Source organism: Phyllostomus hastatus, unplaced genomic scaffold, assembly GCF_019186645.2.
Source record: "Phyllostomus hastatus isolate PE091 unplaced genomic scaffold, TTU_PhHast_1.1 phas_scaffold_1674, whole genome shotgun sequence".
Taxonomy (NCBI): domain Eukaryota; kingdom Metazoa; phylum Chordata; class Mammalia; order Chiroptera; family Phyllostomidae; genus Phyllostomus; species Phyllostomus hastatus.
The window spans coordinates 11,945,082-12,089,260 of record NW_025334011.1 but is presented as its reverse complement, the minus strand read 5'-3'; the positions used below and the strand labels follow the sequence as shown (position 1 = coordinate 12,089,260).

At 45.8% G+C, this 144,179-nt stretch overlaps 1 protein-coding gene and 1 long non-coding RNA gene across 2 annotated transcripts; one reads left to right on the top strand and one right to left on the bottom strand.

Annotated features, from left to right (window-relative positions):
- The first annotated feature begins 36,836 nt into the window (after positions 1 to 36,836).
- JCAD (junctional cadherin 5 associated) lies at positions 36,837 to 85,238 on the top strand. Its single transcript, XM_045857737.1, has 4 exons — positions 36,837 to 36,961; positions 53,456 to 53,794; positions 68,545 to 72,317; positions 77,732 to 85,238. The coding sequence occupies exons 2-4, from the start codon at positions 53,514 to 53,516 to the stop codon at positions 77,764 to 77,766; spliced, it is 4,089 nt and encodes a 1,362-aa protein (XP_045713693.1). The 5' UTR covers positions 36,837 to 36,961; positions 53,456 to 53,513; the 3' UTR covers positions 77,767 to 85,238.
- A 26,469-nt stretch (positions 85,239 to 111,707) lies between these two features.
- On the bottom strand, positions 111,708 to 127,769 carry LOC123831336. Its single transcript, XR_006787886.1, has 3 exons — positions 127,651 to 127,769; positions 112,602 to 112,712; positions 111,708 to 112,122 (listed from the first exon to the last, which is right to left on the bottom strand). It is a non-coding gene; the product is annotated as an uncharacterized LOC123831336 (long non-coding RNA).
- Positions 127,770 to 144,179: the final 16,410 nt, after the last annotated feature.

Genomic DNA, 144,179 nt, shown 5'->3' with positions numbered 1-144,179 from the left:
AGTCAGATCATGATGCATACTGCCCCAGGCCAGCTGGGTGCTTTGCCTGCCCTGCCTGGAAAGCTTTCTGGCTGGGTAGCTACGAGGCTCAGACCCTTCTGCTTCAGGTCTCTGAATCCCAACTCTCACCTCAGCTCAGAGGCTTCTTCAACCCTCCTATTCAAGGAGCAACCCTTGATCCCCCATTTACCTTTTCTTTTACTGTGGTAAAATGCATGTAACATAAAATTTACCTTTTTAACCATTTTTAAAGTGTACAGTTCAGTGGTATTTAGTACATTTACAATGCTGTGCAACCATGACTAGTTCCAGGACACTCTTGTCATCGCAAAGGGAAGCCCTACATCATTAAGCAGCCATCCCTCGTTCTCCCATCCCCCAGCCCGGACAACCAGTGATCTGCTTTCTGTCTCCACGGATTTGCCTGTTCTAGACATTTCATGTACATGGAATCACACAATACATGGACTTTTGTATCTGGCTTATTTCACACAGCACAGTGTTTTAAGGTTCATCCACAATACAGCATGAATTGATACTTCATTCCTTTTCATGGCTGAATGATATTCTATTGTATTTATACACTACATTTTGTTTATCCATTCATCATTTTTTGGACGTTTGACTTGTTTCCATCTTTTCACTATTGTGAATAACGCTGCTATGAACATTCATGTACCAGTTTTTGTGTGAACTCGTTTGCAGTCTCTCGGGTGAGTATGTAGGAGTGGAATTGCTGGGTCATGTGGTAACTTTATATTTAACTTTTTGAGAAACTGCCAAAGTCTTTTCACAGCAGCTGCACCATATTACATTCCCATCAGCAATGTATGAGTTTAATTTCTCCACATCCTCACCAACATTTGTTATTTTCTTTTTTAAAAAAACTATAGCCAACACAGTGGGTGTGAAGTGGTATGTCATTGTGGTTTTGATTTGCATTTTCCCATAACATGGAGCATTGTTTTCTGCTTGTTGGCCATCTGTGTGATTCACATTTTGTTCCCTTTGTTTGGCTTTATTTTTCTTTATAGATAACTTTTATCATTTATCACTTCCTGTCACATTGCATCTTTATTGACTATCTGTCCTGTGACTAAGTAAACTCCATGAGGACAGGGACTCTAGTTTGTTCATTACTGTATCACAACATCAAGGACAGGGGTTGGTACTGTAAGGATTCAATATGCACTTACAGAAAACTCGTTCGGCCCAGGGCCTTTCCTCCTTGCAGGTGGATGAGCAGGGGGCAGCATTGCGAGGGAGAACCACAGCTCATCCCTTCATCTGCCCCCAACCACAGTCCCACCCTCTGTACCCCCAGCCTGCATTGCTAAGACAAACAGACTGTGGTGCCCTCTTCCATCCATCCACCCCTTGGCTTGTGGGGAGAGACGTTGAAGAGCAAAGTACTTACAGAGACAATCAAGGTTTGAAATAATGAGAGCTGGAGTTAAGGCAGCATCAAGAAGAGCAGAGTGGGAGGAACAGATATGAAGGAGATATTTAGGAGGTAAAAATAACAAGACTAGGTGACTGGCTGAGGTGTCAATCAAGGTAACTTCAAATTTGGAACTCAGAAGGTTGGGAAAGTGGTGGCACCATTAACTATAAAAGGAAGTTGGGAGAAAGAGTCTATCTGGGAGCAGGAGAGGTGGGAGGCCTGTTTTACATTCAGTTTGAAAAAATAAAAGATAAGAGTACACAGCACCAGAATAGGGAGGTGCTGGGGCACAGGGAGTCGGGGGGTGGGGTGTGACACAGACAAAACATGGAACGAAGGAGGAAAGAAGAGAGCAAGAAACGGGGGTTAGGAAGATGAGGAAGCAAGGAGGGGATGGTATTACAGAATACTTTCCACTAGTTCAGTAGCAAGAATGAGGGAAGGTTGGGGGTAGGTGAGAGAGAGAGAGAGATTTGGCAATTGACTTGCTGGCTTCTCTTGTCTCTCTGTCTTCTCTGCTCCCTATGGTCTCCTAATGCACCATAAAACCAGCCTCGTCCTGACTACTTGCTGCCTAGGACCTTCCATGTAAAAGTCCATTCATGAATCAAGTCCAGACTTTCATTCTGGAGAGCCTGTAGTGATGCTCCTGATATAGGCAGGCTTTGAAGCCTGGCATGGCTTCCTTGTCCTGTTGAGTGACGCTCTGCTCTGCGCATGGGTGCTCTGCCCACTCACAGAGCCACGGTGGAGAACGACCTCAGCGAGCACTGATGAGAAGCGTGTAAAGATAACTGAGCAGAGAGCCCTGCAAGAGGCAGCCTGAGGACGAATGTGAAGCTGAGCCCCAGGGCTCCTGCAGCTCTGGTTCACACAGTTCAGCTGGGCAAGTTGGGCCAAGAATTCCAGGCTCTGCCCCATCAAGGTTCAGGATGGAAAAAAGTCTACAATAGTCTCCCTTCCTTATCTGTGGTTTTGTTTCCCACAGTTTCAGTAACCCATGGTCAACCACAGTCTGAAAATATTAGATGAAAAATTCCAGAGATAAACTCTTTGTATTTCAAGTTGCACAGCATCCTGAGTACCTCCCTTTGTCTCATCATGTAGGCATTATGTCATCTCACATCATCGTAGAAAGAAGGGCATGGACAGGACAATACGACATTCTGAGACAGACAAGCAATATTCACATAACTTTTATTACAGTTACTAAGTGGTTAATTTTAATTAATCATTGTTAATCTTCGTACTGTGTCTACTTTGTAAGTTAAGCTTTATCATAGGTATGAAAGTATAAAAAAAAGACAGTATATATGGGGTTTGGCACTATATGCTGTTTCAGGCACCCACTGGGGGTCTTGAAACATAATCCCCCACAGAGAAGAGGTACTACCATCCTTCCAAAATGTTCACATGCTTTCAGAAAGCATGTGAGAGTCATTATTAGGTGTTTTTTTCTTTAATGTCGGCATATGGAGCCCTTATACTTCACTGGGAATTTTCTATCAAAAAGAAGAGTGAAATGTATTTATGAAGAAGGTGCTTATTCCATAGGGTAAAAGCTTTGCCTTGCAGAAGAGCATTTACCGGCGGAAATCTCCTCCCATGGACTCCACAAAAGCTCCGGTGCTGGGATGCTTGCTGCTGTCCTTCCCTCTGGCTGAGGACACCCCGGAGGGTGCTCATATGCGAGGAACTGAGTGCTGGGGGCGATGGGGCACCTTAGCCCTGTGAGCCTGTCACTTTGTTTAATGTTGTTCCAGCTTGAAGCCTTTCTCTCTGATAACCTTGTAACCTCTTTATTGCAAATCAATGTTCACCAGTGATGTGGCCAAATGCCTGCACTTCTCCAGCTTTGGGCCTAAACAAAGAGAGGAGCTGTGAGAGTGGAATACACTCTACTAGCCCTCCATGACAGCCACGCCCTGAATGGCCACTCATCGCAAGACAGGCCTTATGACATTTTTCTGGGACATAGCCTAGTACCTAAGGTGTCCTAGGCAGAAGAAGGATATACCAGGATAGGGCAAATATTTTATTAAATGGTATGGCCAATATTTTTTTTTAAGTTTTCAGAAAGTTTTTTTTTCTTCAGCAATTCAAAAACAAGTAAGAGTTTGGCTTCATTCTGAATTGATGGAGCTTTAGCTCTGATTTCCATGGATGATATGTTTTCTGATTTTATTCAATTGGTAATTAATTTATATACTCATTCATCTAACAGATATTTGTAAGCTGACTGTAAGCTCTTTTGAGAGTCCCACTGGGAGGGAGACACAGACCTTGTCTCTATTCTTCAGTCTTAGTAACGACTCAGCCCTGCCCTGGGGACGAACGGTGCTCACAGAAGAGAAGTGCACAGTGGCTGGGAGCTGGGAGGGCAGGCATGTGGGTCCCCTCACAGCCGTGCCATCCGGTACCTGATCTGGGGCCACCTCCTCAGCATCCAGGCAGGAGGATAATCACAGAGAAGTCAAATGGGGGTCCCTTACAAGCATTCAAACTCAAAGATATACAAGCCACCATGTTCATCCAAATCGACCTTATGGAGGCTTCTCAGGGACAGAGTCTTAGAGAACGTGCTTTTTCATGAGGCACCCTTCCTTGCTGTAAAACACATCTGTGAGATGACAGAGGATGTTGAAACCTGCATCTAATGACTGTCCTGTTGGTCTGGGATTTGTTGGAACAGAAGTACCGTTGAGGTCTTAGTGCCATAGGGCGTTTTGTCCTGAAGGGAGTGCTGTGTTCCTTCCTTGATGTTGCCTAGGAAGTAAGTGATTAGAAGGGTTAGCGTGGTTAGGTTAATGCTGGGTCTGGCTATAGAATGTAAAATCACCATTCTAAATTTTTGCACATAAATTTTTAAATCAGCCTTCGATCTTTGATCTTTTATATTTTTCAAAAGTAGTAATGTTAATTAATGCCAAAGCTAATTTACAATGACAGATGATTAAAATAGAACTACCTCACTAGCTTTAGGCTTTGAAAAGCATTACATAGATTACAATAGCCTTACTTCCCTGATTCCTAATTTTCTTAAATCAATATTAAAGTTGTATTGTATGATTTTAGCACATACAAAGTGAAAATGAGGAATTAATTGGGCCAGAAAATTGGCAGAAGGAGCCTCTTGGGAGTTAAATGTCACCCACAATGCAGGGCTGGTGACAAGCACAGTCAAGCAGCTTTTGTCTTCTTGCCGTTCCTTTCAATACCAGCCGTAATAGGGGTGTCTAAAAACCATTTTCACCTCTCCCATGTGTATCCCCTTAACAAAATCATTGCCAATTGGATTGGGAATCCAGGGCAATTTAGCACCACAGCTAAGGGGGTGGGTTTAGGACTAACACTGACCTGGTTGCTTCTCTTATCCGACCATTTCTAGTACACACCTTCTCTAAGCCTCAGTTCCTGATCTGTGAACTCAAAACAACAAAAGCTCCTAATCTGTAGGATGTTATGACAATTACTAGTGAGCTAATGTATGCAAAGCTCTTAGCACCTTCAATCAATGGTAGCTCTTATTATCCCAGGTAACATGTGAATAACAGAACTGAGCTGTCATTTTCCAGGCAACTGCCAACCTGCCTCTCTTCTCTGAAAGTGAGTTTAGTCATAAAGCTCTATTCTGATGAAGTTACTCTTCTGCCCAAACCCTGGGACTGAATCAGGTCCAGACTCCTTTGGCTTGACATGGGAAGCCCATCAGCCCTCTCTAGCCTTTGTGAACCCTGCACTCCAGGACCTGGAAAATTATCTCCCCTTTTCGGAGCGAGCCCTGTCCCTCAAGGCCTCTGTGAGTTAGCTTCTGATTCCTGCATCCCTAGTGCCCCTTCCTCTCGTCTCTCTCTGCCTGTGGGCTGGTTCCAATCAGAGCTAGTCAAGCTGCAGTCAGTTTCTTTAGGTGCATTTCCATAACTGTGCCTTTACATAGCACCGAACATCCTCACTTTAAATTTTATCTGCTGTGGTATGTAGCAAACTCCTTGAATTTTGGAACAAAATTTTATTAATTTTTTAAAAGATTTTATTTATTTATTTTTAGAGAGGGAAGGGAGGGAGAAAGAGAGAGCGAGAGAAACATCAATGTGCTGTTGCTGGGGGCCATGGCCTGCAACCCAGGCATGTGCCCTGACTGGGAATCGAACCTGCGATGCTTTGGTTCGAAGCCCGAGCTCAATCCACTGAGCTACGCCAGACAGGGCAAATTTTATTTATTTTCATATCTCCTATCATATTTTGCAAACTCTTTTGCACATAGCCAAATAGCAACAAAGTTGGCTGAATTGAACTGAAAAGTTGGCTTTGTTGTTGGTAGGTTATTATAGTAACAATAGAGAAAGGGCTTGTTTAAGATCAAAAGAACTGGATATTTATGTGTATATGTACTGCATTTTGCCACATATGATGCGCACTTTTTCACCCAAAAATTTGAGGAGAAAATAAGGATGGTGCATCATATATGGGTATAATGATTACATACTATGGGTATAGTAACAGGCATAATAGTCCCATATATAATGTGTGCAAAACGTGGGTGCACATTATACACGGCAAAGGCCAGTATATGTGTGTGTATGTACATATGTGTATGTGTAATATACATGTAGTCATGCCCCACCTAATGACAGGGATATGTTGGGGTTTTTTTGAGATGTATCATTAAGCAATTTTATTGTTGTGCAAACAGGATAGAGTGCAAGTACACAAACCTAGATAGATAGCCTGCCACACACTTAGACTTTATGGTACAGCCTATTGCTTCTAGGCCACAAACTTGTACGGCACGGCACTACACAAAATGACATAAATCCAGCACAAGGAGGTGATGCCATCAGGAGACAGTAAACACAAGACATGTGAGGCTGCTGGTCACTTGACACGCATACTGTTTCACAGCAAACTTTTAAAAATAAGTACAAAAATACTCTAAAGTAACAATAAAACGTATAGTATGGCAAATACAAAAACCATGGCATAGTCATTTATTATTATTCTCTGGTACGACTGGCAGAGCAGTAGGTTTGTTTCCACCAGCATCACCACGGATTCGGGAGTAATGCCTGGTTCTGTGACATTACAGTATCACTAGGCCATAGACGTATTCTAGCTCCATTATAAACTTATGGGACCACTGCCATATATGCGGCCCCTTGTTGACCCAAAAGTCATTATGCAGTGCATGACTGTCTATGTTTTCTCACTTGTGAGGTGGGCATATGGCACATGACATTCCTTTCAACTCTAAGAATCTGAGTTACTGGCCTTTTATGGCAAAAGAACAACCAAGACTCTGCCATTTAGAGCTGTGGGCAATTGACTAGATGGCAGGTAAGTCACCAAGAGAGATCTGAGGGTAGTGCACCAGCTCACCCACTGGCGCCATTGGCCTTTTCCCAGGCAAAGTCCACAGTGGACATGGCTCATGATTTTAGTCCTGCTTTTGGAATCAGAAAGTTGCAGGTTTTCTGTTCTTCATTGAAAAACCTTGCTTGTATGTTAGTACATTGCCCACAGTAGACACTCCATAAATATCTCTTGAGTTAATGAGGGGGTAATCTTCCCCTTTGTTAAAAAATAAAATAATAACAATAATTATTAATAAACTTATGACAGGATTCTGTCCTTAAATACAAAGTCACAATTTCCACCAGGAATAATGTACCCTCCGCAATACATGCATACATTAGTTCTTTAATTGTCACATTTTTGAGAACTTGGAGTTATGATTTCAGGTTTTTTCATTGTAGATAACATTTATCATATAACATTATTTATAGAGAAAATTACCATCTAAAATTATATTATATCATTCATATATTTATTATACTTCTCCCCATAAAATGTAATCTTCTTGAAGAAGGAATTTTTTTCATCTTATTTATTACTGTTTCCTACATAATGCCTGGCACATAGTAGATGCTTAATAAATACTTGCTAAAGAGAATTGCAATTTATATCCAAGAACTGGAACATTAGACCCAAACTAAATAAGGTTTTTTAGAAAGGACAATCATTTAACCAGTGAAGAAATCTCATTCTAAAAAAACAAGAGAGAGAGGATGAAGCCTGAGGCATAACTACTTGATTGGGCTTAGGGAGGGGGATTGGTCTAATGGGAGTTTTCACCTCTCATTTGTTTAGAAAAGAATGGAATGAGATGGAAAGTGGGAAGTTGGGAATCCCCTGAAGGTTTTAGAAATGATTTATTGAGGAGTTTATTTTCTAATGCTGTTTTACGTTTCAAAGGTAGAGGGTAAGAAGAGTTGAGAATAAGTATAAGTTCAACTACCCCCACTTTTTAATACTCCTTTTAATGAAAGGATAAGAAATGGAAAGATTAAAATTTATAGGAAGTCTATAGAAGAGATAATAGAGTAAGACCAGGAGAGAGGATTAAAAAAGATTCAAGGAAATTGCTTGTTAAGAAACGAACCACAGCTGCAATTCAGCTTGCCAGCATGAGATCCAATGGTTTAAAGGAAACAGGAAGTTTTGGGGGCAAAAGCAGTAAGTAGAGAAAACAAGGGAGAGGTGGGTGGAGTTTTAAGTTTGAAGATTTCAGCACAAAAAGTTATTAGACAGTAAGGACTTTGGAATGACACTTAAAGAGATGAGTCATCGCAGAGACAAGAGAGACTTTGAAAAGATGTGAAAGTATTAGAAATTAGAGGACACTTGTCCTACTGAAAATCTTAGAAATCCATCATTCATTCTTTCATTTAGCATTTATTGAGCATCTGCCAGCTCCTGGGGATACAAAAAGGTAAATGAATCAGGCCAACACAATCCCTGCTTCCTTAGAATTTACAAATAACTAAATCAGATGATCTCACTGACGAGTATTTATGGTCACGTAGGGGTTCAGCTGGAGGAGTGACTAACAGAGGAGCCAAACCTGGATAGGGTAGGGACAGGTGGAGACGTAGGCAGGCTTTCCAAGGAACGTGATCCTCAAATTGGGATCTGGAGCTGGAGAGGAATGGGGATTGGGTGGAGGAATCCTAGACAGTGGAAACGGCACATGCAAGCCCTGTGGAGGAAGGATCATGGCGCCTTCAGGAAACAGAAGTAAGACCAGCATAGCTGGAGAACAAAGAGCCAGGAGAAGTGGTTGGACTGGGGCAGGAATGGTGGACAAAGCTGTATCAGGCAGAAGGTCATGGCAATTATTTGGGGTTTCAGCCCAAGAACAGTCAGGTATCATAGGGAACTACAACTTCTTGCTTATGGAAGGCTCTGCAGATGACCAAAACTCACCCATGTGTATGCCAAAACTATCTATATTTTTGCCACATTGGATAGACAAAGGTCTCCATGCATCTTGCTCATTTTCTCTGTATCCTTCCTGAAGCTATGTTGCAGAACTCCTGACATTTTCTCAATGATCCATAGCATCAGATACCATGCTTTTGAGGAATAAAGGCTGCATGCTCCTGTGTTCACTAATCCTAGGCTGTGTTTCTTTTGAGTCCTGGTCTGTAGTCAACCTTTTGCATTTCCCATTGCTGCCACTGTGTCTGCCTGTCTCTCTAACTAGATGTTCCCAGTCTGTTGTGAAATGAAAAATCAGACAACTAAATCAAGAGGCCTCAGCTGATCTTGAGTGCATGGGTTTGTGTCTCTCAGGGTGCCCTTTGGGCATCTTGCTATGGTAGATGCCCCTCTGGGGCTTCCAGTGGGAGGGTGGCTGGAGTGAGCTCCAGTTGGTCCTTTAGGTCTGTGCTGTCCAATATAGAAGCCAATAGTCACATGTGGCTGTTTAACTTTAATTAGTTCACAATAAATAAAGTTAAAAATTCAGTTCTTAGTCTCACATTTCAAATGCTTGAAGGGCAAATGTAGGCAGTAGCCACCATATGAGGCAGCCCAAGTCTGAACACTTTTATTATCACCGGAAACTCAGTTGGACAATACTGTCTTAGAGCATGGGTGAAGAGCATGAGCCAACTGATCTACGTCATAGTCATCAATGTTTTTAAACATCTTTCTCACTTCGGTGCATCTAGCCATGCACCAAATGCAGAACTGGACGTCACTTTTCTTGTTTCTCTGAGTTTACAAAAATACATCTTGTGAATTATTTCTTTCAGAATTGTTACAGTTACTATAATGCTATTGAAGAAATACTTAGAACACTGCTATTTCCAGCAGAGAAATAGACTCAAAGCTAATTAAAATTCCACAGTTGCTCAGTGGAAAGTCTGAGCTCTTGCTTGAGTCACCTTCCCACAGTGTCTCCAAATAGATACACGCTGTGTGTGTGTCATGCAGCCTCAATAATCTATTTGAGAAATTCCATGATACCACCTGCACTTCATCAGTGCGTCCCTTAACATCAGGAGCATTCGGGAACCTGAGACCCTGGCACAAACAGATGCTCGTTAAAAAAGAAAAATTAGCTCATTGAACCGATGAGCTAATTATCCTATGCTCTGAGCTCAGAATAGCAAATGAAGAAGAACCAGATCGAAGATATTCTGGCTAAATGTTATATAAAAGTCATGTCAAGGTGTGATGAATAATGCATTAGACATTTTCTAGCTTTTATTATGAGCCAGCTTGGGAATGTGGTCTGTCCCTGGAGGTTTCCATAATAATCTCAATAATAATTTATACATTACCACTAATCTCTGTAACAACAAGATCTTACAGATGAGGAAACCGAGGCTCAGGGAGACAGGGTTAGTGGCAGAACGGGAGTTCAGCTCTTGGCTGACGTGACTCTCTGTGTCCACAGGGCCAGCTCTCACAACTCTGTTGTCAGACACCTACTCCTCTGTCTCCTGGTGCCTCTGGCGATAGAAAGTCCAGGGAGGTGGCTTAGGGAGATGTAAGGCAAAGTGACAGAGAGGAGGTCTTTGTGATGCAGACTGATAGCATCTTTCTGGAAGCTTCTCTGCACTGTAGGTCCTGTGGTGATGGTGTGGCTTGTGTGCAGTGAACCTTGGCTTTCACTGACAGTGGAAAACAAAAAGTGGAACACAGCATTTTTTTTCCTGAATGCTATAGTCAGCTGATTCAACATGACATGCATTTCAGAGAGAAGTTCCACTTTATTTAAAAATGAACAGAGAAGCAAATAGAAATAAACCAAACAAAACTGCAAAAAAAATATCCTGTAGGATGAATGGGAAGAGCCTATCTCCTCTTACTTTGGTCATTTGTTATGAGGACTACGTCTGGGACAGAAGACTGTTCAAGGCCAAGCTGGGAGTTTGGGATTCTGAGGTCTCTCCCCTAGAGAAGTTCATCTATTAACCTGAGTGTCTCATAAATATTTTCTGAGCTTTTGTTGTATGTCAGGCACTGATGATCCAAAGATGAGTGAGATGAAGTCCTTGCCCAAGATAGTCTGTAGTTTATCCTGGGATAGCAGCAGATGAACAAATAACTAAAATGCAGCCAGATACATACTACGATACCAGGACATATGAAGTGCAAATGAGTAGAGGACTCAGTAGCACTTCCAACCAAAAATTCTCAGTTTGGCGTGTTGGATGGGCATGCAAGCTTGAAATGGGATGAGGTGGGGAGCTGGCTGCAGGGTATACTTAGAGCTGAGGTGATACAGACAAGGTCCTAGAGACACTGGCAGCCACTATCAAGGCCACAGAACCACTGGTAATCCTGGCCCAGAACCTACTTTAGAACAATAATTTTAAAGCCATGATTCACCCAGGGATAGAATCAGCTTTAATAAGTGAGTAGTAAATATCTATCAGCAATACTGAATGAGGCAGAAAGAAATGGGTCTGGGATCAGAAAGTAATTTTAAGAGATGAGAGCCAAAGACTATTCATCAGGAACAAAGTTGAGAACTTCAAGGCAGGAGAGAAAAATGGAGGCCATGAAGCACGGAAGGAGCAGAGTTCTAGGACACAGAGAATGGACATAAAGTTTGCCCTGGGGTCCCAGAGAACATGACAGAAAAGGGTAAAAAGGCTCAGACCCACACCACAGTTTATGGTGTACCAGCCCAAACCCACCCTGGGCAGAAATCTGAATCCCTGGGTCCAACTTGCCACTCAGCCAGTTTGAATGAAAGTAACCTCTGGTGAGGACCTGATGTGCACCTCTGCACCGCAGACCGGGGCACTTTGTGCGCTGGCTTCAGAGAGAGTGTGGGAGGGTGTAAGATGGGAAAACAGCCCACGCCTCAGTGAGGTCGGGGACAGGGACGTTTAGACGGGGAGTGGGAATGAGGAAGACAGAGAACTGGCAGGCTCAGTCTGTGGGGTCTGTGGGCAAGGAGAAAACAAGGTAGGATTGGGGGGCTGTGCCTTCCAAAGGCAGGAGGGGGGCTTTGATTTGAACAGTAAGAGAAAGGACTTCCTTCCACGAGACTCCCTCCCACCTCCCCTGAGATGGTGTAATAGATGCTCGCGGTGGTGTGCTCCCCGGCCTTCACGGAGAAGCTGGCTGTTCCACACGGCCCCTGTGGCAGTGACAGTGACAGTGACAGCACAGTCCATTCGTGTGTACCTCCCATGGTGCACAGTAGCCCTCCAGGCATGAATTTTCATCTTGACTTCAAGGTCATGAATTTTTATCCTGACTTCAAGACTGTCAATGACAAAGCAGGAAGGCGAGTTCCTGATGACTTCCCCCAGCAGCTCCCAAAGCAGCCTCACGTTCCTTCCTTTCATGTGGTGGTAACCATCTCAGGCTCATTGAGTCCTTGGGGGCCCGGCAAAGTGCTACACAAGAAAGACCAAATCTTAGGGAGCACCCAACGTGATGACAAGATGCCCAAGCTCTTGGGTGGAGGCCTACTTATGGCAAGCAATACTCAAGCAACCAATATTCTATACAAGCAAAGAGTTTAGAGTTCACTTTTGAGGTGCTTATTAAAGAAACTTGACCTTCAAATACTTGCTGAATCTCTAACTATACTCAATTCCTGGGGTTCCCTTGGCTTTGGTGTGGCCTACTAGAGGTTGGGCTTGAATATCAGAGTGTGACCCTGGTAATGCAAGAAGGCAACATACACAGGGTCAGAGTTCAGGAGGTCTTCACAGGAACTCAAGGCATCAAGTAATCCCACATGCACATAGTCATCATTGACTCAGCAAACCTCCCAGCCTCTTTCTCTGTTTCGCAGCCCTGAATGGGCCAGTTGCAGCCTTATGTCTGTCTCACACTTCTCCACAGGCAGCTTGAATGCACCAATGATTTCACTTAAATGCCAATTCCAAATTATCCAAACTGACGTGGGTGGCCAAATGGAAACAATGGGCCTTCAAGCAGCACTAATACACAGATGCCAAGAAGCTGTCGTAGAATGGGTATGCCACTGGGATCTACGTGGAAGAGCTAGAAGCCCACTGTCTGTGGGCTTCATCAACATGTGCACCATGCCCGCTGTGAGCGATACTTCAGTTTCGGCTGCAGGTAGAGCCCTTTCATTACATGGTCTGATGTCTACATCACAAGCAGCTCTCACATCTCCGATCAGAAGGTACAACAGACTCCACATCCCCTCGGTATACCTGCAGGTTTTGACCTGTCTGCAGTACATCCTTTTCATTATTATTTTATTATGTATTTAAAATTTTTTTTAGTTATAGTTAGCATTCAACACTATGTTAGTGTCAGGTGCTCAGCATAGTGGTGAGACATTTATATAACTTATAAAGTGATCCCCTTGACAAATCTAGAACCTCCTAACACCATACCTAGTATTTTATTTATGTATTATTATTATTTTAAGTCCTTGCCCAAGGATATGTTTATTGATTTTAGAGAGAGAGGAACGAAGAGTGACAGAGAGGGAGAAACATTGATCTGCTGCCTCCCAACCAAGGACCGGACCTGCGACCTGGGTGTGTGACCCGACTGGGGGCCCAGCCTGCAGCCTTTTGGTGCACAGGACAACACTCCAAGCAGCAGACCTGCCCAGCCAGGGCCATAATGTTATTTTTTAATTTATCAAAAAGTTCTATTTTGTGGCTGATGTCCACCGCTTATTCAGAGAATTTTGCATTCTTTTAACTTCCAAAATCAGCATGCATGGTTAACTTTCTTTATGGACTTTTTTCCATAACAAAACTTTTCATTTTTTTAATAGCACCTTGCAAGAGTTGCTGAGCAAAAAGTGGCAAAACCTAGGCTGAAATGCAGCTGCTAAGCAGTTAGCCAAGCTCATTCCCTAACCAAGGGGCTCTCTGTCACTCCCAGCACTGCTCTCGCCGTTCTGGTCTGCGCCTCGGAAGCACAGCTAATCATTACAAGCCATAGGCTTTGGGGCTTGTTCACAAATAGTCAAGACCAGGAACACACAAACTGCAAGTGCCCAGCATCCAACATGCTGGTTTGGGTGCTGCTACTAATTCTGTCCTCAGGAAGGAAGTGCTTCTTTCTCGAAGCCTTGGGGCCACTCACTACAGAGGTAGTGTGACAGGGTGCTGAGCTTTGTGCTCAGGGGTGAAGCTTTTGCCCAGTCTGTTGTGACCAGTGCAGGTAGTGCTGAGGAGCACCCTCAGGTGTTTCTCCCCAGGTTTGATAGGCTAAGAGCACAATAACCCGCTGGCTCCTGTTGCTGGGCAGGGAGGTGGGTGAAAGTGGTAGTGATGGTTTTGGCAGCTGTGAATTTCCTAGCTGCCCTGCTGGGCCTACCGCCATGTGCCAGGGGCTGCAGCCAAGGTCCACCATGTAGAACCGTGTCTTTGCCCTCCCTGCTGCTACAGCCCGACTGGGACCCTCCCACAACCCCCCAAAGACACCAACTTCCATTCCCTACTCTGCTTTCTCCTTTCAGAGGATCCCTGTGTGTTATAGAAAATGTACTTTTTGTTTTCAGACCTAAAGTAGATTGACGCCAGAGAACTGGAATAGAGTTTAAAATATAGCTCTTAACATCTTGAGGAAATTTAACTAGTTGGTAAGGTCATCTTTTTACATCTTTCTACCTTCTTGAGTCCTGCACCCATCTGAGAAAATCTGACGTCAGTCTCTATGTGTTTGTACCGACTTCTTTAACTGTCTCAGCCCTGCTCTAATGGCAACTTCCTTTACAGATAAATTTAAAGAGAAATCTCATTTGCTATTCGGGTCTCATCCAGAATCATCTATTTCAGAAAAGTTTTTTCTTAGCTTGGCTTAGTGATCTTTTAATTATGCCAAACAACTGTCAGAAATCATATTGTAGAGCTTCTCTCAGATGAATGTTAGCTTTCTCTAAGTTACCATACTGTCGCTGCTCCAGAGTTTTCACGGTCTTATTTAGCTTTGAAGATGGGGTCTGCGGGCCTCTGCACCGGCGGCCTGAATAAGTCAGTGGGCCCCCAAGGAGATGAATGACCGTGGCCCCTGCTGGCTGAGTGAGCCGAGGTGGGTGCTCAACGTTGTCGCAGGCTGTGTCTGCATCGGGCTGCCATTTCTGACCCTGCCAGGGGGCTGGCTTCATGTCTCCTTCTGGCCCCCAGTCTCATCTACCAAGGGCGTGCAAGTGCGAGCGGAAGCTGACAGGCAGACCCCGAGCTGACTGTGGCCCTTCCTTCTGCCTTGTGAGAACAGCAGTCCCAGAGGCCCGGACACATCACGTTCCCTCCAGTGACTTATCAGTTTCTAGGGGCCTGCCTCTCATGGTCTGATAGGACCTTTGCTCAGTATGGGAAGGGGGTTAAGAGTAAACAAGGACAAGATCTAGAATCTAGAAGCCCAGTTTTTTCTTGGGCTGCCTATCACTTGTGCGATTATTTCTCCCACGAAGTTCAGCAAGTAAGCAGATGCCGTCCCTGATGAGTGGGTGCAGGACCTCGGTGTACTGTCAGGGTATTTTTAGTATCACTGGCTTTGGGAACAAAGGAACACACAGAACGGCATCTCTCACATTGTTCAGCTCAGCAGCTTGTTTGGTGATAATGCTGCATTAAAGATGGCAAGCATCCAGGTAATAAGCACCCTTTAGGTGGAGAAGGACGCTGCCCACACAGTCTCCAGCAGCTGGTGACAGGTAACCACGGTGCAGATCATTGAGGTTAACTGCTGGGACACAGACAGTCTTTTGACTATTTTCATAAACATAATTGGGAACAAAGCAAATCAGTCATTTTGAATGTAATTTGAAACAATTGTGTTTTTATGTATTGTGAATAACTTTTCTATAAGCAGAATTTTGTGTGTGTGTGTGTGTGTGTGTGTGTGTGTGTGTGTGTTTACTTAAAAGCCTCAAAATGCAGAAAAGCCTCACTGTTTGCTAGACAGCTGGCACCTGCTGCCCTATTCCAAGTGATTAACTCATCCACAGTGACTTCTCACCCCTCTGGATAAATGAGACAGCGTCACTGGCCACAAGCATGGGGGTGGCCATCCTATGCCTGATGAAACCATTACTCAGTGAACTTGAGATATTTTTAATATTTCAGAGGACACACCTAAAAAGGTCTCCAACATGCCTATCACTAGACAGCCACTAGCAGCAACTAAAAAAGTATGGAAGCAGCATCCCTATTGCACGCCTGCGTCCCTGATGGCCCACTGAGATTCGACAGATGGAAGCACAGCAGTGGCTCTGTACGTGGCTCCAAATAGGGCAGCCAGGCAGAGTGGGGAGAGAGAGGAGCCGCTCAGGACGCTGAGAGAGGATGCTCCGCTGTGAGCCCCTGTGCTCTTGCCACCGCTGCACAGCGGCCACCGCGGTGCAGCTCCTCTTGCCAGACAAAGGCCAGTGGAGCCAGGGGCCCCCCCTCACCACCACGGAAGGAAGCCACCAGCCCTTCACTTCCCAGACAGGAAAACCTTGATGCAGAGAGAGAAACTGACTCATCAGTGACATGGAGTGCAATCTCTTGAATCCTAGCCCAGTGGTTAGTTTCTGATGCCCCATCGTGGAACCTAAAAGGGGGCCTGGGGACTATAGGCCCTTCTGTCAACAGTGACTTTTAAAATTCCCCTGAAGAGGGGGAAAAAGTCCAAAACCATCTCCATTTTGGTTAATGAGCATCATTTTTTGTACGTCACCTCCCTCCTTGGGGGAGAGATCAGTTGTCTGTGCTGTGTCTCCTTTTCTTCCCCCATCAGGGCCGGAAACCAAGTGGACTTCATCCAGTTCCTGCCTTCGAGCCACTGTGATTCTGAACCTTGTTATTTTTAAAAGGGAAAGAAGCCGAAATTCAATCAGGGTCTTTATCTTGCTCTCTCCCAAGCTATTTGCTTTAAAACCCGATCACGGAGCTGGCAGATCCCCCACTTGCATTGAGCAAACAGATGAACTGGGAGGCCCACAGTAAGGACCCCCCAGCTTCGGTGGAGATCAACAGACTCCGAGAACAGGGCTGGGTTCTGCAGCTCCAAAGGGTGACCATTTTATCCTGAATTTCCAAAGGGGGGAAAGACCACTGTTTTCTATTCTAATGTTAACTATATATTTTGAGAGTTTGAAGCTGGATCAACTGCTTCAAACTGCCTTGTACTTATAATTTTCACAATCAACCTACTTTGTTTTTTTCTATCAGAGTCACTCTCTCCACCTTCATTAATTTTAAGCAAAAATTTACTAAAATGCATTGAGGTTCTAGGTACCATCCCAGGTCTATTTGCATAGGGATGAATACATACACACATGCACAAACCCCTTTTCCCTTCCCACATTCGGGGCCAGTTGGGTGAGGTGATTGTATCGCACACAAAATGGTATTGGAGAATGCGGTTTCAGTCTCTTGGATTTAATACCATGCCCCTAAATTAGATACACTTTCCCGGTCATGGACACTATTGCTGCTGAACAAACAGCCCATCCTGCCCTGGGAGCTGACTGAGTGCGTGTGCTGACTGGTGGATTCAGGGGAAGGAAGGAGGAGGGTGCTGATATGAGTGTGCTCAGTTCCTTCCCAACTTGACAATGAAATACCACTTTACCTCCTGTGTGGGGTAGAGGGTGTGAAAAAGTGAGAGCCTGAGGGATGGCTCTGTTCAATCACTGATGGGAGATTGGCCTTCCTGCACCATGCAGGCATTCCTAGTTCAGAAGGGCCAGGATTCCTCCTGGAGTCTCTGGACCCCAGTCTGGGGTTCCCTCCACTCTACTAGTCTTGCTGTTCCTCTGACAGGTAACAGCAGGATTTCTTTAGCAAGAAATAAAAATCTACTGAAACTAAGAAATTCGTTCTTGTATTTTAAAAAAGAGAGACTTGTCTATCAATGTAACTTAAAAAAAGTATTTCTGACTTCTTGGGTTGATCTGATTTCTTTGGTTATAAGAAGTATACAGACACTTTCAAATCATATGCCTCAAATTGGAAAGAGTTCACACCTAGTGGTTGGAAGAAGCTAGGTGGACGCCCCTCCGTCTCTTCACCCAGTGTAGGGCTGTGGGAAGCACAGTGGCTATAAAAGTGAGGATGTCTTTTGTCAACCGCAGCAAAGCATTCAACAACTCTTTTCAACAGTGGGATTGGATTTCCACCCAGGCTAGGTAGTGATCAATGGTTTGGATTTGTAATACGGCTCTCAGCACACAGAAATCACTATTGAAGGTTCAAAGCTAAGATAACTGGTGAGGTCCAAACACAGACAGAACTTCCCATCTTGGGCCTACTCATGTCATCCTGTGGGGAACCAAAAAGAGGTGCGCTCTGAACTGAACTGTGAAGTGCAGCTCATTTCAATGGCAGTAGTAGACTCTCTTGTCTGCCCTGTCAGTAAAACACAACATCTGGGTTAAGGTCCTGCACAGCGGACATAGAGTTTACACCCACTTCTGCCAAAGGACAAGCAGTCCTTTGTGGAGGAGGAAAGTCCAATGCTCAAAGACAGGCAAGCAAGACGTATACTTTGTTTCTAGGAGTTTTTCTAAGCAGTCTTTTTATTTACTTATTTATTTTAATCCTCACCTGAGGACATTTTTTCATTGCTTTTAGAGAGAGGAAGGGAGAGAAATATTGATGCAAGAGAGAGCACTGATTGGTTGCCTCTCGTACACACCTGTACCTGGAGACCACATGTACCCGTACCAGGGATTAAACCTGCAGCCTAGGTATGTGCCCTGAGCAGAAACTGAACCCGCAACCGTTTGGTTACAGGATGATGCTCCAATCAACTGAGCCACACTGGCCATGGCTACGTAGTCAGTCTTTAGTGCATTTGGTACATGTTCATTTTTCCTTGAGAAAAATTCTTTTAAAAATACAATTTAATGTACTGTTTTATTTTTTGATGACAGTTTAATGTTAAAAAATTCTTAATTTCTTATTCTTCAAAGGAGTCAGTAGAGATACAGAGTTTTATAAGTTTTGTCAATAAAACCCCATTTAGTTTCAAATTTTTAATATTTCACAAGAGTTCATTTAAAAAAACAGAATTTCTAGAGGGAAGACTATATTAGTGTTAGAATTTAGCTAAAGAGAATTCTCCTGATGCCATAGATTCCTGCTATATGGATGAGCAGGGTTAGAGTCCCGTAGATTGGACAGCATCATCTTAAATCCATGGGCACTGTTAAGTAAAACAGGTACCTGAGTCATCAGTGATGCTAGACATTAGAGCTTTCGTTCTTGTTGCCAAGGGGCTAGAGAGCACCTTCAAGGTCAACCCAGCACTCCCCATCCACACACACAATCTCTAACATAGAGCTTTGGTTCCTAAAACTAGTTGTCATTTCTGTGGCTCATAATTCACATGGTCCCTCATCAGAAGCCTGTACATCTTCCCATCTTGCAAGGGCCTTCGAGTAGCCTTTGGGATTGCACAGGTCTCCAGGACTCCGTCTTCTCAGCTCTGCAAAACCTGTGTCCCATATTACAATCCAGCACATCTTCTCTCTAACTCAATGGTAAATTGATTGAGAGCAAAGAACTATGACTTCTAGTCATTACAGAATTTCTGAGCTACAAGGAATCTTATGGCAAAGACTCATGGACAAACGTGGAAATATTATTGAAATGTAAAGACCAATATAAAGTCACATAAAAATAATGGCATATGAAGCAGATGGTCCACACAAAATAAAGCCTTGATGTGTGCTCATTTTATAGAAAATCATTTTATTTACACCTTTCTTTTTGAGTGATTTCACAATTTGAGGGACTGACTCTTTAATACCAAGTACATAGGTTATATCAAAAAGATAACCATTTTCGTTTCTCCTCTGAAATAACGAAAATGGAAAAACCAAACTTGAGTTCCTAGAAACCAAAAGATTTAAACAAAAAAGGATATATAAATGGAAAAAAGACAGCAGTGAATAGTAGAATACCTACTAGTATTCTAGTGTGGAATCAGGACTCTAACAACGAGGTTTAGTATCAGGATTGCACTTTATTTTTGAGGGGGGGAAGATATAAGGGCAAGCAGATTTGACAACTATGTGAAAGAAACAGAGTGACCATGGATGGGGTGACTGTGGTGGTTTCCAGGGTGCAAAAAATTGCTATATTTCGTATTAACTTAATTTGCCCTCCCACCTCACCAGTAATAGACATATTCAGATTCTTTACCTTTAAAAATTTTTATTATATTTTTATCCTCACCCAAGGACATGCTTATTGATTTTAGAGATAGGGGAAGGGAGGGAGAGAGAGAGGGAGAGAAACATCACTGTGAAAGAAAAACATCCCAAAACCACAACCCAGGCATATGTTTTGACTGGGAATCCAACCCATGACTTTTTGGTTTGTGGGATGACACTCCAACCACCTGAGACACACAGGCCAGGGCTAAAATGTATTTTGAATTAGGTTTCATATTATTTGATTAGAGAAGCCAATTTTGTGTTTTGTGTTTTTTTTTTTTGCAGTGACAGTGTTCCCATGGAAAATTTTTTGACAAAAGACATTCATATCCTGAGGTATTAGAACAAGTGAGAGCTTTTCTTAATACTACTTGAGAATGACTCTAATTTTTATCTTACAGAAAGCTGGATTTGACAGCTAATGGGTCTGTTTTGTTCTAAAATTACCATCTGTTTTAGGTGCTTTTTAAGGTTTTTATCATCACCATTATGTGTGAGATGTATAAATATATCTGTCCAGAAAGTCTCTGGCCATGTACTATGAAAGACGGACATTTATTAGAGAAGATACAAGAAACACTGTACACAGGACAATGGCGCCTCAATTCCCTTCCAAGTAAGCACCTTGGAACCTCCCGCAGTTCTCCCAGCAACTGCAGCCGGATGATGTTCCTTCTGTTCTGGTAACAGAAACCATGGAACAAATTTTGCCACGACACATTTCTTTCCAAGATGTAGTGTCAAAATCTCAGACACAGTAGTTTTTGGAATTCCCAAATCAGCTTCTAGTTCTCCCACTGCCAGTCACCAATCTTTGTTGATTGCAGCCTGTACACTTTCAACATTCTCAGGTGATCTGCTTGTTGCGGGCCTTCCAGAATGAGGATCACTTTCAACAGATTCTCGTCCATCTTTGAAGCATTTGTGCCCCACTTTTATTTGCACTGCACTCATTGCATCATTCCTGAAAGCCTTCTGAGTCATCTGAATTGTTTCCGCAGAGGAATGTTCAAGCCTAATGCAAAATTTGATGCAGATTTGTTCCTCTATTCACTCAGTCATTTTGAATGTGACAACCACACAGTACACATGCTCACTCAACGGCATCTACTGCCCCCACTGACCAGCCCAGTGAAGTGGTAATTGTTCAGGCATGAGCATTCCAGTCCATTCTCCTTGGCTGCCAGGTTACATCAATGTTATGCAAACCTTTCTCATTATATTAACAATGACTGGACTTTTTCTGGACAGATCTCATATATATTTTTAATGATTCTTGTCTAAGAAAAAAGTGAAAACAATTATACTTAAACTTCAAAGATATAACATTTAAACAAATGCCACTAAGTTTAAACTGCAGCAAATAAAGAAATTTGATATACTTGCTGACCCTCTAGTTATATACACATTTGATATCTCTAAAAACTAAAGGAACATCTTACTGCAACAGAATTGTAGGCAATGCTGAAAGTGAAGTATCACACATGGTTTCCTAAAAAGTTTCTGCTGCTTCCTGGAGCGGTGTGCAGTGGGCATATGTGACTTCCTCAGGGGTGTGTTCAGGGACACCGGCTCTTCCTGGTCAGAGGCATCCTCGTACCACTGTAGGAGCTGCTGGCATTTGAATTCCAGCTTCTGATTAAACTCCACACCTTAACAGCCTCACTTATATGTTCAACACTTTCTTCAATTTTGTGATTCAATGAAATCTCCCTATATGACCAAGCTACCATATTTTGCCATGTACAATGTGCACCCACATTTTTGTGCTCATTATACATGGGATTATTGCACTCATTATTATGCCCATGGTAGGTAATCATTATACCCATGTATAATGCACATCCTTATTTTCCCTCAAAAATTTGGGCAAAAGAGTGTTTATTATACATGGTCAAAGGTAATTCAAACTGGGTTTTTGTTATTTTAACCAAAATAATTGCTAATACATAAAATATTAATATATAGTGCCCTTTTTTTCTAGTTCTTTAATCTTATATTCTAGCTAATCTGGTAAACTAGTCCAAGGTATGAATTCACTAGAGGCCAATAATGCGTTATCACACCCAGGTAACATAGATACTTCTTGGGGAAGCATTTGTCTTCACCTGGAGAACCACTGATGGTCAGCAGTAGGAGAGTTTGCCTAGGGTAAGGGTATGTACCACCATTCTTCATTGAATTTGGAATATAAACAATACCTGGAACAGCTCCCAAACAGAGCTGCTCTGGTGAAAAGAGATGCTTTTCTCTCCTCTTTCTGTAAACTGAGGACAAGTCTTGGTGCACTCCTGGTCTCACATGTGAGAGGAGTTCAGGGAGTCAATGGGGCAATAAGCTCAGATAAGAAGGCACATGGGGCAGGGGCAGTTCCCAGTCCACGAAGCATGTGGTTAGGAACTTTAAGGTAGAAAGTGTGTGATAGAAGATTTGGATTCAACAGTGAGGAGTGGGGTTATCCAAATGAGATTTATAACAGATTGTTCCAGATTGTTCTTCAGGGTCTGTGTAGAAAATCTGAGGGCTAGAGGAGGGCTAATGGCAGGGCCCCAGATGGGACACTGTTGCCAAAATTGCAGGAATAGATTGGAAGGAGTGGGTTGAAAGGACCAAAAGACAGAACTCACTGCCCTGGCTGGTGTGGCTCAGTGGATTGAGCATAGGCTGTGAACCAAAGGGTCACTGCTTTGATTCCTAGTCAGAGCACCTGCTTGGGTTGTGAGCCAGGTCCCCAGTGCGGGGTGTGTGAGGCAACAACAAACTGATATTTCTCTCCCTCTCTTTCTCCTTCCCTTTCCTTCTCTCTAAAGATAAATAAATAAAATATTTTTTTAAGGACAGAACTCAGTGATAACTTACTGTTGGGGAAAGAGAGAACAGAAGGGAGGGACATAAATTGACTCAAAGCTGGGAGACTCTAGGCACTAAGAGGAGAGTGCCATTAATTTAGCTATCTGAGAGTGGGAAGGAGGGAAGATGGAGAAAGGGGAAACAGCACTGAATCTTTAAGAAAAAAGACACAAGTGATGCTTTGAAACCTGGTGGTTCTTCTAAGATGAGAGTTCCAAAAAGAGGAAAGAGGTTTTTTATCACTAATCGAACATTAGATCAAACCACTGGACAGTGAGAAAATTAATTCCATCTGTACTTTAGGAAAGAACTACTCAATTCAAGCAACTCAATAAAGAAACACTCTTATGGATTTTTTTTTCTGCCAAGAAATTTATGTGGGTATTATTTTTCATTCTTGTTTTTCCTTTGGGAAGAAGGGGTTATTTCAAAAATTAAATAAATGATGAATAATGATTAGGAAAAGCTGCAAATGAGGACTGAGATAAATTCTTTTTGTAACTTATTTACATAATCTGCAGGAACTGGTCTAAGTTTTAAGCAGGGGAGACAAACATGAAGTCCTAGTGTCTGGTTTTTGTGAGTGCAGCGTGAAGAATGAATGTGTGAGATTCATCAACCATAGACATGATTCAGTCTCTGACTCCAAAAACTCTTTTGCCCACTGCCATGTCATCTTCAAATAGGAGCAGCCACAATGTTTATCATGTGACCCAACCCTCCAGCCATAGCTGATTGGCTCCTGGTTAATAAGCTGACCTGAGGGTAGCCAATCCATGGCCAGATTTCCAGGAGGAAGTTTGTCAAAGAGCTTTCCCTGAAGATAATGATGGCAAAGAAGCCTAATCAGATTCTTTCAGAAATTTTGCTCCTTAGAAACTCAAAGAATGCATCTAAAACAGTAATCTATCACTCGGAAGTTCAACTGTGCCTTTCTGAACCCTGTACCAGTTAGCCAGAAATTTCTATAATTACTATTCTTCTACTATCCACTAACACAATAAAGCTGATCCCTAGACCAGCGTCACTGGCAGAGGTGAGTCCCATTGCTGTGACTGGGAGAGCCTCTCTGGAGTCTGACCACCACAGCCTACCCACACCCAGACCAGCAGGCCCTAGTCTCCATCACCACGACAGCAAGTGGAGTTTCCCGTTCAATGGCACACAACAGAAGATGATGATAACATCTGACCACCCACTACCAAGATGTATTTAAGAACTCTGTCCTCACCCCTTCTGTCCCGAATGTTGCCAGCACCAGTCCCCACATTGGGACATTCTCCTCCTAACTGTCATCAAGGAGAAATGCTTGCAGCAGTTCTAATAGATCTAGTTCCAAAGGGGAGTGCACTATTGTCCTGTGGCCTTTCTATGTAGTAGCATAAAGGGCCTGCTGCCCTAGGCCAGTCACTGGAGAAGCAACTTCTCTGATGGACAATTTCAGGTCCAGCTCTTCCCAATTATTGCTGGTATAAGATATTGAGCAATCAGTTTTTTCCATCAAAAGCAGCAAACCCTGCCATGGTTGCTTTTGTCCAGCCTTCGGAGCATGTATTTCAACCATCTTCATAGGTTTAGTGGGTGAATTGCTCAGTTTGCACTAAATGACAGTTCTCTGATGCTTTCCTTAAAAGGAAAGAAAGAAACCCTTCATATAGCTCACTGGGAGTGCAACGTGCCTTTTTAAAAGAAACCCTTGCCTAAGGACATTTTTTATTGCTTTTTTTTTTAAGAAAGAGAAAGAGGAAGGGAGAGAGAAACACTGACTCAAGAGAGAGAAGCATAGATTGGTTGTCTCCCATACACCCCTGTACTGGGGATCACATGTATGCCTGAACTAGGGGTCATACATGCCTGGACTAGGAACCAAACCAGCAATCTTTTGGTTACAAGATGACACTCCCACCAACTGAGCCACACCAGCCAGGGCAAAGTGCCTTGCTTGATTCTGATGTTTGCCTTTCTGCAATAGCGCCAGTCTCTTTGTACTGTGTGGTTGTGACAGTTACAAGGTGGACCCCTGCAGAGTGGCTCTGAAATTTGTTGGGGAATGGGCTTCACACTCTCACACACTGTTTGGTTCATCAGGCAGAGCTGCTGAAATTTCAAAGGAAAAGGTTTATCCATTTCTGGTGACTAAATTATTAAAAGTATGGAATGTACATCAAAACCACAATGAGATACCTCTACACACACATTAGGATGGCTGTTTTGGAAAAGGAAATCGAATGTAACAGGTGTCGGCAAGGATGGGGAGAAATGAGCGCCCTCCATTACTGCAGGTAGGACTACAAAATGGGATGGCCCCTGTGGAAAACATTTTGGCAATGCCTCAGAAATTGAAACATAGAATTGCCACATGATCTGCCATTCCACTCATAGGTATATACTCAAAAGAATTGAAAGCACGAACTCAGACAGGTATTTCTGCATCAATGTTCGTAGCTACATTAATCACAAATGCCAGAATGTGGAAAGAACCTAAGTGGCCACTGATAGACAAATAAACAAGATGTGGTGTATACATATAATGGAATATTATTCAGCCTTAAAGAGGAAGGACATTCTGATGCATGCTGGAACCTGCATGAAACTTGAATACATAATGTTAAGTGAAATAAGTCGGTAACAAAATCAGAACTATTATATGATTCTACTTCTATGAAACACCTAAGTAAACTTATAGACAGAAAATAGAGTATAGGTGGCCAGGGGGTGAAGGGAGGGGGATGGAGAGTGATTGTTTACTGGGGCAGAGTTCTAGAAGTGGGCAGTGGTGGTGGTTGCACAACGTTGTGAATGCACTTAATGCTGCTCAACTATACCCATAAAATGGTTAAAATGTTTTTTTAAAAGTATGGAAAAGTGAGTTCCTTTTGTTCAATTCCTTGCCGAGGGCGTGGGCAGCTCGGTTCCGCGCTCCGCCTTTTGCCCAGGGTTTGTGAAGGAAGTCCTCGGCCACTGTGTCATCTGGCCTCCAGGGGACTGGAAGCTCAGACTCTGGGAGGAAGCTTTCACCGGACCATTCCGGCTGGCTTGCAGCAATATTGTTCATGTTCTCTGCAATTTGAAAGTCTTCTTATATTTTTCCAAGTTCAATCAAATGCATGTCCATTTTTCTGCCTGACATTCTGGGCAAGCAAGTTCTGCTGGGGAATGTGCCTGCCTTCTCTTCTTCCTGAGAAACACTTTAAAATGAATAAAACATGGACCGGAGCAATTCAGCCTTCGCAGCGGGTTCTCACCAGCTTATGGCGTGTCTTTTGTTTTCTCCTACCCTTGACAGACCTGATGGCTTTACCCTCATGCTGACTTTTACTCCTGTGGAAATGTTCCACAGGCTAACAGGCTGTATGTCGGTCCCATCCCACCAGAGCTTAATTTAGACTCCAATGATTGGCGATGCCATGCTACCCAGGACTGCATGTGTGTTCTTATGTCATCTGAATTCCACATAGGCGGCTCTTCACAATTCCACTGATTAATTCCAAGAGATAATGGGATAGCGCTGGGGTGCTGTCCCTGGCTGAAACAGGCAGTCCTGTTTCTACATCTGGCTGAGAGACACCCACAGTCTCGGAACACTAGGACTTGGAAGCTCAGCTCCAGCTGCAGTTTCTGCAATCAGCAAACACCTGTACAGTGCAACTCTTTTGATAAAATAAAAACATTGGCAATCTAACTCTAGAAAGAAAGATCTCTGTCAGACTTCTGGGTGGGCAGCAAATGCTCAGAAAGTTCCTGTGTGAACCATTTATAAATTGGAAGTGAGAACACATGTGCTTCAGGAGGCATCAGGCTAACTGCTTATGTCGTCTTGGCCACGAAGGTTTGGAACAAATGACAGTGGTTGGAAATGAGTGTCAAAACATCTTGAGGACACAATAGTGGTGGGCGGTGCAAAACAGTGCAACACAGAGGCACGTCTCCCTTTATATTAGTCAAACAAAAACAAACTGTGCTAATTTTGAGTGCATTTCCCTTCCTACTCCAGATTTTTCCACTGTGCTGCTCTGTAATCTGATGGCATGATTCTGACAGGTTGGCATCTGCTAGTGGTTGGCATTTCTGATGTGACATCAGCTTCATTTCCTGCAAGAATTTTTAACCAGAATGAGCATAAATTCCTAGAGTGGGTTAACAGTACATTTTCACTTCAATGTGCAGCAAAGCCAGGGTAAACCCTGGGCAGCCATGTCCTCAGCTAGCCGTCAGCTCGCTTCTGTCACAATTACCCAGGGCCACCAGTGCCGACAGGTTGTTAAATCAATTAGGCCATTCCATGGAGTTGGGCTAATGTCTTGTGAAATGTCACCAAACTGACAGGTTCAATGAGAAGAGCATGTTGTTTCTAAAGAACCCTACCAAAAACACATTAAAATAATGTGTAGCAGAACCTGTTACATAGGCTTTTTCAGAGTATCGGAGGGGAGCTGTGAATGCATTGGGTCCTCTGCTACCAGAGCAGGTGATTCCCTTCAGAGACCAGGACAACCCTGGCCCAGGGCATGTGGCTTCCGAGGCCTTTTCCCCTGGAAGAATAAGATAGTTCCTACAAGTCTATATAGAGTTCCTGTTTGTGAAATCAGAATTTAAATACAATAATTAGAGCCTCGTGAAACGAGTTTGACATGGGAAATGGGAGGCTGGGGGACCGCTGTCTGAGACTAAGCAGGTATTGCTTCTCCTATGAGACATGGCCGTCTTGTGTTGGATGTAATGGATACGATAAGAGGGACGGAGGGGGCGCCACAGGTGTCATCTGCCTGCTGACCTCCCTCCACCACACCCAGTCAGAGGGTTGCGGTCATGGCTTCTCCACTCTTCTCGAGTCCTCTTCCGTGTGGGGACCGCTGGCAGCTGGCAGTGAAAGCCACTACAGAGCCTGCTGTCTTTCCTTGGAAATCGTTGTGTTTGCGTGGACACTGACCCAGGCACACCCACACTGCCCTGCTGTGCCTCACCAACAGGCGTGGTGACAATTACCTGCCCGGGAAGCCAGGCCCCGATGGCCAGGCTGGCTCTCACTGAGTGTGCAGGCCAGAGCTTGGCTCACAGTAATACAGGAGTATTTACACGTGAGATCACTGAAGCTTTCAGTGAGTTAATAACTTGGTCGCATTACTTTACCTTTGCCAGTTGCCTAGCTTTGTACCCTCCCATTAACTTTGGAAGAAAAGGGTGAAAGGCAGTGAATAAATGTCCCAGCCATGGTTAGAATATGTGTTAATATCCAAAGGAAGAGTCCTGCCAATTTATCCTGTTTTTGTGTGCTTCAAAGAATATCCTTGATTTAGTATCAGATGGCTATTTTGTCTGTAGTATTTTTGTTAAGATTTCTAATATACTTATTCATCCTCTTATTGCTGGCCAAAACTACTCTTCCAAATCCTGAAAGCTAGATCTTTATTGCTCTTTCTCCTTTCTCTTTCTCACACACACACATGCGTGCACACACACAAACACACACACACACAGCAATAAGCTCATGTTAAGCTCTGAGACTTTACATTTCATGGTAAATAAGAGTCCTCTCATTAAAGTGTTTTCTTTTGGAATCTTGTAATATCTGGAATCCCTGGAAAAATGAAGGTATCTTTAAATATCCTGCCTTAAAAAGTATCTTAAGTGAACTCTTTATGATATTTTGATAGATTTAAGGAGCTCTAGCAGTTTCTTTTAACCTGAAAATACACATGCTCTTTGTAATACCATGTTCTTTTATGAAAGGAAAAAAAAGGGAGGAAAAGAGAGGGTGAGAGGGAGGGAGGGAGAAAGGGAGAGAGGGAGGGAAGGAGGAAGGAAGAAAGGAAGGAAGGAAGGAAGGACTAGATGGTTGAAAGGGAGGGGAGAGGAGGAGGGGGGAGGGGAAGGGAGGAGGAAACCACAATCTTGCTTTCCGATTAAAAAGCTAAGAGGAACAATCTTTCTTAAAATTTGGTAATCATCTACAATCTCTGTGTCATTTTTCCTATGAAAAGCAAATGAATATAGAAATAGTTTCCTCCCTTGGTTTTCAACAAATGAGGGAACTGTGCTCATAGGTTATATTTAGTCCCCAGAAACTGAAGATACTAATGGCTGTGGTTTGCACAGTGCGGTGATGTGCCAAGTGCTTTGCATTTCTCTCATGCATTCTCACATGAGCCCCATGAAGGGTGCAGCATAGAACAGCTAACCTCTGTGGAATGTGGACTCTGTACTGAATACTTTCACAAAATATCTCATTTTACCCTCATAACCAGACCGTGCTTTGTTATCATATAAGGAAACAGGTTCAGAGAACTGAAGAGATTTGCCTAAAGACAGACAGTTAATAAACAGCAGCATGGAGATCGAACCCAGCTCTGCCCAGCTTCAGGGCCTAAGTGCTCCTTCCTTCAGGGTATGTTACCTTCCGACAAGCAGGGGAATTCACTTTACTGTGGATGTATTTAGCTTCCCAAAAGGGGGCGGGTAATCGCTCTGCAGTCAGTGAGTCCTATGGAGCCAGAAAGGAGCTATTTCTGAGAGCTTGTCACTAGCAAGTTAATATCAGCATAGGCCCCAAGCTGTGGCTTTCAAACCTCGGTGCCCATTAGAATCAGGAGACTTGTTTAAAATGCAGATTTCTGAGCCCCACCTCTAGGTTCCTAGCCACTAAGAGCTAACCACTAATTTATTTTTCAAATGGTCCATAAATTTACCATTCATACTTTTTAATAGATTCAGACAATGGCGTTTCTTAAGGGTCAATGAGGCCACTGGCAGTTGTCATCAGAAGCGTCCAGTCCGGTGTGATGCCCAAGGCCTTGGCACTTATAGAAATGCTGCAGGAAGGCCTGCGCTTCCGCTGAGATGTCAGTGGAAGTAGTGTCTGCTGCAGCACGAAACACAAAGCATGACACGTAACCTGAAAACTGGGAACATTAAATAAATACACTTTACTGAGTAGCAGTGGGAACTAATTGTGCTCTAAAGATATTTCATGGCCTTTAATTTAAATGCCAGGTAAGCTTTTACGATGCTAACCTCTGGTCACTGTCTTTACGAGGAATAGGAGAGCATTTTGTTTCCCCAAAGCACGGATGTGCTGGTGTCTGTGGGGTTCCCTCTCACTGTTTTTATATTAGTGTTTCAAGTCCACATGTAATATAACCTACCTGTCTTTTAACGTTTAAATATGTTTCCTTAAACATAGTTATTCAGACCTTAACATTTTTACATGGAATGGCTGAGACTCAGATTTACAGCCCTGCAATTGCTTCACTATTAGATTATTCTGTCCTCACATCCCCCAGTCTGCGCCATCTCCGCTTTGCCCGTGCTAGTGCTCTGCTCACAGAAAATCTGGGAAAAATAAAAACAGTAATGATGATAATGCTATTGGAACAGTGTATGGTAAGAAGCAGCAAAGCATTAGTAACTAGGAAATGTTCTTCTACATTTTAAACTAATCAACATACAAAATCCATCATAACCGTGTATGTAGATTTGCCTTCTGATAAACAGGTGGCCCCTGACCACGAATAAGGCAGGGTTCTCTGGAAAAGATATTCATTCTATTTATGAATAGCATCTGTTCCAAGAATGTATAATATTATGGCTCCAGTGAATGCTATACAGGGAGGGGAAAAATAGGGGTGGATTTAATACTACAGCTGTGACTAGTTAGGTATGGTAACTTTCAGGTATTTAGTGGTTTCAGCAAAAGTTCTAATACACATTCCAGGCATCAGGAACCATAGGGAAGACTGTAAAAATATTTAGACGAAGAATTAATGCACTCACTGCTCTGAGAAGACTAGGAAGTACACACAGTTTCCTGCTGGCTTTAACTACTCTCAGTTCATCATCTCAGGGTGAAGGGGACTGCGGGCTCCCACACAGGGACAGTGGTTGTGGCAACGGCACATGCAGAAATGGGGAGTCCCGCTGGGTCTTATCCTTGACCACTGGCAAAAAGGGATGCAGTTGTCAGGGGAGGTGGGTGACAAAAGAAACAATGCAGCAGTGGCCCAGGGGCTTACCAACCAGTTAATTGTTCCAGCCAAGCAACACCAGGCTTGGACTTCTATTGTTATGTAGTAACTACTGCTGAGGAAAAGCTGACTTTCACAAGTGATTTATTTTCTTTACTCAGATTTGTGTTTCATGTTTATTAGTTGCCTTACTACAAATACAAACCACACCAATAATTCTCTTTGACCTCTCTTACATGGATTTTGTAATGCTATTTGCTTACAGAAAGTTTAATTTTTATTGGATTAAACCAACCAAATAAATAGCACCCAATCTGTTTGAATTACTTAGGAGGCTCATAAACAGAATTTGAGGACAGTAATCTGAATTTAAGATGGAGCACTATAAAAGTGAAACTCAAAACAATTTTAAAAGAAATGGACCAAAAGTTCAAGAAAACCCGAACATTGTCTAAAGGGGCTGGCCGTTTTGTCATTAGTGACCCTCGGCTGATGTTTTGACCCTACTCATAGGATGAGGATCTGTAACTCAGGATTTCCACAATGTGAGTTTAAATACTCCCCCCTCTTTTTTTTTCCTTTGGAGATGTTCAGCAATGCAGTCCAGCAGATAGCCATTTTATCTACCTGACCACAAGTATGGTGCTACATTGTGGAAAACAGAGGGGAGTGATTTGCTCCTGGGTCTTATTTTATAAAGGTGACCAAATGACAACACAGAGGGGTCAATGCCATTGAAAGAAAAGTTTAAACTCAAGGTTTCCCTAGAAATAAGAAGCATGGAATGCTGTTTGGGACCACAGGGGAAGTCACCAATATCCAGAGACAGCCAGAAACAAGGAGAAAGCATAAACCTCAGCCTTTATGGGGTTTCTGTGGGAAAGGCAAAGCAACACCGGGAAGACTGCTCAGGATTGGCTGGTTTGAATAACTGTGGTGGGCTTTGGGGCATATGGGTACTCCCTATTTAAGGCAGAAAAAATATTGGCTTAGTGTGCAATAGTTAGATAAGGAGGTGGCTCAGAGTATGGCTCTGGATGGCCGGGGAGCTATAAACAATTGTGGCCTTTAGTTTGGCCATGCAATTAATGGATGCCAAGTAGACAAATGCAGAACCTAACACAACAGTTAGGACAGGGTTGAACAGTCCCTTCCACCAGGAACTCAGAATCTGTTATCTGAACTAATTGTGTGTGCCAGTAAAGCAGATCCAAGGTGTACCATAATCAATGCTATGCTAGCAGATAAAAAAATGCTATGGAACTTTTATGGAGGCAAACAAGCAAAGACATGGAAGACGAGTTTCTCATATCTTCCTATAGGAAGGTTTACATTCCCTTCAATGCTTAACTATGATCACTACTTTAAAATCATGCAACCCTGGTAATAAATGCTACCCTTATATGCATGGAAGAACTTAAGTCAAGGCCCAGCCAAGTGTCTGATGTGTGAAAAATGTTGAATGAAAAGCGGTGCTCACTCCTTCCTCCCAACCTACCGTCACTTTTGTGTTGCTCTATCTTGTGTTATGACCAACGCAATGACACTCTGATGTGCCTTCCTCTCCTGAAATGAAGATTCATTTTTTTCTTTTTTGCAATTAATGTTGGTAACTAACTTGTTTCATAGGTGTTCACATATTCACATTTTTTAAATAAAAAGTCACACAGGGTTAAAGGATATACTCAAGTTAATTTGGGTTGATTCTTGATTAGCTGGTGCTGATGGCAGAGAGCAGCGCCCGTGCCCATATCTGGCCACATCACTGTCTTCTTGAAGCCACATCTGTATCACCTTTGTACCATTGGGATCCCAGCCAGCCACTGTCATTCCCTGGAGGACAAGGAAGCAGGGTTTTCCTTATGAATTTGGCAAAGATTTGTAGATTTTGGTCAGGGGGATGTTTGGAATGTTCTGTCAGCCACTAGTAAACAGCAACCCTTTGCTCTGGTGATTGGTGACACAGCTCGGGAGAGAGGCAGAGGGGCTGGTTTCCATTAACGTGCAGCCTTATGCAGGAAAGAGCTGACAAAGAGATAGCAAATAATTACAGATCCATTCTTCTTAGAGTGAAGGCATATGACTGAAAAATGTTTGTTATTCTTTTCTTCACCCCTAGGGGTGTAAAGTTTTCTGTTTGGGAAGTGTCAAATCTTCCAAGAAACAGTTAACAAACACCTCTTGCACTCGATTCCCAAGGGACATTGCTGTGCTATTCTTTATCATCGCAACACTGAAGTCCACGGCTACTGTCTTTTTGCTTGTTTGTTTATTATGTACCAATCATTCTGTTAGCTCTTGACACAATATTTCTATTCCTTGAGCTGTATCCCTGCCTCTTATCTGGGCATGTACTTCAAGTCCAGATTTTAGGGTCTCAACTGTAGGAATTAGAAATTAAATTCTGATTGTGCCCATTGTTGATGAGGCCCAGGAACCCCTGCAGATGGTCCTGAAGTAGGTGGTCCATGGAACACATTTTAAAAAACAGATTTCATGCTTAAAAATAATTATGCGGCACAACCTCTGAATTAACATACAGCATGTCGATATCTACAAACATTTTATGAGCACCTGTTGAAACCCTGTCTCTGGTTTTCCTATATTCATTGTTTGACTTTCTAGAACAAGCCAACAAGAGGAACTTCAAAGTTTTATCAAGAACATTAATCTTTTAAAAAATGATACCTGGTAGTGTTTTTCAGGCTGAGAAAAACATCAAAGACAATCGAAGCCAGCTAAAGGAAACCTTCTAGAAGGTCTTCACAGAAGGGCCCATGACTAGGAAGGAGGAGGGTCATTCTAAGGTCCTTGAAAAAATAGCAAGTTAAAGAAACAAGGGGTGTTGTTTTTGTGGGGGGTTTTTTTTTAAAGAAAGCCGTTAAGCATTCTTTTTCTGGTCTTTGCACATCTGCCCTGATGACTCAATAGTCCAAGTTCCTTCCTGAGTCTGAAATCCCTTCTCCAGGTCTCAGAGAAAGGGGGGTGGGGACGTTTGGGTACTCAGGCTGGACACGGGCACACACTCCCACGCAGCACAGGATTTCTCACAGCATCGCACAGAAAGTTGTCCTGAAGCATATTTTATGTCATGTAGGTAGTGGATATGTTTTCCTGTGTTTAAATCTCCTAAGATCATGTAGGTGGGAGAATGGGATTGATGTTGCATGAAAGTGGGTGTGGGTGGTGACTGGGAGAAGGAATGTGACTCCTCTAACGGTCAGGATGAAACTAATGCGTGTGCTTTCTGAGTTACAAAGACCTGACTTAGCAAGAAATGTCCTTTTATCTGAAAACATAATAAGATATACATGTGTGTATTTGCATATGTGGATACATAAAAATGCCTAAGGTTATACATATGTTTATACTATATATATGGCTGGTTCTTCACATCCCATGCCCACCATTCCACGTCCACGCATGGGTGATTTGTGTGGGGAGAGGGCCCTGTGAATTTCCTTACCAACTTTTATCTTCATGTGGGGAAATACCACACTGTCCTTTGCCTCTGTCTTCTCACATTATAATTTAGACAATCACCCATTCTTAACGATGTATCTTTTCAACCGTTGCCCCTCTCCTCTCCGTAATTCTACTCCCAAATCTTCAAAAAATCTCCCACCTTTCTTCTTGGTCCCAGCACCACCACCTCCTTCTACCCTCATTTTTTTCATTCTTCCTATTCACTGGGAATGGTCTTCATCATGGCTCAAAAGCATTAGAGCAGGGCTAGTGACATATTAATATTGAAAAAAGAAAGAAGCCAAACATTTTGAAATGAGGTCATCATGACAAAGAGCCAGTGTCAAGAAACCACATAAATCTGCAAAATTGTTAAGCTGTCTTTTCCAGAATCTGGTATTTCAATCTCGTTACCTTCCTTACCGGCCATTCTGTTAAATCACAATTTCTTATTAAGCTTTATTTGGGCTGCATTAGCTTCGTTTCTAGTATTGCTCCAATGTTGTTTTCTATGGCATTTCAGTTATATTATAAAACTTCTGTGAGGGTGACCCAGAAAGCCAGCAATATAACATTATTCTACGGGGAAAACGTGTCCAGAACGTAATCTCAGTTCACTGACTGATTAATGATCTTGCGGAAATGTTTGGCTCCATTCACGTCTGCATCACACTGGACAAATATAGGTGCTCCACAACAACAAAAAGGTACTTCACTGAGGTGACAAATTGAGGGCAAATGGGAACTGTATGTTGTTGAAACAATCTATCCCTGAATGATGCTTTTATGACAAGAAGTAATGTGACCACTGCTAATAACTGCAAATTCTCAGAAAAGCTGCAGCATTTCCTTTTCTTTCTTTTTCCTCATCCTAATCCTCCAGGCTGGAGATGATACCCTTTGTCCCTGCCTAGCCACATGCTTTTAAGGTGCTTCCCACAAAGCCTTCCCCAGCGGCTCCAGCCTACAGAACCCTATTAGCATGAGCATTAGTGATAGCAGCCAATGTTTCCTTCATTTTCACAATGTGCCGGTACTGTGCTGAGTGCTAAAAAAGTGTCATCTCACTTCAATCTCATGGCTCTCCTGTGAGGCTAGCATCGTTATTATTCCCATTTTGTTTCAGAGGAAATTGAGCCTAACAAAAGTAAAGCTAGGACATAGCAGAAGCCCCCAAGATTGGGACCCAAGTTGTCTGCTTCTTGAGCACATGACCATGCTGCCCACTGCCATCTTCAGATGCACTGTGGATAATTCACAGCATGGCACCTGATTATAGTAACTGTATTTTCTGAATCATAAGATGCACCTAGGTTTTAGAGGAGAAAAACAGGAAAAAAATTTGAAGCAAAAAAATGTGGTAAAATATTTAATAACATAAATAACATAATATTTCACCAATGTAAATGTAAACAGAACTCAACAGCAGCATTAACAACAATTACTCCTCCTAAATTTCGGGGGGGTGCGTCTTATGGTCTGAAAAATACAGTATCCCTCCCCTACCCGCCCCAGCTCTAGTATGTTTGGATTTCTTGCTCCTTTAGGCTGCACATTCCTCATGGTTAGGGTTCAGAACGGTAGTCTTCATGCTAACTATGCTACATGCTACCTACGTGCCTCCCGGAGCCCCAGTTTCCAGATGCACCCACCTCAAAGGATTGTGGTGAGGATTAAAAGAAAATAACGAATGTGAAGGGCTCAGATTGGGTGACAGTGGAAACAACTTTAGATATTATTGGCGTTATTGGTGTTATGGCAGAAAACACAGCTCTAAATCCATGGTGTGGTTAAATGTTTTTCTAAAAAGTTTGTTCTTCAGGGACTCCAGTCTACTTTGCCATCCACATGTGCTTTCATGGACTTGACTTAGCCAACATCCTCTCCCTCTCCCCAACTCGTCAGCGAAGTTGTGCATTTTATGTCCTTTTTCTGCCCTCCATAGTACAAGGACTTTTGCTCCTGAACAGACCTGGCAGCAGTCTAATCTCTGCTGCAAGAGAAACTTGGAGTGGTTGGCAGACTGTAATTAATATTCTGGTCTAAACTCCCCACTGACCTCCTCCTACTCTTGGCTTTAGGTAAATCCTCCTCCCGGCTTCAGTTTCCTCATCTGTCACAGCTGACCTTTGAGATTTCTTCTAGCCTATAGCTAAGACTCTTAGATGTCTTTTTAAAAAGAAGTTAATCCAAGCACTAACTGTTGTCATCATCACTGTTTTCTGCCCTTCATGCCTTCAGTGTGTGTTTCTGTGCGTAAGAGATGTTCATGTGTCTGTTTTATGTCTGTGTGTATGCACGTGTATATGTGTGTGAATTTGTGTGACTGTATGAGTGTGTGTGCTTTTGTGTGTGACTGTACATGAGTATTTTGGTGTTTTCTGTATGTATATCTGTGTGTGCATGTGTACATTCGCACAGGGTTGAAGCTGCCCAAATCCAAGTGTCAGGAAAAGGCAGGGAAAGGTGGCCAGCCCACCTGTGGCTTCAATATGACCCACCCAGACAAGGACAGGAGGAGGGCCACACTAGCTACCCTACCCAGCTGCAGCCCTTCCACCAGACAGCCAGAGCCTCCAGGACAAGCGGGCGGGGCGGGGTAATGGGCGGGGCAACAGACGGGGCGGGGCGGGCGTGGGCGTGGCGTGGCGTGGCGGGGCGGGGCGGGGCGGGTGGCTGCTGCGGCTCCGGGCATGCTCCGCTGCCGGGGCTGCAGGCGGGCTGGTCGAGCTGGTACCCTGCCGGCCGGAGCGGCGGCGGCGTGGGGCAGCATGAGGGAGCCACTCGGTAAGTACTGGCGACTCTCCCCACTCCTGACTCCCACCGTGCATTTGGCCCGTCCTCACGGCGCTTCATGGGCCTCGACCCCAGCCTCCCGCACTCGGCCCCCAACTTCTCTAGCCGGACGTTGCTTGGGTCCGAGCCGCTCCCAGGTTAGGGGAAGGTCTGCCTTCCGCCCCGAGCCACCCCCCGGCGACGCCCAGCACCACAGCCGCGAGGTGGAGGTGGATGTGGGGGCTCCCGCTTCTCCTGGGGGAGAGTCCCCGCCCCTCAGGTGTTCAGCGCTGGCGCTGGGCGCGGGGCTCCCTAATGTCGCCAAAGGCCGCAGTTGGCGTTAGGGTTCACGTCGCCCCTCAGCGCGGGGAGGTCCCTGGAGGACTGGGGGTCGCTGTTTCCCCCTCGGCGCCTTCCCCGCTACAGCCCTAGTCCAGCCGCTCCCTTCCTCCCCTGTGCGCCCCGAGTTGGCGGACATCCCCACCCCGGGAACTGCCAGCCGCTCCTCAGAGTGCCGAGGTCCCGGGTTCCCACGCCACCCACTGCCTCCGGACCTGCCCGCGGGACGTTGGGAGCTGGCCGCCACTGCGTCCCCGCTCCCCGCTCCAGTCCCCGCCCGGCCTGGCGACCCCGCCCCTCGGGTTGGGACTGGGGATTAAGGCGCTAATCGCCGTTGCTCCCAGCCACCCCCAGGGTGGCCCCAACTGCTGGTGGTCAAGCAAAAAAGAAAAGGAAAAAAAAGGAGGGTTGGGGTGGGGTTGAGTGGGAGAAAGGAAAGCACACCGCCTAAGAGTGCTGTAAATCTCGTCAGCCCGCTGGTTTATGGAATCTGGAGCCGCCTGCCCGCCTGCCCGGTGGGGTCGCCACGCTCGGGTCACCGCGACACCCTCAGCTCCCCATCCCAGATCGCTGTCAAGTCATCCGGAATGTCAGGGTTTCCCTAGATGCCTGGACTGCAGTGAGGCTCGGCACCTACAGCTGAAAGCGCCTCTCTTGCTCCTTGTCACTGGCAATAGCAGCCGGGCGCCTCAGATTCTTCTTAGGGTTTGAAAAAGAAGCTGTGATTTCACTACTGAAGAAAAAAATAAAAAGCGGAACTCGTGCCTGCACAACCTGGACATGCCCTAGTCCTGCTCATCCACGTTCTTTAGGAGCTGGGGACTTTGGGGAATGAACTTAGTAGACAGATCGCCTCCCCCCATCCCCACCACACACACACTCTGCCACCCACTCTCCCACCCTTTGCATCTCCTCCCCTCCTAACCCCCAGGCTCCTCATTTCCCTCTGCTTGTACTGGGGATGAGGGTGTAGTAGTGTGAACCACACAGCTCAGACGTTTTTCCAATAGCTTCATGTCTTCCTTTCTCTGGCTTTTTGTCTTTTCAGATTTACAGATATCCCAGTGATTTAAGGTGAAGGTTGGAACATGGGAGGGGAGGGGACTGGGGAGTGGGATTTGGGTAGCCAGAAATTTTCTTGATAAATGGCAGTCTCAGTAGTCTAAACTCAGTGGGCCATGCAAGTAAAACTTCAGGAAAATGATGCCTTATGTCAGGTAGCTTTTGAATTTAAGATGACCAGATTAAAACCATCCAACAACACAAGTGGTCTAATTTTTTTTTTTTTAAGCAAATCATACTCAGATTCCATTTCATGGGACTTATGTTGGCTTTCCTGTGACATTGGGAGTTTGGTAAATCATTTGCTTTTCTGTGATGTTCTGTGAGTTTGGACTATCTATTTACCTTGATATGAGGTGTCTAATTCTTAGCGGTCAGCTGAGCAAGCTTCCTTAAGAACGCTAAATGTTACTCCTGGCAGGCAGCATGAAGCAAACTTTCACTCTCCGTAGAGTGGGTGAGCAAATATTTGTTGAACAGAGGCCTTAATTTGCTGGGTCTCTCTCCCGCCAAACTTCGCTCTCTGCTGCAGAGACTGGAAGGTCAGGGCATTGGCAGCCCCATGACGGGGGTTGGTGGGTTGAGGAAACCTGTGTCGGAAAAAAAAAAAGAATTTTCTCTTTCCACCTCCTCGGAACATAACTTAAAATGCCTGAGTGTCTACATGATTCGCTTGACAAGTTCTTTAGAGTTATCTAATAACCCGTCCGAGTCATCACAGATTCCAGGGCGGATGGCGTATTGTTCAGTAGCTATGAAATGGAACTGGCCCCGGGTAGTACCACAAGGGGAATAAATAAGGGTCAATTTTTCAGTTAAAAAATAGCAAATATGAAAAGATCCTTGGAGTCTGATTTTTTAAGTGCAATTCAAAAATAAATCTGAGAAATACTGTCAGTAAAGAAAGCTCAGGAGTCTGTGGTTCTGCCAAGTTCTCCTTGTCCTTGCTGGAGAGCCCTCGAGTTTGGGAGGACAGCAGACACCAACCGAGCTGTAGGAGCCCAGAAGTTTCTCTTTTAATGAGCTTGGTGAGACAACACGCCAATTAATCTGGAGAGAGTTTAGAATAGTTTAGAACGGAGTGTAGGATTGAAACAATTGTTCTGCTGTGGTTTTTATTTTGATAAGCAAGGGCTGTATCTATGAAGTCCTCCAGGCCTATTGTTGAACCCATTCCTTCGGTCTGTTGCTTTTTTAAACAGTTGTTTTTTACCTTTTGAATGGCAAGGGTTATACCACTCATTAAAACTTTGCTATTGTGCTTTGTTTCAAGGGCCTGCTGACTTAAGGAACACTCAGTGAGGGACACTCACTGGCCGAGGCCCAGCAGCCCAGGGAAGGCTAGATCAGTCTTCAGTGCTTTAAACACTAAATGTCACTTTAAAAAATACAGTAACTGCCCCAATGCTAAAACCTCAATTATCTTAGTTTGAATTTGTGGTATCTTATTTAAAATTTGGATTCCTTTAAATATATTTTCCAAAAATTTTCTGTAGGTAATATAGTTGGGAACAGCTTGGTCCACAGTGGCAATGATGATCAGACGGCTAAATATCCTTGTATTTGCTGCTTGTTGGTTTTCTCTCAATATTTCACATATTCAGCTTGTTTCTTCTCTATGTAGATGAAGGAATTTAGATACTATTATGAAGAGATACCAAGATACATTTCACAGAGGAGAAGAAAAAGAGAGAGAGAGAGACACTGTATGTATGGAAAGAAGAGTTGGAGAAGTAGAAACCAGTTATTGCTGGTTATCTTTTGGCACAGTGGGTTCATTGGGAACTTTTACTTTCCTTAAACACAGAATTATGTAGTGTTAACTTCTAGAATAACTTTAACTGACCTTTGTAATTAGAAAATAGGCAGCCCCAGCTGGGTAGCTCAGTTGGTTCAGGTGTTGTCTGGCACACTGAAAGGTTGTGGTTTGGTCCCCGGCAGGGTACATACCTATTTTGCAGTTTTGATCCCCAGTTGTGGGCATGTACAGGAGGCAACTGATCGATATTTCTCTCTCTCTCTCTCTCTCACTCACATCAATAAACATATCCTCTGGTGAGGATTAAAAAAATAAGCAAAAATGTAAGAATTATATGAAATCATTTCAACTTTAACATTTCTGTAAAACCTTGGCCCTTTTATCCTAAAGATATTTGAAAACAAAACTAGTGTGTTATAAGTTTAATAGACTATTTTAGGAATCTTGATATGTGGTATTTGTCATATTTGATGATAGTACAATTAAATTCTAACCTATTATAAGTTTCACAGTTATTTTTTCAAAAAGCCAAATATTTTTAAAAATTAAAAAAACTTATCTAATTTTATTTCTTAATGACTACTAATTTTTCAGAAATGTTAATGAGGTACTTGGCATCTCAAGAAAATGAGTTGAGGTCCCCAAGGTGTAATTGTGTGACAGAATGTAAAGGTGAAAGAGAAGACAGGAGTGTGTGTGTGTGTGTGTGTGTTTACACAAGTTGTGGGGAAAGAGACAAAAAAGAGAAGTTAGAGGAGATAATATTTGTGAAAAAAGTGAATACTATTTCCTAATAATATTCTTCTCTCTCTTTTTGGATCAGTGCCTTAACAGTGACCCAACCCAGCCAGACTGGGTTCCAGGATCCTTTTTGATCTTAGACCCAAGTGTTTTTCTCTCTCTCTCTGGGTTTTTTTATTTTTTTGGTCACCTTACTGAAACAACTCAGTGGTGGCTGCCTTACTAAAATTATTACTTCACAGATTAAATATGCTTTTTATGTCTTAGGAGATTTTTAACAACTTGAGGGCCCTGGCAGAGCTGGCCATCACACTGTGTGGTTTGTTAATGATGTTGTGTGAGAACTTACTGTCCCAGAACTTAAACTGGAACTGCTGAGCCCTCTGTTTATTAGGGCTGAAAAGGGAAATGTCAATCCTGTTGCTCATAATAAAATACATAGTTCTGCATTAAAAAAAGCAAAGCTATAGGAAGCCTTAAAGAATCCACGTTATCATAAGCAACATGCTCCATTCCGGTTTGTTTTATGTCTGACTATTTACCTCTTGTTTAAAGAAAGCACTTTGTTATATATTAATCATAACATTAGACCAAAAAGTTGTCAGTTGAAGAAATATTTACAGTGAACTGCCAACAATTTGGGGGACTAATTACATCTTAAGTATGGAATGTTGATGAATCCAGCTAAGTTTTAGGTTCTGTAGCGGAGTAACAATGTCTAATCAAGAGCTTTAGAGTGCTGTTTGTAATCTTGTATTCGATGTTATCAGCGAAACGTGTAATTTTAGGCTTCACTGGAAACGTGAAGAATCTCTGTAGCCGATAAGACACATGCACTGCATGTTAGACTCTTAGAACTTCATGTGATTTACCACTTATTCGTTCTCGTTTTATTCTCATTGAGTCTTCCCTGTATGTGATACGTTTTCAAAGGTACATTTTCTTAACCCTACCTGTGCAACTCCTTGTTTAGAATTTTTTTCTGTTGATGGACTAAGTTAAAGTATATGGAAATGTCATCATTTGACCATTTTTATCTGCACAATGGTACTTCATAAGGTTCATTTAATAACAAAACTTCATAAAATGCGTTTCATAACAGACCCTCATAAAATGCTATAAAATATAAATAAGGACGTTAAAAAAAACCCAGAATCCAACTCCACTGCTGGTGTTTTTAGTAGTTTTCCTTTCAGGGTTTGTCCCCCCTTGTGCATATGTATGTCAATGAAATTTGTGTTACACTGGATCTAGGGCTTTGTATCCTGTCTTTATTATTAAACTTGGTACCATGAGCATTTCCCTGTGCCATTGTATATCTGAAAATATAATTTGACGTGTGTATACACATTACAATCTATCATATGGATGTATCAGAATTTTTAACTATCCCTTAAATAGAGATTTAGCTTATTTTTTAGTATCATAATTAACACTTGGATAAATACCCTTATATAAAACTTTGTATATATCTCTGGTTACTCATTAAGATGGATCCTAAGTAGTAAGAGTTGTCCATAGGGTTTCAGATTTTTAAAGATTTTATAATGTATTAATTACTTTTAAGACAGGAAATTCCCATTTATACACAGAACCCCCCCACATTCATACACCCATAAATAGGAGAGCCCTCATAAGTCACCATGCCCTTACCAACAACAAATAGTGGTTTTTAAGAGATAATAATTTGATAAGTGAATAATGGCATTTTGGTTTAATTTGCATATCTTTGATTACAGGTGACGGTGAACATTTGTTTCATGTTTTTAATGATGTATTTATCTCTTTATTAATTTTCATTTTACATTCTAGGCAAATTTTTAAAAGAGAAGTTCTGGTGAATTTAGTGAACTTGTTCATATTTTGTTCAATTCTCTGTCTCGGGGAGTCTTGTAACTATAAGTGTGAGAATGAAAATATTTTAATTTTTATAAGTGGAAAGGGAGGAGAAAATGGTACATTTGTGAGTTTCAACCTCTAATGATGAGCATGCCCGTCAATGAAATAACAGACTGTGGCATCCTGAAGGGAGGGTGTTGATGAGTCTTAGGTGTCTTTTTGTTCTCCAGCACAAAGCCTCATGCCTGGCACTTGCAGTGCAAAACAAGTGTCTTATTTAAGTTGGAATAAGTGTGCAACTCCTGTGCTCTGGAACGTGCTAGATGGTGTAGTCCCTGGTCTCCCTCCCGCTCCCCTGACCCCAGTCCCTCAATACCCATCTCCTCTTCTCATTGTGGCCATTTAGCTCTTCTCTCTTAGTTGGCCTCTGTATGGGTCCTAATGAGGCCAAGGTCAGAGATTCTGTCTTCATATGACCTATTTAGCTTTGTTCTGTGTTGTGGCCACAAGCTGTATTCATTTCACTGTGTCCAGCTGACAGAAATGTGTGTTGTTCGTCACGACGGAGGACAGGTTGGAGGGGGACAGGTTTCTAGAGCTAGTAGACCCTGAAGAACCTCTCATTCAACCTTATTTCACTTTTTCAGGGGAAGATGGAAGCCCAAACAGGTTCTCCCTTTGCTTGTGTGCCATGTCTCAGGATCAATTCAACAAAGCAGATATGTGTTGAGCAACATGGAGAAATAGAAATTTATTTCTAGAGTTGGGGTGGAGAGCTGAATTCTGTGCTTAAATGTGGATGGATTGTTAACAACACTTTTCTAACTTTATTATCCCTTCCATGTAAATATAAACAATATAGCTAATATTTAAAGAATTTAGAGCTCTGGCTCAAAAAGACTACCTTAAGCGCTCTCATTCAGGTCTTTGAAAGGGACAAATAATGTGATGAAAATCCATTTGAAAATAATTTTGGGAAACGAAAAATTTGTCAGAATTGTTTGGTCAAATCAAAGTTAAATTACTTGTCATCTTTTCCAACCAATAATTATTTCTGACTTCTGTATTTCTCTTAATGAGAACCCATTATTTTAGTCATCACGATTCAAATTCATTGTACTTCTTCCCTTGAAAAATACTCTTATTTCCTTTTTTTTTCTTATCCTCTAGCTCCCCTGCACATTACCATAGGAGGGATTTGTAACTACTTGTCCTCACATATGTCCATGGTCTGGACACTTCAGTCCACTTTCCTGCTAGGTTCTTTGTGGAGTGGTCTTACTCTTGCCCAAGCCCTTACTGGTTTTCCATTGTTTGCTCCAAATAAGTCCAAAACCTATTAATGATGCAGGTAATAGCGCCTATTTCTATATAGGTAATTTTTTTCCCTTTAGAATTCATTTGTTTCCTGAAAGTTATTCCTTCTCCATTTAGCATAGATGTAGTTTGTCTGCTTCTCAGTTTCACACAACAGGTTTTATGATAGTTCCGTGTCACTAATGAGGGGCCTGAAACCTCAAAGGATGTGAGGGTTCTGCCGAAGGTCCTGAAGCAATTGCATGGTATACTTGTGAATGAACCATATCACTCTGTGTTCAGAAATTCATACTAGTATTGCCATCAAGACATTGCAGTCAAGTGAGGTCTCAGCTGTGTGCATGTGTGTTTGCTGTGTATAAGGAATGAAGCATCTAGAGGAGTCTTCCTAATCCCAGAGAACAAAGGAGAATTTATTTTCTTTTTAGATACAGTTTTGCACCTTAATGTCACCATGACTGCTATCTTTTCTTATTTATGCATTTTCTTTTGGTAAGTTAGGAAACTTTTGTTGCTATACAGATAGGTGAGCCTAAAATAGTAGCATGGGTTTTGAAGCTAGCTGGCCTCGGTTTGACCTTGTATCTGCACTTATAAGCTGTGTAACCTTGGACTCAGTCCACTGCAGCTTTCTTGTCTGTGAAATGGAGATATTCATAGGTAGACCAGGAAGTGTGCTGGAGTATAAGATGAAATAAAGTGTTCCAGGCACCTAGCAGCACATCTGGCACATTGCAGATGCTCAGCGGATGGTTGGTGTTATTACCTTTCATGTGCACTGCTATTTTGAGCTTGTAGAGCACTCTCTTTCTTCTGCTTTGTATATAGGGAGTTAATTGAGGAAAGGGAGACTAAATTAACCGTGAATTGGAAGATATTCTTGATGAATTTGTTAGGCATCTGCTGGAGAGTATTTCAAGCATTTTGCCACCTATCACAAGCATCCTCAAGGGGGCAAAAGTAATAGCATATAAACCTACTGGTGTCATGAATCAATCTGAAAACATACCTCAGACAAACTTGACTGTTCAGCACTGTTGTTCCTCCACCTTGTCCCCTTCAAACCACCTGACTTAGAGACTGTATGCAATAAGCATTTCTCTTTGGGTTCAATTTAATTTAAACCCGTCCCATGGAGGTGAACAAGAGGATTGTGGATTGGGCCCTGTCTTCCCACCCAGCTCAGTCAGTGTCACTTGTTTGTATCTTTCACTGTTTCTTCAAATGTATTGTGAATTTCCAAGCTTGTGAGTAGTGTTTTAATAACACAGAAAGGAAAACAAATGTTTGCATTTATCTTATCCTTGTGTGTGTTGTGCACAGCACAAAATCTTTCTTCCATAAAAAGACCATTTTTATCAATCCCATTTTTCTTCTTTCTCTAGAGAGCTGGCCCTTGAAACAGTGTGGGGTTGCTTATTCTCCCAATGTGGAGAAACAGTAGGTTACTCCCCTACTTAGCTGAAAGTCCAGGTATAACTTTTGGCTCCCCAAAGACTGAATTGATAACCTGCTGCTGAGTGGAGGCTTTACTGATGATATAAAAAGTCGATTAAGACATAGGTGGTATGTTATATGTATTATATACTGTATTCTTATAATACAGTAATCTAGAGAAAAGAAAGTGTTATTAAGCAACTCATAAGAAAGAGAAAATATTTTTACAGTATTTATTGAAAAAAATCCACATGTAAAGGGGACCACAGTTCAAGCCCATGTTGTTCAAAGGTCAACTGCATGGACCTACAAAGTTTATTTTAAACAAGTGGTTTGTTTGCCTCAACCCAAGTTGTACAACCAGGGGAGATGTTCTCTGAGTGGGTGGCTGGGCCTAGCTCTGATTTTTTCTAGTTAAATTGAGCAATACCACAAAATCCATTAGAAACTACTATCCTAAAGCTCCAAGGAGTCCCATACTTCTCCTTGGAATAAGTGACAGACCCATCTATTTCACCCATAAGAAAACTAAGGCTTGGGAGTTAAGTAACTCAACAAAGGCCACTTATGAAGTGGAAGCCAGGCTGGAAACCTAGGCCACTCTGACATCCGAGCGCACACCTGCTCATCCTGTGCTCTGCCGCCTTCTCTGCGCTTGTGCAGGACAGCGGTTTTCAGCGGGCTCGCCACCAGCGCTCTCTGAACACGCAGCACCAGACTGTTAGGGCCACTGACCTTTCTTCCCTTTGGTTGTCAAAGAAATGACGACAGCCAACACAACAATAGCTGTCGGTGTGAATGAATAAAAATTATGCCTTTTTTTGTCATCAGCAAAAAATATAATTTTTGGTGTATCACAGAATTTTAGTAATGAATTCATGTGTGCCATGAGATGAAACGGGTTGAAAATCGCTGGTGTAGGAGAAAGTCTGCCGTCACCTTCCACTGACGTGAGAACCAACAGCTGAACACATGCTACCCGCAGAGCTAGCCCCATGAGTGCCCGTGTCCCTTCCACTAGGCTGTCAGTTTTTCTGGTGGTGCTAAAGTTTTTAAACTGCTTTGTGAGTTTTTCTTTGAAATGGTGGACTTTAGGAATGTAGGGGCCAGACAATAGTAGGAAAACACAAGAAGAACAAAAGTGAGCTCAAAAGAAACAGAAAGCTGCATCTTGGCTTTCTCAAGAGGGGAGAGTGAAGGTGGCAGCACTGGACACCCACAGCCTTCCCCACCTCTCCTCCATCAACCACAGTGATGCAGTGTTTCCAGACCTCAGGTGCCCGGGGGTCACAGGTGGAATGAGGAAGGAAGCAGGGGATGGAGACGGTTCTTTCCCTTAAGGAGATTCATTTCTGTTTCATTTTCGGCTCATAAGAATAGATTAGATGAAGGAATTTCTCATAGATTGATAGGGTCTTTGAACTTGCTGGAAGTTCAGAGGTCATCCAGTCCAGCACCCTAACCAGTGGGGGGATAATTTCTGTGCTTTTCAAACTGTAGGTTATGACTGATTCAGCTCCATGACCAACATCTTTAGAAAGTGAAATAATAAATTGAGATGACTGTAATTGAACAATAAAAAAAAGAAAAGAGAAAATCTGCTTTTGAAAGTGGGAAAAAAGTGAAATAGAATAGAAAATATACAGCACATGTCAGGGTGTAAATATTGCTCTTTACAGTTTTGACTGACGCGCATGCACACACCTTCAGTCACCCCAGCCTCTGCTTCAGAACCTCCCAGCAAGGGACTCCCCATTCTCAGAGGCAGTACTGCCCTTGTGTTGGTTCTCAGGTTAAATATTTTTCCTGCATTCATGTCTTTAGATATTCATAGCATGGCAATGATAATTACACTGTGCTCATTGTCTCGTGTCATTGTGCCCTGGCCCAGCCAAGGCTAGAAGTCCCTTCCTTACCTGAGACTTTGTCTAGGCGCCTTCTCTGCCCAGCCACTCTTCCCAGGTGTCCCACAGTAAGTATTTGACGCCAGGTAACAAACAAAAGTAGTGAAGGGAAAAATGTCTTAAATGAACTGGCTGGAAAACCATCCTTCCAGAGTAATCTCGCTGTGCACATCTACCCTGAATAGAGGGTTTTTTCAACCTAGAAGCAATCATCCAGAAGACTTCCAGACCCCTTGAGATTGGGTAAGGGTCCTTTCTGCATCATCCTGTCCTTATCTCTGTCACAGTGCTAGGACAATGTGGAGAGGTAGCCAGCTCCTGTCACTAATACATGCATATACCATGTTTTGATTGTCTGTTTTCCAACTGTCTCCAAAGCAAGGCTGAGATTCTCAAGGGCAAAGAATATGTCTTATTCGTTATGATAGTTTTAGTGCTTGGTGCATTACATACACTCAGGAATTGTGTGTTAATGTTTCAGACTACGTAGAATAACTTTTACTGTTCTGAGTGACTTGGATGGAAATTGAAGTCTTTGTTCACAATAGACAAGGGATGTAGGTACTATAAAGCAGTCATGACTTTGGAAATCAAGAGTTACATCCCAAATGATACCAAAGGAGTTAGGAAATAGTCCAAACTACATGAAGAAAATTAATAACTAATGTAAAATATTTCCATAAGGCAAGTAACTCTTTAGAGACAAACCAGAAGCATTGTAATATAATAAATCTATACTCTTATATTTGTATGACTTCCACTTTTACATATCCCTTTTTAAATTTTTTTATTGATTATGCTATTACAGTTGTTCCAATTTTTCCCTCTTTGCCCTCTTGCACCCAGCACACCCCGCTCCCTCAGGCGATCCCCAAACCATTGTTCATGTCCAGTGGTCTTGCATATAAGTTCTTTGGCTACTCTATTTCCTATACTGTAATTTACATCCCTGTGGCTATTCTGCAACTACCTATTTGTACTTCTTAATCCCCTCATCTCTTCACCCATTCCCCTATACCCTCCTTCTATCTGTCAGCCATTAAAACACCCTCAGTTTCCATGATTCTGTTTCTGTTCTTGTTTGCTTAGTTTGTTTTTTAGATTCCATTCTTGATAGATATATAGTTTTTGCCATTTTATTGTTCATAGTTTTGATCTTCTTTTTCTTAAATAAGTTACTTTAACATTTCATGTAATTAGGGTTTGGTAGTGATGAACTCCTTTACATTTTCCTTGCCTGGGCAGCTCTTTAGCTGCCCTTTGATTTTAAATGTTAGCTTTCTGGGTAGAGCAATCTTGGCTGTAGGTCCCTGTTTACCATGACCTTGAATATTTCTTGCCAGTCCCTTTTAGCCTTCAAAGCTCCTTTTTGAGAAATCAGCTGTCAGTCTTATGGGAATTCCCCTGTAGGTAACTAACTACTTTTCTCTTATTGCTTGTAAGAGTCTCTCTTTATCTTTAAGCTTTGGCATTTTAATTATGATGTGTCTTGGAGCGGGCCTCTTCGCACGCACCTTGTTTGGGCCTCTCTGTGCAGCCTGGGCTTGCATGTCTATTTCTTTCACCAAATTAGGGAAGTTTTCTTTCATTATTTTTTAAAATAGATTTCCAATTTCTTGCTGTTTCTGTTCTCCTTCTGGCACTCCTGTGATGTGAATGTTGGACCTATTAGTTGTCCTAGAGGCTGCTTATACTGTCCTCATTTTTGCAGGGGGGTTCTTTTTTCTTCTTATTCCAATTGGTTGGTTTTTACATCCTTATGTTCCATATCATTGATTTGATTCTCAGCTTCATCTTCTCTACTGTTGTTTTCCTATAAGTTGTTCTTTATTTTAATTAGTGTACCCTTCATTTCTGACTGAATCATTTTTATGCTGTTGAGGTCCTCACTAAGTTCCTTGAGCATTCTTAGAACCAGTGTTTTGAACTCCGCATCTGAGAGATTGCTTATCTCCATTTTGTTTAGTTTTTTTTTTTTCTGGTGCTTTGATCTGTTCTTTTACTTGGGCCATGTTTCTTTGTCTTATTTTGGCAGCTGCCCTGTGTTTGTTTCTGTCTATAAGGTAGAGCTGCTATGACTCCCTGTCTTGGTAGCGTGGCCTAATGTAGTAGGTGTCCTGTAGGTTCCAGTGGCACATCCTATTATATCACCCAAGCTGGGTACTTGAGGTGCGCCCTTGCTGTGGGCTGAGTATACCCTCCTCTTGTAGTTGAGCCTTGATTGCTATTGTCAGGTCTATAAGAGGGATTTATCCAGGCCAGTCAGCTGTAAGGACTGGCTGTGACCATTGACCACCAACTTCCACCCTCTGTGGAGAACAAAGTGTTCAGGGACAGGGTAGCTGTGCTCCTACATGGTCTGTAGCTATATACCACATAGGAGTACAGGCTCTGGGGTTTGCTGGGTGGTGTAAGCCAAGGTCAGCCCCCACCTGTATTCTGCCTGGGGCCACCCAGCTAGAGCTATACAGCAATCTGAGATGGCTGCTACTTGTGCTGGGCTTGGAGATTCCCAGATAAAACCAAGCTGTGACTCTAGGTTAGCTGCTGCTATTGCTGGGGCTAGGACCACTTAGCAAGAGTTACAGGGGCTGGGGACTCATTGAAGCTGACTGTTGCTTGTTTGAGGGATTTAGGAAGTTATGATGCTTGAGCCAAGACCAGCCATTCATATGGAAAAGTCACCGTTAACAGCTTGGGTGGGCCCATAAATTGTATAAGACTGAGTCTCAGGGGATCTCTAGGGTGGGGCAAACAGTGTTAGCCAGATTGATCGAGTCTCAGATATGGCACCCGCTTGCTAGCCCCGTGGCTTTGTGGGGGGAGGGTTCAGAAAAGGGACAGTGGCTTCTGCCTGCCTTTCTGTCTGTGTGGAAGCTGTCCTCTAGCTCTTGTCTTGATGACAGACACTTCACTTCCTCCCCATATACCACTGGTGCCTTTCAACCTACTACCCTCATGCTGGAGCTCAGGGGGAGTGAGTCTGAGAGAGCACATGTTTGGGTTCTTTAAGAGGAACTGCTTGGAATTCCAGAAGTTTCTTCCACTGATTCAATCTCCACTGGTTTTTGCAGCCAGAAGTAATGGAGACTTATTTTCCTGGCACTGGAACCCTGGCCTCGGGGCCTCATGTTGGGCTGGGATTCGTCACTCCCAAGATATCCCTCTCGAATTTTCATCCACCACACATGGATGTGGGACCAACTCATTCCACGTCACCACTGCTCTACTAGTCTGGATGGATGTGGATTCTTTAATTCCATAGTTGTCAGACTTTCATGGAATTTAATGAAATGGTTCTGAATGATGGTTGTTCTATAGTTTAGTTATAGTTTTGATATGGTTGTGCATGGAGGTGAGCCATGTTGACTCACGCCTCCTTCTTGCCTGGAAGCCCTGCATATTCTTATTTGGCCCCCAAAGCGTCTGGTGAGACAGGAGATAGCGGCACTGCCCTTTTGTGGATCAGAAAACTGAGGTTTGTTGTGGTTAATGACCTGCTGCAAGGATCATGGCTGGAGCTGGGTATCAGCACGAGCCATGGGATTAAAACTGTCCCCCCTAGTGCCTTGTTATTTGAGCTGCACACATATCTGCCAAGTTGTAAAACCTGTTATAATAACTGGCATTGATCGTTTTAGTATATGTCTGTCTTTTTAGCAACTCTTTGAGGCGGTAGGTGGGTGATCAGATTAAATGCTGTAGATGTTGAGTGCTGGTGTCTCAGGATTGGAAAGAAATTTCAGAAGGGCCATGCTTCTCCTTAACCCCTCCGTGTCCCCTCCTGGTGACTGCTGTAGTACACATGTCATTGAGGCGGCCTAGTCTAAGTAGATTTGAACGCTGAAGAAAGTAAGCTGACTACAACAGGTATTAGAAAAACTGTGTGACCTTTCAGCAGTCTGTGTAAGGGAGAGGTGACGTTTAGTATGGGGGTGGAGATGAGATAGAAGTCCAGCCTAAGGCTTGAATCTTTTTTGAAAGATGTTTATGGCTTGGCCTGGGTTGTCTTGCCACTTGAGGGTTTGCTAAATATAACTATCATGCAGACATAGCTATAATGGACCAATTTACCGAACTCCAGAAGGGAAATAAGCCACTTACATGTTTTGTGACGGTAATTACTTACCAGTCCAACGATGGACATGGCACAGCCAGCTCTGTGGTGGACACTGGCCTGTCCCTCGGTGTGTGGGATAGCTAGGTGGGGTGCAGTGCATTTTGTTTCTAGAGAACCTGACATAGCACGAGTGAGAAACTGAGTGACATAAGTCCTAAAATCTGACTTCAGCTGTGGAGGTGATGGGGTGTGTGACACTGAGTCAGTGAGTCTGGGGACCCTAGTCTAGGCTGCCAGGATTCTGTTATGTTATTTCTTTACTGCTGGAATAATTGTACCCAAAATCTAGTTTAAGTGTCAGTTTCCCATCTCATACATGTGCATATGGGCATTTTATCTAGTGAACTCCTAATCATTCTTCAGAACCTAGCTCAAGTGTGTCTTTCATCTGTGAGTTCACTCAAGTTATTTTGAGAGCATACTATGTGCCAGATTCTAGGGGTGTAGCATCAAACACAGGCCCTGCCTCCCTAGCCTTGCATCCCTGTCCCCAACCCTATGTCTGTAATGGATCTTCTCTCCTCTGTAGTCTGCAGCCCAGTGACTGCTCCACTGAGTCCAAGAACAAAGACTTGCCTCTTTGGTCCTTCCACTTCCGTCTAAGTGAACTCCCTAGAAGTCACACAGCAGATTTCTCTACGGAGATTTCTCTACTAGCGCAGCAGTGGCCAGAGCTTGTCAACCTCACATAATATGTAGGAACCTAAGGGAAAATTAGAGCCTTCCAGAGTCTCATATTGTTCATGCTGGTATCTGAGCCTTGGCTGCTGCTGTCGTCTAGTTCGTGATGAGGAGGAAAGGCATGCGCAGTCAGAGCATTGTGGGTCCTGGTAGACACTCCTACTGACAGGAAGCACATGTGTCCCCTTTCACCTGCACACGGGCAGCAGGCATTTCCTGGCCATTGTTCGCGGGGCTGCACAGCACTATTTCCGTCCACCAGTGGAGCGGGGCTGGAGCCGGCCAGTGCTCACCGGCCTGGTGATGGTGTACTTCTTGTCCGGGCCCACATCACGGCCTCTGGGGAGCCAGGTCCAGCTGACCAAACTGCCTTCCACCCTGTTAACAATGAGAAGATGTAGGAAAGATGATTCTCTTGTACAAACAGAAATGTGGCAGCCCCACCTGCTTTCATATACCTGTTCTTGAGTAGGTTCTTGTCCATTTTTTTTTCTTGGTACTATGGCCTGAGAACAGTTTACTCAGGGAAGTAGCTGCAGGGAATTCATGTACCATGATAGGATTTGGATGTGGACATCCTTGGCCCAGAGATGCAGAATGCTTGCTTCCTCAAGATTTATTGGGGGAGAATTTGACTCTTAAAAGTTTCACATGGGAAAGAGAAGTTCAGGATTCTGCAGTGGGTTGGTTGTGAATGCTTGATCAGTGTGTTGTGTGTTTTCTCATGATGAGCCTGAAAACTGAGGGTCTGTTTTTGGAGGCTAGTTGGCCTCCAGCTGTAGCTGCCCTTGCTCAGTGCACCATGCTGACATGTGTCCTGACTTTGTGTTGATTACAGATCTAGTTCTGCCCTTTTAGAGTGAAAGGTGTGCCTATGAGATGAAAGCAGGGAAGGATAAGAAGATTAAACCAGAGGCTGGTAGTTTCTCTTTTTAGAAATACCAAGTAGTAATTGCAGCTTCTGAGCCTGCATTTATTTTTGTCCTCTCTCCTTATCCCTCTTGTTTTCAGATGACTGGGGCAAGGGATGGTGGACACCGTTAATCATTTCACTGCTTGTACACCATTCTGGAGACTTCTACAAGAGGCAGCCATCCGAGGGTGGGGCCCCAGAATAATCGCCACACCCTGCAGAGCACTGTGCTTCCACGCTGTGCCCGAATGAGATGGGGAGTCATTTCAGGCAGCAGTCCCCATGTCCATGCTCGGTACAGGCACTGTGCTGTGTTCCCAACCAGGGACTGGTTTGGACACAGTTGCAGGGGGAGTTGGCGAGTCCTCATGAGCACTCTCTGTTGTCCCCGCAGTGCGTGTCCTGCCACAACGACCACCCCAGCAGCTGAGCTTGGATGAGGCTGGTGCATTATGTACAGTGTAGAAGACCTCCTGATCTCTCATGGATACAAGCTGTCAAGAGATGTTCAGGCACCCCACGAGGCTCACTATGAGGAGCGCCAGCCAGCGAGGACCAGAGTGAGAGCGGGTCATGGCCTGCTGAATGGGTGTGAGGATGGCCCTGCTGCCGTCCCACACGGTAAGGTGTACCCGGGGACAGGACCCGGGACGGGTTCTGACAAGGGCCGCCATGCACTGAGAGCCCACGGAGGGCCCCCGAGCACCGCTGTGGCCAGGATGTCTGAGGAGGGGTAAGTGAGCACCCACCATTTTCTTCTGATTCGGGGGTTTGGCAGGGGGTGTGTAACAAAACCCTCCCACTCCTTATACTTGGCTGGGATCTGGGAGGGGGCTGAGGGGCAAGGATGACACTGTCCGTGGAGGTACTGGGATGCTCCAGGAGCATCGCACACAGGGCCGGGCCCCAGGAGGCCATCAATAAACAGTGGTGACGAAACGGAGTCTGTCCTGCTAAGCACTGCATTTCAGCGCTCGGCTTCTCTGTTCCCTTGTAACTGCTTGATACTGCCTCAGCTAGAACCATTTAAAAACTCTGTCAAAGCTAGTTTATGTCAGGAACACCTTCCTAGTACATTACGCTTTCTTATTAATAAGTTTGAAGATGTGGTACATTACTGAGTTGAAAGAGGTTTGCATTCTCCTCCATGTGTGAAGAGCACCTTTCTTCTTGCGTATTCACATAATGCCACTGGCTCCCAACCCATGTTTTCCTCGCAACACACGCCGGGCCCAGTGTGGGTCCCCATCTGAACGCAGCTGCGTCGGCGGGTGTGTGCCTGCAATAACAGGAGAGGCTGGTTCCGGGGGGAACAGAGCCAGCATGGGAGAGGAGCCCTGCAGTCTCATCCAAGCAGCTTTGACCTAGAGGAAACCTTTGTCATCACTTCATAAAACTGTTTGTCTTTAATGCTGTGCTGGGACCAGGCTCAGACAGGGAAGGAGGGCTCTTCCTGTGTTGAGCATATCAAGAAACTGTGTAACCGGCAAGAAATAGACCTGTCTTCAGTGAAACAACAGGCACACAGAAAGGGGAATGGGTTGAGTCTAAAGGGAATGAAATAGCCTTTAATGGTTAGAAGTCACCTTTTTATAGAAAGGATCTTTTTTGTTCATTGTCAGCTTTCAGGCAAAAAGCAGGAGGGATTTTCTCTGATAATTCAGAGCATCTAATACCTGGGTTATTGAGGAAAAACAAAGGCGATTGCCCCCTTCATGCCCATGGTAGTGAAAGGAGGCTTGTGTGGACAGGTCAGACCATCTCTATGGTGGGGGAGGAGTTTCATTGATGGAGACAGATTCAGAGGGGGACCCAGAATGGAAAAGAACTTCAAGCTGCTTTTCTGTAACCTTGTTATTCACAAATCGCACCTGCGTCCACTGCTTTGTTGGGCTTAAGTCTGTTTTGAGGCATTTTCCCAACAAACACACCCACCATGGACTTTGGAAGAGGGTGCTTATGGATGAGTTGGCTCAGAATTAGGGCAGCTTAGTTATTATACACAGGCTTGTGCTTGATTTTCTCTTGCCTTCCATTGCTTCTCGTCTTGTGCCGAGTGTATCTGTACTTTCCACCTTGATTGTAGGGTCCTGAGAGCTTGTTACAGTGCCAGGCGTGCGGGGAGTTTGTTGTGTGCTCGTGGGCGCAGTTTCTTCTTCCCGCCATCCTAAAAGCACTGGGAAACAGGAGGCTCAGTTTCTAACCAGGTGCTGACAGTGGCTGTGGGACCCATGAGAGGGTGCCACGCAGGCTGTGTGGGGTCCCCCTCCGTCGGGAAGGTCTGGATCAGACATGAGAGGTGGGTCCCCAAGTGGGAGGTGATAGAATCCCCTTTAGAATTCCACTCAGGCAGTGCAGCTCCCAGCCTCGTCCACAGCTGGCTCAGGACTTTTAGCTCCTGTGCGGCAACAGGTGCCCGAGGACCACGGGGCCCACCAGCCCAGCCTCTTGGTGGGTGGGCGTCAGCCTGTCTGCCAGAAGCCTTTCCTTCTTTCACGAGTAAAGTGCCCAGATGAGTGGCTTTGTGTAGCTCTGGGATGTCTTTACACAGACGATAGAGATCTTGACAGAGCTGGCCTCTTCCCCGTTTCTGTGGTTGGCTGATTAACTTGGGAGGTGTATACCAGCTTTTGGATTGAAGGTTGCCTGGTAGGGTTGAAAAAAAATGCATAGTACATGCTTGTAGAAATCCATGTCAGTGCCCAAAGCCTCAGAGACTGGCTGGGTTGGGCTGTAATGAAATGAAAAAAAAATTTTTAGTAGCGAATAGAGAACTGAAAACAGGAGGTAAACAGAGAGGTGGGCAGGAGGAGGATTATTTTTTCTCATCAGAAAAAAAATGTGCTTTTGGAGAAAGCAAATAGGCACTAATAGTTAACAGCTTAAAAATTTAAAACAAGAAAAAGGAAAAATTAAACCAACAATACTTTGGCTTCTGTACATTCCGAATCCGGATAAACAGACGGTGCTGTGTCAGGTGCCAGCCTGCAGGCACTGGGTGAGTGCCGCGATGGCCCTGCAGCCTGGCTTGGCCTGGGTGACCCTGCTGGGCTGGCCCCTGGGTCTATGGGGGAAGATGGGGCCCAGGATGGCCCTGTGCAACTCCAAGCCATCTGGGTAACTAGGACATGTCACAAGGGCCCCCTCTTCCTGCAGTTTTTCTGGTGTATTGAGGTCCACCCTAGAGTGTGCCCCCCCACCCGCCCCCGGACTGGTCCTCAGTGCTCCACTGACTCCCAGGCATTTGGAAGGCCACTGGGGCTGAGCAGAGGCAAATTGTTTTATTCTGGCAGGACAGTGGTGATGTAGGCATGCTGGCAATGTCATTACTTCATAGCCAAAGAACGTGAAGCCCAGAGAGTGTTGGTAACTTGGCAAGGGCCCTGGAGGCAGTGGAGGGGAGCCCAGCTCAGACCACAGGCCCTGAGCTGCCAGGCCAGCAGTGGCTGGCACTGTGCAGCAACACAGGCTCTGGCCAAACCCTCTGCATGCTCCCTGGCCCAGTCTGGAAAGGGCGCTGGAGCCTCTGAGTGCCGCTCACAGTTGTTCAGTGCTGGACCGCACTTCCGGGTCCTGGTCCTGGTCCTCTGCACTCCCAGTGGCTCGCATGGATGTGTAAGTGCCTTCGGAGCCCAGCTGCGTCCCTTTCCTGTTGGGGAGCTGCGTGAGGAATGCATCCTGTCACACCTGCATCAGATACACGTGTGTCATGCTGCCTCTCTGTGACGCTGCTCAGGGCTACGTAAACGAAGGTGGTGCTGTCCACCAGCTGGGGTGTGGTGGGAGTGATCAGGATTATCTCTTTCCCTCTGATAATTAATATCAGCTCTGAAGAGAGTGCATGAAGGGGCTGGTCATATTGAATAAAAGTTTTTTAAAAAAGAAGAAGGGAATACAGATATGGGGATTTGATCAGATTTCCAGACATTCAGGATGTGTTTCCTAACTTGCTGAAGAGGAGGCTGTGCTTTGAGCTTCCACTGCCATTAGATCAAGTGCTACTGAGCACCCGAGATGGGACGAGACAGACAGTTCTGATGTGAGGAGTGGCGAAGGGCCAACCGAACTTACTGAAAAGCTCCTGTGCTCCAGCACTGGACCCAGGACCAAGCATCTGTTCTCATCTCACGTAGCTGTTATCCAAACTGACGATGACTGGAGAGGAATTGTTTTCCGCAGCTACATTCAATGTTGCACTGGCTGCCTGTCTCAGGCTGGTAACTTCACAAGCATTCCAAGGACAAATGATGGACTCTGACCCTCGCTGCGTGATCCTGCTCTGGGGCCTTCCTGGGCCCCGGTGGCTTTGTTGTCAGCCCCCGGCTCTGTGGTGGGCCCTCCAGTCCTCCTCCTCTGAGCCACACTTGCCTTTCGTGCGTCCTCTCCCATTTCCAGAGTGCTAGCTACATGGGGGTCCGTGTGCTCCCCACTCCCTGAGCCCTGCCTGGGAGCACCCAGAACCCCCTCTACCCTGTCTCCGCAGGAAACCCACTGTACCAGTGTCACCTTTTCAGCTTTCTCCAGTTAAAGTTACTCACTACCTTGCATTCTCCCAACACATTCTCCTAGACCCCAGACCGTCAGCTCCGCGAGGTCTGACACCAGTTCTCATTCTCCTCTGCTTTTGCTAATCCCTGTTGAAGAATTTTGCATTTGTTAAACACTCAAGCATCTTTCAGAAATCAGTACATTGGCTCATACCTCGTTCCTTTATGGCAAGGCAGTTGGGTAAGTGCTGAGTGTTTCAGAACATTGGCTATTGTGAGCTGGAGGTGGAGAGGGTCTTGCCAGTGCAAGGACCTGTGTGAGGATAGTTCTGGAGGTTCCGTTGTAAAAGGAGGGGTGTTGGCTTTCTGTTCTGGACAGTTCAGGTGGCAGTGCTGATGGCTTCATTTGGACACACTAACCGATGGCTTCATTTGGAACAGGGAGGTAGGGGAGAGGAACTAACAGACTCAGAAAAACTCCCAGCAGGCCAGCCAGTCCTGGTGGTGCAGTGCCCCTCCTCCGTGGAGGCTGTGGGCGCAGGAAGCCGAGCCACCGTTCGGGGGTGGTCGCTGTGAGACTGTAATGGGAGTCTCACGGGCCTCACTCTGTGGGGATGAGGAAGCCAGGAGCCAAGAGTGGTCCCTCACCTACTGTCTCTCTGGGTTGGAAGTTGTTCCTCTGGGGACTCCTTGGGTCTCTGCCCCACAATTTCTCTGTCTCTGCATCTCCCCGCACTTCTGCTTCCTCCTTTGCTAACCAGCCTCTGCCCTTCATGGGTAGTTACTCTTCCCAGGAACTTGGGCTCATGGTTGGTGACTTTTGTTCCCCTCTTGCCTCTGTGTCATGGTTTAACTCCAAAGCCCCCTGATGACCACTGCCCATTTCTCTTAGTCAGCTTTTTGAGAGAAAGACTTGATAGTCCGGGGCAGCCAGTGGGTGCTGTGGCCACAGTGTGGGCAGGGCAGGGCTGGACAGGGGGAAAGGTCTGAACAGTGATGTTTGAGCATTATGCTCTGTGGGTAAAGGGGCTCTGGATGAGGACAGTCTCCAGGCTGGGTGAGGGTATTGGCCATGCACCCCAAACCTGTGCTCTTCACAGACCATTCTTGTAGTAACTAGTGACATTTCTGCTTTGAGTCACGGACTCCGCAGAGCTCATCTAGACCCTAACTGGTCTGTGAACAGGTTGTGGTGCTGAGACTGGCTGAAGGCTTTGCATAGCAGTCCCTTACACGCTAGCCACAGAAAAATCTCACCGGCCATGTCGGATGTCACTACAGCAATCTCAGGTGCATAGCTGGAAACAGGATGTCTGCAAAACAGCACACAGTCAGCCAGCATTCTATAGATCAAATCATTTAATGCTAGATTTTTATTATGTCCTAATTTTTGCCATATAATCAACAACAGATACTTACTGAATACATCTTCTATGTGGCACCTCTGTCTTCTCTCTGGCAATACGAAAAGGATGCTCCTGAAAACTTCTATTTACATCTGTGTTCAAGATTATAATGAGAAGTATTATTTTAGTTCAGCAGTTTGCACTAAATTTAACTATTTATGCACGTACTATTTTGTTCCAAGTCTTGCTTGCCAACACACACACACACACACACACACACACACACAGATTTAGGGGGAAGATGAGGAGACAAAGGAGAAAAGCTAGCTGTTATCTATACATGGAGGAAACTGCTGCTTAAAATGCAAGTAGCTGTAACTGAATAATACTCAGCTACCATTCAGCTATGTAAAACACTGTTATCAGGCATTCACGGTTTCCTTCATGGGTTTCCTTTGAAATATTATAGTCAGAGGAAACTGTAAAATAAAGTAACACAGAAGAGGTTTGAATCTAAAAGTCACACCATAATAGGTTGTCTCTGCTTAGCCCCAGGAATTCTGGTAAAAAGTTTTGTTAGTTAACCATGAGAATGACTTGTAATTATCTCTTGTCATCAGTGGCAGTTGTAACTAATTAGAGACTTAGCAATGGAGGAGAGTCTCTGATGTGGCAGCGATCTGGGGCCTCATCTTGGGAGGTTTATATTTGATCAGTAAACATCCATTCTAGATAGTGCTACTGGATATGGTAAACAGTTAATTTTCAGAGGCTTTTTAAGCTTCTCTCAAATCATATCCTGCTTATAATGGTTTTCCAAAAAAGGAATGCTTCAAGTTTAACATCTGTTTCTATGTAGCTTGTTCTCTTTAGAAAACCATAGTTCCACAAACATTACTTGTCTTTTAGCTTCTTGCTTCATATCCTAAGTGTTAGGTGTCGTTTTTTTGACCTTTTTGCAGAGTAAAGTCTGAATCGTTTGAGCTGTTACGCTCACAAACACACATGAAGATTCAGGCCTGCTATTTTTCCCATCATCTTTTTGTGAACTCTTTTTCTGAGGTGCTTGGCTCTTGCTCATAAGCAGCGTAGCCTTCCCGAAGTGCCTGGGTCCCTGTTCTCTCTCCTGCACACACTCTCCTGTCCTTTTGCTCTCACCAGTTTTTCCCGACAAGAAGCAGGTTGGACCCTTTGAACGTGAGGTTTCTGGACGAGCAGTGATGAGGAAGTGCTTCTCGAACAGGAAGACTCCAGCACCTCGGTTGAGAACTTCATTTGTGCAGGTGACCGTGTCAGCAGCAAGAGGAGAGTTGTTAGTGTAGAGTTCTTTCTTTAGCTAGAGAATTGGAATTGGTTAGCCAGCTGGGACACACCCAAGGGGGAGACACTGAATAGGAAGAACATGAAATAGTCACCTAAAAACGATCGGAGTGGATCTTCAGTTCTACTCACTTTGTTTCAAAAGTGACTACAGTTGACTGTTGAACAGCATGGGCTGGAATTGCGGGTTCAGCCAGCCATGGATGGAAAACAGTGTTTTCGATCAGTGATCGGGGCTCCGTGGACACAGAGGGTCTAGTGGAGGCATTGTCCTGTGCCATCGGATATAAGGGTTTGACCGTCTGTGGACTTCGGTACCCACAGGGGTCCTGGAAGCAGTCCCCCAGGGGATGCCAGGGGATGACGGGGACTCAGAGTTACACCTCAGTTTTTGACTGTACAGGGCTCGGCACCCCAAACCCTGTGTTGTTCAAGGGCCACTGCATCCCTCTCAGTTCTTCACAAAGCAGGAACAGCCTAGACTGCTGTCTAGTTGACAGACTGACATGTACCAGCTGTGCGGCCTCAGGGCTTTTGTTAGCTCCCTGGGCACAGCGTCCTTGTCTGCTTGGGGAGAAAGGGGAAAACAGCCGGCTGTCTGGTTTCCTTGCTCCTGGCGGCCGCCTCCCCTGCCCTCACTGCTCTGAGCTTGCCTTCCAGAGAGCAGAGGAACGGAGGCACAAAGGGTGCACTGTAAATGTTCACTGAGTAAATGAAGGAACATGTAGAAGTGAGGGGTGGTAATAGAAACATGAAAGGGAAGCGAAAACTAGGGTGTCTTTTTTTCATTGTCTCCAGTGACAACGTATGGACTACACTGGTGAAGATATTTTAACTTATCCTTATTAAAGAGAGAATAGGAAAATACAGAAATAATCTGCCTTACCTGTTGGGTTTGTGTGACAGAACATGGATTGGAGCTTACTCTTCCTGCTCTGTTTTCATAAACTAAATATTGGTTTGTTCTACATCATCATTGTGGAAACGGGTGTAGCTTCTTCCTTAGAGACCAGCCAGCACCGGAGGGGCAGAGTCTTGTTATGACAGTTGGCTATATCATTGTTTCCTGCGATTGTGAAGGCCTATAGATCACAACTGAGACAAAGACAATGCAGATCTAAAATAATCACCAGGTCGAGACAAACAGTTCTTCTCCTCTCTTTCCTTCATGCCCCTCACCCTCTTCCTTGGATGATGTGAGGGAAAGAGTTTCCGAATTAAGTACTCTGAGTTGTTTAATTGAGTTAACAGTAGTGATAATAACCAAAAACAAGAGTTGATGATGTTAGACACTTGGCTGCACAGTTCAAATGTATTATCTCATTAACCCTCTCAACAGACTTCAAAAGGAAGGAATTATTACCGCCCCCTTAAAATAAATGAAGAGTCCAAGGCAGAGACAGATGGAGAGGGCTGCAGGAGGCATGCAGTTAGGCAGTTGTGTGTTGGCATCTGAACCTGCACTGTCTGGCTGGCACCCGCAAGCAGAAGCCCCTACTCTCCGGCAACATTGCCACCCTGCTCCCTGCTGGTGCTGTGAGGAGCCTGAAGCCACCCATGGCGTCATAGCCCTGCGCAGGTGCCACAGCCTTGACCATTCTGAGGGTGCGGCTGACCCTGAGGGTTGGCTGCATGCTCACAGGGTTCCTCCCACCCCCAGGTCTGACGACAGGCACTATCTTCTCATTCCATTCTTATTTGTCAAAGCCCTTCCTCCCTAAAGCTTGGAGATTTCTCAGAAGGTGATTGTTAACCCGTGGTAAATGCGGGTACAGCCACCAAGCACTCAGATGGGGAGGCCCACATCTTGAAGGAAGGAGGAAAGGCATTTGTCCTTTCACCTTGTTTTTACCAGAGGTGAACTCAAGCCCAATAATCCACACTTCTCCCTGCCCTCAGACTTACACGGCCCTCCTTGAGGGTCAGTCCCCCTTCTGCAGTCCCCTCTACCATGATGGTACACAGATGATATTTTACACAGAGGGCTATTTACATGATGTAGTACATTGACTATACCAGGGAACGCTGAAAAATCAAATCGCAGGCTTAGGGTCCATTAAGAGCATTTTCTGTAGCAATACGTAGCCAATCCTTCTCAGAAACACATCACACATCAAACACTGGGGCTGGTGAATACGAGTCACTCAAGAAATGCCTCTATACCTCTGCCCATCTCGGGGAAAAGAGCTTCTCCTTTGAAGTATTCGAGGTTCTACATTTAGATAACACACGCTACCTTTGTGCTTGGACTGTGTTTGGCCTCTGGCTAAGACTGGCTGGCCCACCTGGAAGGGAGTGACTTTTGAAGGAGTGACTGTGGTCCAGTGCTGCAGCCCACAGTGGTCCCGACGTGATGCCAGAGTTTGAAGGCGATGGCAGCGCCAGCATCTGCTAGGCTGGCCGACCTGCAGCTGGAAGAAGTCACTGAGCCTGAGGCCACTTAGTGGGGCCTCCCACCCTCCACACAGACCTCACAGGGAAGCACAGCTGACTAGACTCTGGAAGCTGCCCACAGGGACCAGATTCAGCATTTTGTTCCTGGAGGAGGGTGTGCATCTATCCCATTGGCTATTGGCCACACAACAGATGACAGTAAGTTTGTGTGGCAACGAAGGATCTTGGAGTGCACCGAGAAGGTAATCCCAGAGTGTGTAAAACCACAGTGAAGGTCATTCAAACATTGCCATTCTAAGTAGGCTTTTACTTTGAAAAGAAAGGCACTATTGTGGTTGAAAGTGAGTCATGTAAACTAACAGCAACATTTTATAATTTTTATCAATAGCTTTTATATATTCAGCAACTAGGTTTACCTCTTTTTCTTTAGACACGTTGTTTTTCACGTTTATATTTCAAATATTTTCCAAACAGTTCTTATCATTTGTTTTGTTGGCATCATGTCTCTTTTCTGAGATAAAGCACGGCGCTGCCAGCAAGTGTAACTCCCGTCTCATCTCTGTCCTGTCTTCCCAGGAGTTCTCTGTAAAGACCCTGCTCGTCTCACTGAACTTGTCAACACGGTTTGTCGGGCTATCTCATTCCATGTTGCTCTCCTTATCTTTTTCCCACCCTGTATCAATGTGTTCAGCATGTTTTTTGTAAAATGTGCCATTGTTAAGGTTTTTAAAATGTAAATTATTAGTCTCATTTTTTAGAAAAAAATGTCATTCCTTCTTACTTCTTCAAAGGCATTAGAAAATATATCCTTGGATTTGAAGCCATCTTGAGGTAGCACACATTTTAGCTGGTAATAGATATCATATATCAAAGCCAGTAAATATCTACTCTTGATAACTTGTGTGAAGGAAAAATTTGCCAGAATGTCACCATGTGGGGTCCACTTGTGCCTGTCAAAGTGAGGCTCATAGTAGGTTCAAAATACGTGATTATTAAATATCAGGTTGGCTAAAAAGTTCGTTTAGTCTTTTCTGTACGATGGCTCTAGCACTGCTTAGTTACGTTTAACTTCATTCAACACAATTTTATTAGACTGTATTGCGACAGCTGTTATATCAGTGTGCAAATTGGTGAATCTTTGTACAGCCATTTTAATATTGAAGATGGAAGAAAATGTACATTTTTGATGTATTATGCTTGATTTCAAGAAAAATAAAAATGCAACAGAAATGCAAAAAAAAGATTTGTGCAGTGTATGGAGAAGGTGCTATGACTGATTGAACGTGTCAAAAGTGGTTTGTAAAGTTTCTTGGTACTATTGACATTTTGGCCAAATAACTCTTTGCTGTGGGGCTGCCTTATGCACTGGAAGATATTTAGCAGTCCCCCTGGACTCCACCCACTAGAAGCCAATAGCAGGAGATAGCCGACGTGCTCAAAATATCCAAATCAATAAAGTTGGTGGTGAAAATAAAAATTTGTCTTTCATTTTACAGAAAAAACTAAACAGCTTTTTTGGCCAATCCAGTAAATGCTTTATAGTGTCATGTGGACTATTTTTAGAATAAATTATTTAAAATTTCCCAGATGATCTCTGTTTTCCTTAAATTGGGATTTAGTTGCATTGTACAAATAGAAAAAACTTAACCAGAATGCTTAGTCATTTGATTAGTCATAGATGGCAGTTTTGACAAAGTGATAATGTAACATTTTGGGGAGGGGGAAAAAAACTGGCCACATTACTCGTGTAGGTAGTTTCAGTCTGTTTATATTCTTGTCCTATTTATGTCTCTTTGTCTTCTGATTGTATTCACCATACATAGACAGACAGGTAGCACCTTGGGATTTCAGCCACCTTTTGACATTTAGGTACACCGCGAGTTTACCGGGAAACCAGATTATCCATTGAGAAAAATGAGCAGAAGCCACACAGTGTGGTTTCTTCCACAAAGCTGTGCACCCCAGGAAAATGTTTGTAAGACCGTAAGGAGTAAGAACAGTGCTTATTAAAGCTATGTGGTACACAAAGCCCACTCACCACTCTGATGCCGGGTGTCAGCCACACAGTACCTAATGATTTATTTCACTCTCACTTAATCGGATCTGTGATCATTGAAACTTCTTGTTAAGCTCTAACTTCTTGTTAAGTCTTCTTGTCTTGCCCTTGGGCTTTGCATAAAGTCTAAGACCCTCTAGCCAGTAGGTGCTGAGGATTTTTAAATGGTTTCTCTTCTGCAGTGTTGCTCAAGCTGTGGATGGGACCCACAGAGGACTTCCTAAGGGAAGGGACAGTGGCTTCCAGAGCCCTGGACTGTGATTTACCAGCTCACCTGGGCCGGTGAGCGGGAGGGAGATGTGCAAGCCTCCCTCATGAAGCAATGGCTAATCCCTGTGGAACCCGGCCCACGAAGTGCTCTGCTGAGCATTCAAAACCTGATTTTGATGACAACACAAGCAACCAAGAATTGACCTTCAGCCGGGCCCAGTGTTAGGCAGCTTGCACTATGTTTGGGTAGTAAATACAGAAGCGCTTAGGCTGCTCAGTGGCAAATGCTTTACCTCAAGTTGCTCTTCAATGATATTTTCTACTTTTTCAACCCATAATTCAGTTTTGCTTTAAGTGGCTGCTTAACAAGTTATCAGGGGTTGGGGGTGGAGGCAGGATTTGAAGAAGTAATTCCAAAATAATGATAATGATAAATAATAGATTTTTGCAATTCATTTACCATCTAGGCTCCTGCAGAGCAGCAGCCTCCTGCCTGTGTGCTGAGAGTGGCCCTGCTCAACCCTCCCCTGGCAGCCCCCAGGCCTCGCCTGCGCGGCTGCACTGCCCTGGAGCCTCTCTCGATTCCTGTCCGCTCCCCTTCTACCTTGTTGTCAGCTGAAAAGCAGACTGTGCTGTAGAAATTGTTTGAAACCACAAATGACAAGTAGACACATGAAAAAAAAATTAACCTTACTCGTGATCAAAGAAATGCAAATTGAAACCAATGAGAAGTTATTTTCACTCATCTAATACGAAAAAAAAATGATTGTAATACCAGAGATGGGAAAGGTTCAGCAAGACCACCTCTCGTCTGTACTGCCCCAGGGAGTGTAATTGGAATGGCTGATCCAAGGTCAGGTTTAACAGTGTAACATAATACCCCTCATCTACTAGTTCGTTTTCTAAGGATTTATTCTAAATAATAACCTAAGACATGCTTGGTGTTTGTGAATAATAGTGTTTCTCAAAGTGTTGTAGAATGTAATCTACACAGATGTCCCACAGTGGTTAAGTAAATCATGTATGTATGATACAATACTAGTCCATTAAAATTATGCATGTGAAGAATTTTTCATGACATTGGAAAAAAGTACAGCAGAGTGGCTGACTGAAAGGGCTCATGGTCCCACTTCTCGGGTTTGAATTCGTTCCCTACCACCACTTAAAAGTTGTGTCACTTGAGAGAGTTGTTTAACCTCTCCGTGCCTCAGTTTCCATACCTGGAAAATGAAGACATAATGATGATTGTATAGTTAATGACAAAATTCATTCGGCATGCTTTGCATAGTGCTTGACACTGCATAAGTGCCTAATTAATGTTAGTGTTAACTTTTGTGCTTCAGTTTCCTCCTTTATAGAATAGGAATGAGAGTAGTCCTTCCTCAGAGGAGTGCTGGTGAAGCTTAAATGAATTTGTGTCTAGAGCTCACTTAGTAAGGACCTAGCCTAGGGCAGCAGCTGTGTGTTAGCTGCTTGTACTACAGGCGGTATGGAACGTTCGTGTGATACAGACCCCGAGAAGAACACGAAGGCTGTTTGAAAAGCTCGTCCTTGCACACACACAGACTAGAAGGTATCAAAGTTAACTGTCTCTGGGTAGAAATATTAGTGATGTTTGATTTTTTACTTTCCCACATTTTTCCAAATTTTCAACAGTGAATACATATTACTTTTATAATTTAAAAAGCAAACAGCAGTTTTAGAGTTGAAATTTTTTCTGCTTGGCCCATGGTTAATCCAAATAGTCGAGAGCCCCAACCGTCCTCTCAGTGACTGGCTTTACTCTATGAAAGTCCTAATGTCTGGTGATTTGCAGGCAGTTACTTAAAATTTTTATACACTGCAACACTGTTACTCAGATTTTTTCTTCCGCTGCATTCGAACAGTGACTTTGAACTTTGGATGCACGCTAGACCCATTTGAGGAGATACTGAAATACACTGGTGTTGGGCTCCTCTCTAGACTGACTAGATCCAAGTGTAAGGTGACAGGCCCTAGGCATCGATGTTCTTTTCTTTGTGTTTTATTGTTCATGCTGTTACAGATGTCCCCGCTTTTTCCTTTTTGCCCTCCTCCACCCAGCCCCCACTCAGGCCATCACCACACCGTTGTACATGTCCCCAGGCCATGCATGTATGTTCTTTGGCTAATTTCTTTCACCTTCTTTCATCTAGTGCCCTTCTACCCCTACCCCGGCACTGAAATTTCCCAAAGGCTCACGAGACTCTGAAGGGCAGCCAGGTGGCGAACAGCAGCCTGGAACTAGGCTGGCACTTACACTGCACTGTGCACGATTTCCTGCCTGGCAGGGAGTTCTGCCCATGAACAGAGCCCCCTCTTCCTCCGGTCAGTCTCAGAGGCAGCCGTGGAAGTACTTCCCACATTGTCTGAAGGGAAGGCTCCCTCAGGGTGCTTGTTAAAACACAGTTGCACCCCTAGCCCCTACCTGAAGCTGCCTTCCAGGGGGAGAGACTTGGTTATGTGAGTCTTTAATGAACCCACTGATGATTCTCACCATGAGGGAGGTGTGGGAACTCTGCCAGAGTCATGGCTCTGTCCCAGCTGCACACTGGGGGTTCCTGGGGAACCTGGGGAGACACTGATGTCTGGTCCCCCTCCTGCCTCCACCATTCGAATGAGTTGGAGCTGAGATACTGCCTGAGTATCAGGAGCTATACAGTCCCTCCGGATTCTGATGCACAGTCATGGTGGACAACCACGGGCATGGTGATTCCCAAAGTGGGGTGCTGGGACCAGCAGCATCAGCAGCATCAGGGGCCCTGTTAGAAATGCTCATTATGTTCCACATATGGGGGTGTCATGCAGTATTTGTCTTTCTCTAATTTCACTTAGAATTTTATCCCCAAGGTTCATTTATGTTGTTGCAATGGCAAGATGTTATTCTTTTTTATGGCTAAGTAGTGTATCATTGTTTCAGTAACTCATAGATACAGAGAACAGATGTGTAGTTATCAGAGGATAAGAGATTTGGGGATGGGCTAAAGCTGGGAAGGGGATCAACTGTACGGTGATGGATAATACTTAGACTTTTGGGGGTAAAAACTTTGTAGTGTATACAGATGCTGAATTATAATGTTGCATACCTGAAACTTAAAGAATAATTAAAAATGCACTTTGTGGAGCCCCACCAGGCCTGCCAAATCAGGAACTGGGGATGGGACCCAGAAGTCTGTGCCTTAGCAGCCCTCCTGTGATTCCTGCACACGGTGGGGTTTAAGAACCGGTGCTATAGGGTGGGGCTGTGAAAAGCATGTTCCCAGACTGGCTCCCCCGAGAGTTCAGTGATTTGGGCTGAGCCAGGAGCAGGCTCTTGGTGGCCCTAGACCACACTTGGGAATCATTGCTCTCAGGCTTACCCTTGTTCCCATGGGCATTCAAAGCTGTAAGGGCCTCCACATCTCTCAAGTGTACCCAGTGTCCTCCTGTCTCGTGGGCAGCCTGTGGCTGCCACTCCTGGGCCCTTGGATGGTAAAACCCATGGCCGCCTTCCAGCCATAATTAGTGGGATGTGTTTTCTTTAAAGTCGACAAGTACTCTGGTTGGGACTCTATTTTTTCAAAGCACTAACCTTCGCGTGACTGGGAACACCAGTCACAGAAGCAGTGTGCGCTTCCTCCCTCGGTGTAACTTGTGCCCCTTTGTTTTGTAGGTTTTATCATCCACCCATGCCAGCGTGGTCCACCCAGCACCAGGGCGGTCACAACCACGCCTATTGGAGAAGAGGACAGGAAGCCAGTGGCATGCGGGGTCCCAGAGACCGAGAAGACCTGGAGGTCAGAGGAGTGGCCCAAGCCCCCAGCCTGCCGGTCCACGTGAGGGAGGGTCCATGGGAAGTTGGAGGAAGGACAGAGAATGTGATGAAGAAGGCGGTTTGGGAAGATGAGCTGAGAGTGGCAGGTCCCGCCAAGTGGCGGAATGTAAGCATGGAAAGCTGGAACCAGCCGAGGAGGTTAGGAAGGCAGATGTCTGATGGTGATGGGGAGAAACTGTTTCAAGATCTATACCCTTTCGTGCGAGGAGAACACGTGCTGAATGCCCAGAGCAAAGGAAAATCCCGGTCATTGCCTAGAGTTCTCTCGCCCCAGAGCCTGAGCTGCACGGAAATTCCACTAAGCCATGGGCACTTACCAGGCATCCCTAAAATGCCATTTTACCCTCCAAATTGTGCACCGAATTTGGAACCCACAGGGAACCCCGAGCAGGGTGGCTCCTCAGCCCCTTTACCTTGGCCAAAGTTTGGGAGACCCCTCAAGCCTCCATCCTACGACTCCCACCAACACTCTAGGGGAGGAGTGGAGAACAGCGACTGTCTGGACAGCCAGCAGACAGACTTGAGTGACCCCTACTTGACCAGAACTAATCACCCCCGGCAGGAGCTCGGCCTGCCCGACGCTGGTCTGGAGCCACCCATGTACGTGCCTCCTCCATCATACAGGTCGCCGCCCCAGCACATCCCAAACCCCTACCTGGAGGACGCGGCGCCCGAGCGGGTGTGTGATGGGCGCCATCATCCGACTGAGGAGGCTGCTGCCAGCTATCAGCTTCCTTCTGGCTCCTTTGCAACTGGGAACGAGGATGGCGGGAGCCCACACTCTCCTCAGAGCTTCTCACAACAGTCCCATCCCATCACTGCTTGTGACGGATCCGTTCTCTACATTCCCTTTGATGACCCACGGATACGACACATTAAACTGTCCCGACACCAGGGTTTCCGTGAAAAAACAAAGGTGGATGAGAAATTGCACAACTCCGGTCTGGTCTCTGCCCCTGAGCCAGCTCATGGAAACATGCACCGTGATGGTGCCGTTTTGAACCCACGGAGCGTCATGTCACCACCAGGGAGTAAGAGAGGCCATGCCCTTGCCGACCCCAGTCCCCGGTGGCTGTGGGGCCAGCTCCCCGGGGAGGGAGAAAATGGTGGCTTTCCTGACCAAAGAGACCACTGTGTGATGAGAGGACAGTGGCCTGATGTGAGAGACAGCCAACATGGACAAGCAGAAAGCCAAGTCTCCTCCCCAAACCCACAGGGCGAGAGTACCTGCGAAACCCGAACCAAGCTCAAAAAGTTTGAAGCTGGGATTCAGACCAAGAAAAGTTCAAATAAAAAAGTGAACGAGACGATATTTTGTTTGGTTTCCATCCCAGTGAAATCAGAATCACATCTGCCAGATACAGATTCGAACAACAATGACTTAAAGCAGAGTACTGATAAAAAGCATGGGCTCAATAAGAGCATGGCCCTGCAAGAGCAGAGCCTGCTGAGCATGTCTTCCACTGACCTGGAGCTGCAGGCTCTCACAGGAAGCATGGCCGGGAGAACCGAGTTCCCAAAGCAAGAGCTGGGGGAACCCGGAGAAGGCAGACAAACAAATGACCTCAGATTCATTCACCCCACGAAACACAGAGAACTCCAGTATTCTGGCTCGTGGCCAGGGCACCAGTACAGAGATCAGCAAACACAAACCACTTTCACGGAAGAATCCAAAAGCCCGAAGCCCCTCCCTGCTGAGAAGTCAGAAGGGTCACCTAATGCAGAGCTGACTCCCACATTTCTAGACCCTACTGCCTCCAAAGCTCAGATGCGCACGGCATTGGCTTCCAGTGACCAGTACCAGAGGCCAAATGCTCATCATCTGAAAGGTCAACTGTCCCTCAACCTTTCTAGCCACAGTGCTTTCTCAAGGACTTCCTTATTCGCAAACCAGGCCCCTGTGCCAAAAGTGGGCCGTAGTCAGTCCTGCACAGATGGCCATGGACATGGAGCCAGCCCCACATCCAGAAGCGAGGTGGTGAAGGGGGCAACCACAGGTCCATGCAATAGTCAGCAGCTGTTTGGGCAGTTTCTTTTAAAACCAGTCAGCCGTCGCCCCTGGGATTTGATAAGTCAGTTAGAAAGTTTTAACAAGGAGCTTCAGGAAGAGGAAGAGAGCAGTCACAGCAGCAGTGGCAGTGAGGACAGTGAGACTGAATGGCAGCCAGCGGGCCATGCTGATGGCACAGCCAAGAGCTTGGGCTTCAGTGAAGACAGCCAGGAAAGGAGGGCGGAGGGACCGCCAAGGAGGCTGGTGCTGGGGGAGCCTGTGTTCGGGTCGGGAAGGGTGAAGAGTAAGTCCGAGAGTTGGAGTGAGGAGCAGAAGCCTGCCACCTGCCACCAGGGTTCTTATCCGCAATACCTGGGCCCCTCGCGGGTGGAAGATGGCAGGCGTGAAGCGTTGCTGTCAGCACAGGGGAGCTTGATTGTGGAGAAGAGAAACCAGGACGCTGGGAAAAGAATAAAGGAGCTGGCACTCAGCCCAGGTCCTGTGAAAAGAGTGATGTCTTCTGGGTCAAGTGACACAGCGTCCTCATCCCATCCCACTGAACTGAGGGAACCCCAGCAAAGGCAGGAACTCCCCAGTGTTTTAAGGTCTGTGGAGCTGAGCAAAGCAGCCCCTCCGAAGCCTGGTGATGGGGAGCACAGGGACACAGCGGTCCCACTCTCTCTCACCAACAAACCTCGAGGACTCTCGGCCCCAGACCTGAGGTCTGTGGGGCTGACCCCAGCCCAAGAGCAGAGTGCCAATGAATTGGATAGGTCTTCAGGTGAAGCGAGTGCAATAGAAATCCCCCCAAACGAGTCCCTTCAAGCGAGGGCTGCCAGGATCCTGGGCATTGAGGTGGCAGTGGAGTCCCTGCTGCCGGGCGCCAGGGGAACAGGACAAAACCAGCACCTGGAGCATGATGGCAGTGCCTGCAGGTCAGTGTCCCCTCAGGAGGAGCCGGTATCCAGCCCAGCACAGCTGGATGACCCCAGAGAGTCCACTGATGCCTTTTATGGCAGGAGAAAGTGTGGCTGGACCAAAAGCCCTCTGTTTGTAGGGGAAAGGGACAGTGCCCAACGGGTGCCCTGGACTTCTGAGTGCTCAGGTGTAGATGGAGCCATCCCCAGCAAAGCCCCCGACCCCGAATCTCAGCCCTGTGCCCTGGAGTCCAAGCCCTTCCATCACAAGGACACGGAGACAAAACCACCATTCCGGTCCACTTTGTTCCACTTTATAGAAAGGACTTCGAGTGTGGCAGGCTCAGAAAGGAGGCTCAGAAGTACTTCCAAAGTGATTGAAAGTTTACAGGAGAAACTGGCTTCTCCCCCCAGGAGAGCTGACCCAGACCGCTCGATGAGGATGAAAGAGGTGAGCTCTATGTCTCGGATGAGGCTCCTGAGCTCCCGGAGCGCGGGCTCCATGGAGGACGCCGAGGAACTGAAGGCTGAGAGGGGCCCAGGGGCTCAGCCGGGAGGCCTGGCATCTCTGACCACTGGGGACCTGGCCTGGAAGGCGGGAAGTGCATTCTCTGTCTGCAAGGGTGCCCGCCCACTGGAAGAGAATGGGCATCTGGCAGCAGGAAGGGAGAAGAAGAGCTTGGATCAGGACTTCTGGTGCCCAGGTGAGGAGTCAGGCAAGTGGCAAGGGTTCAGTATTAATTTGGAGTCCTTGGGGCATAAAAAATACCAGGTTGGTAGATAATGAACATTTGTATATTCAGAAAAGAAAAAATTGATCCTGTGAATTATTGTACCAAAAGAGTCTTCATTTTACAAAGAATTGTCTAGAAGCCTTCCTTAAAAATCAAGTCTTGTAATATACTTTAAATGATTATGTCTTTATAGAAATTATTTACATTAATTGCTGTATAAAAGTACCCATATAAAAACTTTCTGGGCCCTTTACTGTGACAAGCTACGTCAGTAAGTGTTCTAACTTTGGTGCAGGCACCTTGATAAATCCTGTAAGGAGACCACAGCATCTGTGCTCTGTGCTCTCTCCCAAATAGTGGCATTCGCCCAGATAACCCTCTTCGCTTTTGTTAACCTAATGAGAACAGACACACAGGTTGATTTAAATAAACTACCTGCCCCATGATGCTGTGTCTCACCTTTCACCTTCCAAATTCTTTTACTCCCACCCCCGCCCCATTTTTGTGTTTTCATTACCACACCCTTTATGAATCTTTAGTAAACAAAAAATAAGTTTTCACTTTCTCAACACCCCACCCCTAAAAATTTCGCTCATTAACTCTGTTTCTTAAAGGCCCCTAAGTTCTGATTTTGAAATCCCAGGCGAGATGGTTTTGGCACAGCACCCTGCAGGCCTTTGGGCCTCTCCATCCTCTCACTCAGGGCATCTTTAGAGCCTTTTCTGTTTCATCAAGCCACCAGGTAGGTTCCCAATGACAGGAACAGCGTGATCTTCCTCAAGCACAGTGTCATCATCCCAGCTATGACACAGATAGGCCAGGAGACCTCTGGGCATCTCTGTGTCAGACGTTTTTGTCAGGGGCTGGAGATGGTCAGTTACATGTGCAAAAATGATCAGAAGAAGAGCTGAGGTAGATTTCAAAAGGTCTGTGTCATAAACCACAGACTGGAAGGGACCTTAGGTCATTCATTCAGACCCTTTCACAGTAGGGGAAACCGTGGCCCCTGAGGCGAGTGTCACTGTGCTGCCTCAGACCCCTGCCCGACCTCCTGCTCCTGGCCCTTCCATCTCCTGGGCTGCCCCAGCAGCGTGGCCCCCCCGCCCCGCTCCTCTGTTTTCTGTTTCGAAATCCAAGGGTTTATTTGTTTATTTACTTTTTCATATGGACAGACGTCATCTAAACATCTCCATTTTTAGAGTTCAGAATGTCAGTGTTTTTTTCAGCTTCCTCTTACTTGCTTAGAAATAGATTTGATCTTTGTGATTCTTTTCCTTTTTTTCTCCCATTGCCCTCACCTCCCATCCCCTTTGGCAACTATCAGCTTGTTCCCTGTGTCTGTGGGACTGTCCTGTTTTGTTTTCTTTATTCATTTTTTTTAGATTCCATATACAAGTGAAAACATACGGTATTTGTCTTTCTCTACCTGACTTATTTCACTTAGCATAGAACTTTCTAGGTCCATCCATGCTGTGACAGTGGCAAGAGTTCATTCTTTCTTATTGCTGTGTAATATTTCATTGTATGTATGTACCACAACTTTTTTATCTCCTTGTCTACTGATGGGCACTTGGCTATTATAAATAATGCTGCAGGGAAGATAAGGTTGCATGTATCTCTTTGAGTTAGTGCTTTTGTTTTCTTTGGATAAATACTCAGAAGTGGAATTGCGGATCATACGGCAGCTCTAATTTTAATTTTCTGGAGAGCCTCCGTACTGTTTCCCACAGTGGCTGCACCAGTCGGCATTCCCACCAACGGTGCATGACAGTCCCCTTTCTCCACTTCCTCACCAGTGCTTGTTGTCAATTTTTTAATGACAACCATTCTGACAGGTGTGAGATGATATCTCATTGTGGTTTGACTTTGAACTTCCTTGATGATTAGTGATAATGAGCATCTTCTCATGTCTGTTGGTCATCTGTATGTCCTCTTTGGAGAAGGGTCTGTTCATGTCCTCTGCTCATTATTTAATTAGATTGTTTAATGTTTTTGGTGTTGAGTTGTATGACTTTCTTATATATTTTGGAAATTAACCCCTCATCAAATGTATCATTAGTGAATATCTTCTCCCATTCAGTAGATTGCCTTTTCCTCTGGTTGGTTTTCTTTGCTGTGCAGAAACTTCTTAGCTTGATGTAGTCTAATCTGTTTACTTTTTCTTTTGTTTCCATTGCTTGCCTGAGGAGATATATCAGAAAAAAATACTATTAAGAGAAATGTTGGAGAGTTTGCTGCCCATTTTCTTATAGGAGATTTAATGTTTTGAGTTTTACCTTTAAGTCTTTAAATCCTCTGAGTTTATTTTTGTATATGGTTGTAAGAAAGTGATCCAATTTTATTTTTGCATGTTCCTGTCCAGTTTTTCCCACATCACTTAGTGCAGAGACCGTCTTTACCCCATTATATCCTTGCCTCCTTTGTTGTAGATTAACTGACCATATAAGTGAGGATGAAATCCAAGAATTTAAAAGTAGATGGAAAAGATCACTTGTTTCAGCTAGAAGAATCCATAAATTTTTGTTAAAAAGTCTACTTGGCACTTTTTAAATTTTCCCAGAAATGCAGTATGATTCTTAGGACTGTTAGCCAATGTTGCTCTGTTCCTTATGCAAAATACTACATTATTGAAATAACTGTTTTTTCATGGCCCTCTTGGATCTGACAGATTTGGTCTTTGCTGAGGATGAGATTACCAAGACTGTGGAAAAAGTGTTATGCAGCCCATTTTTGAGCTGTGGGAGTTTATTAGGCTTCGCATGATTCCTCCTCTCCTGCCCCCTTCCCCAGAGGAGCCATAAGATGGAGGTGGTACCACTTGACATATATTAAAGTTTATATTTAATAAATATAAAGCTCCTCATTGTTGCTTTACAGATTAGAATAAAGCCTTGTTGCTTTGTTGCTGATAAACTTTTGGACTTTGTTTTCCTTTTGCTAAATTTTATTTTGAACACAGGAATCCTCATGTCTGTCCCCACCCCACCCTTTCTTCCATCACCCCAGTGTGTGAGAACCACTTCACTGTCCCTGAGTGCACAGCACACGTAAAGTTAAATTTTGTTATGGAATTTCAGACCAAGAATATAACACGTTTATCTGTAACTGCCCCCCACGCCCCCTCTCAGAACTTTATTATCTATGTTGTGTCGTAGTACCTGGCATCATAAAGTGTCTTTATTTCAGCCTGGTGATGGGCTTTTCAGCTAACCTCTTTCCAGTGGACTTTCTGGGCTCTGGCTAAGAAATGAGCAGCTCAAAACCAATTCAGGGGATGGAATCCCGTCTCCACTGTTTCAGAACTTACTGTTTCAGAACCTGCTGGTTCAGAACCTTGTGGTTCCCTCAACTTCCATATACCCCTGCAAGGCGAGCACGGCAAGAGAGTGAGGAGAGACGCTGCCTCGGGGCCGCTGTGGGGGACACCCGGGGGGCTGCACGACGCCACGTGACGCCGTTGGAAGGCTGGACATCTGTGCGTCTCTCAGGGGGCGCTCATACACAGAACACCACTAGGCCAGGCTCAGTGACTTGTCTTTACCTGGACTGTCGCCCACAGGAACCAGGACCCCAGATCTTTGGGTGCCCTCTGTGTTCTGTAGGTCCGGGCTAGCCCCTCTCGCGTGCTGCTCTTGGGCACCTGAAACGTGGCTCATCCAAGTGGAGATGGGCCGTAAGTGTAAAATACACACTGGAGTTCAGAGCCTAGTGCAGAAATAATCTAACATGTCTCAGTTTTTATACCGATTACCTGCTGAAATGACACTTTGGATATATTTGGTAAAATTACATGCATCATTAAAATTAATTCCACCTGATTTCTTTTCTTTGCCTAATGTGGCTACTAGAAAATGTAAACTAGGCCTGGGCCCTCCATGATCCGAGGAAAGAGCCCACGTTCTACAGAATCCTCTCACTGCTCTCTGTCTCTGGGCCTTCAACTTCTACTGTGGGGCTCTGGGGTGGAGGCACGTGCTGTGGAGGTGTCCCCGTATCTAGCCCTGAGGGGGCTGGTCAGTGCCCCGGGTCCATGTAGTAAGAGGCTTCCTCGCTGCTCCAGGTCTCTCCAGCCTCTCACAGCTGCGGGGTGCCCTTTCCAGAGCCCTCCGCGAGGGACCGCCCACCTCGTTCCCAGCGGAGAAGCAGAGGTCTTCACTCCCAGGCGGCCCCTCTCAGAATCAGCTCACTGTGAGGCTGATTGAACACCGAAGTGTGGCTCTCGGCTGGTGAGACCCTCTGCTGTCCCACCGGGTGATGTCCTGTGAGACGTCAGAAGGCACCGGCTGGTGAATTCCGCTGCCTTTCGCCTGATGGGCACTTTGTGCGTGAAGCATGTCTGACGAGCAGCGAGCTCCTCTCCCAAACGTAGCAACCGCCCTCTCTGGTTTGTAACGTCAGACTCGGAGTGCTCTAAATGCTGTCTTAGTTGTCACACTGGCCTCGTGTCGTGAATGTGTCATGGCGAAATGGAGCCGGTGCAAGGAGGACGTGCTCCTGGAGACATTGGGATCTGTGTGGCTTCAGGATGCAGTTTTCTAGAGGTCTTAAGAAGCAATTGTTTCTAATAGTTTCTACGACTATCAAATTGTACCATCCTTCCATATTTCTTAATGTGTTTTCTCCTGAACAGTTATGAACTGCTATGGCAGGAATTCCTGAACATGGGAGGCACATGTGTGTGCTTCGGGTCTTCCTGGACCCAGAGATCTGTGACTCCCAGGGGGTCAGATTTAGCGTCCCCTGGCACAGTACTGATGGCAGTTTAGGACTGTTGTTTTTTGTGTCATCTGTGCCATCTGGGCCCAGTTTGGGACTTTTCAGTGTGGGCTACAGAACGGACCCCTGGATGGCCCAGACTCACTCACCTGTGTGGGGGAAGGCCCCGAGGATTTGTGCTAACAGGCCTGTGTCCAGCCCTGGTCCAGCCTACCGGGTGCTGGCAGTCAGAGACAGAGGCCCAGCAGTCAGGATTTCAGGGTCCTCGAGCTCTGCTGTGACCGCATTTGATCACGAAGATGCACACTGCAAGGCAAACTTTCATTAGAGTTGTAATTTACAAAAAATAATTAAACAGTCCTTAGCACCAGCTGAGCACACCTCTGCTGGTTAACAGGCATTGCATTTAAGGCTAATTATGTTTCTCTATCAACATCAGGAAGGGACTATCAAAATATTAAGGGCAACTCACATTTTTTTCATGTGTGATTAGAGAAAGATCACACACATTCAACTCAGTGATAACAGCTTTCTTCTCAGTGCAAGCAAAATTATTGAAACAGATTTTGCTACCTAAACTTATTTATTTATGCACTGAGAATTAAACCAGGAACAAACCAGTTGAATTTTCCCCTCGTTTTCTTTTCTATCTTTTTTTTTTTTTGCAGACTCATATGACCCAAGCAGAGTGGAGAGAGTGTGATGAGATGGCAGTGAAGTGCCCGCCTGCCGTATTTGCTGACTGCGTGTCCTGTGGTTTCGTCTGTCAGCCAGCTTGTCCGTGTGTCAGTAGACACTGCTGGCTTGTAGTGCACTGTGACGTCCGTTACCACCGCTGCCAGGAGACTCCATGGCTACAGAGTCGCTTTGTGGAAGTAAAGGAGTAGTCTGTTGAAATCACCTGTTTTTGTAACATGAAGAGTTAATACCTATTTAGAAAAGAGTCCCATAGACTCTCCTGCATGATGGATTTAGCCAAGCTGGTAAATAGTTTGGTGTTAATCTGGTTCTGTGACAATCTGAACATGGACGACAGAGGGAATGATTTTGAAAGGGTCGTGAATGTCATGAGTTCCCCTTCACATCCCCAGGGCCTGCGGTCCATGCTCGCGTGGAGGAGTGTGGGACGCAGGCCCTTTCCCGGTGTTTCTGCACTTTGACTTCAGGGGAAATGTGAACGAGCATATCTGAGATCCATTTCTAATCAATTTGGCCTTCTGCTGCTGGGAGTAACTTAACTTATAAGTAACTTGCCATCAGAGACTAAAAGCAATATCTTTTTAAGTTTCTAAAAGATTAAAACTTGCTATAATGTACTAAGAGTATTATTTATCTGGTAATGAAATACTAGGATCGTCTGCAAACAATGCCATCATCTGCTTTGCACTCAGTATTATCTATTTTTATTTCCTGTATGGACACTTAGAAATTCTTTATATGAAAAATAATTGCTGGTTTGAAATAGACCATTTTAACAAAGTGACTATATTTCTTTTTACAAAAATGCTATTTTTCTATGTTGTAAACAGTTGTTAGGTGGCAGATTTATAAGGAAGTATTATTTTATTTAAGAATCTGTATCCCGTTGTGTGAGAGGGACCCAGAGAGGGTTCACCTTTGCTTTAAAGCATATACCCCTTATCCATTCACAATTCTGCTATTCCTGGTTTACCTTAGAAAAAGATGTCAATAGAGACATTTTACAGGGTTTATCAAATAAACTTTTAACAAAAATTTTTTTTACAAATATAGCTACAAGGTTATATAACCCTCTCAAAACCAGCCAGCATCCTTATGATAATTTTTGCCGCCATGTCCACTAGAATTACCAAAAAGCATAGTTTCATCTCTGTATATCTATGGGGCTCTGCCCTGAGACCATACTTTCCTCCCCTCGCCCTCTGTCCCTTTAAGAAATATGTATTTTTGTCTAGAATGATCCTTAATTAGTCTCTGCATATTTTTTAAAGTGCTAGAGATGTTTTAAATATGCCATTGTAAAAGTATTATGAGGCCTATGTATTCTACTGTGTTTACTATTGCATTAACCTGCACAAAGTTTATGCATTTGTTATGCATTTGCCTATTCTTTCTAAGTAAGGTATTCTCGTTAGCTAGCATTTCCTGAATACGTTCTTGTCTCTTCCCTCCCTTTTTCTTTTTCTTTTCATTTCTACTTTTCTCTTTCCTTTTTTTTTTTTTTTTTTTTGAGAAGCCACCTTATCTATTTTTAGACATTTCAAATTCCTAAAATGTGAACTGCTGGGTGGTCTGCAATTTGGCCCTAAAACAGCTCTGACTGGGCTTCCACGCCTGTTTTTATCTGTACCATATGATTCTGTTTCATAAGAACTTCATGTATTTGGACTGTAATAAACAACACAGAATCTAAGTAATTCTAAAAAATCTTTTCAAATATACTTATCCACAGTCTTGGGTCACTTCTTTCCAGATTTTTGGCTCTTGTGAAAAGTTATAGTAGGCTCTTGTTTTCACAACACAAAGAGAAGGGCCAGGTCTCCGCTAGGAGAAGCTTACATTGTTTTTCCCGGGAAACATTTACTGGATAAGAGATTTATTACTGTGTTATAGTCAGTGAATCACCTAAGTTATCTGACCAGAACTAATGAGGGTGGTCGCCTGGGGGTCTTGTGGGTATCCTGCTTCCCTTTTTAAATGCAAGTGTAAGAAGGTAGGCGGATATATACATAAGCAGATAGGTATGTGCATATACAAAGAGACACATATATTGTACAATGTACATATAAATGAACTCTGTTCTGACTTCCTTCTAAATTTTGTTGATCCCATGTAAAGACTTCTTTTAAGGAAAAGAAATAATTTTAGCTTATTCCTCAAGAGAAAGAGAAGGGTAAAGAGAAACAATTATTGTACCTTATGTATATCACAAACAAACCAAAATATGATACTCTTGTTTTGTTTCTTTCTAAGTTGTTGTATTATAGCTTTCTGAAACCATTCTGAATTTAGTTGATATTATCAATATTTATACTTCTAAGCTTTATTTCTGGATTCCAACTTGCAAATAAATCTTTTGGGGGAGAAGGGAAGGTAACTTTGAAAATTTGACTTTTAAACTTGCATATTCTGAGGGAAATAATACAGTCTAATCAGAAATTTCCCAAAGGTATTGAACTGATTGCTAATCAGTCTTTTATTATTTCTATTGCTCATATATACATATGTCTTTGGTATTACTTGTGGCTGAAAAAAACTTTTTGTCTTTTATGTTTGTCATTGTTTCTGTCATATGAATGACTAACTTTTGGTGTTTAATAATTTAGGGCTTGTACAATTAAATTAAAAGTTCTAATTTTTAACATTTGGACTAAAAATTATATGAAGAATTACATATGAAATGTATTTGTATTTCTTAATTTGCAAAAGGAAAATATGTTAGTAATATAGCTCTAATTACCTCTTTGAAGGAAGATTCTCAATGATTGAAAACCAAATATCTTTATTATCATTTTTCAACCTTATGTTTCTGCAAACCACAGAAAACCCCTTAAATGTACACACAGCCCCTGACTGCAGCAGCTTCAAAATCCTTCTTCATGTTGTCCACAACTATTTGAATTTCTTTTTTAAAAGTCACTTAAGAATGGCTACTCTCTGAGATCTGGTGGGGGTACTGGAAGTATAGGTTGCAGTTTTAATTCATGTGGAGATTCTAAGTAGAACATTTCCTATTCATCTGACTGTTGGTGAAGGGCTGGTGTCGGTGGAAGTTCAAGTGCTTAAACTCCACTGATTCTGAACTAGACCCTGACCACTCTGTGTGGCAGCGCAATGACTGACTCTGGTAGAAGCTTGGCCGAGGGCTTCTGAGGAAAAACGATGAGCCCACCCACTGGTGACAGAGCTGCCTCCCAGCCCTGAGCGGAAGGGACGGATGGAAGATGAGATTGACCTGCCATTGCATCTGTGACCCCCAAGGACTGTGTGTGTGTGTGTTGCCTCTTTTGTTTGTTTTGTTTAAAGTGATTAAATAATACGCAGTTAAGTATCAGGTTATCATCTCTTGAAAAGTGATCAGTGCAGCAGAATTCTCTCTAAATGTCTGAGCTTAGAGAAACACTCCCATTTCAGAGTTCTTGTATGCAGTTGCTTCAGTGTTGGGACCATTGTTCTGCTAGATCTGCCTGTGCAGGGGATGGAGCTTGGGACGGAGTGAGGGTGGGAGTGTGTTTCTTAAGCTGAAGCCAGTCTAGCAGGCCTGGGGGATTTCTGCATTTTCTCTTTGTTTTTCACTGCAGATTCTGTACATCTGTTCGTGGGAGGAGAGTTTGCTACTCAGGACAGAATTTAAGAGACACATTCCAAGTGACCTTCAAGAGTCTGCATGGTGGGAGGTCCTTTTCCTGGATGGTGGGTTGGCCCACTGTGGGACCCACCAAGGGGAGATGATAAAGTAGCATTAAAGAAAGAGGGTCCCCAGCCTGCGTGGTAAGGAGTGGATAAGACTGTAATTCAGACGGGGGCCTCATGGGAAGGTCGGGGTGGCCTAGCAGACTGCCCGTTGAAACAATCCTCGGGTTCATCAGCAGTGTGGCGAGGCTGGCAGAGCGCCTGCAGATTCCTGGCTTTGACTTTTGAGACCCCCTGTCACAGTTGTGTTTACTGCAGAGGACAGGGACATCCTTGTACTATGGCCTCTGACTGAAACTCTAACCCAAAGGCAAGTGTGGCCATTCGTCCCATTGCCTTGATTGGGGGTGAGGAGGAGCGCTCTCCCAACCATTCACCCCTTTCCCAAGTGGAAGCTAGGCCCTGGGCCTGCAGCTGAGCCAGAGGGGCAGCCCTTCTGTCCTGCTGCCCTCTCCCTCCCCACGGCGGGCCCAGGCACAGCCGTTTACTGTCACAGAGCAAGAGGGAGACAAAAGATTGAGAAGCACATGGCAGAAATTAAAAATGAAAACCGCATGTCTCAGTGAGGGAGAAGAGCAGTAATTTACAGATTATAAACTCAATGAGGGACTTATTCTTCACCTGAATCAGCTGAAATTCAAGCCCCCCAATGCATATGCATGCCTGACAGTATAGCTAAGCAGAGGCATCTCAAAAAAAAAAAAAAAGAACAAGACCTTCTAAAATGTGGTGAAGACAAGGCCCTGTCTTCAGGAACTCGGTAACTGTACAGCATTTCTTCGGGCACCATCAAGGCACAGGCAGGTGGGGAGGGTCCCAGGAAAGGCAAGCAGTGCTGGCCAGAGGCCGGCTGTGGTCTGGCCCCCAGAGCAGGTGGTGCCAGAGGCCTTGTGGTGGGTGACGAGAGGTGAAGGTGGGTGAAGACTAGTGACACCAGCACGGCACATTTGAATGTCTTAAAGGAGCTCTTGTATTGCTCTGCGTAATGTAAGGACTTGCTGTTTCAGGATGGCTGGCCTGCTCCGTGACACACGTCCCAAATAAAGACGTTGCATGAAAGTTCCCATGCTCATCGTCTTTGGCTGTCCCGTGGGCCTTAAAGGCTGACCCCGGAGGCAGCCGGCTGCATGGGCACAGCCCTGGTGGTGTCGGTACAGGGTCAGGTGGCCCGAGACGTTCCAGCCCCGCTGGTCTCCACCAGGTATTTCCTGGGTGTTGGTGCTCCACTTTGTGATCCTCACAGGGGCTTGCTGATGTGGTGGGAAGAGGCCTGGGATCCACTTGGGGACTGGGTTTGAATTTTAACGTGTGGCCTTGTACATGTCTCTTCCCCAGATTCTGTTTCCACATCTACCATATTTTCAGACCATAAGACGTACTTGGTTTTAGAGGAGGAAAATAGTGGGAAAAATTTGAAGCAAAAAATGTGGTAAAATATTTAATAACACAAATAACATAATATTTCACCAATGTAAATGTAAAGCTATATTTGGACTATAAGACATACCCCTCTTTCCTCCCAAATTTGGGGGGAGTGCATTTTACAGTCTGAAAAATACGGTACCTCTCTCACTCCTTGAATATAAGAATCAAATATACAGAAAGGCCCCTGGCACGCTGGCCGTTCAGTGCACGGAAGGTGAACGTGGACCTGAACTTCAGGTCCAGGGGGAAAGCAAGTCAGTGTCTGGCAACTTGGAGGTTTTAAATGCAGGCCCCGGTCCCTGTTCGAAGACCCCTCTCCTCATGTCTAGTGCCACGTTTCCGGAAGCAGAGGCACCTGCTCTCAGTTCGTTCCCAGTAGCTCGATAAACGTATATGCCGTTGTTTTCGAGTTTTAAAGTTCGGTCCCCCTTTCCAACTTGAGCTCCTTCTCTTTTCCAGTAGCTGTTCCCGACCGAGGTCCGTGTCCTCCCCTCGGCTCCCCGTGTGCAGGTCTCACACTCGAGTGTTCCAGGGCCCCTGCAGGAAGTCGTCTGAACTCTCAGACCATGTTGAGGAGATGCAGGCTTTAAAGTAAGACCCTGAGGGCTGACCACTGGGTCCACATGTTAAAATACTACAGAAAAAGAAGTCCTCTGACCAAATTAATACTGTAAGATGAATTGTACAGCCTGGGAACCAGAGGACCCAGTCCTGGGCTTGGCTCTGTGTTAACTAGCTGTGGCCAGCCACCTCCTCTGCTCTCTCTGGAACACTTCCTAAGTGGAGAACAGAGATTGAACTAAGCTGGTTTCTTCCAACTTTAAGATTATATAACTATTTTGGGGGCAAACTGGAAGTCCATAGAGTCTTTTGCCCTGCCCAGAGGGCCCAGGAGTAGTGATTCCCAAACTGTGGCTATGTGGAGCTGAGGGCCGAGTGGTCCCCGGGGGAGGGAGCCCCGCCATTGCTTCTTTCACCAGGGGGTCCCTCCCTGTTCCAGTGACTCATCACGCTTCTCTCCCTGGTGCCATGGCCACGGAGCAGCCAAGAGGCTGACAACCTTGAAGTCTCCCAACATGTTTTTCTTAGGTTGGAGCAGGGCACTGGGGTGTTAATGAGCCTGACAGTCAGCCCAAGGCATTCATCCAGTGTCTGCAGACTGCCTTTCTCACCATTTGGCTGCTTGGTGTCCTTTCAAATGCACTCGGGCTCAGAGATGTTTGGGTCTCACGGGCTAAGCTTCTACCCCACACATAAATCTTCCCCCAGGTCAGCTCGTATTTATTTTACAGGCTGGAAATGCTGTCAGTTACCCCATTGCTTAGAATTTGGGGGACAACAGCTCCATGGAAAACCGTGCCAGCCCTCCCAGGCCCCATGGACCTCTGGTTTGGATTTAGCTGGAAAACCCAGTGCTTCTTTGAGCTACAGGAGGTCTGTGCCTGATCACATGGAGGCTCCCCTGAGTGTTCTCTCGGCTGCCTTTCTCAGTCCTGTGCTTCCTGCTATGTTAATTGGATGTTTTTACCTTGCCTAACTGCACTGGCGTATTTCTAAGAGTATGACAGCAGGGTGAGCTTGTGGAGAAATCAACCCAAGTGTGCATTTAGCTGTTGTTTCTTTGACATATTTAAAATAAATGCTCAACATGGGATGAAGGGAAGACAGGGACACTAACACTAACATTGCCAGGCCCCCACTATGTGCCAGGTATGTTATATGCATTGATTAATTTAATGCACACCATTTTAAAAGACACAACAGGTACAGAGAAGATGAATAACTCCTTACAGATGCAGCAATCAGCAAGAGGGATTCAAACGTATTTCAATACCCCAAAGTCCGCACTGTTTATCTTAGCTTGCTATACTCCTGGTGGATGAGAAAATGATCATCAGTCAGTCAGGAAAGTATAAAGCAACAGCTTATAATACTGAATGCATTTGTTAGTGTCAGTTTCAGCTGCTTATGTCAGAACATTGGAAACTACCATGACTTAAAAGAGGATAAAGGCTTATTTTCCTCACACTTCCAAGGAAATCAGAGGCAGGCAGTCTAGCAGGTTAGCTCCATGGCAACTGGGGAGCCAGTCTCCCTGTATCTTTCTGCTCCGGCATCCTCACACAGTGGCTTCCACCCTTAAGGTGACTTCATGGTCCAAGATAGCTGCTGGGGTGCCAGCCATCTTAGACAAATTCCAGGTGGCTAATAGCAGGAAGAATTCTCCTTAGCATCCTTTAAAGAGACTTTCAGGCAATCCAAAGCTCTTCTGCTTATATTCCATTTGCTGGAACTTAATCCTATGGTCAAACTCGCTGCAAGGGAGGCTGGGAAGTGTTGTCTTTTAAACGGTACCATTGTGGGTCTGAATAAAAATGTTTTATTACTAATAAAGAGAGTGATGACAGTTATTTACTGGCAACCAGCTGTCTCTGCCATACTTAAACTACCTCAAGGCATTAGCCCCAGAGTGGGTGGATGCTCACCAACCAGCAATATAGAGCAGTTCCTATGCCTCCCACGTCTCTGCGGAAAGCTTTGTGATGGGAGCCTTGCAGGCAGCACTGAAGATTTTGTCTCACCAAAGACTAAACATGCTGCCCCAAATGGCGAGTATGTGACAGTGCCTGCCTTCCAAGGAGAGAGCAATCACGAGACCAAAAGGGCCAGCTATAAGCAGCCACCTCTGCAGACCAATCTTGGGGCCTGTCAAATGCAAAACCTGGCTTTCTCTGGTGATGCACCTCCAGGGGAAGGAAATGATTTGCCACATCGCTGGCCCTGGTGAGGAGAAAAGGTGTGAGGTGAAAGGTGAACACGGGAATCTAGGTGCCAAGTTCCTGGGTGCTGAGAACAGCAGTCTTCTTCACCCTCCTCTGTGTCCTGCGGACACTCATCACACCTGCAGAGGCAGAGGCTGTGGACTCAGGGCATCTACGTCCAGGGCCCAGCAGTCCTCAGGGTGGGAGGGGCCGGGCCGGTGGCCCTGGAGGTGGCTGGAGCTGCACGAGCACCTGCATCCTCCCTGGAAAGTCCCCGGAGCAGCCATGCTGCTGCCCTTCTGCCTGAGATAGGACCCTGCAGGCCTGGGAGACCCTGCAGCCTACCACAGGGAACCGGAGCTGCCCAGAGCAGTGCTGATGGCAGGTTTGCCACCGAACATTCCACCTTTCTAACTGTTTCAGTTCCTTCTGGCCGCAGTGGGGGAGTTCTGAACTTTCTGCCCTGGTTTTCTGAGATTTTTACTTTCAGAGGTATCTCTGCTGAAGAAGACACAGCCCCGAAACACTTCCATTTTTTTGTTGGACTTCGTGACTAGGAGCACAAATGAAACAGAAACCACAAGAAAACAGGTAACAGTGTCAGGGAGAAAACAGTCACCACGGAAGGCATGTTGCCATGACGTAAACCAGCATGGCGTCCAGCACGTGCCCACAGCATGTCTCTGGCCTGAGTGGAAGAGCTTAGTTCTGACTGGGCGGGTACGCTGCGTGGAGAAGGAGGAGAGGCTGGAAAGTGGGGGAGACAACCACCATATTCCAGCAAACCTACACGACATGCCATTGTTTGTTCCATCATTAAGAAGGAGGAAAATACTATTGGTTAAATTATTTCTCGCCTTGGGTTGTAAGCATGTCCCAATTTCAGAGATGTTAAGATGTGAAGGAGAGATGTGCCCATAGAGTTGATAAATACAATAACTAACCTTCATTCCTCCCTCTCTGGGCTCCCGCACGCACACGTCTCCCTGGTGGGGCTCCCGCTGGGCTGCTTCTGGGAAGACCCGTGATCTCAGAGCACCTGGCCATCAGCACAGGCAGCGGGGACGTCAGGGCTGGGGCACTCAGACTTGGGTGTGTATCCCAATGCCTGGCTCTTGTTAAAAAACAAAAGGAGGCTGATTTAGTAGGTCTGGTGAGGGAAATAAGACACTTCTTTAAACTAGAACTTCACATGATTTTAGTGCACTCAGTCTTCATGGACACTTGGGGAAAGTCTCTGGAGTCTTCAGAAGTGGCTCAACAGACCAGATGCGGGAGCTTCTCCCCGTCCTTCCTGGCTCAGGCCTCTCACAGGCCAGCCTCAGCCTTCTCTGCTCTGGACAACGTCCCTTCAGGTCCCACTTAGGGCTCGTGTTTTGCAGCAGCTTCCCTGACCTAACCAGGTGAGCCTGGGGCTAATGTCCAAATGCAATCCCCCCAAATTCATATGTCAAAAACTAATACCCAAGGTGGTATTGGGAGGTGGAGCTTTCGGGGAGCAATTAGGTCGGGAAGGTGAGCCACCCTCACGAATGGGATTAGTGCCCTTAACTAAAGAGACCCCAGGAAGCTCCCTAGCCCCTTCCACTGCCACCACAGGCCACAACAAGAAATGTGCAAACCAGAAGGGCCCCCATCCTTCCATGCTGGCACCCTGGCCTCAGGCTTCCAGACTCCAGAACTATGAGAAACCCGTTTCTGTGCTTTGTAAACCACCCAGGGGTGGTATCTTGTGACAGCAGCCCAGACAGAATGAGACAGTTCAGGGAGCTCTGGAAGGCTCTTCCTGTGCACGGTACGGCGGTGACTGGAATGGGGTGCAGTTAGAGTGTTGAATGTCACTGTCCCTCCTCCTGGGCAGCCAGCATCCTGAGGTTCTGGGCTGTGCCTGCCTCATAGGTCCACAGGGCTAATGGTTCTGGCACATCGTGGCGGTGTCGGTTATCAGGCATTTTTTAAAGCCAGAGCACAGCCGTTCAGATGCTAAACAAAAGGAGGAAGTAGGGGCCGCCAGGTCCTCTATTTTAGTTCGGTCCGGCAGGAAGTGAACACCATAATCCAACAAAACTTTACAAGTCTGGAAGTGTTTACACCGAAGTGTTAACAATCGTTCTCTCTCTGGAGTTGGGATTATGGGCATGTGTGTATTGTTTATCTGGATTTTCCATAAGAAACCGCTATTGCAGGGGAAAAAAAGAAGAAAAGGTTAAAAGAGAAAGTGAAGAAAAATGGACAGGGAGGCGAACTGGCTGCTCAGGTGGCAGGAAGGTAGACGGGGTGGGAGTGCAGGGTTAAGATGGGGTAGCGGGGTCCCACTGGGGAAAGGGCCCCATTGGGGAGGGAGACTCGGGGCTGCCCGGCAAAGCAGAGATGGTCCAGCATCTGGCATCAGGAAAGGCGGTCTGAGGGCTTGAGCAGGTGTAAGTGGAGTGGGAGGAGGGCAGGGTGTACCCTGGGCGTCTCTGGCCCGCAGACACTTTCTTTGTCACCCACCCAGCCTGAGCTGGGCCCCACTGGCTTGACATGTGGGCCATGTGGATGGGTCATGGGAAGGACCCCCCCCCCCACACACACACACACACTGGAGAAAGCAAGCAGAGCACACACAGCCTCTACTAACCCATTCGCTCTCACAAGGTCCAGCCCAGGTTCACCCTCAGTCTGACCTCTTGTAAGTCAGCACGAAGGGGCTAAAGAGGTCCCCATTCCTGCTGGCTCATGCCTGCCATCCTTTCAATATAGGGCCACACCCTCTATTGTCGTACAGTTAGGGATAAAATCCAATGATGTCTGATGTGACTCTTCACTCAATTATCAATATCAGGCTATCTTTCTTTTTCATCGGAGACAGGAGGCTCTTTAAAAAGGCCCCTAAGTGCAAGCCGGAGGTGTGCACTAGCCAGCCTCCAAAATGAGCCCACCATCCTCACTCTAAGATATTCGTGTCTTTGTGGAGTCTCCTCCCACACTCGATTAGCCTACACTTTGTAACCAACCAGCATGTCGTAAAAATTATGGTTTGTGAATTCTGAAACTAGGCCGTAAAAAACACTGTCTTCCAACTTGCTGATTGGGTACCTCGCTTTGAGAGAAGCCAGCTGCCATGTCGGAAGGACACTCAAGCAGCCCCGGGGAGACCCCTGTGGTGGGGAGCTGAGGCCTCTGCCGGCAGCACCCCCCAGCGTGGGGGTGCACCGTCTTGGAAGTGGGCCGTGTAGCCCCAGCTCAGCCGCTCCCACATGATGACAGAACAATGTGAAATGATAACTGTTTATTATACTTCTAAACTGCTGTGTTTGGAGGGGATTTATTTTACAGAAATAGAAAACTTAGTCTGGGTATTTGACCTTGAGGAAGTTAGAAAGCAAAAGGGAATCCTGTGATTTCTGCTGGGAAAGAAGGAATATGGGACTGGGGCCTGGGAGGATTCATTCTGGCAGCTGCATAATTTTGCCACAAGCTCTGTCCTTTTTGTCTTCAACTCTGGGACAACAAGTAGAAGCTAACAGGAGAGCTCCTTCCGCTGCTGGGAAGCCCTGCAGGCATGAACTTGGAAGGAATGCCGTGTCTGCATCATGCCAACGTGGTGCAGCCCAGTTCATACCACTGTTGCTAATAACTGTCTTTATTATGAAGGTCTGTTACTTGAGGAGGGTTTCCTGGCAGAACTATAATTGTGCCCATATTATACCTGGTTCAGACCCACTCCACATACATAGGATGGTACCAGGAAGAAAAATAAGCTAACGTTTGCCAAACTTATTTCATTTACCATAGTTCATTAAGTTTGCGTACCTCCAATGGGTGGCACCTGTGAAGGGTGTCATTTTTTTCTTAATTCAGAGAAGTTTCAAGTCATAGAAACTTTGCGTGGACCCTGGTTTCAGCCACTCCGGAGAAAGCACATCTTATGAAAACCCCAGGTGGTCGCTCAGGGCAGGTTTCCTCGACGGGCCATGGCCATGGCACTCCGAAGGATCTCTGAGGGGCCCCCCACTTCCCAGAGTGAGCTCTGGTCACAAGCACAGAGTAGCCCCCTCCACAGGAATCCCCACAGTGGCAACGGAAAGCCCCTGTCTTCATGGAGGACTCTCAGCTCCAGGGAACTGGACCATCCGGGGCCTTGGCCAAGTCAGCCTGCATGGCTCTGTCTGTGTTTGAAGGATCTTTATGAAAAGTGGCAGCTGGTCATTTTTCTGAGGCATGCATGCACAGAACTCCTTCGGTTTGAACCTGGGAGTAGCAAGAAGTCACTCGCCCGAGGAAGCCCAGCGTCTGCCTCCACAGGGCTCTGTCCCACCCGCTGACAAAGGCACATTGGGGTCTGTGGGGGCATGTGATTGGATTACTGTTGAGCAAATGTCTGTTCTCTAATCCCCAGCGCTCGCTCCCCAGTGCACACAGTGAGCACATAGTTCAACACCCCCACCCCGCTGATTTGGGGTTTGGCCACATGACTTGCTTCAGTCAGTAACAGGTTAGCAGATGGGATCTGAGCAAAGGCTTGAAATGTGCTCACACACATAACCTTCCCTCCTGTGCTCCTCCTGTTACCAGGATGCTGTGCCCCAGGCATTCCCACTTTTCTGGAAAAAATAGGAAACACACAGGGGCAGGCCACCCCAGACACCTGAAGATCCGTGGCTTGCCACCTGGGTGACCCACAGACATGAGTGAAACAAACAAATGCTACTGTGCTACGTCCCCAAAAAGCTGGTGTTCCCGGTACAGAGCATCACAGGGAGAGCAGCTGCTGACTGAGGCGAGGGCAGGCCTCGCAGTTTTCACATACCTGCTGCCGCAGCGCAGGGCGAGGAGCACTGCGCACTCTCCAGCCAGGGCCCGGGAAGCCCGAGAGTCTCCGAGGATGGTGTGCGCCTGAGAGTGTGTCTCTGTGCCCTTCGACCCCACCCTGGGAAGTCTTTCCATCCACCTGGCTCCCGTTTGTGCCCGAGGGTCAAGTTGAGCTCACACTTTTCCTCCTACACTTCTTCAAGGGCTAAACATCATTAGTGAGCTCCTCTGCTTTTTGTACATTCAGACATTTTTCTAAAAATCTCAACAAGAATGGCTTTATTCCTTCGTGTACAGATTCATTTCTTTGGAAATATACTTGGTTTCTAAAGGGACGGTGACATGGGAGAGAACAGGAAATATATTTGAGGTTTGTGGAATGCAAGTTGATAATTCGGTCCAGTATCAGCACTTGCCGTTGGCCGTTGGAACAAATGCTTCCAGGGCTCAGGACTGTAGTTAATGAAGCACAAACGTTTCTGTTAGAAAAAAGAATCCCCTCTCATAGTTTGGGGCCTGCAGAGGATGCCAGGAGCACCACACAGGGGTTTTCATGCAGGGACCCTTGCAGTCTCGTGTGAGAGGCTGCCAGGAAGAGTTCCATTCTTTGGTGTGAAATTTAAAGTGTGGGCTTTGTTCTGCCCTTAAGGGGAGACAGTGATGGCCACCGTCATTCTGAGCAGAGTGTCCTGCTGATGTCTGAACACTAGAGGGCAGTGTACGCTCATGCCAGGGAGGGTCTCAGCCATGCTGTGGTCCCCGCCGGGCTGTGGCGGCTGTGGCAGCTGTGGCAATAGGAGGCTTGTGGTTTGTCCTGCAGACAGGGCTCACAGGGCTCACAGGCCTGATTATCCAAAGATCTGGTGTGAGGTACTTTGCTGCAACAGGCTGGCATGAAGGAAAGACTTTTAAGGGAGTCTGTTCCTGGACCCTTATTTTATTTGTGAAAATGTGCAGATAACTGACAAGCCTATGTGGGCCTTAGAGCCAGTTGGGTGGGCCTTGGATGAATCAGAGTTTTGTCACTGTGAACACAGCCTGTCACCATAGAAGGGGTTCTCTTGAGGGTTAAATAAGATAATGCCTTCAAAGAGCTTAGCAAAGCCTCTGTGCAATCAGTGTTAATCTACAGTCACACTGGTGGCCTAGAAAAGAGTCCCCCTACCCCCCTGCAAGGACCCAGCAGGAGCCCTCCAGGGCAAGAGACCCTCACTGACTTTTGCTGAAGTTCCAAGAGAGCCCTCAGTCCCCAGGCCACATGACCTTCCTGGCCACCTTCACTGAACGGAAAGAACCCTTCAGGTGGAGGACAGAGCAACAACAGGCAGGTTCTGTGTGAGGGGTGCTGGCTGACCACGAACCTGTGCCGTAGTCCTGCTCACCCCTCTTTCTCCCAGGCAACGCTGGGCTCCCCTGCTCAGGTAGCTCTCAGCAGTAGTGTCCCTGTGGGGCTGATTGCTCCTGGGCGTCCGTGAGTTCCCTCTGATGCCCAAGTTGGCTGGTCAGAGAAGCCCCTGAAGCATCATGGCAACCCTGAGCAAAGCCTCCTTATTCAGTGCATGCACCATACCACCTGTTTGCAAATGAGCTCAGTCTTGGGAGTGTCAGAAGTTTCCAGAGGCAGTGGTTGCTGAGTGCTCCTGGATGGTCCAGTTTGTAGATTGCAATGGGGAAGAATGAGGCTTGCTTGACCTTAGAGATCATTTCCCCAGTGGCCTGGAATCTCTGTTTCTCACTGTTAGACATGGCGCGTCACCAAGTAGCTGCGGGGCAAATAACTTCTGGCTGCCGCCGGCCACTCCCTGGTTGTATGAGCAGCGCGATGGTCGTTCTGCCCCTCTGTCCTCACTGGACAGTTGTCAGAATAAGTGAAGCAGGAGTACCTGATGATGTGTAGGGCTTACACTTCACATAGTGCTCTGGTGGGGAGGCCGTTCTGCAAGCGTCCCTTGGCTGGTGTCACTGTGCCTCCAGAGGCACTGACTGCTTTTGTTCTGGACTTTGTTCAGGAACAGCTTTTCAGGATGTTTGCAGATGGACAGCCTGGGAGGATGGCAGCAGTGTCTGTCTTCAGAGCACAGGGCAGGTTTGCTGACTACACAGTAGAATAGAGAGAATGTGCCCGACTGGGGCAAAGCATGGTCAGGCTCATTACCCACTCTGGCCACGTGGGTTTCCCAGTGCAGGGCCGCTGTCTTCTGTGCCAGTGTCACCTGTGGACTGGGGGCTTGGGGACTGGGGGCTGGGGGCAGTGCAAGAGGATGCTGCTACCCTGCCTGCTGCTCTTGCTGTAACACAGACCCTCATCTCTGCCTGAGCGTCTTGTGTGTCTCCTACACCGCCTGTCAGTCTGAGGCTGGTGCACTTGTTAGCTGGCAAGGAGGCAATGTCCTCAGACCTGTCCATGTTCTCAACCAGTTTCAGCCAAAGTGCCCGCATCCAGTTTTCACACGACCCTGGAAGCCAGTCACAGCAGGCATGCTCTTTCCCATTTTCTAGGGGAGGAATTGTAGGGAAGTTTCCAAGGTTAGCGAACACCACGGCAGAGGACACACTTAAGCCTAGAAAATAAATGCTAGAAATAATGTTTCCTCTCAGCCTCTCTTATCTTTCCCAAATAAGATGGGGTAACTAGGGGTTATGTGTTTGTTTGTTTGTTTGTTTGTGTGTTTGTGTGTGTGTTTGAGGGACACTGGACATACGACAGTATCTGAGTTTCAGCCGGACCATGGACAGGTTTGATTCTGTGCATACCGTGAAGCGATCGCCACACAGCGACGTCCGACACCACACGCAGCGCAGCACTTTTTGACTCGTCATGAGAACTTGAAAGTTCTCTAAAGGACAACTCTCTCAGCCACTTTCAAATAGACAGCACGGCATTATGACCTGCAGTCACCGTGCTGCCGGTCACACCCACAGGACTCACTTATTTTGTCAGGGGAAGTTGGCACCCGTGACCCCTTCACCCAGTCCCACGCCTCGTACCCCCACCTCTCGTCTGCGTATCTACGAGTTCTTTTTTCCGATTCTAGATATAAGTGAGATCATATGTATTTGTCTTTCTCTGTCTGACTTATTTCACTTAGCCTTCAAGGTCCACCAATATTGTCACAAATCTCAAGATTCCCTTCTTTTTATGGCAGAAAGGTGTTCCGTTGTGTATGTGCAGTACGTTTTCCTCATTCATCCAACCACTGGAGGACGCCGAGGCTGCTTCCGTATCTGGGCTGTTGTGAATGATGCTGTAGTGAGCACAGGGCACACGCATCATTTCGAATTAATGTTTTTGTTTTGGTGTTTGCAGAGAAATGAGAAGTGGAATTGCTGGATCGTATGGTAGTTCTATTTGTAATTTCTGGGGGCCCTTCCACATCCAGTGTTGGGAGCCGCCCCACTTGGTTTCAGGAGCTGTGACCACGGCCCCGCCACCCATGGCTAAGGCTGAGTGAGTGACCTTCAGACCATAAGCCACTGAGGAGACAAAGCTTATCTCCCTGGCAGGGCACCACTTCTGCTCCTTTTTCCATAACTGGCCCCCAAAGCTTGATCAGTTAGCCAATGACAGGTAATATTCCCGAAGGGGGGAACGACCTAAGACAGGCACGATCACGTGGAGGCCCTAGGAAAGGACTTGGGGGGCTATGGAGAAAGGTGGTGATGGACCCTTGCCCCTCGGCTTTGACGTAGCCTGAGTCCTCATTCTGTCTGCGAGAATTCTCCTAATCTTCTTGGCTGCCTTGCTTCCTCTGCCTGACTTAATCCTGAAACAATGACAGAGGGTGGTGCAGCCCTGTGCTGGAAAGGGCAGGTTCCCTGGGTGATCAAGCCTGAGAAAGAATATGTAAAATCCTGTGAAACCTGCTCTGCTAAGAATGCTCTCAATTAAATGATAAGGGTCTGAGCAGGAAATGAGTTTGTTCCCCAAAGTTTTGTAGCCTTTTAGCTAACAGACCTGGACTCAAAATAAGCCCTAGTAGTTCTTTGTATGCTATCCATTGTTTGATCCTTACTGCCTGACAATGATTAATGAGCTTTACCTGTATTCCTGGGCAAATGAACCCAATAAAAACCTATCAAGGCAAGGGTCGGGGTGCTCTCCCCTTGAGAGAGTAGCTGTGCCGTCCCTTTTCCTCCACAGGGCTCAGTAGTCCGTGTGAGTTTATCTTGTATCTTATCCATAATGCCAAGGGCCCTGCGGGCCCTGTGGACCAGTGTCTGCGTCAATCCAGGCCTCGTTCTACTGTCCAGCATGGGGGCCGCTGGCATGCACAGCACCAAGCCCCTGGGACGTGGCCAGGCCAGACAGAGAAGTGCTGTGAGTGTAAACTACATCCTGATGTGAAGACTTCGCCCCAAGAAAATGAATGTCAAATGCCCCATGTTTTTATATTACCCATTGAAATACTATTTTAAAAAATTGGGTTAAGTAAAACACATTATTATATGAAATTTACCTGTTTTATTTTGTCTTTTAAAAGGGTGCTACTTGAGAACCGAGTCACCAGTGTGGCTTCCATGTGCGATTCACACTGTATTTCTTGGGTACTGCTGCTCTGTCCGCCGTTTCATGGTCCAGAGAAGGGGCAGAGATTAAGCGGCTTCTTTAACCTCACAGCCCCTGCAGTGAGAGGCTGGGACTGACACTGCAAGCGCCCTCCCCACACCAGCCACAGCGTCAGAGGCCGCACGCTGGCTCTGGAGGAAGCCCACCATTGAGAGGGTTGAGAGGAAGCTGAGTCCTAAAGGACGACACACTCCTGTTTTCTTCATTGCTGGTCCATGAAGCACCCAGCAGGACACCTGGCATGTAGCAGGCACTGCATGTAGGTTGTAAGGTTGACTCATCCTTCAGGTGTGTTGCACGTGGAGGCAGAGTTCTCATCCTCCAAAGCCTTCACAATGCTGCCCCCTGCTGGCTGCTTATTGGTAGTGCACAACGAAGTCCCTCAAGCTGCCTGGGTGCGTGTTGCATGTTCTGCATGTGTGTACACTTTGTGCTGCATGAATGTGTTGTATGTACGTATATCACATGTTTATGTGTTCTGCCTGTGTTGCACAAGCATGTGCTGCAAGTGCATGTGCTGAGTGTTGCACATGGACACTGTGTGTGTCGTGAGTGTGTCTCTCATGTGTAGGGGGCGATGACTCATGTGCACAACCTGATTTTGCTTTAACACTCGAAAGGGGACAGTGTCCCTTAGCTTAACGCTGCTGGCCCTCCCTGTAGTTGCCAGCAGGCCACTGTGGGAAGAGTCCTGTTTATAAATCGGGGCCTTGTGGCAGTGCTGGGTCTTGTCTCTTCAACACAAAATGAGCCCCACAGTCGTGCACAGTGTCCCCTGTGGGCCACAGAATGTCTCGAGTGAGGAGTTCTAGTTCAAGCCTGTTCTCCAGTTCAGATGTTCCCTCTCTGCACAGAGCCACTTGCTTCCAGGCCCAGGGGTGACACTTTCAGGGAAGGTGACAGGGAGGGGTTGAGGGCTCTGGGGGAGACGGGTTCTCCTCAGTGGTTGGTGTCCTGTGCCAGGCTTCCAGGAGAGCCGAAAACATGTGGCACGAATGTTTCCACACCTTGGGAACACGCGTGACCGGTGACTCAGTGCCCTTACTCTCCATTGTGCAGGCTCCCCTGAGTGCAGACTGTGGGTCACACGGCAGGGTGGGGGGTGCGAGGGCATGCTAGGACTCGGGTGGTTTTCCTTCATTCAATGTTTTAAGAGTGAAATCAAATCACATTATCTTTAGAAACTACACAGGCAAGGACAACCTACGAGTCCACTCTAACAAACATTCTCTTTTTCCTCCAAGGGGCAATTGAACTGATTTTGGAAAAGAATCTAAGGACTAGTTGGCTGGTGATCTTAAGAAAATCATCTCACTTTGGAGATGGTGTTCGCATCCATTGAACGTCCCGTTTTCTCAGTGGGACGACTGAGAAGGTCGCATGAGGTCTTGCATGTCCCTGGTACTCAGCTCTGGCTGCACGTTTAGGAAGACCGGCCCCTGAATCCCCACCCAGACACATTGGTCAGAAGTCCCGGGCATCTGGACCAGCCATCGATGTTTTCACAACTCTCCCAGGTGGCTCTGCGGTGTGCTCCCAGCTGCTACACATGACCCATCCTAGGACATGGCGAAGTCTCCAGGCACACGACATTCTGCGTGTCATTTGCATGTGAGAACCAGGTTCTCCACAAATGGGAATTGTCAATGACCAAACTCAGGGGTGAGTGGGCTGGGCCAGGCTTGTGTCCACCATGTGAAGGACATTCCTCTTGCTCTGTCATCCTCTTGGGTACCTCCAATGGCAGACGAAGGGGCGAGGGGCCGGCTTTGTGAGAGTGATGGACAGGTTGGCCCTGCCCTGGGTGTGGGAAGTCTGGGTTGTGGGTGGAAGTAGCGCCGACTCCCCCTGGAGGCACACAGGCTGCAGGGCCAGGCCTCAGGTACTCTGGGCTTTCAGGCTCTGCCCCCTCTGCCACCTCCCCTCTGTCTGTCCTCCGACCCCTCACAGGCCCTTTCCTTTGGTAGCTCCTCCTGCTGTGACCCAGAAGATGAGTAAGGAGAAGGCTCATCTGTGTTCCTTTCCCCAGCCCATGTGGGAACAGCTCTCTGGACTTGGCTCACATGCCTGGAACAAAGACCGAAGGCATGGGGAGACCCTTTTGTTCTTCTTATTTTCCACAGGCCTTTCAGTTCCACCCAGTTAGTTCCAACTGTCAGAGGTGGGAGGGGAGACACCGGGAAGATCATTCCCTCAGCCCAGAAATTCTTCAGGGAGGTGGAACAAATGTCAGCCGGCCCATTGCTCACAGTCCTGCCACCCAGCTTTATGGTGCTGTCAGCAATGTCCCCAGTGTTTCTGGGGGGCCTAAGCCTACCCACGATGACAAACACAGTCCCATCTCCCCTCCAGCGATGTATACCTTCAAGTGGCTCACCATTTCTCCTCCCTACCAGCTCCGGGTGTGCTTGGGGAAAGGTAGATGGCTGTGTTTCAACAGTCAGTGGTCCAAATTCAAGGAACCTGTGGACAGTTTGGGGAGGACAAACAACAGATTATAAAAAGCGCATTAGTCCTTTTCTGCAGGGAGATTCACTTCTTCAGAATTTGAACTTGCATTCCTCCTTTGGTAGATACCAGCTGCTGTGCCCCATCCCCACCTCCCTCCTGGGTGCGTGACCCCGCGGCTGAAGTCTACGTGTCAAAGCTGCCCCCGTGGCCGGGTGTGGCCACACAGCCCTTCTTGCTGATGGAATGTGAACAGGAGGGGCATGTGCCACTCCCACCTCACTTGCTCAAGAAGGAATTCGCAGTCCAGGACTCTCCCTCTCTCCTCTTCAGTGACATCTCATGATCTGGCGGTAGCCTTGCAGCCAAAAGCACCACCCTGGAAAATGGCAGAATCACAAGACCAACATCTGGGTCCTTGCAGTGAGGCTCAGAACCTTCACTTATGCAGCTGAGCTGGTCCCCAATGTGGAGACTGTTATGTGAGAGGGAAATAGATTCCTGTCTTCCTTCAGACACCAGTTTTGGTGTCTTTGTTACAACAACTTAGTCTTCACCCAAGTATGTTCACTCGTAGTGTCAATTTCTCCTGTACATCATGGTTGCAGTCCTTGCATGGCCCTTCACTCTTCTCTTCTCAAGAAAGGCAGCTGGCATCCCTCCACTTTGAAACTTGACTTCCATCTGTGTTCCTTGTAATCCCAGGAGTGGCAGGGGCTGCTTACAATGGGGCAGCATTTTACATAAAGGTTTTGACCTAAAGTTAGAGCACAAGGTGAAAAGCCTGTAAAACCAAAGTGATCCTTGCAAAGTCCTTTAGGAAGTCTCCATGGCAAGAGCATCTCTCAATAAGCCATCAGAGACCAACCAGCGTTTCATCCAGCTCACATGAAGCATTGGGGTTGCATTCACAAATCACGGAGGAGAAGGCACACCTTTGAACCAAGTTCAACCTGGCAAGATGGTCACGGCATGAGAAGGGCTGGGGTTCTGAGACAGACTCCACGATCAGTCTAGGGCACTGGTTCTTCACCAGAAGCAACTGTGCCCCACCCCCAGGAGGACGATGGAAATGTGGAGACTTTGAGGTCATTAATCCTGGGGAGGGGTGCTACTAGCATTTGGGGAGTAGAGGCAGAAAAGTCACTGAACATCCTGCAATGCAGAGGGCAGCCCCCTAATGGAAGCATCAGGCCCCAAACATGAATACTTCCGGGGCTGCCAACCCGGCTCTGCGGCACAGGCTTACGAAGAGCAATGGAAGTTTTTGGGTGTGCACCCCCAGAATTCTTCCTGGCTCTCTCCCTGACTCCCATGTGTTTATGTCCGTCCCAGTCTGAGGTAGTTACATATACCGCTCTGGTTGCTCTGTGGGGCCAAACAGGAGAAGGATGGCGAGATCATGGACCTTCGACAATTCCTCAGTGTTCTGGTGTCCTAGTGACCACAGATGACCCATTTGGGTCAGTTCCCGGCTGGTTCGGGAAGTCGTGTCAATAATAATTAACAGTGCTTTATCTTGTCTAATGTTTTGCTTTCTCAGTGATGTAGGTTCCCTCTCCCATGTTGGAAGAAGGCTCTGCTGACCTGCTGCTTTTTGTTGAGGACACTCCACAACAGCCAGTCTCAAAACCTCACTCTGAGCTCTGTCCTGGAGTGTTTCTAGAAGCAGCCAATGTGTGCCAGTGTCCTCACACCACAGTAAACGTTCACTCTCCTGGCGGCAGCCTCTGCGCTCAGTGATCTTCCCTCCAGCCTCGCCTTGCCCGCCCCCCCGCCTCTCGGCGGCAGCTCTCCTCTGGACCTCCCACAGGCCTGCACTGTCCCGGGAGTGAGGTGCATGGAGGGTGCCTGGCTGATCTTGGGGTAAATGGGGCCCTGTTCTTGGGGGTAAGTGGGGCCACAGCAAGGAGGGAGGCTCAGAGAACTGTGGTGCCTGAGGAGCTCAGATGGGCACTTCATTTCACAACTCTGGGGGCTCCTTGAGGGTGGACAACCCCAGACGTGCCCCTGGACACACTGTGAGCCACAGACAAGTCGCCTGCCACCATCACACGGTCAGAACAACCCTGTGCCTCGGGCGCTGTGCCTGCTGCTTTACCTACAGTGCCTCATTCAGCCCCACCTCCTCAGGAGCCTGACTCTCGACATCAACACCAGGCGCTGGGGAAACCACCTGAGAGAAGCAGATCCAAGTCCCTGCTCTCAGAGGGGCTGTGTTCTAGTGAAGGAAATAGACAAAACCAATAAGTAAAACATATGGTGCTTTAACTCAACACCCACCCATGATAAATAAAAATTAGGAATAGGACAGAACTTTCTTAACATGTTAAAGGGTAACTGAAAAAAAATCTCCAGCAAACACCCCACTCAATGATCAAATATTGAAGACTTTTCCCATGAGATTAGGAAGAAAATAAACTTCTAATCATTCTGTACAAGAGGTCCTAGCTGGTATAATGTGGCAAGAAAAATTAATTGGTAAATAAATAATAAACTTTATAAGAAATGATGCTGTTATTATTGTCAAGTGCTATAATTTTGAACCAAGAGATTAAACTATTAGTGAAGTTCTCAAGGTCACTGGATTCAATATCCATTTTTGGAAAAACTTAAATTTCTTAGAGTAACAGACAATTAGAATATTACATTTAAAATGTCATTTACAATAGCATTAAAAAATCAAATATCTAGGAACTGAAGGTGCTCAGTATTCCATACTAACAACTACACAATATTTAGAGAAATTTAAGAAAACCTAAACAAATAAAGAGGGAGCTCATGTTCATGTTTTGGAAGATTAAATATCATAACTATTTTAATTATCTCCCAAACCCTCCCCACATTGAATCTGTAGAGTCAATGCAATTCCTTTAAAAAATCAGTCATTTTGTGGAAGTAAATTTCAGATGGAAGTGCAAAAAGCCAAGGACAGCGAAGATAATTTTGAGGACTAACAAAGCAAGAAGGCATACACTATGAAATGTCAAGTTTATTACAGTGCTATGACATTTAAAAATTGTGATATTGGCTCGAGAATAGAAGATGGGCCAGAGGAAGGGAGTGGGAGTCCAGAAACAGATCCCTGCATGAACGATCACTGATTTACGACAGAGCAGCAGGGAAAGGTGTTCTTTACGAGCAGTGGTGCCTAGGTGTCGGTGCTCACATGAGGCAAAGACGAGTCTTTACCCCTTCTTTGTACTGTTAACAAAATCAGTTCCAGTTGGATTTTAGATTTCCTTGTGACATGTAAATTATGGTGTTCTGCAAGCTAACATAGGAGAATATTCTCATGAGTTTCGTTGCCAAGTGTTCTTAAGCAACACAAAAAACTGACTTAAAAAATAAATTGTTTTACATTAAAGTCAAGAATTTCTGCTGATGAAGAGATATCACCAAGAAAATGAAAAGGCAAGCCCCAATGTGGGAGAAAATATCTATGATACATATCCCAGCAAAAGACTCAGATCTAAAGTATGTAAAGAATTCCTACAAATCAATAAGAGACAGACAATACAAGGGAAATCTTTAAAAAGTTTTGAAAATGTGGTAGAGAAAAATGTTCATGTGGCTATTAACTTATGAAACAATGTTCAATCTATCAGTCACGAGGGAAACGCACACTCAAACCACAGCGCGGTGCTGGCGCGCACACGACAGCAGGGTGCGCTGTTTAAAGCCAGCAGCAGCGAGAGTCGGGGAGGTGTGGAGGAGCGGGAGCTCCCTGTGGTGGTGGGAATCGGTGCAGTTACTGTATGAGGAAAACTGGCTGCAAGTACCTGTTAAAACTGAGTATACGTGACTCCTGTGGTCCAGCAACTCCATTCTTCAGTCTTTACCCCATATGTTCATCAAAAGACATGTGCAAGAAGAGCCCCAACTAGACACAATGCAGGTGAACAACTAAATTGTGGTATATCCATGCAATGAAATATACACTGCAGTGAAAATGAGCAAGCATCTATGTCCTTTGATAACATAAGTAGGTCTCATGAACAATATTACATGATAAAAACCAGACATGAAGAGAACATATTTTACAATTCCATTTACATAAAGTTCAAAACTAGGCAGTGTTCATCTATGTTGATAAAAGTCAAGGAGCAAAGTTGATCTACAGTGATAGAAGTCCAGCTGGTGGTTACTTTGGGGAGAGGGCTGGTGAGTATGGAGGGGTCCCGGGGTGCTGGCTGCATCCTGTGCCCAGGTCTGGCGGTGGTTACAGAGCACAGCACATGTAAACCGGTCTAGCTGTGCTCTGAAGCCTAGGACACTTTATGTACTTAACTACAAGCATTAGTTCCTCAATTTTAAAATTAATCTATTTAGTAAGTTTATAGGGTTAAAAAGAACTCCACCAATATATTCTTTGTTCAAGTGGTATGTGGGGTGCAGGGATGCAAAAACTGGGGGCTGACAGTATGGATCTAGAAGTTGAAGCGCCTGATTTTTTTTTAACTATGCAGACAACCTCGTCCTCTACCTACTAGGGGGAAGGCTGAGAGAGAAGGGGGAAGAGGTTGGTGATGACTCAGAATTGCTCTGGCAGCCAGAAGTTCTACAACTGACCATATCCAAAGTTATTTCCTGGGGAAAATGGACACTCTCGTGCACAGCTGGTGAGGGTGTAAAGTGGAGGATAATTTGGTGGTTATCGATAGAGCACAGCTTTTAAAATGCATACTTTTTGATCCAACAATTACAGTTCTGGGAGTCTATACATGTGCCCGCATAGGCTCTTTACCAAAATTGAGGCCGTTTGTTGAAAATTATAAGCTAAAAAAAGCAGCATTCTAAACTTCAATAGGAAATGAGTAAATAGCATACACCGAATGAAACTCTATGCATTATATAGCCACTAAAAAGGATGAAATGAACTGACATAAAATATATCTACAAAAGATGTATTTTAGATGAAAAGTTAAGAACCGATGAGAGAGATCATCTGACTCGGTCACAAGTAAGGGTCCCACAGATAGCTGGGGCTCAACCCCGTCTATGCTGCTTCCCAGCTATGTGACCTCGGACAAGCCAAGGCCACACGGGGATGGAAACAGTGCCTAATAGGGTTTGTTCCACTAAAACGAATTACTGCGTGTTAAGGATCCCATCTGTATCCCAGCAGTGCTGGTGCCAAGTAGGCCCCCAAACTGTTAGCTGTTATTGTAAATACAGAATGATCCCGCTTATAAAAATCAAGATAACAGAAAATGTATCTATCTCCTTAGGTACATGCGAATACATTTAAAGGGGAGCTAGATAATATTTTGCTATATATATGTGTTGCCAATATAATATATATACAAGGTCTGGCACAAATAACACCCCTTTTATGACAAAATCTTTTATTACAAAATCATAAGTATGTAATTCTGTAACATAATATCACACTCAAGCACACCATATGACATTTTAGGTGAGATGTTCAAATTAAAATATAAATTATTACAACCATGTTATAACCCTACCAACCACACTCAAGCAGGCATTACCTCCACCAGACCCTGTATATATTTAATCCTCACCTGAAGATGTTTATTGATTTTAGAGTGAGAGGAAGGGAGAGAGAGAGAAACATCGATGTGAGAGAAAAACTATTAGCTGGTTGCCTCCCATACGCGCGCCGACCAAGCCAGAAACCTGGTCACACGGCTGACCTGGGGTCCAACTTGCGATCTTTTGGTGTATGGGATGATGCTCCCACCGACAGCCACACCAGCCAGGGCACCAATGTTATAAATACATATATGTGTGCGTGTATACACACACACACACACACACACACACACACACACACATATATATATATATATAAAGATTTTATTTGTTTGTGAGAGAGGAGAAATACATCAATGTGTGGTTGCCTCTCACGTGCCCCCAACCAGGAATCTGGCTTGCAACCCAAGCAAGTGTCCTGACTGGGAATCGAACCAGTGACCCTTTGGTTTGCAGGCCAGTGCTCAATCCACTGAGCCACACCAACTAGGGCCCCAGCGTAATATTTTTAATGGTGCTGTTATTGGACAGGGACAGGACTGGAGCGGGTCCACCTCAGGCCAGCCTGTAATGTGTGGTTCTTAACTTTGTGTAGGAAAAATTTCACATGAGTCCACGTGATCTTGATTTTGAAAGTACATTTATTAAAGCTGGGACAGTGGAAAAAAAGGAAGGATTTAGGGTAGAAGAAGCAACAGGAGAGAGCCTAGATGGGTCTCTGCTTTGGTTCCCTAAAATGTTATAGGAAAGGAGTGAGCCTAGGTGGGACAGCTGTTAGCTCACTGGGGAGTCAGAGAGACAGGGGACCTTGGAGACAGGACCAGAGGGTAAGCCCCAGTTGAGCTGCCACTGCCCACTGCTCCCCTGGCTGCAAGTCCTGTTCAAACCCTTAGAGTTTAGGAGGAAGTAAAATGTTCCTGCCTGGGAAGGGCCTTGATTTCATCTTTTGTCTACAGGCAAGAATCTTAGAGGAGGGTTTTAGCAGAATGTTCATCAGCTTTCCAGGTGCACTTTTAATATGCTTATGGCATCAAAATGAGTGCATAGGGGGTTTGGGAATATTCTTTGGTCTGCTATACTGGTTTACTTTTATCTCAGGTTGGTTTGGCTTTTAATGTTTTTTTTTTGTTGTTGTTGTTATTTGTTCCCCGTCTTCACCTGACCTTGGGTTTAGCTGGCACAAACAGCATTAACTGGGCCTCTGTTCTCTATTTCCCAGTTCGGGGAATTTCAGCTATGTATTCTCTGGTTAGGGGGGAGGAGTATAAACCATTTGCTGTCAGGTGTCCTTGGTTAGGGGAGATAAGTTCTTGCGATTCACTAGGTGACTGTAAGTTGCTGAAACTGTTTGGCCTTGTTTAATTTTCTTGTCTCAGTTTCTCCATTTTACTTGCCCAGAAATTTTTCTGGCTTTTAACTATCCTGTCACAGTGCATTTTAAAAGACCGCATTCTTTCAATTATTTATGCTACATAAAGGAACAGCTCCAAGGGATGTCGACCAGGCTTTAGGATATGGCCCGCCTGAACCACGGGGTCCCTCTCACATTTCGGTGGACACAGCCTTCTTCACTCCACCCCAGCTCCCCCTTCAGCAGCCCCAACCCCAGCTGGAAGGGGTTTTGCCTCCTTCCTTCCTAGCCTCCCCCTCTGCAGCCTGTCCCACTCTGAGGAGCTCCCCTTCCCTCTAGACAACCTCCTGCAGTAAAATTTCTAACACACTCACGCATAATGAATTCTGTATGGCTGATAAATTGTGTATTTGTCCTCCAGGCATGTTTGCCTTTTTCCACGAATAAAAGAGCGGACTTACCCCGCCCCCAAGACTCAGTGGCTGTGGCTCAGCAGAGAGCCACAGTGCGAACCGCTTTCTCACGAGAGGTGGCAATCGAGCTTCCACGTGTAATTTCTCCCTCTGGCACCAGAACGGTGTCCTGTAGCGCAACCAGAACCAGTTCCAACTATTTATGTTAATACATCAAACGCCAGCTTGTAAGCCCAAAAGTCATGGGATTTGGAATCGAGGCCTGGATTCTGTCTTGAGTCTCCCTGGGATATCTGGAAATGTGGTTTTAACTCTAGACCCCAGAAAATGGAAATGATCATAGTTCTTACTTATATGGATGTATTGTAGGAATTTATGACACTTCTTAGAAAGTGCTTTGAACTTCTTAAGGAAATATCTCAATGTATTGAATTTCTTCAGTGTTTTCCCTTTCATGTACACTTACTTAATCATCTAGTATTTTTGCTCATAAAGAACAAACAATTCTTTTTCTTCTACCTCTAATCAGGAAAATATTTGTTGAATACTGCAAGAGAGCATCATAGAGAAGTAGAATGATTTTAAAAATAAAAGTTATTGGTCTTTAACCAGTATGATCAAACAAGTGTTGTTCTGAAAATATACTTCCTCCAATAAGGCTAGAATTTCCTGGAAATCTTGGGGGTGGGGAGCATAAACTAATACTGAAGGTGTTACTGTCTGAATTTAGCTAAGAAAGGGGAGCAAAGGGACTTAGACAGTGGGCTTAATAAAATGGGGAGCATGAACCTGTTTGCTTGTTCAACCAGGAAGCCGCGGCTTCACACTCCAGGGCATTACAGCATTTCTCCTCGAGCCTCCTTACCCCCTTGAGTGCTGGATTGTCAGGGGGCACAGGGTGAAGTACTGGACCCTAGAGGCCTATCAGTCTGCCTAGGGGGTGTGGATCCGTCCAAAGCCTGAGAAAACTTAGAAAGTTGACTGGTCATTTTGAGAAAGCACCTGGTCTGTCCCAAAAGCAAGCTCCTGAATATAACCCCCGGGAAACAAAGTGAAGGGCTCTCTCTCTCACAGCCTGTAGGACTTGCACGGCACACACACCTGTCCACTCCATGGCCTCCAGCAGGGAGCTTGAATGCCGAAGCACAGCAATGGACTGCTGCTGGGAATGCACTGAGTGAGCCGATGCTGGACTGCACTGTGCTTTCACGTGGAGCAGAAACTCTGGGCAGTGGCCTTCATCCCAGCCCTCCTGAAGACAATGCTGGACCTTTCCCAGGGTCAGACGATGGAAATGGACCATTGGGAAGTCAGGAGGGGAACCCCCTTAATTGTCGTAATCAATAAACCACAGCACAGAGCCCCATCCTCCCGTGTGGGTCTCAGGAAACTCTTTCCCTTTAGACTCAGCAAGAACTCCACTACCATCGAACACTAAGGCATCACTCAGAGAGGACCATCGAAGTAAATCCATTAGAGATAAATAACTCTCAGTTAAACCTTTATCTTTTTGCACACGCTTGTGGGAATAGCTATTACTATGCTTGAGATTTGACTCAGTGCAAGGCCATCCTGTGAGAAAGTTGTTAAGGAGCCTGACAATCTAGAGGCCCGTGGAAACTTTAAATAGTCAAAGTAACACTAATATGCTGGGAGATGCTGGCAGTTCTACAAGGACAGAAGAGAGAGGGGTTAGGGAAACCCAGCAGAAAATGGCACTTTAGTTTTTGTCTTGAAAGATGGATAATATTAGGTAATTAAAAAGCTGTTGAGCAATGCGAGGAAAGATGGAAAGGCATGGTGCCTCTGGGTAGCCATTCTCCATGGGTTATGCTCCTACCTTCTCCCTCCAGTGGAACCATCTAATGGATTATTGGGGGGATTTTGGAGCCCAGGTTACAGAAAGAGGATGTTGCCAAATGTATGTAATGAGCTAGATGCTGCGCTTAGCTCTGTCCCCAATACACTGGGGTTTTATCCTGCAGTAGCGAGTAGGCACGGGAGGTTTTTGAATAAGTGAATGACTCGATTAAAGTAGTGTTCAAAACATATTTGTGCAGCAACAGGAATTCTGATTCACTGCTGATGGAATACAAAGCAATACAGCCACTTTGAAGGACAGCTGGGCAGTTTCTTACCAAACTAAACACACTCTTGCGGCACAGTCTAGCACTTGGGCTCTTTGGTATTGCAACTCACTGGTATTGTCAGCTCATTTGTTACCTTAATGAGTTGAAAACTTATGTCCATACAAAAACTTGCAAATGAATTTGTAATTGCCAAAATTTGGAAGCAACTAAATGTTCCACAGATGAATGAATCAACAAACATTCATGCAGTGAATTTTTATGCAGCAATAAAAAGAAATGAGCTATCAAGCCAGGAAAAGACACGAAGGGATTTTAAAATCATATTTTTAAGGGAAAGAAGCCATTCTGAAAAATCTACCTACCGTATGATTCCAACGACATTACATTCTAGGAAAGGCAAGACTATGGGGACAGAAATAAGATCAATAGTTCTGGGGTTCATGGGGAGAAGGGGATGAATAGGCAGGGCACGGAAAATTTTTCAGGCAGGAAATGGTTCTCTGTGATAACGTCGAGGTGACTACATGTCATTATACATTTGCCAAAATCCACAGAATATGACACAGAGAGTGAGTCCTGATGTAAACTGTGGGCTTTCTACATCTCCCCTGGGCACAGGGAGGCAGCAGAGCATGGACGGTGTCATTGTGCTGCCAGCCCTGTCACCACTGTGCTCTGGTGGTCTGCCTGTGGAGACTCCACAGGACAAGAAAAACGCCAAGAACCATCACAGGAGACAACAGGTCAGCTGTTTGATGTGTCTGGCTTTTTTAATTCTCTCTCTCTCTTTTCCTCTTCAGCATCTCTCCAAGTGTGGTCTCTGCACCAGCAGCTTCAGCATCACCTGGGGACTTGTTAGAAATGAACATTCTCAGGCCCCAGCCCAGACCCACTGAATCAGCAGCTCTGGGGGTGGGGCTCAGAAGCCTATGTTTCAACAAGCAAATTCTTTTTCCTTTCTGTTCAAGAGAGGCTTCGTGTGTGATGCCTTCCATTTAGCAGAGCAATCCATTGCACGTGAAGGAAGTCTCCAGCTTCTTGAAAATTTCCCAAGTGCTATATCAATTCCCATCTGTCCCCATGTGTTTATTGATTTGGAGAACAAAATAAAGGATACATGAATGACAATTGAGCTAGCAAATCATAGTATCTCAAATAAGCTGCTGGTTCTTTGGTATTAAAATACAGCAGAGGGCATCTCTGACATCTAGTCATTGATCTGAGAGCAATTTCAGTCCATTGTACAAACCTGGCTCCCTTTGGTTAAACAGGAGGCAATTCTATCCTCCAGATCATTACAGACCCTCCTCCTGACAGCCTTTACCCTGTGGGGTGGGAAAGATAATCATCAGGCTGAAATTTTTAAAGAAAAGAAATATCAGATTCACAAACTGTTTTCATGTGCAAAATAAAATTGGTTTCCTTTAATAATCAAAGGCATTATTTTGGTAGGTCAGAGCCTAGTGGTGCATGACAGAGTTTAAAATGTGGCTCCGCACTTAAATTACATAAAACAAAGCAGAGGTTCAAAGGATCAAAGCAAAGGGGCAATGTAAATGTATTTCAGCGCTGAACTTTTACCTTGGTATTGCAGTCCAGCTTCGTCTTATGTAATGAGAGACTGTGAGTCCTCTGAACTGAATTGGAGCCCTCGGGGATCATTAAGGCCATCCTTTGCAGATAGAAATCTGTGCCCACATCCTGGGCATGGAGGGCTGGCTCTTTCCTTTGAAACCAAGGAGACTTGTTGGCTCCACTCACTCCACACCCTTGTAATCATTTGTCCTGTCTCTGGGCACCCTCAGGACTTTCACCCCAATGTGCCCTCCTCCACCTGGGGGTTGATTCCCATTCATCCTCACGTCACTCCCGGAGGAACACTGTGACCACCAGACTAACTTCTCTCCTTTTGCTTGGCTTCCCCGTGGCACCCTGTCTTCTTTTCCTGATATAGAGCATGTCGCAGTGTCTATAATTTACTTCAAAATCCATCAGCAGTGACAATGTGAAATTATTTGTGCCAGTGAGTTGAAAGGTTGCCACTTACGCAGGTGTGATCATCTAATACATTAAAAACAAATAGTCTGATGAAAAATGGGCAAAGGAGCTGAGTAGACATTTTTTCTAAGACATCTAAATGGCCAACAGGTACATGAAAAGTATTCAACATCACTAGTCATCAGGGAACGACAAGTCAAAACTATAGTGAGATGTCACCTCGCACCTGTCAGAATGGTTGTCATCAAAAAGGAGAGACAACAGGTGTTTGTCAGGATGTGGGAATGGGAACCCTCATGCACGGTTAGTTGGAATGCAAATTGGTGCAACCACTATGGAGAACAGTATGAAGATTCATCAGAAAACTAAAAATAGAACTACTATATGACCCAGCAATCTCACGTCTGGGTAATTACCTAAAGGAAATGAAGTCAGTATCTCAGAAAGGTATCTGTTCATTAAAGTGTTATTCACAATAGCTCAGATATGGAAACAACCCAGGTGTCCACTGATGGATGAATGAATGAAGGTATGTAATATATATAGATATCTAAATGTCATATATATGGTATATATATATCATACATCTTCATATATATTGTATATATACATCATACATCTTCATATGTATGATACATATACATCATACATCTTCAAATATATAATGGAATATTGTTTAGCCATAAAAAAGAAATCCTGCCATTTGAGTCAACATGAATGAAACCAGAGGTCATTATGAGTAAGTTCTGAGGGTCTAATGTACAGCATGGTGAACATAGTTAATATTAATGTACTGTATACTTGAAATTTGCTAGGAAAGTAGTTCTTACATGTTCTCTCCATATACATGTGGTGAGGGACCAGCCCATTCCCTATCTGTACACTCTCTACCAGTCTGGATGGATGTGATTTCTTTAATTCCATAGTTGTCAGATTTCTACTCAACTCAATTTCTGATAGCTCTGAGTGATGGCTGTTCTATATTTTAGTTGTAATTTGATGTGGTTGTGTGAAGAGGTGAGCCATGTCTGCCTATACCGCCATCTTGACCAATGTCAAGTCCAATGTTTTTTCTGAAGTAAACTTTTCAGGCAAGGGGGCACTTACTTGGACACCTAAACAACTTTTGTCAAGTTTTCAAATTAGTTATCTAAACTATTTTGGGTCTGCATGCGAATAAAAATTTATTTAATAAATGTCTCTGTGTGTGGTAAAATGCTTATCTAAGGCTTGCTTTTATCATAAGCTGGTGCACAGGTGGAGGACGTAAGCAACTATCAATCACTTTGAATTTCTTCAAGGCTGCTGCAGCCTCACAAAAAGAACCCAATGGCTGGGCAAGACCTGACTGTGACGACTTGCCTTAAGTCTTGTTGCTCCTGGTCAATTGCAGGTCTAAGAGTGCAGAGACCACTTACTATGCAAATTGTAGGAGCCAAGTACACTTTGGAGTGGATGGCCAGATTGTCCAGGCTTGCCAGGACGGCCAGGAGAAGACAGCCCAGGAGCAGGCTGGGGAAAACATACACACACTTGTAAAGAGTATGAGAAGACACTGGCCAAGAAAAGATTGTGTTTGACATAATTGCAGTTGAAAAGAATGTTGGCAAGTGGCAAAACAGCAAGAATTTTCATATGCTGGCATGTCTTTTAATTAAAATAATTTTTCTTTTGAATTTGAGTTTTGGTCCTTCATGTCTGTAATTTAAAATTCTCTGCTTTCATGATGATGGAAGATTATGTACAAATATGGAGAGAGAAACAAGTTACTTTCAGCAGTTTTAAATTATTGAATTCATTACTAAGTTATCCCGCACCTCTGTTTCTGTCATTTTCATATACTTTTATGTCAGCAGAGCACAATATACAGCATGTGTAAAAAATAAAAACGGGAAAAAAACACCTCCGAGTACAGATGTGTGATGATTATCCGTTAGACTGGACCAGGAAACACCCGGTATTTCTTCCTTTGGGTGAGTGTTGTCTTTCATCAGGGAAGAACTGGAACCTCTCATTAGAGCCAAAAGCTCTTCAGACGGACTGCTGGTCACTCCAGGACGAGGACGTGTCCTGCCCGAGGCTTGATGCTTTTCCTAGCCCGGAGTTGAAGGCTAATCACCGCTGCATGGATTCTGTTCCCAAGTCCCTCTGTGCAGGGGCCGCTGGGCCCTGAAATGTGGTTAGTCCGATCTGAGATGCCCTCTAAGGACAAATACACTCTCAGTTTCAAAGACCTAATATTCAAAAACGTAAAATATCTCAGTCATGTTTACATTGATTACATGTTAAAATAATATTTTGGAAATAACTAGACTTTCGGTGATAAGTACACAATGCAGTATAGGGATGTATTATACAATTATACACTTGAGTCATATATAATGTTATTAACCAATGTCACCACAATAAATTTAATTTTAAAAAGTTCACCCATTTCTTTTGACTTTTTAGTGCAGATTACTAGGAAATTCTAAATCACATATGAGGTTTATATTATATTTCTATTGGATAGCACCACTCTAAAAAAAGGCTGTATTTGAGAAGGAGCTGAGAAAGAGAGGCGGGGCACTCTCTGCTGGTGCTGGGGCCAGGCGTCCTGGGTCCTGCTCAGTCACGCCCTCCAGACCCATCTCACTCAGACCAGGTCTAAAGTCCCTCCCTTCTGCCTCTGCCCCAGTGTTTCAGGGCTCCGCTCTGTGCCAGGGGGCAGCCAGCTAACCTGATAAATGAATCTGTGCGAACAAGTGGTAGGTGCTGTTGGATTAATGTGTTCTTCTTGTCTATGTCCCAGTCCTGCAATTCCACACGGTCCTTCTGGGTGATGATTCTCATTCACTCAGTAAGTACCTACTGAGTACTGACCACGGGCCAAGCACACTGTTAGTCCCAGGCCAGAGACACTCACTGTCTTGTGAGAGAGAGAGAGAGAGAGAGAGAGAGAGAGAGAGAGAGAGAGGGAGAGAGAGTTTCCACACAGTGAGCAAGATTCTGGAGTAGCAGAGTCAATGTGTGTAGGTATGCAAATAAATGGGTTTAGAACCAGGGAACATAATATGACTCGATGCTCAGCAAGGCCCAGGGGTCATCACAGAAGAGCCAGAGTTTGAGAAGCATTTTGGACAGTGGTCTGTTCAGGGGAGAAGTGAGAACAGAACCTTCTGTAGGAGGGAACAGTAGATACAGAAGCACAGAGCCTGGACTATCTGGACTCACTGGTGGGTGGGAATTTGAAGCCCCTCGAAGCAAGGTAGGACATTTGGCATTCCCCGCCTGTGTATGGGCTTGTCAGAAGGAATTCTTCCAGCTCTGGCTTCTAGGGACTAAAAAGGGAAAGAATAACATCATTAATAACTGATGAAAGGGTTATTTCTGCCCAAGTGTTAGAACAGGAAGGGAACCACTGTTGAACAAAGGTTTCAAGGACTGCTTAACTTTCATGTAATTCAAGAAACTGCAGGACAGTGATGATTAATTTCATGTGAGGTCCTTGAAGCTCCTAAATGAGAATAATCCTTCATTTCTTTTATTTCTGATTAAAAGGGGAAAAGGTGGGAGAAGAAGAACCTTATTAGTCACATTAGACAAATAGTATTTGTTTAAGCAGCAGTTTCTTGGCCCATATGGAATCAGCAGTGGTCCAGAGGGGAGACCTATGGCTGTATCTGGGGCCCCTCCTGCCTTTGCCTGGAAGTCAGGAACGGTTTACAGCCGCTGTACATGGGTGGGTGGTGGGTGGTCAGGCACAGGGTGGTGGGAGTCCTGAGATTGCCCCTCTGCAGAATTTCCTGGCAGCCCTCACCAGGTGCTGGCCACAGTCCTCTCTTCGGCTGGGTGCTTCTCAGTTGGTAGGACTGGTGTTCCTTGGGGGGCTCCAGGCCTGGGTCTGATCCGGTCATGGTCCCTGCCTTTCCTAAAAATAAACAAAATCTTAAAAAAGAGTATAGTTTCTACCTTCTAACTTTCATTGGGAAAATTTCAATCTTACAGGAAAGTTGAAAAAAATTGCACAATGAATAACGATGAACACTTTCATCCTTGCTAACAATGTGTTAAGTTAACATCTCGTACACGCCCCCATGCTCCTCTCCTTGCCCCCATGCTCCTCTCCCTCTGGAGGGTGAGTGGAGGCAGTCTGGCTCCCTCACCCAGGGGTCTGGGTGACTAAGGGAAGCAGTGTTCCCATAACCTTGAATGGGTCTGATAAGCAGTGTTCTCATAGTCTTGGGACTGGTTCCGGTAAACGGTTCCCATAACATGAACTGGGCTTGTACACACAGAATCATACTATGTTATATAATTTTTTGGCTTTTTGCTGGCTTTGTTTGTCCCTAGTACTTAAGCAGACAGGTGCTTCTCATTAGAGAGATGTATAGCTTTCAGTGTGTGAGGCTCACACACCCGTGAGTACAGGCACACCGAGCAACCCCACGGCTCCGCGCACTTTCTTGTGTCTCTTCGAGTTTGGAGCTGACCCGCCAGGCCTTGACCAGCTGCAACACAGCACCCTCCCTCTCAACCATTTCTCCCTCCCCCTCCACTCTCCCATGTAAAAAGCAGAGCCACCACCACACTTTATTCTTAAATATTACAGCCTATGTCTCCTAAGAATAAGAATGTTCTCCTATATAGTCAAAATAACATGATCACACCCAAGCAATTAAATGTCAGTATAATCTAATATGGAATCCACATTCTAAGTTTCCAAATAGCCTAAATAATGTCCTTTAGAGCTACTTTATCAAAGTTTTCACACTGCATTTGGTTGAATGTTTTTTTAAGTCTTTTTAATGATGGAGCAATCTCTTTCCTTTTTCTATTGGTTTAGTTGTTGGTGGTTTGTTGTTTGTTTTGGTCTCTCATGACATCTGACGTCATGACATCTTTTGAAGAACCCAGGCCAGCATTCCTGTGACATGTCCAGGTCCTGGGTCTGTCTGACGAGCCCTGATTCTCGGGCCGGGTTAAACATTTTGGCACGAACACCACCTTAGTGACACATGTCCTTCCTGCTGCGTCTCATCAGGAGACACAGGAGGTCAGTTTGTGAGGAGTGGAGACTTTTATGAGTTGTGTGTTTGAAGTTGTCCAGATGGGGGATAACCCTGAATAGCTTTACCTGCACAGCCTAGATGTGGTGAATAAGGCACCACTTAGTGGTCTGCACTGGTCCAGTTATTTTTTTTTACTAATAAAGCATAGAAAATGAAAGGGCATGTTCTTTTGGGGATCCTTTTAGGGATGGAAAGGGGTTCAATTCTTTTTTTCTCTCTCTCTCGTCCCACCCCCCCATTCCCTTGGGTTACTGATTTGATGTGAATATTATGTTAATCGCCCTCTTGCTGCCTCACTAGCTCATATTAATGAAATATTCCACCTGGCACAGAGTTCTGCCTGCACAATGCTGGCCAGGGCTCCCTCGCTGCCCTGGGGAGCCATCTGCTTCCCTTGCACATGTGGAGTTGAACTTTTCTTCTCCCCTTTTCATTCTGCTTAGTAAGCAGACCCTGACCAGCAACACCTGCATCCTATTCACTGCAGCCCGAGCCAAAGGGTAAAGGGGCTGGCCTTCTGGGGAGGATGGGCTGGGAGCAGCATGGAAGTGGCCAGCCTCCCATTCCTCTTCTTTTCCTAACAAGAGAAACAACTGGGAGGTTTCACAAGGACTCTTGACAAAACTCAGTACATAATGATGCTTATTGTTTATTGATCGGCATGCACATTCTTGCTAATGTCCACAGATGGTCAGCCCATTAGCAGTCCCTGCTTCTTTGCTGCATCCCTTTTAGTCAAAGAAAAGCTTAACTTTTTATTAGGGCCCTAATAAGGCACACTTTGGAACAAAAGAGAAAGCAGAACCACATTGTTTCCTCCCCAAATGTAGCTAGCTCATCGATCACTTCATCCTACAAGCATTTATATAGCACGTACACAGTATCCATTGCTTAAATAAACAGGCCACTCATTTGAGAACAGAGTCATCAACATAGACACCATGTACCCCTGCAGGCACTCTCTGGGAACAGGCTCAGCGCACACACGCAAGCCTTCGCCAGGGAAGTCTGCACCACGTTGTTACTGTCTCTGCTATTTCAGGAGGCTGTGCTGGGAGCTTCTTCTTTTGTAATGATTAATTATTTTAATCTCACTCTAGGATAAGTTTATTGATTTTAGAGAGAAAAGGAGAGGGAGAGGGAGAAGAAGAGAGAGAGACAGAGAGACTGAGTGGTTGCCTCCCATATGTGCCCAGACCCGGGATCAGTCCAGCAACTCAGGCAGATGCCTGACCGGGAGTGGAACTGCAACATTTTGGTGCACAGGAGGATGCTCCAATCAACTGAGCCACCTGGCCAGGGCTGCCAGGAGCTTCTTAACATAAGCGTTAACATCACCAGTCATATCGTCCCAACCATATTTGTTTTTCTATAAGCAAACATTTAAGCTGCATTTTCCCTCTCTTGCTCAAGATAGGTGTGAGTTTGCCTGCTGACCAGCAGCCTGAATAGCGACTTGCCCTCCAGAGGCTCAGCAGTTATGCCAGGGGTTTGCTCATTTGCTCATGCGTTTCACCCTCAAGTCACTAAACAATGCTAAAGCTTCTCTACTGAGCACATGATGGGCCAGTGGATAAACAAGATGTGGTCTATCTGTACAATGGAATATTGTTTGGCTTTGAAGAGGAAGGACATTCTGACACGTGCTACAACATGGATGAACCTCGATGATATGCTAAGTGAAATAAGCCAGTCACAAAAAGTCACATACAGTGTGATTCCTGTTAAGAGGTTCCGCAAGTCATCAGATTCATAGAGGCAGAAAGTGGAATGCTGGCTGCCGGAAGCCAGAGGGTGGGGAAATGAAGCGGTAGTGTTTAAGGACTACAGATTTCATCTGGGGAGGATAAATAGATCCCTGAGATGGACAGTGGTGATTGTTGCATCACAGTGTGAATGTACTTGGTGCCACATAGGGTACACTTAAAAACAGTTAAAATGGTTAATTTTACATTATGTATATTTTCCCACAATAAAAAAGTAAAAACACTGTCATGAAAGAAACTGATATTACAAGGAGACTTTCTTATTTTATGGGTTTGAGAAAGTCTCTTCTAAAACTTTTTAAGAAAATACTCATTGTCTGTAGGTTTTTAATAGTAGAGATAGTTTTCTATGAACTGCCTATGTAATCTTTACCCCAATGTCCTAGAAAAGGAAGTGTCTTCTATGTGCCATTGTATATATAATTTGTCTCTGAGGCAACAGAGTAACGTTCCTAAGACCTCTCGAATGTTCCTTTGTGGGTTCACTCCCTTCCTAGGAACTCTGCAGAGGAAGCTTCCCACCTTTCTGGCCTGGCGCCCCCACCCACTGGGCCTGCAAATCTAAAGGTGGGACTTCTCCCCACTCCAGACACTGCAGACTCGGAGTGGCCACATCAGCCCTGCTGAGGGTGAGCGATGGGTTATCACGATGTGGGTGTTTGAAAGAGGGTCTTGCGTGGAAGGCACTTCTTGGGCGGTTCTCTGATGAAGACCATCCCTGAGCTAGAACACCCGATCATTGCCAAAAGTTGTTGATCTCCTTAGAGATCACTTATGTTTTGCATTGGTGATAGTTAATGGTTAGTCACTAACCATTTTTTAACGTTTCTCCCTATCTTCAAGTCCTTTGATTAGCTTATTTGATCCTGGTAAGTTGAGGGGGTGAACTGTAAGGTACCACTTTTACCATTTTCGGGGGTGAGAAAAATAAGACCAGAGAGATAAGGAGATTTGCCTAAGGCCCTGGGCCTCAGATTTGAGGTTTCAGAATCACTTGGAGGGCTTGTTAAAATGCAGTTTGCCAGACTCCACTCCAGGGCTCCTGATTCCATAGCTCTGTGGTGGAGCCCAAGAACAGGCATTGCTCACAAGCTCCCAGGTGATGATGGTGCTTATGCTGCCAGTCCCTCAGAGACCCTCTGGCTTAAGGCCACAGAGTTGTTAAGTGGCAGAACCAAGCCCAGTGTTCCTTCCACCCCAAGTCCTGTCTGCTAATTGATGAAAGTGTGTGCAGAAGGGGTGGTGCCAGTTCAAAAACTGAGTCCACAAACCATTTCTCAAAACCATGCCATCATTTTGTAATTGGACAACAAGTAGCCCCTTGAAGGCAGGAATCACACTGTTCACCCCTTTTGCTCACAGCTTCCGGCACAGGAAGCCACAGGTGGCTGTTCGTTCATCATAAATGTAGAATTTCCCAAGATAAGAATTCATCCAGCCCATCTACTGATTGCTACGGTGGACTGTTGACCCCTAGGAAAACTGGTGAGCCAAATGTTCCTTCCCTGCACCCTCACCTGCTTGGATGTTCTTCATGCTCACGTCACTCAGCGTGGACTTGATGAATTGAACGCCTCCCTCTCTCCTGCCTGCAACCCAGAACGCTCCTTTCCTGGAAACAAAGTCTATATAGCAAAATGCCGCAAGACCCATAAATCTCCGTCTAATGAATTGGGCCGCAAGGCTGAGTTAAATATGAAGCTGAACAGTGTCTGCAGCTGTTAGCGATGCCAACAACAATATGGAGGCAGCGCATTATCACTAGGGTGTCTGGGGCTGCTGAGGGCGGCTCGGCCCTGAACCACCACATCTGTACCACGTTAATATTGGCCAGACGACTTCATCAGGATGGACAGTGTCCTGCAAGGGCTCTCTCTCTCTCTCTCTCTCTCTCACACATGTGCATGTGTGCATGCTCTCACACACACGTTTATTAAATCTTCTACATGTATACCCTCAATGTGACACAAATCATTTTGACATTTGTTGTTCCAATTGCCTAAAAGAGTGAGTATTAATTTTGTGGCAAATACTCCATATGCCTGTGTGTGTGTGTGCGTGTGTGTGTGTGTTAGAGGTGAGGAAGTGATGCACGGAGGCCCAGGAATCTGACAGGAGGAGGGTCTGCTGTGTTCGGTCTGAATCCTGGGTTCATTGCAGCTGGCCTGGCCGACTCCGTGAGTCCACACTGCCCAGGCACACAGGCTGCTCAGGCAACGCATCTAGATTGATGGCCTGCCATTTTAATTATTTATGTGTTTTTACTTTCTTAGGCCCTGCCAATAACAATTGGAACTCTCTGGTTTATGTTCTGGCAAATGTCAAAAAAGAAAAAAAAGAAAAAGAAAAAGAAAACATGCAGCAGAAACTACATTTCTGAAGCATCCAAAGGGGGAAGAGAAAAAAGGGAGTTTCTGATTTATGCTTAACAATTGGAGTTTTCTGTAATAGTTATGCTTGAGAAAGAAGAAAAAAAGTGTGTCTGTACACTGGGACTGTGTACTGTGTGCCCAAGAACATGGCAAGTGAACTTGAACTTGCGGGTATGACTTTGTGCAGATCCACAACAAGTCATCTTGGACTCTGGAGCAAGAAGAAAGTTCAGTGGTAGTTCTGTCTTTATTTATATTTTGAAGTTTTGTTCACCATGGATCCTTTTGCACTAATTTTCATTTTTGGATGTTTGTGTATTTTTTCTTGTTCAAGCCTTGTGGGGCATGAGCATTTTTAAATTCCTTATAGCTGTCAATCCCACCATTTTCTTCATGAGAAATGTTTTCTAGCCTATGCTATTCAGCTTGCTTGTTATTAGGAGCAAAGATGTTAAGACACCTCAACGAACAGGTACAATTCTGTTCCCACCTGTTGGGCAGCCAGGAACTTCCGAGAGCAGCCATGGGCAGCAGCCTCTATATGTGTCCACCAGTGACTCAGACTTTTGTGGGGTCTGGTCAGAGCATCTGAAGTTTATTTAGCCAGAATGTCAATTAAAATAAAATACCAGTGTCTTCTTGCTGTATTTCATTTATTACATAAAGTGAGAGTACTAGAACTATAATTAGTTATATGCATTTATCTACATCATTAATTTTACCTAAGAAGACTGGCAATGGCCTTCACCTGGAGGGCAGAGGTGCATGAGAAGTCCCGAGGTCTCAGGACTGCAAAGCCAGAGAAAAAGAGGCAAGAAATCCAGCTTCATCGACAGGAATCCTAACGATCTAGATCAGGAATCAACAAAGTCTTCTGTAAATGCAGGAGTAAGTATTTTGAGCTTGTACGCTTTATGGTGTCTGTTACAACTATTCAACTTGAAGGGGGAAAGCAGCCCACAACAATATGGAAATAAGTGGGTGTGGCTGTGTTTCAACCCAGCTTTATTTACACGAGCAGACAACAGGTCAGCTTTGACCCAGAAGATGAGCTGTGGTTTGCTAACACTGAATCTAGACTGCTGTTTCCCTTTACTTAATGATGTTATGCTAATTTATCTATGTATTTTTGATGAGTAACAATGATGATGGTTGACATTTTTAGAACCCCTATTATTTACTGAGCATATATGCAACGATTCTCTCTCGAGCCTGCAGAAACTAACCATCCAGTCCCTTCCATCTCACCTGACACCCCTAATCCAGCCCATCCTCTCTCACCTGGACTCTTACAACGGAACCCTAATGGACATGCCTTCCTCCATGCCAGCCCTGTGTGCTTTATTTCCATACAGAACCCAGAGTGATCTAAGAGTTCAAATCAGATCATATCCCCCTATTTCAAACCTTTTGATGACTTGTTACAGTACTTGGTATTACAACCCACGTCTGCACTGTGAGCTACAGAACACTGCAGGGCCTGGCCCAGCCTGCCTTCCCTCTCTGCCACTGCCGCCTCCCTCTCTGGTTCTAGCCACGTTGGCCATTTTAAAGTCCCCCAACTCACTGGCTCTGTGCCACCTCAGGCCTTCCCATAGCTGTTCCCTCTTCCTGGAATGTCCCCTATCCCAGCCCTCTCTGCTCTTGGTTAATACCTCAGAATCCATCTCAAACATCACTTTCTTGAGAGTGTTTCCCATTTTCCCAGTGAGGTGAGGAACCCTGTTGTTTATTTACTTGGCTCCCCAGTATTTTTATTCCTTGTGCTCATTTCCATTGATAAATTATTGCTCATTTATTTTTCAAGTGCTTGGTTTCTATTACACCATGAGCTTCATGAGGGAGTGACGATGACTGTCTTCTTCAAGCTATGTCCCCAGCACCTAGCAGAGAACCTGGCACAGGGTGGGTACTACAGAAACTTGTCATTAAGACTCGTGGAGATCAATCAAGGCATGATGTACCCAGTGGAACCAGAACTCTTGCCCAAGGCACCATCATCAGGTTAGGTCAATAGAAAAGGAGGAGTCCTAAGGAGGCGGGGGGGACCAAGAGCCTGAGCATGTCACTCAGCCCAGAGAGGGGTGTGGAAAGGGCACCAGCTGCTTGGAGAAAAGGAGAGGCCGCTACAAAGCCCAGGCCGAGGCACAAGCTAGGGCCTGCTCAGGATTGGGGAGCAGAGGTCTGGGGTGGGACAGGTGGAGCCTGAAAAGACACATTTACCAGAGGCTTGTTAAAAGCTTTTTTCCTATTGTTTCCTGACCTGTTAACACCAACAGTCTGCTGCTCAGCTCCCTGTGATCCCAGATACGTAAAGCATCCAAAAGCCACGTAGCTTTTTCTTTTTTTCTCTTGACATTTTTAAATACCTTTGGATGGCATAGCAATTGAATACAACCTATGGTTGAGGTTCTCACAGAAGCTTATAGTAGACAGAATAATAAAGTTTAAAAACTTGAATTTCCATTCCCTGCCATAAGGAGGCAGCATGGTGTAGGGTTAATGGGGTGAAATCTGGAGGCTGACAGTCTGAAAATGAATCACACCTCTGCTGGTGATAGCTATTGACCTCGTCAAAGTGTCTTTACCACACTAGGTCCCACTGTCTCCATCTACAACGTGGGGGAAATCAAAGTGCCTGCCTCAAAGAGTATGAGGTCTGTCTGGAAAAAGACCAGCCATTGTTATTATAATGAGAATGGTTTGTGCAACATAAGTGTAACCTGGCAGCCAAGGAGAGTGGACTGGAATGCGCATGCGTGAACAATGACAACGTCACTGTACTAGTCAGTGTGAGTAGTAGATGCTGTTGAGTGAGCATGTGTACTATGGGGCCATCACATTCAAAATGACTGAGCGAGTAGAAAAATGAATCTGCATCGATTTCTGTGTTAAGTTTGACCATTCTTCTGTGGAAACTGTTCAGATGATGCAGAAGGTTTTTAGGATGATGCAATGAGTGCAGCATAAATAAAAGTGTGGCACAAATGTTTCAAAGATGGTCAAGAATGTGTTGGAAATGATCCATGTTCTGGAAGGCCCGCAACAAGCAGAACACCTGATAATGCTGAACATGTATGGGCTGCAATCAGCAAAGATTGGCGACTGACAGTGTGAGAACTAGAAGCTGATCTGGCGATTCCAAAAACTGCTGTGTCCGAGATTTTGACACTGGATCTTAGAATGAAACATGTCATGGAAAATTTGGTCTGCGGGTTCTGCTATCAGAGCAGAAGGAACATTGTGCTGCAGTTGCTAATGGTGCTGGGAAAACTGTGTGAGGTCCCAAGGTGCCTACTTTGAAGGGGACTGAAGCATCATTGTCCTGTGTACAATGGTTTTGCATTGTATATCTTCTTCACTAAATGTCTCTATTTTTCATATTACATGCCTGGATACTTTCTGGGCAGACCTCCTATTTGTGTGGGTGACACGGAGCAGTCCATACACAGGCTGAGAACATCAGAAGCACTGATGTAGTAAGTAGTGCCGCTATTCTGACATGAGATCCAGCCTGTGGGGACACTCCTGGCCCCATGGGACTGGGATGATGGAGAGGCCATGTTGGGATCCAAAATTTATGCTCTCAGTTTGGGTGTGAGGGAGTTCTTGGGCTCCTTGTGTGGAATATATCTCTCGGTCTGCCCTGGCTCTAGGCCCCTAAGCAGACAGGGCAAGGGGAGTGGAATTTGGTGGGAACAGACAGCTTTTCTCTCTGACACTGAATTGTCAGCTCTCACTATCAGGAAGAAAGTGCCCCAGGGAAGGATCGCAGGCTTCCTTTCAGACTGACACTCTAACGAAGCAGGGGGAGCCCAGGGACGCTTCTTTGATCTCTGTCCCATCCATTCTTCTCAAAATCACAGACCCAGGACCTCCCACCAATTTCTGATCTTTTGTTCCAAGTCAATTCATGAACACTCATAAGTTGCTTTGAAGATAAAAGCACCGCATCAGTGCACGAGATGCCACTATTATTTTAATAAGTGGAGCCTGCACATGTCTCCTTGACATATGAGCTGTTCAAAATATTTGTCGTTTTTTATTTCAGCTGCACGGGAAAAGAACTCGCACTGTCTCATGTGTATATGCTTAACATCTACCACTATGTAGAATGAATCCTGTTTTCATAAAACTGTTTGCCTTTTCTCCAACAAAAAAAATTGATGTTTCACTTGGGGATACCTCTCTGTTAGCCAAAACTCAAGTAATTATTTTTAGAGATATGTATTTTTTAATGTCTAATTTATGGTGATGCTCACAAATGCCAATGAAATGTACTATAACATTCACGAGGCCAACAAAGTTCAATGCACGTTGAGAAGAAATATGTATGTGAACACAATAACGGGTTCATAAATGAACACAAGAATAAATTCTACTTAAAGAGGAGAAAGGGAATCAAGGATTTTATTCTCCACTTCACCACCAATGGATATTCTATCCCCAGGCTCAGAAGGGCTGTTTGAAGGAATTTGTCTAGGAAGTCCATTCTACCGTGTCACGGCACGTGGCTTTGGCCTCCTTCGCTAACCCCTCTGCAAGTGTTCCCACCATGAACTGGGTTTTCATTTGCAAAGTTTCATTGGCAGCTCCCGACGTGGCACCAGACTGGCCTGTGTATGCTGATGGCAGGGACGAGGCAGAAAATGAGGGAGGCGCGAGAGGAAGTTGATGAACAGCCACCAGCTGGCACGTGGGGACGCAGAGTGGGATCGTATGCCCTAGACCTACCTATGACTGGCACCTGGGAGCACCCCTCACAGCTCCCACGGGCTGTAGGCTTCGTCTTTTTGTTTCCACTCCAAGCCTGAGCAGGACCTTTGGTTTAGCCTAGTTTCGCCCCTCAGGTCTGATGAAGGTGGTCTGATGGCGGCCGTGCCTCAGGGAAGACACTGGCCCATACATGGGACCCCGCTGTTCCGCAGGAGCACACCAGAGCCTTCCTGGAAGCCTGGACTCCTTCTCCGACCGAGGCTGAAAGTCTTGGGGCCCTGGCTAGAACTGTTTTCCCCAATTTCTGTTTCTTTCAAATATTTTCTTAAAAGTCAACTCGACTTTTCACAGGCCTGGATCTTTAGGGTTAACCAGGGGCTCTGACCAGACATGATCAACTGCCCTTGAACTCCAAAAACCCCACTGAGCACTAACCCCACTGCAGACCTCCTCCCCCCTCAAGTCCCAAGCGGCCACTGCCTGTCCCCTATCTAGGATCTGCCACCCACTGGCTGTGGCTTCTCTGCTGTTCTTTTGTCTGTACTGCAATTACACTTTTCATGTAGGCCTTGTTTCCTGGGCTACTTAGTACAGAGCAGGAAGGAAGGAGCAATCTGGTTAGATCCAGCCCGAGGAGTGCCAACCCCAGGATGCCTGCCCAGAGCTGGCATCTACTCCACGTCAGCCAGCACCCCACTTGGCTTGGTTTCTCTGACATGTGGTCCACTAGACATATCCTGGAATTGTTTAACACCCCTAAAGCAAGAATATGTTCCAGAACACTCATGCAAATACCTGCTCAGGGAGATCATCTCTACTTGTGGAAAAAGTAATGAATGCATTCAAAGGTCTTTGATCTCTTACAAGAACATATAGTCTCTGGCTGTCACCTGGATGTCCTGCTCCTACCATCACTGTAGGCCAGTGTAGAGGAGTGAGGCCAGGGTGAGGCTCCGAATCCAGGTTGTGGACATCTGTGACTCCATTTGAACCAGGGCATTTCCCTGAGCAGTTCCCGGGATTGGCGGAAACAGACTTCCTCAGAACTGAAGGAGTGCTTTGGTTTAGTGATGATTTCCAGAAAGTGCCAACCTCACCCTGGGCATGGCCTACCCTTCAGCACGGTCAGCACTGAGTCTGCGGTGGCTCCCCTCCCGCTGCCCGCCCTGCAGGCCTGGCTGTCCGGGTGGCCTGCTGCCAACCTTGCCTTTTGTATGGATCTTCAAGGGATCACTCTGCTTCCCCATCGTTGAATGTACAGAAGCTGGATGCTCTTTCTCGGGGCATGTTTAGCTTCCTGCAGCTGGCTTTGCTAGCAGCTTTGAACACAGGACAGGAAATCCATACCACTCCCTGGTCTGGCCAATTGATCGGCCTGTCTCCTGGTCCCCAGAGGCCACAGCCTGAGAACGCTGTCTCCTCCTCCAGGTAGCAGGGCTCTTGGCTGGAGGAGTCCAGCAGCACAGACGCTCATTTATGTATAATTGATGACATAATAAAAGCTGTTCTGGCTGGAGGAGGAAATAGGATAGGGCATAAATCACCCTGCCAGGGCGAGAATGAAATTGAGACCCGAATTTTAACAATAAGGACTGTACTCTTGCTCATTAAGTCATCATCAGATAAGGGATTCTTCGTAGATCCCAGAGCCTCTGAGTGAGGAGGGAAAGCACCCCCTTGTGCTCAGGGGATTTGGAAAACAGGGATGATGAGAGCAAATGGCTTTTTTGGGGGCACCTCTCTGTGCTGACATCCTGTCGATGAGCCCTCCTTGCTTGATCCTCCCAACAACCTGCCCAGGACGGCTCTCCCTAGAGAAATGGGGAAATTGAGACTCAGAGAATTAAGAAATTTGTCTGAGATTCAACTACAAACAATAATATGCATGGAAATCTAACCTGAATTTTAAATTCCGGGTCCCCTTCTAGTATCACAGAGTGGAAATGAGGCAGGAGGAGTGGGGGCCATGTGCTGAGACCCACAGGCAGGTAGGAGGTCTGGGGAGCTCCGTGAGACCAGAGAGGGGCTGCGTGAAGGACATGGTGACAATAGGAGCAGAACCTGCACAGTCTGCTGGGCAGGTGGGGCTGGGGAGAGCAGAGTCTGCAAAGCTTACACTTTCTGAGTAAAACGAGTAGTGCAGCCCCAAGTTTGAAAGCATTCTGCCTGATAAGGCAACATGCATGTCACGATGACTCCTGGTGATGGTCTTCTTTATTTCCCAAGAGGCCTCAGAGAAGGCTTTGCACATAGTAGGTGCTGAATAAGTATTTGTGTCCAGGATAGCCATCACCCTTTCCTCTGGCCTTCATGCCACTTCCCCTCCCTCTTCTCCATGTGCTTGCTGAGATAAACCTGTGTGCAAATGTGCAGCTCATTTCACACTGATAACATCTAGGAGGCTCTGTCATTGGGACCAGTCTCTAAATCCCATCTCTGAGTGTGTTACTTCTGAGAAGTGTCTCTAGGGTGCTTCCAGCAAGGACTTGAACGCCATCCAGACTGTGTGCAGCACAATCAAAGAGTGCTCAATCTTCTACTGACCTGTCCCTCTTTAAATCTCTTCCCTGCTTGGACTGTTTACTTCCTGAGACAGAGGAACACATTGGGCAAACAAGGCTGGCTGGCTTAACAACTGTTTTACACAAAGTGAGAGAAGATGCCCTTTTGTGAGGATAAAGACAAGAGGCCTACCCCAGGTTTGGGACCCTGGGAGGCAGCCCCTGGGCCATTGCCTGCAGCTCTGAGTCTGAGCCCTACCTGGCCCAGCCTGCCTCAAAGGCTCAGCGACCCCAGCAAGATCCTGCCTTCCCTGAGAGAGACAGAATCAGAGGGCCAGGCAAAGTAATAATGCAGGAGAAGGGTCTGAGCTCCAGAGAAGTGGACAAAGGGGCCACACTGTGGGGAAGAAGGAGAGAAATAAGCTCATAAGATGTAACTTCAGCAGGGCCATGCCAAAAGTCCCAAGGCACTCAAAAGGAAAGTTTCCAATTTGAATCAAATATTTTTTCTCTTGCTCACCATGCCCAAGTAGTCATGCCTCATTTCTAGTCTTAGCAGTGGCTGGGGAGGACAGCAGAAGTGAGGCCCGAGGTCACAGCCTCACCGGGCTCTGTGCGGGCAGATGTCTCCACCAGCCCTTTCCTGGAGGCCCCAGGAAGGGGGAGGCTGACGGGAGGTGGGGAAGGAGCCTCAATGAAAGGAGACTGGGGAAAAGAGTGGCAGCAGCTGCTGCTACTGCCATTGTACCCTGAGATTTCCACCTGCAGGGAGAAGAAGTGGGTCCCTATTGGCAGGCGGGCAGTGGAGCCTGCACTGAAGGCTCCTCGGTGACCGAGCACCTCCTGCGTGCCAGACCTGTGTGACGCTGTGAGGGAGACCAAATGTGCAAAATGGGACAGTTTAAGCCCCTTAAAAGGGACATCAAACAGCTAACAATAGTTATTTCTGGATAGAAGGATTCCAGATGATTTTTTTCTCCTTCTTTTTCTCCTTTTGTGACATATCCTCACTTTCTAAATTTTCTACCGTGAACACAAATTATATTATAAAAACTATCTAAACTGCTATTTTTAAACTATTCGAATTTAATTTTTGTTTCTTAGCTTAAGACATGAGCCTTGCTCCAAAGGAACTTCGTTGAAATCTGCTGAGGAAGATGAGGCTGGCACTTAGGGACCTGGAAAAAACCGTGGAAGCCGGGAGTGACCGCGTTCTGGGGGTGCACTCGTAGCCTGTGCGTGCAGGGCTCGGGAGGAGGGCATGGTGTGGGTCCGCTCACTGAGGGGCTCCCGGCACCCGGCACCTTCCCTCCCTCCCATTGCCCACCGCCCTCTTTTCCTAACATCTCTTTTGAAATGTCTAAAGATACATTTCTAACAAGATATTTACTTTTTCTATTTAATAATTATTTTAATCACAATTTATTATAATGGATTTGTTTTGATCAAAGGTAGACTCAATAAAATCATTAAATCTAGGAGAAATAATTTTTAAATTTCCATATTTATACATATTCTGTGGCAAAGAAAGATAATGGAGAGTCATTGAAAGATTTTCAACCATCAAAATACATATTTTTGGAACAAAATATTTTGTGGAAGAGGAGTGGAAATACAAGTCAAAGATACTAAATTTCGAATAGTTAAACAAGAGAATATTGAATATTTTTTAAATGAATGATAGTTGACGTGAAATCACTGTAGTGTTTACCTTCCATGAGATATATTTTAAAAACTGATGAAACTATTTTATTTTAAAATGCCAAAATTTTAATTATACTAGAAATTATACCTTTTACAGCTATGTAAACTTATGAAGAGAATAATTTAGATGTCAGCTTAAAAATGTGCACAGAGAACTAGTTTTTCAAAAGCCTTCTAGGCGCGGCCAGCCAGAGCATGGGAAGACGACGGCTGCTCTGCAGAGCTCAGGGTCCTGGACCTGAGGAACCGAACAACGCAGACCCATCGCTGCCGTGACATCTTATAAAGAAAAGCTCCCAGGATTTTATATCAACTTGACATCTAGTTTTGCGTAGTCTTCAACTTACACATTGCACATGTTCTCCCAAGACAAAATAAACCCCTCAGTTCTGCCTTTCCCCCCAACTTCTTAATCTTTTCCTGCTGTTCGGGATTCAGGCAGTCTGGGCTGGACGTGGGGACACTAGCTGGGCTCTGCTTCATTCAACCACAGGTGCATATACACAGTTGAAATACACACATGTGTGTGTCACTGACATACATGTATAACATATGCCCATTTACGGACAGAGACAAGTGTTTGGCTGGCCCCTTTAAACAGTATTTATTATATAACTAAGCACAAAGACCATATTTATCAATTCATGGGTACTTAAGCAAAATATAAATGAATTTTTTAAAAATTAAAATGATAAGTTTATAATTACCAAAAAGAGATTTATTATGATCTTGATTTACCTGAAAGGAATCTTGGCAGATTTCCGGCCTTTTTAGGACATTGGTGGGCTGGGGGCGCTTAGCCGTGTGGAATGTGATGTCGGCTCAGGGCTCACCGCCCTGCCCATGTGCTGTTTGTGTTTCCAATAAAGTGGACAGTGGTTTGTAAAACAGAAATCTGGAGGCTCTGGTTTCCCCTTGGCCCCATGCCTTGTTCCTGGGCTCCTAGCAAAGGGAGAAGGAACAAGGAGGCCCGAGTGACAGGGCCCAAGCTCGAGGCTGCCGGCTGGCCCTCTGCAGTGCTAGTGTTTGTTACGTGAGAGCTGCAACAGCTGTCCCTTGGACTTGTCCCCACCCACCCGGGGCATGTGACACAGCAGTAGTCTAGACTGTGCTCTCACCTGCCCCTGGGCGCTTCCAAGGCTGGCGAGCGGAGTCACCGCCAGGTGAACACCCTGTGAGCAGGGCTGTGGGAGGCCAATTGTTGTCCCTGTGTTGCAAATGCATTGAAACCAGGGATCGGAAAATCCCACGCAGTGCTAACCTTTAACATTCTGAATTCTCATCCTTTTACTATACTGACTGGCTGGCAGCCAAGTCCCTTTGTATTCATCACCTTTCAATATATTTGTCTGCTCACAGTCCTCAGCGAGGGGCGGCTCTAGGCTCATATTAAATAAGAGGAAAAAGGATAACAACGGAAATCATACCATGTACCGAGTGGGATAAATGCTGATGAATTTTTAGTGCAAAAGTCTCAGAGAATAGAGTTCTGTGCTCCAGGAAACAAGAACAAACAACAGAATCCACTGAGCCTGAGTCTATTATCTCTACCATGGAAATCCCACCGCTTGAGGATAAAGCCTGTGACAGTTTCATACCTTGGAGATGAACTGGGAAGAACTTTGGAGGATGCCAGGATTTTAGATGTAGTAGCATATTACTGTTAAAACCAACCTCACTCAAAACTTTCAAATACCCTGACCTATTGTGACTATTAACCTTAAAAGTGGGCAATAGCTCCTCTCTAGTTAAATTATTCTCTTGCTCCCAACTATTCGCCCCATCCTTCACTCAGCCTCCCAAGAGAGACAGTGTGTGTGTGTGTGTGTGTGTGTGTATGTGTGTGACACCACCACCTACTCCAGTAGATACACTTTGAGATTCTTCCTAGAAGGGTCCTGATCTCCATGAAGACTTGGGCCGAGGGAGAACATTCTGGGCCACCACCACGTGCCAGAATTTTTGCTTATTGTATGTAGTCTGTCTTCTCTGGCCCTCTCTTCATGACTTTGCAGGCACTGCATTGCTTCCTTGAAGTGTCACAAAGCCCCATGGGTCACTGTTGGGAAAGAAGGTAGCCTGTAGGCTGGACTGAATGGTTTCACCCAGTGAGGAGTTGGCCTCTATTACAGGAGTCTGCACCTCTTATGTTATGGACAGGCCCAAACCGCCAGGAGAGAGAGCATCCAGTCTGAAGAGGAATTTTGGTTTGGCTCTGTTGCCCAGCATAACGGCTTGATGAGTTTCAAAGTGCTGTCACTAAAATTTCTCAAGAAACAGAAACCACAAAGCATGTTGAATTAACGTATCTGGGATATTTACCCTAAGCTGGACATAAACCTGATAGCTTGGCTCAGCTTTTCTATAAAACCACAATATTTCATGGGGTAGGGGGAAACTGTTCCTTTTGTGACTGGGGCAAATGTCACAGTCTGATAGTCTGATTTGTAATCAAGGTCAAAGGTCGGGGACCGATTTTGGTGAAATCCACTTGAACCTGGAGCTAACTGAGGTTTCGGATCTCAAAAGGAGCTTCTGCCCAGCTGAAGTCCTTCAGGACCTGGTCTTCGTGCTCAGAGGCCTGCTCAGCATGACTGTGGCTTGAAATGCTCAAAAAACCACAGGGAACATTTTCCCAATGAATCATAATCCGTCTGGGAAGTAAGAGAAATCAGTCAAATAAGCCTCGGCTATTTTCCTTGGACCGTTTGGACAATTGAGATAACAATGCACAGTGGCAGCCGTCCACGTTTGTCAGACCTGAGGACGAATTGGTCATTTGACTGTGTGGCTGAGGCAGGAAGCGAGTGTCTGCAAAGGTAAATTACATGCAAAGGGGAATGACTTTAACAAACAGACCAGGCCTACATTTCCTAAGTGCTTTTTCCAAGACTCCCTGATCCCATGTCCAAACCCTAGTGCAGGAGAAATGTCCAAGTTCCTTTGCCAAAGAGTGCCTGGATTGTTCTACCAGAGCCAAAGGCAGAAGTTACTTAGCCCTGGAATACCTTCCAGGCTGAAAATCAAAACAGCCGAGGGCACAGAATTGTAAATAAACACTGGGGATCACAGGCAGGCTCCCGCCTCCAGCCACTGTGGACTCTGAATTCCCATCCTCACACCTCCTCAAAGCCAGACCAACGGTAGCTGCCATGCAGGCCCCGTCTTGTTTTCCCAGAACCCGCCTCTGGCTGGCTTCGTTTGGCCCAACTCAGAAAACCCAAACAACTGTTTCTGCACTTAGACTTTCCTGTGTGTGGAAAGCTATGGTCTTCCAGCTGGAGGGAAACCAGAGCACGGCAGCCCCAGGAGTGGTGGCTGGGGGCGGCCGTTGCAGTGATGCTCCGTACCATGCAATGTGATGCTGTGCGATGCAGTGCGGTGCGATGGCGGCAGGAATCGTGGAGCACATTCAGAGGGTGCGCGGCAGTTTCAAGGTTAGGTGTCCCTCTTTCAGCTCAGGTGCGTGCACTTTTTTGGGGTTTTTGAAAATACCTCTGTAGTAGCAACAAACGCAAAAGACCAGTGATTTTTCTCCACTTGACCAATCAGGTCTATTTTATCATAAATGAGCATCCTGGCCTGGGTATGTATTCAAAGATGGATCTGGAGTACCTAGGATAGATTTCCTCCAAGAGGTTTGGCAGGGGGCTAACAATCTGAAGGGCTTTTGAAAAGGATTTAAAATAGTTACAAGCTACATACTATAAAGGGAGAGAGGGCATATTCTACAATAAGTACTAAAATAAGGCAAATATAAACTAAAGAGAGGAGAAATGGCAAGAGAAAGACGAACACATTCAGTGCACCTAATGACTGCCCCCATGTCCTTTAGGGAAAGGTCACCAGCTGGGCTCTGAAATGTCTAGGAAAATACAATCAGTGCCATTAAGCCACAGCATCTACAAGGTCGAGGTTGACTCAACAGCTCAGGACACGCACAACCATTTGGTCAGGTGGATGGGCAGAGAGGAGCAGCACATGGCCCTAGGAAGCTTGCAAGGAGGACCACTAAACATCCCCAATTGTCTAGGATGAAGGGGCCTCCAAGAATGTTTGTCTGTCAGTGCTGAAACCACAAAAGCCCCTGGGCAAACCAGGATGGTCTGGTCACCCCATCTCGACATGAAGCAGTTTGCCTGCACCCAGCAGGTGATGGCCCTGGGGCTCACATTTGCTGCAAAACCCATACCAGCAGGCGGTGACAGATTCCTCAGACTCTGACCTTGGGGTTCTGGCAAACTGTGGGCTTGGTGTTTGCAAAACACAGTCAGAGCCACAGGGTGTAGGAAATGGAAAGGACAGCAGAGGGAAGGGGGATAGTTTCTTGTGGAAATCCCAGCAGAAGCTGAGGCTTTGACCTTGCTCAGGCCGCAGCTGTAGGGAGAGGAATCAGTGAGGGAAACTGTTTAGAGCCTTGTGAAACACGGGCTCAGGTTGCCTACTTCAAATAGGTGGGGTGAATCATGCTGGATGCCTCCTGGGCAAGGACAAGGTGGCAACAACTGGTGTCCCCTCAGCAGGGAAGCCTGAGGCACAGGAGCCAGGCTTCTGTCCCTGCCCAGCCTGCCTTGGAGCCTTCTTGTTTAGCTCACAAGAAAAATCCTCAGACTGATCATTAGCAAGAGAAGCAAGAGGTGTGGGGCTCACCTCTCTTTCATGGAGGCTTTCAAGGTGGCTTCGCACCTACTGTGGGTGAGAGCTGAGCTGCTCTCAACAGAAGACAGCCCCCCCCCCCTTCATAACAAGGGCTCTAACCTAGATATCCCTGTGTTGGAACATTCTGTCCTGTGTCAACAGAGGCCTTCATCCCAGCACAGTGACTTTTGCTCAGCAGAGGGACCTTTGCTGCCCTATTCTAGGACACAGCGTGATTCCACCCGTCCCACACAGTCACCCTCCCTGGAAGGCTGACAGCCGCTAGGGCTTCCCGGGCAAAAGGGTGCTGCCTCCGTCCCCGCAGACGCTTCTTGCCTGGTGTGCTCTGGGGGTCTCCACCCGTTCTTCGGCCACACTAAGAAGGAGCTGAAGGATCTCACTCTGCCTTTGCTTACAAACTCTTTCTTCTAACTTTCCCACTGAGAAATTTCTGGACACCTTTAGAGAAGGGGAAACACTTTAGAACACTTGGTGGCTTGCGCTAGCACGCACTCACAGCTGTGAAATGGATTAAGGTAAATCTGTTTTAAAGACCGTCTTCAGGGATTTTTTATATGTAAGTTTTTAAAAACAAAAACTGAACTTCTTTTTTTAAAAATAAACTACTTGCCAAATTTAAAATAAATTTGTTGGGGGGAAGTCTTCAATGGTTGACCTTGTCCCAACCATCATCCCCATGGCTATTTCCAGGTGCCCCAATCTGAGCACTTCCACATGTGCCGTGGATACTGCAGGTAAAGGCACAGTCTCACTCCTTGAGGGGCTCACAGGTTATTAGAAGAAGAAGGTAAACAGTCATACCATTGGGATCTGTGCTATGACAGACACCTCCAGGGGGCTGTGGGGACAGCACACTCCCAGCCTGAGGGCACAGCGAGGGGAGGCCTGTTAGAAAATAAAGACTGGCCACAGCCTCAAAGGACAAGCAAACTCAGCACCTAGAAAGCAGGAAAACCATTGGAGACGGAACATCAGATTGCAAAGGAAAAGCAAGGGCAGACCTTAAAGGGCCTTATGCGCCAGGCTGAGGAACGTAGGCTTATCCTGTGGCCATCGGGGATTTACAGTCACTCGCTCCCGGTGACCCAGCCTCAGGGGCAGAGTGGGACTCAAACCCAGGCAACATAGAGTAGTTCCACATGTGCTTTCCTTTGATCCTGTAAGTGACCATGAGAGATATTTTCATTTTTCACACGAGGAAACTGATTCTCAGACATGGTAAGTGACTTTTAGTGAAGCCAGAGTTCCCTCTCTAGCATTATGTGGGCTTTTCCACATAAGAACAACAACTCTGTAAACTGCAAAGCACACCCAAGCAGATTAAGGGCTTTGAGTATGGAATGGTGATTGTAGGATACACCCCAGCCAGGTTCTTGGAACTTTGGTTTAAAAAAAATTCTGAAGCACTAATGTCTTCAGGACACTAGATGCCCACAGGCTGCTTTGGAAGAGTCACAGACTGTCTTTCAGCTTTAACACTCTGAAGGCCAAGGTTAAGAGAGCCATATCCCCCAGAAAAGCAGCCCATCAGCATGAGAAGCTGCAGCCATAGCACAAGTGCAGTAGTAGGTGGAACTGTGGGACCACCAGGGGGAGTCTCTGAGCCCAGGGTGCAACGACAAAGCCCCAGGGAGCACTCGATTGCTGCAATGGAGACTTGAGTTTGCCATCTTGTGAGATGCCTCCCAGGTATTCTTGGGCATACAGAGAGGCGAGATACTGCAGGGAACTAAAATTCCTGCATCAGAAACTTGGGGACATGAGAACCCAAGATGTGGGGAAGTTGCAATGTGAATCCACTTATACCCCAAACCTGATGAGCTCTAGTGGCAGTGGGTTACTTGTGTAACTCAGATACAACGCAAGGATAACTGTATCATCACTTCCATTGCAGCACCCAGACGTATGTATAAACAAGCTGGAAAGATTCAGATGGTGGATGGAGAACAGCTGAATCTTAGAGGAAGAGCATTTACAAAGCTTGGAGAAGTAAAGGGCAACATAGGCAGAGAAGGAAGTTGATGCATTAGAATAGAGAAAAAGGAATGTAGTTTAGGAAAGGTTAAGGCACACAGAGGAGGTGCGAAACAGGACGAAAGGAGAGTGGAGTGCTGACTGGGGTCGGAGCGTAGGGGCTCTGGAATACGCTGTAAAGAAGCTCGGCTTTGCAAGGCTCACAGGAACCTCCCCTGTTCACTGCGGTGAAGCAACAGAATCAGATCCTCTAGCCAGCTGTTCTCAGGTTTTAGCTTGCATCAGCATTACCCAGAGGGCTCCTGACTCCACAAGTCTGTGGTGGGACCTGAAGATTGGCATTTCTAACATGCTCCCAGGTGAGGGTGATACAAATGGTCTCAGGGCCACCCTTTGAGAACCACTGACAGAGTCCATGGAGTTTTGGAGATCTCAGAGAGGGACACCAGCAAGAAGCTTGTCTTTTAATGGAGAGTTCACTAAAATTGGAAGTCTAGAAAAGAGGGGGAGATTTGTTAGACATTCCTAAGTAGAATGAGCATTTCTTGGTGACCATTTGAATGTGAGGAATAAGCAAGACAGGCCAATTTGAAGATCCAGTTTGAAATTTGTACCTAATTTACGGGTTGGATGGTGAAGCCGTGACTTGAGAAATGGCACACTAGAAAAGCTGTCTTTTTAAGCAGGGGTTGAAGGCAGTGTTCAGGTAGGAGAGCTGAGGGACAAGGTGGGGCAGCAGCCAAGTTCATTCTGAGCAGGTTGCGTGTAAAGTAGGAGTGTCCAGAGAAATACTCAACAGGGCATCAGAGAAACACGTGGGACGCTCACTGGGCTGGTGCTGCAGGGCAGGGGTCAGCCCTGTGGGGAGGGCAGCTACAGTCACGGCAATGGTTGGGATTCTGAAGGATGACATTTACTGTGAGACCAGGAGCAAGGATAAATCCATAGGGAATGTTGTGGGACTTCAAAGACACTTTAAGTCCTAACCCTAAGTGCCTGTGCATGTGACTTTACTTGGGAACAGGATCTTTGCAGATGTAATCAGGTTCAGGTGAGCTCATCTTGGACCCCATGACTGATGACTTTGTAGGAGAAGGAGGGAGGCTTGGACACAGACGCCGAGAAGAAGGCCATGCACTGACGGAGGCAGAGATGGACGTGATGCAGCTACAGGCAGCCAGGAATGCCACGGACGGCCCAGAGAAGCTGGGAGAGAGGCCTGCTGACATGTTGACTTAGGACTTTTAGCCTCCAGAATCGTGAGAGAACACATTCCTATTGTAGGAAGCCTCTCAGGTGTGGTACTTGGTTATGGCAGCCGCAGGAAACTGCACAGGGAGCAGGGATGTGTCAGGGGTGGAGATAGAGGAGCTATGGACAGAGGATGCAGAGGGAGGGCAGCTGACTCAGCGAGCAAGCGTCTGTTACCTGTGGCGAACAGGGGTGTTTGTGGTGGAGAGTCGGCAGGCTCCTGTGAGGTGGAGAATACAAAAAGATTAGGATGCCACGTGAGTTAGTGCAAACTACTCTGTCAAAACATTTGGAAAGGGAAAGAAATGGAACTCTCTCAATTTGGGAAGGAAAAATATCTCAACCAGGACACTAGGGCCATTTGAACATTTCAGGGGACTTCCTACACTAAAAACACCTCCCTCAATAAAAACAATTGGACTGTGGTGGCCCTACGTTTATTTTCAAAATGTTAAGTTAGCCAGTAACTCAGTACCTGAAATCCATACAATGTTCTGTGTACCCTCTTGCTGTTTTTCCCATGCTCCCATTTAGAAGTTTCTCTGTGAAACTTCTCAAAGTCTTCAAATGGCGGTTTTCAGAGAACTTCCTTGGATCCCGTCTCATGTAGAAGAAGGACCTACATCACATCACCCTGCTTACTTCCCTCTCAGAAAGGATCTCTTTCCCATCAACCAAGTCAGAAATATTAGCACAACTTGAGCATAAGTTACGTGTGCCATGTGGGGCCCCCTTGCTGGAGTCCGGGCCCCGGGAAGACCTTATTGGTGGGGACCATTTGGTAGGAAGTCCTTTGCTGCTGAGTGTCCTCCATTGACCCTGCAGACTGCACGGCTGGGTTTTTCCACGTCACCAGTCACGAGTTCCCCATCACAACCCATCACCACCTGTCATGCCCTCAGTCCCCCTGTTGCTGCTGCTGTGGCATGCTTTAGTGGCAGGAAAGTGATCTTAAGAAGAAAGAGAGCCATTCATGATGAAGACCTGGCAGGTAAGGGGCACAAGCTCACTGGGGTCCAAGGTGGATCCCCCTCTCCAAACACTAGACTACCGCGGAGGGAGGATGTTCAGAGAGAACAACTGCTGAGAGACTCAAGCTGTGGCTTTGAGCTGCCTGATTCTGTTCAGTCTTTCTGTCCCCCTGCCTCACCTGGCCTGCAGATTTTAGTAGCTGCTGCCTGCTTTCCCCAAGGAGGAGCAGGCTGGCATTTTCCCACATGGCTGGGCTGCCGCTCAGGCTCCTGGAGAGGCCTGTGCAAACTCTTGCACCCTGTGGAAGCCAGGTGAGTGTCGGCTCTGGAAATCCTTGTTTCCAGAGCTGGTGGGATTCACCATGTCTGTGAATAGCCATGCTACCAAGCTGTGAACGTACACATATTGTTTTAGATCTGCGGTTGGTTTAACCTGCAAATGTGAAACCCTGGGGTACAGAGGCCGCCTGCCTATTAATTGGGGGGGGGGGGGGGGAAGCACATATAATGGAGCCAGGCGGTTCAGACCCGAGTCGTTCCAGGGTCACCTGTAGGTGCGAAACCGAGCTTCAGTTAGCCTGAATTGCCTTCCTTTGCTCTCCGCTCTTTTTAAAAATCATGAAGAATTTCTTGAATAAACTCTTGTGGTTTTTGTTCCTTAAAATTAATAGACCTTGAAAAAACACCTAAAATACCACAAAATCTAAATAACCAATGTGCCTGGAAAGAACCTTGAAGATTACCCCTTGCACCCTCTATTTTTAGATGACACCGAGTCCAGGAGACGGGAAGGGATGTCCCCGGGCGACAGAGCTGGGATTCCATGGGGACTCCTCCAGTGTGGCACTCTGTCTGAGACGTCACACTGCCCATCACTGGAAAAGTGTTGGCAAACACAGAGTCGAGAGCTGTCGACCTGTGCGGTGCAATTACTTTTCTAGACAGGAGAACACGGTAACCTTGTACCTGTATATTCCAGGTGGACACCAATAATAGGAAATTGATGGTAATTCCATATTGTCCTGAATGGGTTTTGTTTTAAATGCCAGTCTGGCTTAGGAAAAACAAATTGTTTTGTACCATTTTATACCCATCTTACATAAGAAATAATGTGCTAACTACCTATAATCCTAGTCTGTTTATTGAAATAGAATCTCTATTTTATATGTTGTGTCAACATATATATGCCGTTAGTCACTATACATAAGAGAAAGTAATGACATTCTAACCTAAATTTAAGATTTCGTGTGTGTGCGTGTGTTTGGCATTTTCTGTGTAATTTTTATTGTTGTTGGTTTAAGTTTTTGCTATATCAAATTGGTTTTCCCTTTACTACATGTAAATAACAGCCCCAGACTGGAAACAACAGAAGAATGGATAAGCAAACACGACTCAGCAACAGAAAGAAAGGGGAGGCATGGCTGGGTCTTGCAGTCACTGTGCTGGGAGAAAGAAGCGCGAAGGAGAAAAAAGGTGTTGCTCCACTTCCGTGACTTTCTACAAGAGGAAAACACCCACCCGCATGGGAATATCAGAGGAGACTTTTCTCTGGGGGTGGAGTAGAGGCATGAGTGACAGTCAAGTCCTCTGTGTCACTAGGGGTCTGGATTACCAGGGTGCCTGCCTATCCCCAAACCAGCCAATGCACATGGAAGATTTGTGCATTTCATTGCACGTAAAGTTTTCATTAAAAACTGCAGACGAATATCAAACTGTTGTTAATGAAATGCATGCTGAGTATTTAAGGGATAGTGTACTGATGAGGATGACTGCCGTGCAGCATGGAAAACGAGGGAGATTAGGGGAGGATATGGAGATGGACGGACATGCCCTGAAGTGAGTGCTGTGAAACGGTCATTGTAGAATCTAGGTGGTAGGCAGCCATCACAGGCGTCTTTCAACTTTGCTGTGTGTTTGCACATTTTCATAATAAGATGTGGGGGGAAGCTGTGCAGGAGCAAAGCAAAGAACCGCCACTCCGCTTTCCTTCCAGATCCCCTGGGCATTACTAAGAAGCAGGGACGTGGGGGTCAGCCCTGGACTTCTGGTTGAGCACGTCGATACCCAAGAACATTTCTGCAGTAACAACAGAGAGAAAGACTACTGGGAACAGAAGTCAATTTCTTGTTCCGGCTTTGGGGGAAAGGAAGCAAAACAAAACAAACACCTGAGAAAGGGCCCCCAGAGAAGCACAAAGGGACCCCAGGGCCCACAGGATTAGCCCACATTATCAGCAGAGACAAGCCTGTGAAGAGAAGATAGTGCCTGAGCCAGTGGTGGAGGCTAATCTCTCCGGGAATTACAGCCTCATTAACTTGTGTTCAGCATTTCTCAGAAAGAATCCACAGATTCTGACCTCTGACCGCTTGATATTATTTCTCCTTATCGCTGAGAAAAAAGAAAACCCGCACAGTCTCCCCCCTCCCCAGCGGGTGGCTGATAACCCTCCGTTGGCCCGTCCCAGTGACGTCATGCGGCTGGGTGTTTGCATCTTGTCCTCACTGACTGGCAACTTCCCCTTCCACCTGCCTGGGGCCAGTCCCTGGCCACGCCGAGGGCAGACACAGTACTTTCTGCCCCGCTCACACCCACAGTGTTCCCGTTCCCCTCTTCCTCTTTACTTGCTTTTTAAATGGGTTTTCGTGAAGGAAGGGGTCACTAGGAACACCCCTCCTTCTCCTGCCAGGGCTCCAGCACCCCAGGAAGGGGCCACTGCAGCCTCCTCCCGAGATAGGGCTGTTTTGGGGGCTCACCCATGATGGTGTTGCCACAGGAAGGAAAGCAGAGGCTGCGGGGTCCTCAGGAGCCTCAAAGCCTTTTGAAAGCAAATCTCCAGCGAGTGTGTGTGTGTGTGTGTGTGTGTGCATGCGTGCGTGTGTGTAGATCTGGGGAGGAATGAGGTCAGGTATGGGTCACAGGAGAAGCAGAAACCACACTCTGTGCACTCACCCCTATGACAGTGCCCCCCTCAGGCAAGTGTCCTCAATCTAGGGGTTCTAGTATGTACTTTTGGGAACCCCCTTTTCAAATATCCACCTCAAGCCTTTGGAAGTGTCTACAACCCCATAGTGTACAGAGCAGAGAGAAAGGAATTTGGGGTATGGAGAACAGAACCTGGGTTCTGTTCTCCATGCTCCTTTTGTGGGCATTCAGACCTCAGGTGGGGGGTCACCTGTAGGGGTACCATGTCAGGAAGCCATGAACCTAGGGGCAAGAATGCTGTGAGGGGTCCAGAACTCCTGGCGTATGGTGAAGCCCACTGAAAGTTTGGGGGTTGGGAGAAGGGTGATGGTGCGAAGGGCAGAAGACAGATCGAAGGCACTTCCAGGTTCAGGGGCAGGTACTGTGGTGGTGACCACTGTTGCGGTGCCAGGGGCCTGAGGCTGTGTGGCTGGGACCTGCCTCCTCCCAACAGGCTGGGAGTTGAGATGAAGGGGAAGTGGAGTCCCACCCATTTGCTCAGTAACAGATGGCCACAAATAGCAGCTTCCAACAACACAGTTTTTATCTCACCGTGTCTGTGGGTCAGGAGTCAGGACATGACTTAGCTGGTCCTCAGCTCAGGGCCTCTCCCACCTGAAAACGAGGTGTCCATGGGGCTGCGACCTCATCCAGCTCAGGGTCCTCTTCCAGGCTCACCTGTTGTTGGCAGGACCCAACTCCTTGTGGTGATTGGCTGAGGTTCTGTTTTGTGGTTGGTTGTCGATGGGTCCCTATCAGCTTCTAAGGGTCACCCTCAGGCCCTAGCCAAGCCACTGATTCCCCTATAACATAGACACTTCAAACCAGCAGGAGAATGGCTCTGCCTCCAAGTCCCCTGTCAGTCTGCTGTGAAGGAGATTTAAACGTAACCACATTTCCCGTCACTTTGCCAATACAATGTAGCCTGGCCCAGGGCATGGCCATCCCTCATACTCACAGGCCCCCCCTACACTCAGAGTAGGGGATTACACAGGGTGGGAACACCTAGAACAGGAATCTTGGTCCCCTCTTAGAATTCTTGGGGTTTGGCCCAGCACTGGGAGTAACAGGCTCAGAGCATCAGGCCTGCCCGAGACGGGGAAGTGGTGGGCTGCCCACAGTCAGCATGGGGCCTTGATGCCTCCCGGCTGCTAGGCTTCTAGGAAATACCATGGAAATGAGAAGGACTTTGGAAGGGGAAGTGGATTAAAGCCAGAGTGGGCCCAGTCAGGTTTATTCCCTGAGTTTCCTTTAGAATTATGAATGTTTTAGGGATTTAAAAAAAATGACTGTATGTTGAAAAAATATCGGAGGAGATTGCTGCTTTTTCTCTGAATAATGTGGGTCCAAGTTTATCTTTGAGACACGCGCCATTATCAGTCAGACCCCTCTGAGCGGGTCTGAGATCAGGGAGCTGGGCGCACACAGACATTGTGCCCGGCAGCAGAGAAGCCACCCTTCTCTGAGGACTTCCTTGGGAAGAGACCCCTTGTGTTGCTTCAGGGCTTGTCGTGCAGACGGGCTGGTATCTCTCACCGGCAGGACAGACTATGAGTTTGATTCAAGTCCTTCAAGCTGAATTTTTTTCTTTTTGTAAACTCAGTGAAGGCAGAGAAAATAATTCACAGAATCACAGATAAAAGAAAGAAATGGGAAAAGACAGAGGCAGAGAGAAACAGATTTGTAAACCATCCATTTCTCATTCTAAAGGCTAAGAAAGCCTTAGGTTTCCAACTGGACATGAACAAAGACCAAGATTCAAGCCAGGGTAGTTCTCCCAGGGCCGGACCAACTGAGGCACAGGCACAGGAATTAAGGCTGGTGGTGAGGCCTTCAGGCAAATGCTCACCACCGCCCCCCACAACCTGGGGCGAACAGTGGTGCACTCAGCTGCTGTGAACTTGGCGATTCTACCCTGGGCTGTTCAAAGTCTTTCCCGTCCACTTTTTGGTAGGGTTGCTGGGAGCAAAACTTTTCTGTGGAAGCTATTTGTTATGTGCTTAAAATGTGCTAGACTCCTTGAGAACCCAATAAAGAGTCCGGATATAAACGTGTGAAAAATTAAATGTCAGGGCCAAATGCAAAGAAGACAAGAGAGGAGGCAATAATGACAGCAAGTGAAGACAAAACAGATAAAATATATGAACAATGAAATGGCAATTAATACGCATCTATCAATACTTGAATTTAAAACAAAAAATAAACGAACAAGCTGAACAGAAATAGACTTATACAGAGAACCATTTGGTGGTGGGCAGATGGGGGATTGAGGGACTGGGTGAAAGAGGTGGTGGGATTAAGAAGTACAAACTGGCAGTTACAGAGCAGTCCTGGGGATGTAAAGTACAGCATAGGGAATGCAGTCAGTAACATCTTAATAACTGTGTTGGTGTCAGATGGGTGTGAGGTTTATCAGGGTGACCACTTAGTAAGCTGTACAACGTCTAATCACTGGCGTGGGGGTGTTCGTACACCTGAGGCTAATGTAATATTGTATGTCATCTGTAATTAAAATATAAAAGTGATTATAAATAAATAAAATTTGCCCTAGAATCAGAGTTGCATAAAAAATAAATAAAAACTAAAAATAAAAAACTTGAGTTGGTAAGAAAGGGTTATAACAGTGAAAACACCATCACAGCATTCAGAACAAGCGTGACAGCCTCATCACTGGGCTGCGGAATCCGGGGCTGACTTGATTAGAAGAATTTTTGCATGAGTTCCAGGAAAACTGCTTTTCCCCTTACTGCCACATTCCCTTCCCCACGGGTCTTCTGGATGACTAAAGGTGGAGGTGTTTTTTGAGCACATTTCTAAGAAGAGTCATCATTTGGGGGCCCCACCTAAACTGGCTTCCCAAGAACAACAAGAAAGCTCAGAGAAGTAACAAGTTCTTTAAAGTAGTAATTTTTTTTATTTGATGGGGTATTTCGATTTCAGCAGGAGACACAGGAAGTCATAGATTGCTACCTTTCCTTTCATGATGACTTGTATGTGCACAGAATCAAATGGCTTAATTACCCCTGTTTGATGGATGCTGATGGTTCTGTTGACCTAACCCGAGGGACCCGAGGAGTCACCCAAAGAGTGCTGACAGAAACCCTACTCAGAACAAGGCAGACCCCGGACTTGTCTTCCTAGCATTTTAACTGATTGGCAAAGAGAAAAGTAACAGGTAATTACAATAGAGTACATTTTGGTTATTTACTGCTGTGTATAAACCATCCTAAAAGTCAGTGTCCTAAAAACAAACGAACAAAAAACAACAATGACTTTTGTTTCTCACAATTTTGTGATAGACTGGACTCAGCCGGGAGCTCTTCCTCCCAGTGCTGTAGCGGCCTGGCGGCAAGCAGCTGGGCACCGGGTGGGGGCGGGAGGTCCAGCATGGCCGCTCACCTCTCATTGTCCAGGAGCCCCACCTGGGCTTCCTGAGCATTTGGTGGCTGGCTTTCAAGAGGGAGTGTTCCAGGAGTACACACCCCACTGTGCAAGTCCTATTAATTATTTACTTGTGTCACTCTGACTCAAGTCCCACAGTCCAAGCAAGTCACCAGACCAGACCCACAGACAGTGTGGGAGAGACCACACGTGCAGATGAGAACTAGGAGGTGTGGTTCTCCTGGGGGTCACCGACAAAACAACCACCCAAACAACATGATAAATACCACTAGATCAGTACTAAAGGAGCACCTAACCCAGATTCAGAGATCAAGGGTGACTTCCTGGAGGAACAAGCATTACCTGGAGACAGGAAGGGTGGGTAGGCATGTCAGGGACCCCTGCACTGTTTGCCTGTTGAGCAAACTTACACAACTTGTGTAATGCCATGTAAGGGTTATGTTAGGTACACTATACATGTAAAGTTATTCATTTTTCTGATTTGCAAGAATTAATCAATGAAGAGAAAGCCACAAACACCCTTTTCCCATCGTCATAGCAACAAACAAGACTGACTACTTAGATTGCCGCATTGCTTTCCTACTTGATCTGTCCAGTTCCCAGCAATGTTAACCCTAATTTTTTAAAATAGAATTCATGTATTTATTTTTAGAGAGGGAGGGAGAAAGAGAGGGAGAGAAACATCAATTGGTTGCCTCTCACACATGTCCGGGCTGGGGACCAGACCGGGAACCCAAGCCTGTCCCTTGACTGAGAATCGAACTGCGACCTTTCACTTTGCAGGACGGTGCACAACCACCTGAGCCACACCACTCGGGGCTTGACCCTAACTTCTGATTCTCCGCATGTCCTGCTCTTGTTTCCAACTTAATATCGGTGGACTGCTTCAAACTAGTGATGCCCATGTGTTGGTGGTTAAACTTTAATTCTTGTAAGATTATAATTTCTTGATTTCTCAACCAAATTTTTTTTGAGGGGAAAGCTCTGAAAAACACCTCTGTCAGGAGACTGTAGAGAACAGTCTCTCACATTGCTGTACCTCTTGCCAGTATATGCACTACCTTTTCGAGGACACTTATTTAGCAACTAGATAGAAATAGTATCTCCTTCCAGAGAAAATGGTAGTTTGTTTAAAGTGTGATACAGATGACTCCCTCCAAGGCCAAGGTCAGGCTCTCTTGCATCTCATTAGAAGCAACTGGGGTTCCTGAAGCACAGGGTTGCTCAGCTGCAATGCCCACACCCTGCATGTGCAGCATCCCTCTGGACGTCTCCATCTAGACTTGAGGAGCAAGGGGACCTGATGCACAAGCCTGAAGCCCATGCCGCTTCCCGTGCTGTAAAAGTCCTTTGTCTCTGACCCAGGAGTCTCATGTCATCTGCCAGCATCCCCTAAACCAGTAGTCTCCAACCTTTGTGGCATCAAGAACCAGTTTCGTGGAAGACAATTTTTCCATGGACTGGGGTGGAAGGGATGGTTTCAGGATGATTCAAGCACATTACATTGAAGCTTACCTCCTGCCGTGCAGCCCAGTTCCTAACAAACCCAGGCCAGTACCGGTCTGCAGCCCAGAGGTTTGGGGATCCTTGCCCTAAACCACAGCAGGCCAGCATATTAGCTTATAAGGAGAGTAAAATCTCACATCCTTCAAGATTCTGAAACTCTCATGGAGCTTACATTGTAATGAGGAAAGAAAAAACACGTAAACAACCAAAGTAATTCAAAATTGTCAGTGTCTAGAAATAGATTAGGGTTAAAACAGAGGATGTGGGGCTCAGCGAAAGGTAGATACAGGGTAGTGAGGGAAGACCTCTTAAAAGTGGTACCATGTAAACCAAGGAGTGGTGCCATTTTAAGTGCTAGAGGAGAGTTAGGCAGAACCAGCCCTGTGAGAGGGAAGTGCAAGGACTCTAGGCAGAGGGGATGACATGCACGTTCTGAGGTCTATGTAAGGAACAGAGAAAAGGCCACCGTAGGTGCAGAAAGGCTGCGAGTGTGAACTGAAGCGTGAGATAAGGTAGGAGAGTGAGCACAGCAAGATCATGCAC

Coding starts and splice junctions, on each gene's coding strand:
- JCAD (XM_045857737.1), top strand. CDS start 53,514: ATGTACAGTGTAGAAGACCTCCTGATCTCTCATGGATACAAGCTGTCA. Junction 53,795..68,544: donor GCCAGGATGTCTGAGGAGGG/GTAAGTGAGCAC, acceptor TTTGTTTTGTAG/GTTTTATCATCCACCCATGC. Junction 72,318..77,731: donor TCAGGACTTCTGGTGCCCAG/GTGAGGAGTCAG, acceptor TTTTTTTTGCAG/ACTCATATGACCCAAGCAGA.